Source organism: Ictidomys tridecemlineatus, chromosome 1 (assembly GCF_052094955.1).
Source record: "Ictidomys tridecemlineatus isolate mIctTri1 chromosome 1, mIctTri1.hap1, whole genome shotgun sequence".
NCBI lineage: Eukaryota > Metazoa > Chordata > Mammalia > Rodentia > Sciuridae > Ictidomys > Ictidomys tridecemlineatus.
The window spans coordinates 26,203,741-26,347,279 of NC_135477.1; the positions used below are offsets into that span (position 1 = coordinate 26,203,741).

The window sequence follows — 143,539 nt, forward strand, 5'->3', positions numbered from 1 at the left end:
TGCAAGAAACATTCCTGAGCCTGTATTTCTCACTCCAATAGAGGCATGGATGATCCAGTGTGACTGCCTGAGAAGTTCTCTGATGAGACTGTATTGACTGAGGCTTTGCTTCTTCAAAGAGTGACCAAGAAGAGAGACGCCAGATTGACAACAAATTATGAGGAACATCTGAAAGATGAGAGCTTGAAATTAGCAGAGCCTGGTAAAATTGCCTGGCAGGGTGTGGCTAAGCAGACCCAGTATGCATCTATTCTAGAGAGGACTCTTCAGCAACTACAAAATGGGTTGCTGGAAGTCCTAACATAGAGAGCTTCACAAAGTATATTGTTGAATGAGAAAAGCTAACTGCAGGGGGAAAAAAAACACCATTTTTATACATACAGGCATCCTTCCCTTTTCAAGGAAAAAATTTAAAAATCAATAATAAAACATGATTTCCCCTGAATTTCTCCATATGTGTATTTGGACTCTTTGTAGGACTCAATGAGAATCTCAGTGTTGAAGAGGTTTTAAAAAAATACATCCTGCCCCCTTTTATTGGCACTGAAGATTTAACCCAGGGGAAGTTTATTACTGAGCCATATCTCCAGGCTTTTTTTTTTTTTGAGATAAGATCTCACTAAATTGCTTGAGCCCCATTAAGTAGCTGAGGCTGGCCTTGAACTTGTGATCTTCCTGCCTTAGCTTTCCAAGTCCCTGGGCATGTGCTACTGTGCCCAGCTCTATTTTCCTTGTTAATTGTGGTAAAAAAAAAAAAAAAAAATATATATATATATATATATAAGAATTTTCTATGTTTATCATACAATTAAGTGGTTTTATTACATTCACCATTATTACATTCACAACATCACCACTATTTCAAATAATGTTCATCATACCAAACAGAAGCTATCCATTAAGTAATAAGTCCTCCTTCCTGCCAGCTCCTGGTAACTTCAAATCTATTTTCTGTCTCTATGAATTTGCCAATTCTAGATATTTCACAGATGTGGAATCATATAATATTTGTCTTTTGGGGTATGGCTTTTTTCACATAGCATCATGCCTTCAAAGTTCATCCATGAGGTAGCATGCTTCAGAGCTTCATTTCTTTCTATGGCTGAATAACATTCCGTTGTATGTTCCTGTCACATTTTGTTTATCCATTCATCTGTTGATGTGTAGACATTTCCACCCTAAATTCCATTCCTTCAAATCAGATGTTCTGTGTGAAAATACTAACTGGGAGCTTGTTCTCCATTATTTCAAATGGGAAAAATGATAAACAGATTATGTGTCATCTCAAAATCTCTCAGTCAATTTCCTAATATGTAACAAAGCCCAGAAAACTGCCTATAAATAAATAACAAATTATTATATTGGGATGTAAAGTTCTTAAAACATTTCTTGTTTGTGTACCAAACAAATGGTTAGTAGTAGTAAGACCTTTCTTAGTACTAACCCACCTCTGGCCTTACATCCCCTTGTCTACACATGAGTCTGACACCCTACATCTTCTTTTTTTAAAAATTTTTTTTAGTTGTAGTTGGACACAATACCTCTATTTTATTTTTTGTTTTTATGTGGTGCTGATGATTGAACCCAGGGCCTTGCATGTGCTAGATGAGTGCTCTACTGCTGAGCTACAACCCCATCCCTGACACCCTACATAATCTATTCAAAATGTAGCTTGGGATTCTTCCTGTGCATCATTATGTTTAGAGTAGTATATTGGGTTTGGGAAATGCAAATACTGTACCTATTTTCCCTATGTAAACATTTGAAAAATGTTATTGAAAGTTATACCTATTTTATAAAGTTTGGGTATTAAAAACCTGGAGGTATCAATGTAGTTATAACATAAAAAACAAAACATATGCTTTTATGTACATACTTGTGTATAAATATATTGAAAAAATCTGTAAGAACATATACCAAGCTTGCAACAATAAAGAATGGACTAGAATTAGAAGGAGTGGCCAATGAGAGCTTTAGTTTTATCAGTAATAGTTGTATTTTGATGAAAGTGTATTTTTATATTGCTAGTGTGATGAAACATAAATAAATAAATAATTAGTAAATAAAATGTGTTTAATGCCCAGACAACCTTTGAGATGGAAGTCATGATGTAGTATTAACCAAAGATGGAACAAGAAGATCTGTTATATTTATTCTTCATTTTTTTCCAGAGTGTCAAGGTGAGTTACTTGAAAATCAGAAATAGTAAGAAAAAAATGGTAAGAGGTCCAAGTAAATGTCAATGTATGTGATCAGGAATTTGCTGACAGAGACTTTAGGGGTGCCTGGAGGATGGGAGGGGGGGTGCTATGCGGTGGAGCTGAATAGATACCACCGTTCTCTCCATCAAGGAGTAGACAGTGGATTTAGAAATAAAAGATTTTCAAACTTGATGTTGATTCTTGGAAATTTTTTTTTATTGGTTGTTCAAAACATTACAAAGATTGCAGAATCACATCAGTTACACATCCACAATTTTACATAATGCCATATTATTAACTGTTGTATTCTGCTACCTTTCCTATCCTCTACTATCCCTCCTCCCCTCCCCTCCCATCTTCTCTCTTTACCCCATCTACTGTAATTCATTTCTCTCCTTGTTTATTTTCCCATTCCCCTCACAATGTAATTTTGTATAACAATGAGGGTCTCCTTCCATTTCCATGCAATTTCCCTTTTCTCTCCCTTTCCCTCCCACCTTATGTCTCTGTTTAATGTTAATCTTTGATTCTTGGAAAATTTTAAGAAATGATTGTTATCTTTTAAGAAATTATTTGTTATGGAGTCTGGCAATACCTCGTCAGGAAAACAATACTGGGTGGAAGCCAGAAGGTGTTCTCTATAAACAAATTCCTGAAGGATAGAATGTCATGCTTCTTTCATTGATAAGGCTATTGAATGAAGAGGTTAGGGAGTGGTAAATAATATATTTTTTTCTTTCAACAGGGCATGAAGCAGTTTGTCACATTATCTTGGTGGATATAATAGGAGAAATGTAGTGTACATGATGGCCCTGCTTGGAGGATTCATAACTGGTGACTCACTGTACCCAAAGAGATGTGATGACAGGTTATATGTCTTGCCAATAGGAGGTCTTTGAGCCTGTGACTCATTCCTGGTCATGTGATAGTTCAGTTATTCATATGAAGATATAGATGTCCAGCTCATCACATTTTCAGATGACACCAAGAGGAACAGGATTGCTAATAGGTTGGATGGCAGAACTGAGACTTGAAATGATCTCGACAGGCTGGATTGATGATCCTACATGAACAAATGACATTTGGAGGGGTGGATGTGGAGTTCTGCAGGCAGGTTAAGAGGTTTAGAGGTGCAAATGTGGACCTGGGTGCTCTGGCTTAGGAATGAATCATGTGAAAAATACTTGAGTTTATTTGACAGCAAATTCACTGTGAGTCAATTGTGTGGCACTGTCAGGAGCCTGATGACTCCCAAGCTGCTTCAGTAGATGGAGAAATCTGGAATAAGAAAGGTCAGTGGTCCCACTAGCCCCATATTTTGCTAGATTCAGGGATAAGAACCTTTCTTAAGAGCAATGTCCAGAGGAGGGCAACCCTTAATGGTAAGGAATCTAAACATCAAGTATTACGGGTAGGGTAACCATATAATTTATTACCTAAAATGGAGCACATTTGAGAAGGAAAGAAAGTTTTATTAATAACAGGAATGTGTAATAATCCTATCTGTAAGGTATCAGTGGAGGAGCTGGAACTTTTACACCAGAGAAGACTTCAAAAAACCAGGGTTGTCATATGAGATGGGAAACACATTTTTAAGACCCATTAAAAAATTAGTTAAGAAGGAACACCACCTGCTCATTGAAAAAAATTCAAATGATAGAAATTAACTTTGTTCTGTCATGTGGGGATAAAACTAGTATATACCTTACTTTGTTGCTATGAGGATTAAATGAGTGCAAAATGTTCAAAGCAGAGCCTGACATAAGTTTGTAAAATAAAAATAAATAAATAAAGCCATTTAAGGGTTGGGGATTTAGCTCAGGAGCAGAGCGCTTGCTTAGTGTACAGAAGGCCTTGAGTTCAGTCCTCAGCCCTGAAAAAAATAAAATAAAATAAAACCATTTAAAGGAAAAAGTATACTGCCTTTCCTAGCCTCTTTCATTCCCTATATGCTTCAAAAGCAACCATATTATTATTTTTATGTATATTTCTTGAATTTTAAATTTGAAGTAATGTTTATATAAAGCAAGTATGCCAAAATCTTGATAATAGCTAAATCTGAGGCATTAGTATATGAGGATTCACTATACTATTTTTCCAACTTTTGAGTGTTTTTGAGTTTTTCATTAAAAATGGTATGTTTAGTTGGGTACATTGGTGCACGACTGTAATCCCAGCAGCTTGGGAGGCTGAGGCAGAAGGATTGCCAGTTCAAAGCTAGCCTCAGCAAAAGTGGGGCACTAAGGAACTCAGCAAGACCCTCTTCTGCCACATGACCAGCACTGACTTCTTGAAAGAAGGTTCGGTTCATAAGAAATTACTAGGGAGTTTTAAATTAAAGAGACAGACTCTCATTACCTTTAATACCAGCTCCCAGACGGCTTCTCCTAGCTCCCGCCTCCAGCCACCTAATGCTGTGGCGAGGTTTACAGAAGAGACTAGCGAGAGAGGGAGAACACGCCAGGGAGTGAGCTTTTATTGGGGAACAAAAAATTCCAGGGAAAATCCCATCCAATGAAGGTTAAGGGGGCAGCATCCCAAGGTCAGGACAGTGGCCAGGCATGCCTCTGCACGGACAAGCCCTCGGACCTGGGAAAGGGTGGGGGATGGCTCAGACACAGCTGTGTCTAAGCGCCTCTCAGCCAGGGAGGTAACTCAAATCACGTTCCAGGATGGTACCCCACACCCTCTAAATAAAATAAAATACAAAATAGGGCTGGGGAAGTGGCTTAGTGGTGGAGTGAGTGCCTCTGAGTTTAATCCCCAGTACCCCCCCCAAAAAAGGTGTGTTTATATAGCTCAAAAAAAAAAAAAAAGAAAGAGAGAAAGAAAGAAAGAAAGAAAGAAAGAAAGAAAGAAAGAAAGAAAGAAAGAAAGAAAGAAAGAAAGACATCTGACTACCTCCTTCCACCCCCAAATACTGGGGATTGAATCCCGGGAGCTCTATCACTGAGCTACATCTCCAACACTTTTTTATTTTTTATTTTGAGACTGGTTTGCCCAGGTTGGCCTCAAATTTGTGATCTTCCTATCTAAGGCTTCTGAGTAGCTGGGATCAGAGGTATGTGCCACCATGCCTGGCTAAGGATGTACCTGTCTTCTATCAGCTCCTCACCTTTAAGTAGTTTAGCTAAATCTTCTGGTACATATTTTCTTATTTTTATAGAAATAACATGCTTATATTGCTATTTTTAACTTTTTATTTTCGATATTATTTATTGACTAATTAATATTTGTGTGTGTGTGTGTGTGTGTAGTTCTGGGGATGTAACTCAGGGGCCCTCTACCACTAGATTCCCCAGCCCTTTTTGTTTTCTATTTTGAGACAGGGTCTCACTAGCACCCAGGCTTATTGACTAATTATTATGAAAGATTAGGATTGGGGTTTCTTTTTGGGGGGGAGGGGGTACCAGGGATTGAACTAAGGGGCACTTGACCACTGAGCCATATCTCCAGCTCTATTTTGTATTTTATTTAGAGACAGGCTCTCACTAAGTTGCTTAGCACCTCACTTTTTTTATATTTAGTTTTTAGTTTTAGATGGACATAATATCTTTATTTTATTTTTATGTGGTGCTGAGGGTCAAACCCAGTGCCTCACACATGCCAGGTGAGTGTACTACCACTTGAACCACATCCCCAGCCTCCAGCACCTCGCTTTTGCTGAGGCTGACTTTGAATTCACTATCACCCTGCCTCAGCCTCCAGAGCCACTGGGATGATAGGTGTGTGCCATCAAGCTTAGCTAGGATTGGGGTTTCTTATATCACCACCAGCTATATTCATTTTATGTTTGGCCATTATCCAAATATATTCGTATCACAATTGGAGTAAAATTAATATTTCATGTGTGTGTGGTGTGTGTATATACACACACATGTCTGTATGTGTATATATATATATTTCTTTTTATTATAGCTGAGCCATGTTATCATTTACCACATTTAATTTCTCATCTAACTTTTGTTTATCCTAGAGTTAATAATCACCTCAGTTTTTGCTAAATTTTCTAGTTACTTATTAATAATTCATCTATAACAGAAGTACAAAACTATTTTTGAAAAAAATATATTGTAAATCTATTGTTAACATTTTTTTTATTGGTGGTATACTTTTTGCACCTAAAATATTTCAATTAAAGGCCACCACTAACAGATGGCCCTTTGGAGTTTGAACAGATGAATTTTTAAAAGAAGCTTCTTCGAATGACACATAAAACAATGCTCCCTTTGGGAAGACCAATTATTATTATTATTATTTTTAATTTATTTTTCAATTGTAGTTGGATCCAATACCTTTATTTTATTTATTCTTTTTAAAATATTTATCTTTTAGTTTGCGGTGGACACAACATCTTTGTTGGTATGTGGTGCTGAGGATCGAACCCCGGTCTCGCGCATGCCAGACGGGCGGGCTACCGCTTGAGCCACATCCCCAGCCCCTTTATTTATTCTCATGTGGTGCTGAGGATCAAGCCCAGAACCTCACATGTGCTAGGCGAGTGCTCTACCGCTGAGCCACAACCTCAGCCCAAGACCAATTATTTAGCAATTCTTTTTCTTCCTCTAGGTTTGATGCAATTTCTCATCAAGATTGTGGCTTTGTAAGTAGAGTGCAAAATAAAAAAAATAAACAAAAAAATAAAAGCGATTTCAATTGTCATTTATGACCCCAAGCCAGACACATTTAGCCATCAAACAACCTACATAACTGTATGTGATATACCTGATCTTGTTTCTATCTGGTACTAGTAACTCTGTGATGATGTTGTAAAGCCATCATCATGGAATTTTTCTTCTTTATTGTTTTGGGAACTTCCCTTATCTGTCTCCTATGTTTAAATGTTTTGCTTGCCAGGTGTCTAGTATTTCTTTTTCTTGGTTTATTCATACCCCCCGCCCCCCCGCATTTTTTTTGGTACCAGGGATTGAACTCGGGGGCACTCAACCACTGAGCACATCCTCAGCCCTATTTTGCTTTTTATTTAGAGACAGGGTCTCACTGAGTTGCTTAGTGCCTGGCTTTTCTGAGGCTGGCTTTGAACTCACAATCCTCCTGGCTTAGCCTCCTCAGCTACTGGGATTACAGGCATGCACACCATGCCAGCCATTCATTTTTTTATAAAGAACATTCTCCGGTAACTTTTCAAGAAAGAATGCAGGAGAACTAAACTGGGGGGGGGACTTTGGATGTGTGATAATGACATTATTTTCATCTCATAATTGATTCATATTTTGTTTGGGTATAGAATTTTAGTCTTGAGACCATTGTTTCTTAGAGCTTTAATAGTGTCATTCCATTATCTTATAATTTCTATTATTGGCATTGAGAAGTCTGCTGCCATTCTTATTTCCAAACTGTCATAATTTTCCTTCTTTTTATTTTCCTTCTATTATTTGATTTCTTCCTTGATGTTCTATAATTTAATCATTGTATATTTTGGTGTGGGAATTTGTAAATCAATTGTTCTAGGTATTTATAAGACCTTTTAAACTAGAAGTCCATACTGTTCATTTCTGAGGAATTTTTGGAAGTATTTTTTTTTAAATTTTTTTACTTTTATTTTCTTCATATTACTTTTCTGAGATTTCTTCTAGTCAGATGTTTAAACTTATACTCTAGTTTAAAATTTTTATATTCCCTAGTTTTCATCTCTTTGGCTATTTGTTTTCCTTTTTCATGATTTTCTCAACTTTATCTTGAAAATTTTCTTTTTTTTCTTAATCTTGAAAACCTTCAATTGAATAGTTTTACTTCTAATATTATAGATCATCTACATTAATTTCTAGAAGTTTGAAAATTATTATTTTCTGCATGTACTTTAAAACACATCCTGTACTTGTTTCATGGATGTGAGTTTCTTTATTTCTCTGAAGCTATTAATTATAGGAGTTTTAAGTTTTCTTCTCTTCCATGAATTGTCTTTAATTCTTTCAAATTCTTTTTTATAGTATATAATTCTAATGATTATATTTCATGTTAGAAACTTGTTTTAAATTCTTAGTATTCTTTCCTGTCCATCAATACACAAAGTAAGACACAAAAAGATGGCTCGGAAGCTATATGTTTATGTTTGGGACATGATTAGTGACATCACTGAAGAGTGATCAGATGGGAGACCTTCATTGTCAGTTTCTTAGAGGCCTTTTCTTCTGGATTGACCAGCTTCTTTGAAGTCTTCAGCTTGGCAGTTTGGGCGAATTCAGAAAGCTGCTAACTATCTGAAAGTCAAGATGAGGGAGACAGCTACTACTAAATTTAACCAGCTTATTTCAAAATAACAATGGTTTAAGTATTTTTGTTGTTGAAAACTTCAAATATATAAAAATAGAATAGTATAATGAACCCAGATCCAACAATTATCAATCTGTGATCACTTTTATTCTATATATTCATTCAACCAACTTCATATACCAGATTATTTTATATCAAATTCCAGATATTCTATCATTTAATCTATAAATATTTTAGTTTTTGCCTAAATTAAAAAGTCATTAACATGTACGTATAATATGTCAAAATACACTCTATTGTCATGTATATCTATAAAAACAAGTAAAAAATTTAAAAATAAAATAATTACTGAAGAAAAAAGATATTAAAATAATCAGGATCACTAGCACATCTGAAAACTTCATAGCAGCCAATAAATGCAATGCTTTTGTAGTCCTGATCGACTCATAACTTCTCCTCCTCCTCTTTCTCTTTTTCTTCCTCATGCTCCTCCTTTACCTTTTAACTACTTGCAAGATTCAAATATAATGTAATCTAACTCTTAAGTCTGTTTCAGTCTATTCCATCCCTGCCTTTCTGTTTATTAAAGGAGCAAGTCATTTGCCTTATTGTTTCCCATGGTCTGGAGTTTTTAAATTGCATACTTGTGGTTTCTCTAACCATAGTATTTCCTGTAAAGTGGCAGTTACATATAGAAGATTGATTGGATTCAGGCTTTAGAAAAATCTTTCCTGTAGAGTTCAATTTTGTTTTATTTTGTATTTTCATTACAAGGCACCTAATGTCCTATTCTCTCTCCTTTTACAAAATTAATAGCCATGGATGATCATTACCTAGCTCCATTGCTTCGTTAGAAGTTGCAAAGTGATATTTTAATTCTATCAATTTTTTTTCATTTATTAGTTGGAAAACTTTTATGAAGAGAAACTTGTCTCATACTATTTGGTTTTCCCAAGGTACAGTTCATATAAAAAAGGTCATAGAGGGTTGAGGTTGTGGCTCAGTGGTAGAATGTTTGCCTAGCACATGTGAGATACTGGGTTTAATCCTCAACACCAGATAAAATAATAACAAAGTTATGAAAAATAATGTCTAAAAATAAAAGAAAGTCAGTAGAAAAGCTTTATTCTTTCTCTTGTCAGTTTTCCAATAATGTGTTGATTCCCTAGCATTTTTCAAAGAGCAGTAAGATTTTTCTTTTAATTATATGCTCAGGGATTTAACCATGTTTGATGTTTCAATCAATGACAGTTAATATTCTCATTAATGCTCAGTTGTTTCATCTTTGGCCAATGGGAGGCTCTAATTGCTATATAAGTCCTTTTACATGACTCTTATAGTTTTTGATAGCTTCTTTTCTTTCTGATATGACAAGACTCCTGAAGTTATAGTATGCATCATATTTTAGACCTAGAATCTTTCATTTCTCCCAAGGAGCCCTGGTTCCTTTTAGTGCAAAATAGTTCATAAAGACCACAGTCTGAGACCTAGACTGTTTCTGAGTTGATTAGTTTATTATCCTTTTTAGAGGACAGAACTATGAAATAGGTGTTTTTAAAAATAAAGTGCATCAGGCTGGGGATGTGGCTCAAACGGTAGCGCGCTTGCCTGGCATGCCTTCGGCCCGGGTTCGATCCTCAGCACCACATACAAACAAAGTGTCTGCTGATAACTAAAAAAATAAATATTAAAAAAATTCTCTCTCTCTCTCTCTCTCTCTCTCTCTCTCTCTCTCTCTCTCTCTTAAAAAAAAATAAAGTGCATCGAGAGGTATTACTGATACTTCCAAATAAAATACAGGACTATGGAGATTTTGCTAATCTTCATTGATCTACCATCTGTTTTTATTTGTTTCTGTCATACCAAAAGCCTCTGAGAACATCAATGTCATTTCTTATTTGCTTTATCAGTGTATATCCCACTAGGGTTGTGTGTAGAGTCAATTATTGGATTTTAAATTACTTGAAATAGTTTCTCTCTATGTGACTATGATATCAACTCAATAGAGAGTTATGTTCATTTATTTCATTTTGTGTTTTTAGTGATTACTTATTTATTTGATGTTATTGTGTCATCACGTAAAGTATTCACATAGTTTCAAATTTGAATCTATAAAGTAAGTTACACTCAGTAATATCTATCTTCTACCCTGCCATCTTTACTTTGTTTCCTTCCTTCTCTAGGAGATGATCATTCTAAAAAACAATTTTTGTTTATTTTTCCATTTTATGAAATGTAATCAAATAAGCATATACATATATATACATATGCATACATCCAAATTAATATTTTTCCTTTTTTTTGGTACCAGGAATTGAACCCAGGGCCACTTAACCACTAAGCCACATCCATAGCCATTTTAATATTTTATTTAGAGACAGAGTCTCACTGAGTTACTTAGGGCTTCATGAGTTGTGGTGAGGCTGGCTTTGAACTTTCGATCCTCTGGCCTTAGACTTGTGAGCCACCGGGATTACAGGTGTGCACCATCACACCCAGTTCTCCTTTCCTTCTTAAATAATTGCCTACTATATATATTTTATTCACCTTAATATTTATTGGCCTTTTACATAAGAGGGAGCTCAACTTGCTCTCTGATTTGTCTCTTACTAGTTTGTCTCTTACTAGTTGATATTAGTAGATTATCATATGATTTTCTTATTTTTTAAAGCAACTATCCATTGGCAAGGGCAAAGATGTACTTTAAAGGTATATGAATCTAAGTTTGAATTTGCCCCTTTCTTGGTATGTGACTTTGGACAAATATCTCTTTGGGTCTCCTTATCTTCATCTGTATGACGGACATAATAAAACCTTCTTCAGAAGGTTTTTTATTGTGGATAATTCAGGAACGGCACAGTACCCAGCCCATGGTAAAGGTTGGATAAATAAGAGTTGTCCTTAATAATGTTGTGATTAGGTCTAAATTTTCTTTTATATTGTCAATTTTTAGTGATTTCATGGATTTTACAAGTGCTAAATGTGAGTTTTGCCCTACCTTTTAGTTCCTGAAGGAGCAGGACCAGGTAGTCAGGCAGACAAAGCACCAAATTTAGTTAAGAATGCTCAGACACTATTCAGCAGTCTACTTTTTAAAAAAAATTATTTTATTTTATTTTTAGTTGTAGATGGACACAATACCTTTATTTTATTTTATTTTATTTTATTTTATTATGTGGTGCTGAGGATTGAACCTAGTGCTTCACACGTTAGGCAAGTGCTCTACCACTGAGCCACAACCCTAGCATGTCAGGCTACTTTTGATTCAAGCCTAGGCATCTTCATCCTGGCCAATCCCACAGAACTGTCTTCTGTCCTACAAAGCCATCACCACTATCCTTGAATCAGCTCTTTCCTGCCCTAGGCTATAGCATCCCTCCAGACCTCTGTTTGCATCCTGAGGAAGCTTTAAACTTTCAAAGAGCTCTCTTGCTCCATTCTTAGGGTCCTGGGGCTTATGTTAAGGGCTCCATCATCTTCCTTTCCACTCTCTTGAGGCTTTATTGTTATGTGACATCATCACTACGTTTGTCATTGCATCATTATATAGGTACATCATTACTGAGTGAACATGATTACACTGTCAGGTTGTCATTTTGTTGCTGGATTCTTTGCCTCCTAAGACTCATTTCAGCCCTACAGTGCCGTGATTATATACTGCCCTGTACCATTAACCCATGGTGCACTGACTTGTTACTTCCTAGTTGATATTAGTAGATTATCATATGATTTTCTTATTTCTGGACTACATCATTATGGCACTATACCATCACTTTTATCTTTAAGGTAATACACATTATGGTAATACATTTACTGTATTATATTATTATACAATCTTTTACTTTACTATTATACTGATACTTTGTCATGGAATTACAAGGGCTCATCTAACTGAAATGAAAATGTAGAGGCTAGGAGATGGGGCAGAAGGGTAAATCTACCAATTCTGGGAAATTCTCAAGATCATTCACTGCTTTGAGACATTTTCTTATAATTCTATCTATGGGACATCATGCCCAGAATGTCTACTCAATATACAAAGTCATGCTCATTGTTTCTAGTTCCAAGTCAGCCTCTCTCACCTCTGCTGATGGGTCCACCAGCCACATAGACCCCTTGGAACACAAATCTTGGAGGCAGTCATCTTGGCCCTCTCTTTTGAACCTTCATATCCAATTGGCAGCCAAGAAGATGTGCTATCTCAGAGAGGCTATAACTAGGCCTCCTTGGCCCAGATACTTGGAGATGGAGCTCATCTAGTTTACTGAAACCCCCTCTGTCCCTAAAGTGATACTTCTTCATCACAGACCTTCCTTCCATAGGTCAAATTCAATGTCTTTCTCTTGTCCTCACTTGCTTTCATCCTCATTGTCTCCATCCTCCTTTTTCACAATTGTACCAGCCTCCTAGTAGTCTCCTGTCTCAACTTTCCCTTAACTACCCTGTCTATCAGCCAGAATTAACTTTTCAAATAACACATTGAATGGCCAACAAATATATGAAAAAATGTTCAACATCTCTAGCAAATTAGAGAAATGCAAATTAAAACTATACTGAGATTCCATATCACTCCAGTCAGAATGGCAATTGTCAAGAATACAAGTAACAATAAATGTTGATGAGGATGTGGGGAAAAGGTTCACTCATACGTTGCTGGTGGGAATGCAAATTGGTGCAACCACTATGGAAAATAGTGTGGAAATTCCAGGAAACTTGTGATGAAACTACCATTTGATCCAGATCCTACTCCTCAGTATACACTCAGAGGACTTAAAATCAGTATGCTATAGTGACATGGCCACATCAATGTTTATAGCGGCTCAATCACAATAGTTAAGCTATGAAACCAAGCTAGGTACCCTTCAACAGATGAATGAATTAAGAAAGTATGGTATATATACACAATGAAATATTACCAATCATAAAGAAGAATAAAATTATGGCATTTTCCAGTAAATGGATGGAACTCAAGACTATCATGCTAAGTGAAATAACTCAATCCCCAAAAAACAAAGTCTGAATGTTCTTTCTGATATGTGGATGCTGACACACAATAAGGGGATCGTGGAAGAACAGAAGTTCATTGGAATAGACAAAGGGAAGGAAGGGAAGGGGGGCATGGGAATAGGAAAGATAGTAGAATGATTGGGACATTATTTCCTATGTCCATATGTGAATACATGACCACTGAAACTCCTCATCATGTACAATTGCAAGAATGGGATCCTTATTAGAATAAGTTACACTCCCTGTATGTATGTCAAAATATATACTCTACTGTCACGTGTATCTAAAATGAGCAAATTAATATTACAGCAGATTCAATATAAAAATAAAAATACAGGTGTTTGCAAATTAAAAAATATATAACACTTTGATCTTGTCATCCTTAGAAGCAGTCCAAGAACTCCATAGTGACAGGAAAAAAGGCCAAACTCGACCTGGTCTTCAATGCCCTGTACAAGTTGGTCTCCCTCTCCCTCATTCCTCTCATGCAGTCAGTATCCAAGTCTTGTGAGCTCAACCTCCAGTAAATACGCCTTAACCAGTTTTGGAAAGTCCCCTTTCAACCATGTATCTCCCACTCCCAAACCCCTGAACTTCAACCAGCACATGGCTCCGAGCAGAGTTTGCTTTTCTAGACCCTGGGTTTTACTCTTCTAGGAAGTCCTCCCAAATGGAGGACAATGTAGCCTCTTTGATAATGTAATCTCCAGCTCTCAACAACCTCTCTGTCATCTGAACCCACCCAGCCAGCTGGTTTGGATCAGTTTGATGGGCTCATAAATTGACTGAATATTCTCTGAGTGTTTCTTATCTCTCCAGCCTCTCCAGTCTGTCTTGGGCTGCTAGGAGGGTTCTGATTCTGGGGACCACAGCCCCTAAGTCAGGCTTGGGGGAGAGCCAAGGCAGAACTAGGCATTTACTCATCCATTTATTCATTCAACAAATATTTTCTTGTGTCCATTAAGTGACAGGTTCTGAGAATAAAGACATGGGTTCTATTCTCATGGAACTTAATATTTTGATGGAGAGACAATACAAAAACCCAGGTGACATGTTGATGAGTGGGAAGATTTGGGGAGCTATATATAAAAGCATATTGAGGGTTAAAACAGAAAGGCTTCCCTGAAGGAGTGGCATTTAATCTGAGATTGGAAGGATGAATAGGAGTTAATTAAGTGAACGGTGGATGTTGCAGGGTGGAAGAAGTATTTCATGTAGAGAAGAGGGTGTACAAAGGCCAGAAGGCAAGGTCAGTGGGGCTGGAGCAGAGAGTACAGAGGAAGCATACTTGGGGAGAGGCTGGCTGGTGGCTGAGACTAGAGCTTATGGATTGAAAGTCAATGAAGAGTTTGGGCTTTGATAGTTCATGGTAGACCACCAGAATGTTAAGCCAGAATTTTGCCAGTCATTCTGACTCCTCCCTCTCACTCATCCCTCTCATCCAATCAGGATCCAAATCTTGAGAGTACAACCTCCCAGAAATATATCATATCTCATCCAATTGCTTCTAGCTTTCTGCCCCTATTCAAGGCTGAGCCATGATCAGTTCTGCCTGCTCTCTTGACTTTAGGATATTGCTTGTCCCAGGTATTATCCTTGAAAATGCAAATACCACCTTGTCTGTTATCCCCCAACACACACACTTGACCAGACTTAATATATTTCTGGGAACCTAAACTGTCAAGATTTGGATTGAGAGGGTTGAGTGATTGGGAGGAGTCAGAGTGACTGGAAGAATTCTGGCTTGAGCAATTGAATACATAATGGTAGAATTCCCTCAGACAGGATCAATGGAAGGAACAATTGTGCCTTGGGTTCTAGAAGGTTGTGGATAATGATAGGGGCATACAAGGAGTTATGGTACCTAATGTGGTCAAGGGGTTGAGGAAGCTTTCCTGGTAGGCTAGCTGATGGCAAGGCCACGTCTAAGTGTGATTGGCCTTGAACAGGGAAATGGGAAGACCTGGAAGTTGGGGAAGCAGGAGGCCTGCAGACTTGGAAGTGGACCCAGGGTGGCCCAAGGCCTGGGTGACTCCAGCCTTCATTGGTGACAGACGGCTGGGCTAGGCTGGGCTGCCCTCTCCTCCTCTGATAATTAATCCCGCGCGGGGGCCGCGGGCGATGACAGGGCTGTCTAGCGTGCACTTAAGCATTAAATGACCAATTTCTGTCAGACTAACTTCCCCAGCCTCCCCGTCCCCTCCCCTACCGCCCACCCTCCGCTTGCACCCCCTCCCTCTGCTCCCTGCACTCTGAGTTTTTCAGCAACTGATGGCTCCTGGTTCATTTCTGTGGAATTAATTGGTCCCTGAATGAATTCTGTTGACAGGGCAATTTATCATGTGTTTGGGCTGACAGTGCGGGTGTCGGGGGGTAGAGGGGGTGGGGAGATAGACCTGGGAGGGGGTGGGATACAGGGGAGGGGGTGTGGGAGGGGTGAATATTGACCACACATAGAGGCCTGAGAAGCACAAGCCCAAGGGCTTGGGGTACCATAGAGTACCCCAATCATGACTTTATCCTTTGCTACACATTCTGATTCCCACAAGTTGGAGAGAAAACCTTAGTTTGGAGAGGACCCTCTAAACTTTGGTCTCTCTTCAACTCTTCAGTCATCACAAATGGGGGCATCTTCATTGAGGAAACTCAGCACCAACCCTACATTAACCCTCCGAAGGCTATAATGGGCCCAAGGCTCTGGGAGAGAATGAAAGAGAGAGAGAGAGAGAGAGAGAGAGAGAGAGAGAGAAATATGTGTGTGTGTTTTGAACTCACTCATGTACTCAAGGAGCAAAGGACTGATTAGTCTGGGGGGTAAGGGGGCTGTTCCCCAGGGAGTTGGGCGCTCAGCCGGCCTAGCTAACAGGGGCCTAAGGGACTGGCTAATTAGGGTATTGGAATGGTTTGGGCAGGCGGGGGCATGGGGAGAAAGCTAGAAATGTAGTTGGCCCCAAATAGCTGCTTCCTTTGTTTCCCTCTCTTGGTGCCCTATCCTGCACCCTCAAAGGCCCACTCAGATCACCATTCATTTGCCTTAGTGCTTACATTCCCCACCCCAGAGATCTCTAGACAGACACCAGGAGGAAAGATAGGAGAACACAGTACTAACTTCAAGATGAAGAATGACAATAAAGAAACAAACCCATGAGTCCTCCTTCTCTAGCATTAAAAAGCCCCCCATCCCCTTCCCCATCTCCATGGACTCACCCTACCTTCCATAGAACTTTCCTGAACTTCTCCTGGCCATGGAGCTTGCCTGAGCACTTACAGTGTACAACTATGGAGGTCTACAATGTCCAAGCAGGAAGGAGCCCTAGAGGCCATTTGCTTTTACATATGAAGAAACTAAGGCTTAGAGGGAGGAACTTGTTGACAGTATCATGTGACCTTGTGAGTACCTTCAGTCCTAGGCTTGGAGCTGCCTCCATATATACATGCTCTTTGTTCTGCCTCTATATTGCATGTAGGGACTGGAATTTTTCCGTGGGGATGTGTGGTTCCTCCACACAGGTAGCTGAGGCTGAGCTTGGGTACTTGCAGATGGACAGTCACAATGATCAGGTTGTGAGGATGGGCCCAAGGTGCTGTGGAGTGCAGTCAACTGGGGAGGTTTCATGGAGGAAGGGGATGTGAGTCAGGTGCAGGGCAGGGTAGCATAATCTTGAGAGGCTTGGGTGCTGTGTTGTGAAGGGTAGATCCAGGACAAGGGGAGCCAAGATTCTACCACCAGCAGGTGTGTCCCCTGCTGCTGGCGAGCAACACACCTGCCTCCACAGACTTCTTAAAAATCCCCAGAAGAGATCCTCCAAAGTTTGCTACCCTCCCCAAGGTATGCATCCAGCCCTGCTCCCCTCCTCTCAGCAGATAAGACCCTTGTCTCCTGCAATCCCTAGTGGATCCCACGACCTCATGACCCTCATCTTCTTAGCAGGATTCTCTGGTTCCTCCCCACTCCTCAACCTTATGTTTTTACCCTTCTTTCAGGCCTCATTCCACATGTCCCTCACACTCACTCTCAATAGCAACCCTAGTCCTCCTCTCCCTCCGCCTCTCTGCCATAGGCTAGCCCACATAGTCCTTAGCCTAAAAGAACTTGCCCCAGGGAGCTCACCAGCTCACTGACACACTGTCTTCTGTCCTCTCCCTTTCAAAAGAATTGTTTACACTCTCCTTCTGTTTCCTCGGGTTTTAGCCTCACACCCCATCTCCCATCCCATCTCCCACAGCTCTCCCTGCACCTCAGAAAGCACAGTTCTTAGAGGTCATTAGGTGCCTCCTATACACCACTTCCTGTGGCCTTTCCCTCAGTCATAGAACAACATCATCATCATCAACAACAACAACAAAAAGTTCAGTTTCGTTTATTCATGAAACAATTATCCTTCTGTGTGTCAAAGGCCTGGTTATCTCTTTACATTTTTTTTTAAATTAAATGTGGGAAAAAATTTATTACTTTCTCTCTTTCTTATACAATGTGTCCTCTATTCTGCACTTTTTTTTACTTAAAAATATAATCTTGTAATATTTTCATGTCTGCTTCCTTCCAGAGCTAATTTAATCATTCTTGTAGGTTTCCATCATTTCCTGGATGTACCACCGAGGTGGTCTCCATGGGCTTCCCTGCGCCCACAGTCTCTCCTTGATTCCCACTTCTCACATTAGGGACAGAGCACTCTTCTAAAGATGCAGACTTATTAAACCATTTTCTCTTGCTCAAAAAATCTCCATAACTCTCATACCTGTAGGGGGAAGTGTGTGTGTGGTGTGTGTGTGTGTGTGTGTGTGTGTGTGTGTGTGTGTCTCCCCAAAGCCTTTATTTAACAGGGCATTCATGCTCTCAGTACTCTTTAGGTCAGAACTTTTTTGATTGCAAGTGTCAGATATCCAACACATTTGCTTAAGCCAAAAAAAGAGAGGAAATATTGGTTTCTAACCCCAGAAAATTCAAAAGTAGGTCTTGCTTCAGATCTATCTGGCTCCAGAGGCTCTAATGATACCACCAGAGCTCTTTCTCTCCTCTCAGCTCCGCTTGTCTCTGCTTGACTCTGAGGGTGACTCCATGGCTGGCAGGTGCTCTTCACCTAGTGGGGGGGAACTCTTAGACTATCATTGCAGCTCTCAGACCAAATGAATCTAGTACCCAATAACTACCCTTCTGAGAGAACTCCCATTGTTTTTAACTTGACATCTATAGGCTATAGCCAAGGGGATGGGGTCCTAGTTGGTCAGATAGGGGTCAGGGACCCACAGGTATGGCAGGAGCTGATGAGGATTGACAATCCCCCAAGAACTATGTAGGTCGGTGGAGGGGCACTTTCCCAATGTAAGGAAGGGTACACCCCTGATGCCCCTCCCATGGAAACTGTGACTGCTGCTTTGGGTTATAAGGAATACAGTCATTCAGATAATGATTGGAGTTATTCAAGGAGTTTGATGCTCACAATTCCTAAACCACCGGGCTGCAGGAGGAGCAGGAAGAGCCTCTGCCCTCTGAAAGTCCATATAGCGACTCAGTTACTCCCTCTGTGGATCACCCTGTCCCAATGATTGAGGGCTCCTGGTTTCTTCTCCCTCACCATCCCATTTGGTTATTTGCCTGTTGTACATCTGCTGAACTGTTAACTGTGTGCCAAGCATGTGACAGGCACTGGAACATATAGCAGTTACAGAACAAATAAAAATCTCCCCTCACGGAAGTCACACTCTAATGGGAGGGGATGGGAGATAAACAAATGAAACAAGCAATCTGCAAGGTGCTGGTAGACAGTATGGAGAAGCAGGGGAAGGCAGTGGAGCATGGTAGGGGATTGTGGTGGTCAGGGAAGGCCTCTCTGATAGGTAATATTAGAATGGAGACCTTAAGGAAGTGAAGGAGCAAGTCATGGTGATGCCCAGTGGAAGAGTTTGTTAGGCAAAAAGTCACATTGAGTGTAAATATCTTCAAAAAGTACAAGCTTGGTGTGACTACAGAATAGCCCAGAGGCCAGAAGGCTCAGAGAATAGTGAGCTGAGAGAGGTAATGAGAGATGGGCGGGAGTGCCACAGGGTAGGAGTATGGGAGAACAGCAGAACATGTAGAACCTGGTAGATCTATCTCAGGATTTGACCTTGAATTTGAAGGAGATGGGAAACCACCTGAGAGTTCTGAGCAGAAGAGGGGCATGATCTGCTGTACTTTTTGGAGGGTCACTCTGGCTGCTGAAAGGAAGAGAAGATTGAGTTAGGATTGAAGCAAGAACAATCAACATTTTGGGGGCGGTGAGGCTTAGACAGGGATAGTACAGTTGCAGGGAGTTGGAAGTGGTCCTATTCTGGATCTAGTTTAAAGAACTGTTTGTAGAACTGATGAATCAGAAGCAGGATGTAAAAAACAAGAAGTCTAGGAAAATTTGGGTTTGGGGTTTGAGCATCTGGTAGAATGGAGCTATCCTTTACAGACATGAAGAAAACTAGGTGTCTACCCAGGGCCTCCCTGGGGCTTTGCCTCTCCTGGTGAATGGCCTCACTCTCTCCATACTTCCTAGTTCTACTTCCTGAGAGAATGGATTGTGTCAGTGTGGATTTGTGCACAAGTCTAATTCTGTACCAGTAACAGAATCACTCATACAAATATGAGATGACTACGGTAGAGAAGCTTCCTTAAAAGAGCCGGGTGAGTGATAGGTGCCATCCTGACATTCTCACCACAATGTCCTGGCTACCAACTACTTTTAACCTTCACCTGCCACTCACCCCCCTCCCATCTTTCCCCAGGCACCTGAGATTCCAGCTACATTTTATCTGGTACATCTCTAGGCCTTCGTGTCTTTGATCCTGCTGTTCCCTCAAGATGGGACACATATTTTCATCTGTCATACTTAGTGTACCTACACCAGGAACTCTGCGGGGGTAAAGTGGGGATGGGGTTAGCAGAATCAAAATGAATTACGGGAAAAGCAAATCAAAGTTGGAGAACAGGCTTTGATGGTGTTCAAGATGAGTAAAGAGGCTGCAGGTAGAATAGGCAACTGTCAAGGACTCCAGAGTATGTTTTGGGGCCCTAGGACTAATTTCAAGATAAATCAGCATTCCAGGAGGGACACAGCACAAAGACATCTATGCAGACCAACTACTATAAATAGTGTGACCCTCACTGTCTATTTTGGTAGGAGGGAGACCAGAAGTGACACAGAAGAGGTTCCCAGGGGACCCACAAAAGTACCTTTGGTCCCAGTTTGCTGGATTGGGCAGGGCACAGCTACCTGTCTGGGGAGACCTGGAGGCAAAGCTAGGTGCTGGAGACCAGATGCCTGCTACATATCATGAAGGTGGTGTTCAATGGGCTACTCTGGCCTAACCCAGTGCCCTGGAACTTCTGGGAATTCTCTTGATGCATACCAAGCAACGGGAGTCATGCTGGGTTTTTGTGAGCTGAGTTCTGAGGAGGTTCTCCAAAGTGGAGTGCATACCTTTCAGGGATGCAAGATAATCCAATTGGGTGTGAGAAAAATATATTAGAACCTCTATTTCTTTTTTAAAAAATATTTATTTATTTATGTATCTTTAGTTTTAGGTGGATACATTAGTTTTATGTGGTGCCAAGGATCAAACCCAGAGCCTCATGCATGCTAGGTGAGCACTCTACCACTGAGCCACCACCCCAGCCCCTAGAACCTTTATTTCTATTTTATTCTTTTTCTATTTTTATGTTTTACAAGATTCCTAATGTGTTAGTCTAGTACATTTATGGAATGTGTGAATGAGTAAATATATATTGGAACAACATGAACAGAATTCTATTGCAGATATAAGACCCCTCTTTGGTAAAGAGGGTGGAAGGTGGGGCTGCCATTTGCTGAGAGAGAGAATAAAGAGGAGTCACAAGTGAGGAGGGAGAAGGAAGAGGTTGAGTTTCTGCTGATTTGTTCTGCATATCCCTGAGGTGACATGGGTAAGTTTGGGCAAAACAAGGCTTCTGCATCTTGGTGGAAAGGAGTCTGGGAGTCAGTGCCCCAGGCAAGAAGGAAGGTCACTCCTGAGCCTGTCCAGCAGAGGCCCTGCTTACAGCCCTTTAACCTGGCAGCTCAGAGTTTCAAGAATGTTTCAAATGGAAGGAGACTGAGGGGGAAACTGCTGGGGAGATTTCTTGGGGTGGAGAAGGAAAGTCTCCCAGGGTGGAGAGCAGGTGAAAGCTGGGGCCTCTGTGTTGGCAAGAATGGGGGAGGATAGATCTGAGAGGTTGCTGAAGGGCCTCTAAGTAATCTTTGTTGCAGCAGGACAATCTTGGACAATCCTGACATCCTTTTCCCAAACAGGAATAGACACAAGGACCGACATACAGATCCTTCACTGTCATCTGGCACAAGAACAAGGTGTCTAAAAAGACAGTCTCCTCCTACCACAACCCCAGATCCACCCCAGGGACGCATAGGTCCACAGGGATAAACAAAAATCTATTCACATGCAGTAAGACATCCACGCATCATCCACCACCACCCTCCGACCCGACACAGGGACACACCCAGACCTCAATACAGGACCACAACTCCCAGCGGTTGCTCGCCAGGGCCTGAGACTCGGCAAGACACTGGGGTCGCGCGAGGTCCGTTAGCAAGCTCCTGGGTTCTCCGCCCCGCTGGCGCTCTCCTGGTGTAGAAGTGAATGCAGAGAGAGGCAGGAGAACCGGGTCTCCGCGGTCTCCACGCAGACTACCAGGATAGAATTGCGGCTGCGCGGCTGCAATTGCGCCGGCTGAGGAGCGGAGGGAGGAGACACATAGCACTCAAGACTACCCCCCGCCCACGTTTTGAGGGCCTCAGATGTAGGGTTCGGAGATCCTGCACCCTAGTTCCGGATGCGGGGACAGTGGCAGGAGCACAAAGTTGTCCTGGTACAGATGCACAACTTCCAAGTTATCTCTGAAGTTTCGAAAACACTCCTTGACCTGAGGGCCTGGGTGGGTGGAGGAGTGCAGGTGCCCAGGGGCTGGCTTGTCTTGGCCGGCCTGCTCTCAGCTGTCGCCTAGAGGAGCCAATAGTTTGGTTGGAGTCACAGAGAGGAATTGCGGGGATCATTGAGAGGATTATTGGGGATCAACCTATGCGAGGGGAGGCTGGTCCCAGAGACAGGGAGAGACAAACCTGGAGCCATGGGGAATGACATACAAAATTTTATTATTATTATAATTATTATTATTATTATTTATTTCTCATGTGCACAAAAAAAAAAAAAAAGAAAAGAAAGAAAAAGAAAAAAGAAAGTAAAGGGGGAAAAAAAGAAAAAAAAAGAATCAAAACGAACCGACGCATTGAAAGTGGCCAAGGAGACCAGAACTTCGGGGGACCTTTCAAAGATTAAGCCTGGTCCTAAGTCCCGGGAGCTTGTGCCCGGCCAGCCTCACAAGGACTGGGATGGGCTGGACCTCGGAGTTGGGACCTGGGCGCCCTCACCGCCCTTCTTGGGCCACAGGAGCCTGGCTGGGCGCTGGCAATTCCCTTAAATTATTTTCTTTTCTCGCTTTCCCTTTCAAATAGAAAGGCTCGAAGGGGAGAGAGATCTGGGCGAGGACTCCAAACCTTTTCGGATTTGTTCAAGGATTTTTATTTATTTATTTATTTTCACTTTTATTGACTTTTGTTTCTGTTATTTCGAGTTGTCACGATCCACGGGTGAGGAGACATGCAGGGCGCATCGCTGCTACTGAGAGAGCACTACAGGGCGGGGCGGGGCGGGGCGGCCCAGTCCGGTCCGGCCCAGCCGCAAGGGGCCAGCGGGGGGACTGGGGCTGCCACCTCTGATCTAGCCTGCGAGGGCAGGACGGCCGGGGCTGGGGAGAGAGCCCAGGGAGGGGCAGAGACGGAGACAAGCGAGGCAAGGACGGACAGAGACAGAGACAAGGGGAGAAAAGCAGAGAGAGGAAGGTGGTGAAGAGAGGGGAGAGATGCACTGGGGTTGAAAGCGAAAACACGGAATTACAGAGAAATAGCCAACAAAACAGGCGAGAGGAGTCCACGGGACCATGTTCGTCATTTTGCATAGAGATTTCTTTTCTTTCGTAATTTTTTTGTAACATAAAAATGCCCCCCTTCCCGGACGTGCTGTGCTTTAGTGGGCGTGTAGCTGTGTCCCCCCTCCCCCCAGCGAGCGGCGACTCTCACAGCACAGACAGCGGGGCGTATCTACAGGCAGGGCGGGCGACAAGAACTCTACGGGGCGGGACGGAGGGGGAGGGGTTATATACACCGGGGTTCGCCTTCACGCGACACACACCATCTTTCTACAAAGCAGCAGCCTGTTGGTATTTTTGTTTTGTTCCTTTTTGCAAAGATCATATTAAATAATTGCAGACTTTTGCGGTTCTGTTCAGTTCTTGTGGGAAATGAGGCTAGGGGCGGGGTGGGGAGTAGGCAGCCCCCACTTCCACCCCGCGGCAGCTTGGACTTCAGCTCAGAACCGGCTCCTGCCGCCGGCAGATTGGGAGTCTGTGTCGGGGTCGGGGGGCACCAAGAGACTGTTCCGGAAGACCAGTGCCCGCTGCCGATGGAAACTGGTCCCGCGGCGGGTCGGGGAGAGCGTCCCACGGGGCGGCAAGTTAGGGACCAGGGACCTCAGGGCGTTGAGGGATGGGCAAAGGAACCTCAGGAGGGGAAATTGGGAGGATGTGAGATGGAAGTGACGCTGAGGTAGGGGCAAGGCGGGGCCGAGTCGAGTCACGTAGCAGGAGATGCCTGCGCCCTGGGGAACTAGGCAGTCCAGGTAGAGGAAGCGCAGCCTAGAGTCGGGCTTGGTTGGCGCAGGCCGCTGGGGCTGCATGCCTTGGATCCCAGTCTTGGAAGACTTGACGCCCCCAAGCGCCATTCCTAGAGCCTCCTCACGCCCCCCTTTCCACCTTTTAGGGCTAAGCACACCCAGAAAGCAGGGGGCAGTCCGGCTGGCTCAGGGGGTAAGGAATTTTCCCCCAGGGTTCGGCAGGCGGTTTTTCCTTCTTTTGCAGAAAATCCGTTTTGTTCATTATTTCTTTTGCCCAGCCCCTCCAGCCAAGCCTCCCGGCGACCAAGCGTCTGAGACAGGCTGCTCCGGGGCTGGGCCGCGCTGCAGTCCGCGCTGATTGTGTGTCACAGAAATTTATCCGGCGTGTGCGGCGGCGGGCCGGGCCAGAACCTGCGGGATGGCAGTCGGGCTCTGAGACCGCTGAGCGAAACCCAAGCGAGCTGGGCCCGACCCTCCTCAAGGCGCCGCACAGTCCAGGCAGGCGGGGAGGGGCGGCGGGCGGGGTTGGGGGCGGCGGACCCGGACCTGAGGGTCCCGCCCGCGGCTCCACTCGTCCTGTCCGGTCTTCGACGGGGTGACGTGAAGGGCTGCGGGGATCTTGGGGTGGGGTTGGAATGGTAGCCGAGAGGCATCGCGTCGCGTCGGTCCTCCCTCCCTCCAGGGTGGGTGGTCAGACCGGGACGATGTGGAGGCCGAAGCTGTCGGCCTGAAGCTTGATGTGGTCCCCGCGGTAACTAGTGGCGGTCATAGGCAGCGGCAGCAGCGGCAGGGGCGGAGCCCCGGGGGGCGGCACTATAATAATAAGGGGAACCTGGAAGTTAACACAGGAGAAGAATGGGCTGGGTGAGAGGACAAACAGGAGAACAAAAAAGGAAAGAAAAGCAAAGCAAAGATTTCCCCGAGCTGGGGTCCAGCGGAATCAGGGCTGGGAGACCATGGCTGGGCTGCAAGGCCATGAGGAAAGCTGCGTTCACCGGTCGGGAGAGGTGACGCCAGGCTGCGGACCCTCCAGGGAGAGTGATGTTGGCGCATAGCCTTCTAGTGACCCGGGAGGGAGGGGGAGGAAGGGAAGATGCAGGAGGCGCTGGCGTCCTTGAGGGATCCCAGGGACTTAGTGTTGCACTAACGAGCCTGTCCCCTTGGCAACCCAGCACCCGGAGGTTGGGTTGCCGGGAGTGGGACCCGAGTCCCGAAGCGGCACTGCCGAGCTGGCGGGCGGGCAGGCGGACGCTCAGAGCCGCCGGCCAGCCAGGTGACGTACTCACTTAGTAAGGCAGGGTTGCTGAATCTCCAAGCCTCGTTGTAGGCGGTGTATTGGGGGTGGCTGTACGGGTTGCCGGAGAACTCGCTCCCTGCGGGAGGTCGGGGAAGTGGGGGTCAGACTCGCGCATGCCGGGGTGGACCCCCGACGAGCCCTGCAGGTGTTTTTGCCCTTCCCCCCAGTTCTGGGCCGCAGGTGTGGCAGGCAAGGCAATGGCTGGTGCAGGCTGGTCGGAGGCGGGACAGTCCACTGGGTCCGCGTGGGGCTAGGGGAGGCGGGAAGTACCCATGCTCTCCAGCCCAGGCGCTTCGGGACATCCAGGAAAGGCTTGTTCTGACCTCGGGAGAGCCCATGCGACTAACTTGGGGATCAAGCGCTTTTCAAGTGGACACTCCAGTTCTAGGAGCCATAGTCCCAGAGGTTAGAAGAGTACAGGAGAGTGGTGAAGAAAGGCCACTGGAACATTTTGTCCCAGCAAGTCCTAAGAAAGACATCTCAGCATGTGCCAATGCAAGGTGGTGTGTGTGTGAGTGTGCGTGTGTTTGTGTGCTTGCTTCCTTTGCCTATAGAGGTTCTATACATGGGCCAAGCGGCAGGGGAAGGACACTGTAGGAGCAGGTGGGCTGCCCACTGGTCCAAGAGCAGTGAGCGTAGGTCCCCGTGGGCTGGGAGCCATCGGAAGCTTCCTCCCTCCCTCCAGGGAAGAAAGGCCAGGCCTCCGGGTTTCCCCCTCGCCCTTTCTCCTGTGTGATGACCCCAGACTGTTTACAGTGATCCCTAACCGCGGGTTAAGTAGAGGAGAAGGGGCCCCTCTCTGAGAGGGAGCTGGGGTGGGGGTGGGGGATGCAGCCACTGGAAAGCCTGTTTATTGACGAGGAGGGAAAGCATGCGTGCAGCAGGATAATGAGCTTCTGAGCTCAACTGTGACCAAGAGGAACTGAGCTATCTCCTTCCCCATCGCTAATGAAACAAGTGTAATTTCCTCATCAGCACTAGATTCTGTTTAACGACTCCCCCCTTGCCACCATGAGCTCTCTGCGGCTCCCCTCATCCCCACCTCCCTGCAGATTTCCCACCCCCATCTCCCCACTCTTTCTTCACCCCACCTCTCTAAGACCTCCTCCAGCCTCCACCTGCTCTTTGCTAGCACCTTGCCCCCCAAATTTTCTTTTCCCCAGCAATACTTCTACTTTCCAAAATCTGGGCAGGAATACCTTCACCCACACTCCTACTCCTGTCTATTCTGTAACACTCTGCAGCAACAATCTCCCTTTGCCTTACCCCCACCCTAAGCTCTGCTTACCCAGGGCTACCCCTGAACTGAGGTCAATCACCCTCTTCTATCCTCTCCCTCTCCCCCTACCAGCAAGAGTTGAACTTCAGGGATAGGGCACACAAGAGAGTTGCTAGAGGCAGTCGATTACAGGCCTGGGTAAGGATTTCTCTCTTTTAAGAGTTTTTTTGGTGTTTCTGCAGATAGGAACTTCTACTCTCTGGCTACAAGCCCTGCTCCCAATCTGGGGTGAGGGGTCTGAACAGCACGGCCTCCAGCTGCAGTCTTAGGCCCTAAACACAGCCTTTGCCTCCCTGATCCACATAGCTGAACCTGATGCCTCTCAGGCAAGGGGTGGATCAGCCCTGGAACAATGAGGGCCTGGGTTCTTGAAGAGATATGGTGGTGTCTAGCTTGCCTCTCCAAAGCCAAAGTCATTTGTTCCTGTCCTCTGTCCCTCTTAGGGACTATATCCCTCCTTCCTCTGGTTTGGGTTGGTTCTCCTCACTGGTCTTCCCCGGTGGCTTGGTGTAGACCAGGGTGGCTTTGTCTGAATGACTGACATGCCCCTGGAAATGGTTCTTGGCTCCAAGTTTCCATGGAAACCAGGACAGGCTCTTCCAAGCAGTGTCAGCTGGCTGGGCACTGAGGGTAAAGCTGAGACTGAGTGCTCCTGGGGCACAGGCTCAGATGGGTGGGTGCTGAGGAGGGGCCATGACATAAAGTGGGGTGCACAAAGGGGGAATTTTTGCAAGCTTCCTCCCTGGGTTGCTCATGAGGGAGGATGAGGCGCCAACTGCACCCTCTAGGGAAAGAGGGGGACAGAATAACAGTGGTTTGCAGGGAGGGGATCTTGGGTCTTACCTCACCCCCAGTCTCAGACTATAGACCACTCAGCAGCTCACCCACAATTTAATTACCCCCACCTAGATTAGGCAGCTGCAGTATTGTCACCTACCAGGCACCATTCCTGCCAGGGTGGAGGTGGGGTAGCTTCCCTGGCCAGTGGGGGGCACGTGAGGGGGATAACCAGGCAGAGTGGTGCTCGCCATGTCACGACCTGGAAAAACACAAAGGGGAAGGGGTGAGGCCTGGAAGAGAGGGGCCTGCCTCTGCTTGCACCCAGGCACTCCAGGAAGAAGAACTCCTGGAGAGGAAGGACCTCTGTGCAGACATGCACCTGAATGTGCAGGTACCAGAGTGCCTTTGAATGGGTGTGTGTATGTACAAGTGGCCATGTGTACACCTCTGTCTGTGTAGCTCTTTGTGTCTTTCTCTATGCATTTGTGTGTCTGCCTTTGCCTGTGTCTCTGTGTTCCAAACCCAGATGGAGATGGGAGGAGATGACCTGGTTTTACTCCTCCTTCTCTGCAAGATATTAAGTTGTGGTCTCTCCAGTAGCCAAATGTCTTCTATCTCCCTTCCCTAACACACCATCTTTCCTTCAGGTTTTGAGGACAGCCCACCACCAACCTTACAGGGGCTGGTGGACCTTCCTTGTCTTCTACAAATGGGGCTGCAGGTGCTGGAACTGACAGGTATGGAGGGCCCAGGACCAGCAAGTGAGCTATTTTGCTGTTATTGTTTATGGCAGTTAAATGAGAGAAAATTATACCAATTTGGATCAAGGGCTTTGAGTCAATAGTGCAAGTGGATCAGATCAAGTTCCAATGAGCAAAATCTGCTTCCCTACCAACTGCTGGGCTTCTTGGACTTCTTCCCTAGAGTCCTCTATTAGCTAGGGCCTGGAATATGGGAAGCAGGACTTCCCTTGCCAGTGTCCTGGTGTGGAGGTAAAGTGAGTCAATGTTAGGGAAACATCTCTGGTCCATAGATGGTTCCCCTGGAACACAGCTGCATGGACTGGTTTCCCTCCTCCATTGCTATGAAGGTAGCACTGCACTCACGTCAACTTAATGTGTTCCAATCATTAATGACAATATTTGCTTCTTCCCTTCCCCATACTTCCACATGCCAGACTGCTCTATGCTCTCCTGGGGTTCATTTGTCCCCTGCAGATTCTCCTTATCCTCACCATCCAGTGCCTCATGCCTCTGTCCAGACCTTGGAAGGCAAGGTATGTACTTCTCCCAGTTCACTTTCTTTCCCTCAGTTGGGCCTTAGTTGTCATCCTTCCCATGGCTATTCTAAAGCATCTTTCTGGGGCTGGGAATGTAGTTCAGTGTAGAACATCTGCCTGGCATGTGTGAGGCATCACAGGGGGAAGAAATATTAAAGCAGAGTCAAAGCATCTTTCTTTGCTACTGTCCCCTTGAAGATGACCTCACCTCCTGTGTTGCTGAGGTGTGTGTTTTCCTGCCCCTACCTTGACACAACTGAGTGATTCATTCTTCTCTAAGAACAGAGTTTCAGCTCAGGATTTTTAATTTCCAGCTTCCTACTGAACATTTTCATTAGCTGTCCCACTGTTACCTCAAATCTAACAGGAATCAAGGCTGATTCATATTATCCCCAATCAGTTCTACCAACCCTTTTATTTTTTCTGTAATACTAGGAATTAAACCCAAGGGTGCTCTACATCCCCAGCCCTTTTTATTTTGAGAATTGTCTTGCAATTTTCCCAGGCTGGCCTTGAACTTATTCAAATCCTTTTGAAGACCAGCAACTTTGGGGACGTTGACATAGCCTTCTTCTTGCCCTCTCTACATGAAGTCAGATACCAGGTGTGGTTGATTTTCCTTAGCCAAGTTTGTTACATTTGCCCATTTCCATTTCCTCTACCACTTTTAAAACTCAGCTAAGCACTTGATTTTGGTTTGCGCTTGCCCAATGGTTTTCCTTTGCTTGTATCCCTTGTCTCTACATTCTTATCCCCCCTAGCCACCCCACATGTGGCTGCTTGGCCAGCCCTCATGAAACGTTGCTTTCATCACACCACTTCCCCTGTAAAAGCCATCATTGATTCCCGTAGGCTACAATTTGAATGGAACCTCTGCAGACTGTCAGAGCCTCCCAGGAACTCTCTCCACCCAACTCTCTCAGCTCTGACTCTAAAACTACCGTTTTAGCTGGACTGTTTTCACTGTGTGCTGTGAAACCTCTGTGCTTTTGCCATCGCCTTTTCTTCTTCCTCATTCATGGTTTCCCTCTTCTTCCTGCTCAAGCCTCAAAATTCCTACTATTCTACTCATCAAGGAACCATTTCTCTCCGTGGTTTACCACATCATTACATTGTATAAATGTGTCATCCCTGTTATTGCATATCCTGGTTTGTTTCTTCAAATAGATCATACGCAACCCAAGGGCAGGACCTGTCTTCTGCTCTCTCCTACATAGTTGGGAACATGGTAAATACTCAATGAATAATTGTTTTTTAGTTCTCTGTCTTTCCATTGCACTTATAGCCAATTCCTAATAAGGTTATGATTGTTTTAAAACTGTTTCATATATATTAATCTCCTACAAAGGAGTAAAGCTGGGCAAAATGTAATTTTTTAATCTTTTTTTCTTTAAAGACAATTTAAACAATTATTTATGAATCCTTATAGGATGGTGAAAGATTTATAGGGAGAGACTCATCTGTTGTGACTCAGCTTTATCATGCCATAGAATGTTTTTCCTATATCCCTACCTAATATAACTGATATCTCACATTTCTTAAAATTCAAGAACAAATAGAGCAGAACTGCCAAACAAGAGATCACTTATGACTCCCAGGGAGGTAGAAGAATCTGTGTTTGCTTTTGTTTGGGATTTTCTTTTATTCGCTTTGATTGTCAATAAAAAGTATACATCTCTTGACCATCTTTCAGTGAGTAGACCTGAAGCAGACAATGACAGCAACATTTACTTTGTAAAGAGATTAATAATATGGAACTTACTGGTCACAAAAAGCCTGAAGTAGAAGAGAACTAGGGAAGATGTGGAGTTTTTGAAGCTAGGTAGTCATAGGAAACAAATTCCTCCTGTCCCTATGATGTGCATGTCTACAAAGCAGCCAGAAAAAGGAGTAAGGCTTCATCTTAACAAACAAAATTTAAATGTATCTGAGTTCTGGGTTTTCAACTGCATGGTTCTCACAACCTGTTGCAGATGAATTGCTCAAAATCTAAGGTTTTTTTCAGAAAATCTCCTCCCAAGCTTCAGGAGAGAGAAGAAAAGCTGGGTGACTTGAAAGCTGTCCCCAACTAACTCAGAGGCACTTCTATTGCAAAGTTTATTCCTTTTTCTCTTTTGCAAAGTGGTACAGCCAGGGGCTGGGGGTATAGCTCAGTGGTAGAACACTTGCCTAGGATGGGTGAGGCCCTGGGTTCAATCCTCAGCACCACATACAAACAAATAAACAACAACAAATACATAAAATAAAGGTTAAATTCTTTTTTTTAAAAAAAGTGAAAACATTGGGCTTGGGATATAGCTCAGTTGGTAGAGTACTTGCCTTGCATGTACAAGGCCCTGGGTTCAATCTTCAGCACTGCCTCCCTCCCCCAAAAAGAAAAAGTGGTACAGCTAGCTTGCTGAAAGTCACATACTAAACTATTAATTATAAGGCACATTTCCAAATTCTATTTTAAAAAACTGAATTTGGGAAGCACCAGGCAGCAGTTTTTAAAATGTAAGAGAAGAGGCCCACAATGGAAAAAGCATTCCAGCTTCCTAGCGTTTGGCATACAGCTGTGCTCCATTCTGTCACATCATTGTCACTACAAAGAGGTGTCTGTTCAGGACCCCTGAGCCAACAAAAGTGCAAGCCGCTGCATACAAAGCACTTTCAATGGCTTCATTAGTACACAGGTGACACCTGAAGAGCAGGAAAAAATTGACCAAACTCTTCCCAGAGCCATATATTCCTCTGGAACACCATTGTCAATAATGAAAAACACATATTGCAGGAAGTTTTCAAATTACTAAGATCATCATACCATTTGCCCAGCAGCATTCTCTGAGCAAGTCTCCTTTAGTGAGGGAATATAAGCGAGTAATGGAACCTGTGCAAGGAGGAATCCGCTGAGCACCTGGTATTGCAGTACTACAATGAGGCAGTACTAGAATGATGGACAGACAGGAGTGAAGACAGGCTCTAAAACTGTAGACGGGCTGGGTGCAGTGGTGCACACGGGTAATCCCAGAAACTTGAGATTGCCTCAAGGTAGGAGGATCATGAGATTGAGACCAGCCTGGGTAACTTAGAGAGACCATGTCTCCAAATAAAAAATAAAAGGGGCTGGGGATATAGCTTGGTGGTAGAGTGCCCCGGGTTCAGTCTCCAGTACCAAAAACAAACAAACAAACAAACAAACAAAGCCAAAACTCTCTATAAGACAGCACAGCCACCTCCTTTACACAAACAAAAACTGAGAAATAGGAGAAAATGGCTACACTGCAGAATGGAAAGGTTATAAAATATGTGCTCTCCAACAGGAGACAGGAAGCAGTAAAGTATTTGCTTTGCTCACTGACAATGCCAGTAATATGAAAACAGCACCAGGAATCACAAATGGATAAAAACTCACATGTTACTAAGAGAGAATGGGGCTTTCATGTTGCTGCTTGCTTTCTAAGCTTTTAAAGACAAGAACCTTCCAGATGATTAGTTTAACAGCCTTGTTTTAAAGGTGAGAAAATGGAGGCACAGAGAGGCACAATGACTTTCCTCTAGTTACATAGCTAGTAAGTGGTGGAGCCAAAGTTTGAAGCCATATCTATGCCACACTGCCTTTAATGACAACATGCAGCCAGATAATCCCCCAAAGAGCCAAAGAAAAGGAAAAGAAGTCACCTGACAGGCAAGTCTCATACCATCATGCTGTCATTAAGATGAGACAGGGAAAAAAAGGGACACAAAGAATAAATAACTGACATGAAAGGTCTGTAATAAAACTCCATGGGGTATAGTATTAATCTCCTTTGAGAGTTTTCTGAAAAAACAAACAAAACAAAGAGGCTCTTCAAGAAACACTAGTAGTTGAGAATTTTAAAGTACTCAAAACTGTTAGATGCACTGTACTGGATGAGGATGCCTTCTCAGTTCAACTGCAGAGTCCCTGAAGATTCTAAAGCCAATTTCTACAGCAATCACCACATCGGAATCAGACAGTGCACTTTTGTCAGACATTCCTTAGCAAATGGGCCAGAGCAAATCAACTGTTTTGGAGAATCTAAGAGCAGCCTCTCTTACAAATACAGAGAAAAGCAAAGTGAGAGACTTTATTAAGAAATTGGAAATTTTTAGTTATCAGATAATTTGCTACTTTGTCAAGTATAAGATCCAAGGCCAGAGTTAGATTTTTCCTTGTACCTAGGTTCCACAGCATTCACTGAGCACCTACAATATGCTAAGTTCTGTCCTTGATATTTTATATTATCTCATTTAATCCTTATATAAAACCTATGATGACCTGTTTTTAATCCCTACTTAACAGATGAGAAATTGAAACCCAGAAGAGATATGTCCAAGATTCACAGTTAGTAGACAGTAGAACCTAGACTACAAAGCAAACTGTATGTACACTTGGGAACTGATTTTGGAATGATATTCTCAAATACTGTAGACCTAGGTATTTAGTCCAGGAAAGTAACCTAGGATCATGCCAAACTAATCCTTCCTATATGAGAACATCCTGCCATTGCTTATTTCTTGCATGTCTAAGTTTCTTTCATTTTTTACAGTGGGGGCTTTCAATTGGGGCTCATAGCCTGAAATGACCCATAGATGCATTTCAAGGGTCTATAGAAAGCTATTTATAAAATGTTATAGACATTATACATGCATATCTTTCTAGGTAGATAGTTCAGATGTATTCATGACTCAAAGATTAATAATCATCATTTATAAAAACAAATCAAGAGAACCTCTGGTGAAGCTGATTTGCTTGCAATTGCTTGAATGATAGCAATAAACAAGATCATACAGAAAACAGCACAGTGTGGGCTGGCAATGTATCTTAGTGGTAGAGCACTTGCCTATCATATACAAGGACATGGGTTCAATCCCCAGCAAATAACAAACAGCAACAACAAGAAAACAGCAAAATGTGGAGTAGCAGGGAGGCTTATCTCAAGTCCTAGCAAATGTCAGCACTCAGAAGACAGAGGAAATAATAAAGAGAAAGCTGCCCAAGAAGCAGAAACTGCTGCTCGTGATGGCTTTGGCAACAAGACTTATTAGACACAGATTTATACAGCAAAAGTTATATCCCATGCGTTTAGAGATGCGTTTCCTCAGCATCTTTCTCTGAAAATGAGCACTTTTGCTATCCACTTGACACTGTGGAGGACCCTAAGGCCAGAAAACATAACTCTTGTTTTACTATCCTATCCTCAAGTTTTGTCTCCTTCTCATAAGGTGGCAAAAATGAAGACATTAGATTTCTTCGAGGTTGGCAATCTGTGCCTGCATCTGACACAAACATTTATAATACTTACAATAATACAGTTATTAAATTTGTAATTACTGCCTAAATATCCCCTACCTTTATATTTGCTATATCATTATGGCCCTTTATGACCAATCCAAGTTATATATAATACACTAAAGTAACAATTTGAATCTGTAAAAGGTGCTTTAAGAGGAAAGGGAAAGGGTTTTTACATATTTCATGTTTTTTTTTATTTTTATTTCTCATTTCCAAATCCTCCCAAGGCTTGTCCCCTGGGACACAGCTGCCAGAGTGTAGATCCCTGGCCCTGGCTCTGTTTTGGTCCCACATTAAACAGGAGGCTCGAAGTTCCAGCAGAGGGGGCTGTGCCCACAGCTCAGGGTGGCTGCTCTGGCTGATCTTGAAGCCCACTGACAGTTGGACCTTTAGTCCCTGGGGTGTCCTAGACGGGGATGCTGCCTGGATCTGCATGGGCTAAGGGAGGTCTGATCCTTGACCACCAAACAGCTGGACACAACTAGTCATCCTGTTCCCAGCCCTGTTTCCCTTAGCACACAGCTGTCGAGGTGACTGGTCCAGGGCCTCATGGGAGATTTTTCCTTCTAACTCAGCTGCACCAAGAATGGAGCTGTGACCTCAAGATCCTGGGATAAGACTAGGGAGCAATGGAAAGAAGGACGATTTCAAAGGGCTCAAAGGGAACTTGACTATCCATCCCCTAGGCCAACCACCTGATTTACAGAAGAGGAAACTAGGCTCAGGGAGGGAGAAGAAATCTCCAGTGCTGTCCTCCATTCACTTCCTGATGCTGCCTTCTCTGGCTCCATCAGCAAATCACAAATGAAGAGTAGAGCTGGGCAGGTGCTGGTACCTAGGCAACTGGGCCCAGGCTCACCGATGGGCTCAGCACATAAGAGACCCTCATGCTGGGTGGGCAGAGGTTAAGCCTGTTTGCACAGTCTCCTGATACTCCAGGTCTCCCAGTTCCTCTCTGGCTTTATTTTGTTCTCTGAGAGCACTGAATTGTCAGCTCTAATCCTTCTGAAAGCGCAGCGTTTTTCAGGCGCTCTGTGTAAGTGAAACCCTAATCCCAAGGAAAACGGCCACTTAAGCTGCTGGAGCATTAGTCTGCTCTAGGAGCCACTGCAGGATTTCCTCCCTCCCTGCCTGCCAGCCCAGCCGCCACCGGGGAGAAGAGGGGAGGATTCCAGGCTGAAGGCACGCAAAGCCCTCTCAGAAGTGACAATAGTGGAAGAGCTGCCTTCCAAAGCTCAGGGTTAAAAAAGCACTGGCTCGTTTGTCCTGGGGCTACAGCTAAGAGTGAGGGAAGAAGGGATTCTGAGAACCCTGGGGAAGGAGGAGGAGGGGTCTTCCTGTCACCTGGGGGTGGCTGGCTCTCTGGGAGTCTTGCCTAGATGGCTTTGAGGCTACCAAGACATTTCTGAGTCCTTGTTCCCAGTTTATACCTGTAACGTTCATTCTGACACCACTATTGAGAATTTCTGGTAATTTAGAAAAGATTAGGTTGGTGGTGGATTTTACTTTCCTTTTCTTCTTAGAACATGCTAAATAATGGAGTAAACGGTCTTGGTGCTGGAGGATCCCCGTTTTGCAGTACTCTTTGGGACACCCCAAGCATGTCTAAACAGCATCTATAGCAGCTGAGAAGTTCCTTCTCACCTAGCAAATCACAAAAGCAGCATCCAGTGTGCTCAGACACAACCCTTTTTTAGCCTGTGCTGGCTATTATAGACACTTAAAGTTTCTTAATTTTTAAAAAATTTTGTGGTGCTGGGCATTGTTGAACGAAAATATTTTGATCAAATTCAGACTGGCCTCTCTCCCTGACCTCTAAATGAATTAAGACTACTGTGAAGGAAAAAGCAGTCCATTTGGAGTGCTCTAGGGTCTCATGGATGAGGTGGCAGGAGGAGAGATGAAGGGAGGAAGTGGAAGAAAGGACCAGGGTATGGTCCAAATTTGGGCTTAGAAGACCACAGAACTGCATCTTTACTAAAAGGCCCCCAAACCTTTCATCCCTTCCTCATCCTCCCTATGACTTTCCTTCTCTGGGTAACACCATTATCAGCCTGCATGCTGCTCTACCCTGGGAAGGGCAGTTGGTCATTGCTGGGCTGGCTGGTAGACACAGACAGGGATGTGGGGTGGGATGGGGGCTGGAGGTAGGGGTGGTACAGTTTTCATTCTGCTCAAAGTTGACTGCTGTCCATAGTCCTAGAATGCATTGGTGCCTCTTCTTTTCAACATCCTTTCTCTCTAGAGGTGGATTGGATAAAGGAGGAGAGAAAAGGGCCTGATCCAATAACTCCCTAGGCTGCAGGCCCAGGGCACCCGCAATATCTGTCAATGTCTCATTGCTATGGAAATGCCCCTATAATTAAATCAGAGTGAGATCTGGGGGCTGTAGGTCCTTGGGGATGTGTCTGGAGGCCTCAGGGATGTCTGGAGGAAGACAGCCTCTTCTCTTTGGGTATTCTTAGCCTAAATGAAGGACCTGAGGCCCATGGGTGCAGAGGAGAAGCCCTCTATCTTGGTTTGGCCTCTGCAGTAAGGGCTCTCTGACTTGCCACATGTCCCAAGTTGCCCTCACCCTCTCCTTTCAAGGTTGGAGAGGAACTCTGATGTGTGTGCCCTAAATTCCTCCAGCTAATCAGGGGCTTTGAGCCCACAGACAAGACTAGGAGACTCCCAGCCTCCTTCAGAAACACTTCTTGGCCTTTATTGCCCTCTCCTTCCCTGAGGGGCTGGCCAAGGGCTAAGTGTTTTATGGAGGGAAATGCAGTTGCATTGGAAGGGGGTTGTTAACTACAGGAAAGAGGCGGTTCCTGGAGGTCCTCAGGACTCCCTGAGCAGGAGGAGGAGGTTTCCCAGGGTCTACACCTCTATCTATTAAAAGGCCACTTTGCTGCTCATTGCAGATGGGGGCAAGGAGTCTGAGCTGGGGCTGCTGAGAGTTGACACCCTCTCTCTGAAGCTGAGCCCATATCCCTTTCCCTGGCCTCCAGGATACAGGGGGCCAATGGTGCTGCTCAACTTTGAACTTTGGCTCACCCGCCTCCCCACCTCTGCTTAAACTTGCCGGTTCCAGGAGACCAGCACCTCTGCTGTTCTCCCTGCCTTGGGCATTTCCCTCCTGCACAGAACCCACAGATCCCCCTGGACCTTAGAGCTTCCATCAGAGTTGCAGTCTCTAGGCATTAAGAGAAGTTTCTCCCTAGCTCTCAAACAAAAGCACCTTCCTCCTGCCATGGTGGAGGTGTAAACTGTCCCCCCCCCCAAAAAAAAAATCACCAAACACTGGGAAGAAAACACTGTCCTTGTCCCTAACTCTTCAATGTTCAGACATTTTCCCAAAGAAAAATTAAGATTCTCTGCTGAGGACTAGCAGTCTGGGAGCTTGGATAAGAAAGAACACAGGCTCTACTCTCAGAGTTGCCTGAGGCTCAACTCTCTCAGTTCCTCCAAGTCCCCAAAACAATGAGCTATAGGTGTGGCCTTCATTCTTGGTCCTTTTTGATCTCCATTATCACACAACTTGTTGGGCAGTGGTGAGGAAGGGACACTGGTTCTGTGATAAAGGCAAAACTTATACCTCTTTTTGATCCTTTCTAGAATATTAAACATGCTTAATTTATAGTTGCTTTTGGATAATTCTATGATCTCCAGTTCTTGGGGGTATTATTTCTCCTATGTATTGCTCTGGCTAACTTTCACTTATGATAGTAGTTGGCATTCACATGGGATGTGTAATTTTTTATGGTGAGCTCATCTTTAATTGTGATTATTTTTTTTCTTTGTGGGAGTTCCTTGGGCCCTGGATTGTAAAAGATCCTGATAAAAGGTCCTGATAAAGCGGATACAACATCTTTGTTTGTATGTGGTGCTGAGGATCGAACCCAGGCCGCATGCCAGGTGAGCGCACTACCGCTTGAGCCACATCCCCAGCCCGATAAAGAAGGTTTGCCAGCAGCATTCTTGCTGGGATTTCCGAGTGGGTTACTATCTTGGAAAATTTTTAATATAAGTTCTTGGCTTGGGGTTCCTGCAACACACTCATTGCATAAATGTGGATTCTGATCCAGGCTCAGGCTTGGGGTCTTTATTTCTTATGGTGACATCTCCCACCCCAACCCCCTCCATCCCTTGCTTCCCTGGGCCATTGGTCTGTACTTTCCTGGACAGAGTTGTTTCTCTTCTGTCTCTGACTTTATACAGGGTAATACTCAGTTTCTAGCTTCCTGCTTCTCTTGAGCCCAAGGTCATGTTTCCCATCAAGTGTGTTACAAACCCAACTTTCCCTAATTAGGGTCTCACTCCAGCATGATACCAGCAGTCTCCCACATACTGCTCTGGCATTGACTTTTCTGGCACCAGAAAGTGAGGTTTGGCTGAGTATTAACATATTTTGTGTTATGTTTTACCCAGCCATGTTTGGCCAAGGTTAGCTTGCCTTGGTGGATGGCTTCTGGACATCTACCTCATTCTTCCATTATCTCTATGCCACTAAAATGAGGGAGGTGAAACCTACACTATACAAGGCTCTCCCAATGCTTGGCAGCAATGCCCACTAGAGGCCAGTGAAGCCCACTCTGTGCAGCAGCTCAGGACAGGTGTGTTCCTCAGCTTCAAGAATGAGCATAGAGGGCTGGGGCTGGGGCTCAGCAGTAACTCACTTTCCTGGTGTGTGTGAGGCCCTGGGTTTGATTCTCAGCACCACATATAAATAAATAAAATAAAAGTCTATCAACAACTAAAAAAAAAACTATTGAAAAAAAAAAAAAAAAGAATGAGCATGGAGCTGTGCAATCACTGACTTCCCTTAGCACCCTCTTGGCTCATACGGGTCCAAAGGAGGAAGCCTGCTCTCTCCTCCCAGCTGTACTTCCCCAAGCCAAAGGAGTCTAAATGCTCCAAAACATCTCCAGTAACTTTGGGAATTCTAAAACTAGTATTCATCTTTTCTCAGATCAACATTGCTGCCAGGGTCTCTCTGTAGGCTCTCCATCACTACAGCCCTGGCCAGGCCCAGGGAGGGTGAGGGTAAGGTGAGAAAGTCGTGCAGAAGACGGGCTCTCATTTTTACTAGTGATGGGAGACTTTAAGTTGCAGCCACAGTTCTCACTGTAGAGGCCCTGACCCAAAGGGTCCTGGAACTGCTGAGGGGTTAGTGGCAGTCCCCTGCAGGGTCTCTTGAAAGAGTAGGAAGGTGGTGGAAGGCAGCAGCAGGCTACCAACTTGAGGAAGCCTGGGCCAGAGTGCCCCCGGCCCATTCTCTCATCTAGCAGGTCTCTTCTTCCTTATCACTTAGGAGAGACTCGGCTCCGTTCCAGACCAGCAGCCTAGAGCAGTGGGCTGGAGAGAAGAGATGCCGCCGAGCTAGAGCAGCCCAGCGGCGGAAGGGAGAGTGGGTGATAAATTTAAATAACCAGCTTGACTTGGCAGCTTGCTGAGTTGTGATGCAGTGAAATTAAAATCTCGGCAGAACTTGCAAACACCACTCTGAAAAATCAGTCTCTCGCCTTGGTTCCATGATGGAAGAGCGGGTGGGGGAGGCTATCGGACTGAGCCCTAGCCTCTGGCAGCCACCCTTGCTTGCAATGTGATTAGCTCTGTCCTGGCCCACTGGGCCCCACTCTCCCCTCCACACAATAGTGCAGGCTCCTCTCTCCTCTCAGTCCTGACCTTGTGGAACAGCTGCATCAAGTGGCTGGTGAAGTTTGAAATCAGCCTCCAGTGCCAGGAGGCAGCAGGAATATCAATAAGGTCTGCTTTTCAGGTTGGGCCAAGGCCTTCCTGGGCCATTTCCCTGAGAACCCATCCCCAGGGGTTTGCGGCCTCTGCTGGCTGTGCTCAGGGAGAAAGATGAGCTGAGAGCTGTGATGTCGGGGTAAAGAGGGCTCCTTGAACACCTTGGCACATCCAAGCCAGGCTGTGGGCACAGGATGATGCTGCTTCCTTACCTCAGCACCCACCTGCCCACAATCACCTGCCTACCAGAAAGGGCCTCCCTTTCCCTTCCACCACTGAAGACCTTAGTATTCTCCTATGAAATAAGTTTTTAAAGAACCTTTGAGGGGAAATTCTACAAATACACCAAGAACCTCTCCCACACCCCAGCCCTGTTTGGAGCCTAGTTCTCACAGATGCCAATGACGTCTTTCTAGAAGAATTCACCTAAAGTCCACCTCTCCTGGGTGTCCTTGCATTATTGCTCATTGCTACCCACAGAGTCCTGCCCGAAAGCCACTCTGAGATGGCCTACTAAATCCCTGGGCAATGCCCAGTTTCTCACCTTGACAGTACTTCCAGCAAATTCTGTTTGTCCCCATAATAAACACATCATGAATCATTCATCTTTAATAGATTATGCAAATTAGAAGGACATAAAATCAACAAAGATCAATAGCTGCAGTCATTTAATTGCCAGCAAAAACATTTTAAGAATGAGCATAATCTGCAGCCCTTTCTCGGGTAATGGCACTATTAATCCAAACATTGGATCTTGGCCTAAGTGTGAAAAAAATCATTCCCTGCCCCCAACTCCACCTCCCCTCCCCCATCCTTCCACACACTTTTCTCTTTTTGGTAATTTCCAGTTTCTGAGCGAGTTTCCCCGTCATTACCACTGGTGAACAGCTCCGAATGTTAATGGTTCTGCTTTTGTTACTCCTCGCTTGATTGAAATGTCGCATACAGATTGAGATGTTAGTGCTAACTTGCCACCTGGGAATGTCAAGCTGGGTCTGAAATGAACTTTTCTCACACTTGGATCCAGATGGATCAGCCGGAGATGTTCCCAGGCTGAGCTGGGACTGTTCCAGGGCCATGGGGGGGAGGCGGGTGGGGGCTGCTCAAGGTGGAGGCACTTTTCTGTACCAGTCCCAGTGTTCCCTGCGGCAGGAGCCCTTGCCCTGAAGATCCACATCTTCACCCTCCTAGGAAGTCCCTGCCTTTTAGACTGTTGCCTTGAGCATAGGGAAGTGTGCTGGGATTAGAGAAAAGTTTCTTGCACACTCTTTCACCAATTGCCTGGAGTGGGCCACCTTTGGGAAGTGACCACTGACCAAAAAGGTGGCCTGGCCTGGGTCAGAAGATTCAGTGGGTCAGAGAGCTCCCAAGTTGGGCTACAGAGGGCTCATGCTGAAGGTCAGTTAATATAGGCTATGTCCTGACTCAGCTGGCACAGCTAAGGTCATCACTCCCAAAAGTCACCTCTGCAGCACTTCCAGAACTCAGCCACTGAGCCCATAGCCAAAGACTGCAACTTCTTATAGGTTGGACACAGGTGTACCAGGACACCCCTTCAGTAAGGCCTGGGAAAGCTAATAACAGGAGGCTAGGTGGCTACTCCAAACCCATGTCAACCTGAGCCAAGCTCAGATCAGCTGTAAGTCACAACCAGGCCCTGTCCTATAGCAGGGCCACCCCTGCTCCCTGTCTTTGCTATTGGCTGTGATGCTGGCTGCCTGTATCCCTGCTGCCAGGTCCCTAGGCCTCCTCCACTCACTCGGCAGGTAACGCCTCAGTGTCTCCCAATCCCCACTGAGACCCTTCTTAATCATTCTGTCTCCCAAGGAACAAACGGCACATTGGCTTTAGTGTCTCCAGAATAATTAGGTGAATTTTAATAACACCTCAATGTGTGTCTCTCCCACTTGGGCAGTCTCCTGGCCTGGAAACCCTTTGCAGTGCCAAGAATCTTCTGTAGCCTACAACTCTGCAGCCTGGAACTTCATATGCTGGCCCTCCCCTTCATGACCACTCCAATTGCCTCTGTGGCTCCTGATTCATGGGGGCTCCTGGTCAGAGTGCCCTTCCCCCTGCATGTGACCCTATTTGGCCTTGGTCTCAGTGACTTCTCCAGGAAGCAAGAGAAAGGTTGTGATAATTGTGCTCCTCTGTAGCTCAAGCCTAAAGCCACAGCCACCTGTTCTTCCTGGAGGGTGAGGAAAGTGGATCCCCTAGGAGCCTTGGGGACAGAGAAGTGTAGAGACTAGATACTGGGCACCCATGATATCCATTCCCAACAGCCTGGCCTATTACCCTCTGCATTTTTCTGCACAATCCTTACAAGAGGCTCAGTCTGGACACCTTTGGGGAGGCAAGAGAAAAGACAGAGGGAGGACAGGAAAACAGGCAGAGAGAATGGAAAGTAAGCCCCTGGTTTCCACCTTTCCAGGCTGAAGTCCAGACCCTTTGACCACCGTGTTTTCTCCCCACATCTGCACACATCTGTTTAGGAAGCACCCTGATTTTTGAAGGCTTTCTCTCCAGATGTCATGGCAGGAGGCTCACTTATCACACTGGGCCCCAGATGGTATGGGCTGAGTAACCCCCACCCTCCCAGAAGCCCCCTTACCAGTCACCACAGGATATGTCTGTGTGCCTGACACGTTGCTGCCCAGCTCAGGGTTGGTGGATGCAGATAGACTCGACTTGACTTCATCAAGCCCAGGGGTCAGGGCTGGGAGGGAGTACTCGTTCCCCTGGGAGGAGAGAGAAAAGCGACAGCTCTCTATTGATGAGCACACACAGAGAAAGGGCTCGGTGTGCAGATGGGAAGGAGGAACGGGGAGCCCTCCCAGATGGGGTGGAAGGAGATAGCCGGGTGGGAGGGGGGATTGGGAGGGGCAGACACTGCAGGGATGGGGAGTTCTGTGAGGGTGGGGTAGACCTGACATAGTGAGCCAGAGGTGCCACCTACCCATTGTGGGTGGTTTTCCCTGTGCCCTTTAGTCTTCTCTAACACCACCTGCCTAAGAAACCCCAGGGGAAGTACAGCAATGGGGAATCTCCTTGCTGAGAGGCATGGGGTGTTCAGATCCTCCTGGGGTGGGGACCCTATGGGAGGAGGGGCGAACCTTGACATGACGGCAGAGGCAGCAGTTGGGGAAGGGCCTAGTGGGACCTCCAGCCTGGCACTGGTGGGCTGGCTGATAGGGTATGGGCGCCCCTTTTTTAAAAACAAACAAAGGCAGCCCCACAGGCCCCTCGCTCTCTGCCTGTGCACTGGGGTATGAAATTGGGGAGGGGGAGAGTCCACATGGCTAACAGAAGGGTGGGAGGGGGCCAGTCATTGACTCTGAAAGGGTGTCCTGCCCGAAACACTCGGGTAATTGCCTTTTTATTGCAGCCACCGCCAAGCCAGACCCTGGAGCTGGGCAGACCAGGAGCCTGCACAAAGCAGGAAAAGTTGCTCTGATTAATATTACGTTAAATTAAAACTGATTTTCTGCTCTTTCGGGTCCGTTTTTTTCCCTTCCGCTTCCTGGCCCCCCCAGAGGACCCCCTCCCCTCCCTGGCTGGACGGGATTGCCTCGTCATTTCCAATTCCTTCTCGTATTGATCTTCCTGTAGAAATCAGTTTTGTAATTAGCTGCAAATTAGGCCTTCTACTGGGGGTGAAGCTGCCCCCTGATTTATCACCAGAGTAATTCGCTGTGATCGGAGAGAAATTAAAATGAACTCAATTAGGCTTCGGATTTGCTTTATGGGCCCTGCTCCGAGTTTCAGGGGGAAAAATGACTGTGCTGGTGTTTAATAGTCTAATGAAAGTAAATAAAGGTTATTCATTGTAATACAGCCGGGGACTCAGGGAGGGTGCACCGAGCCGCCCGCCTCGACCGGCTCCTCCTTTGTTGGTTTATGGCTCAGGGCACCTTAAAAAGACTTTTGATTTTTGTTTTATGAAGACAAACAGCTTATGGGATGAAAGGACGGGCGGGGAGAAAGGCAAGTAGCTAGGAGCTGTTGGAGTCTTAGAGTAGAACTGTGCTGTGTGGAGACTGTGAGTCTTTGTGGATGTACACGTGTATGGGTGTACATGCACGTGTGTGTGCATATACATGTGCAAGTATGGCAGGCTATACTGTATTGCAGGCATGAGTCTGGCCTAGGCCATGTATGGGAGGGATGGTTGTGTGCCTTGTGTGTGGTGATTGCACTAGGGGATATACTGGTATGTGGGCGGAGGTGTGTGCTAAACGTGGCTTCATGGGGCTGCTGGGGTTATGGATAAGGACTGTGGGCTCTGGGGGAAAGGGAGCAAGTAGACAGTGGTGGTGGGTAAGCAACTGTAAAATGTGAAGAGTTAGAAATATATTTCGGTGTGGTGTGTTTGGCTAATGTGTTTATGTTGCATCCCACGCTGGGTTTTGGTCTGCTCTCTGTAGGAGGTGTCAGGTGTCAGGGCAGGGATCACACTGAATGGCTGGAAACAGGAGCCAGGCACAGGTGGGCTCTCTTCCTGACCCTGGGAAAGAGGAGCTCCACAGATTTGCACAGACTTTCTGTAGGACCCTTGGAGGAGACAGGCAAAGGACATGGCAAGAGGGCATTTCTGGGTGCCCGGGCCAGGACCACAGAATGGTAGAGCTGGAAGGGACCTGATAGACCATACATTGAAGCCCTTCCCCCTACATAGATGGGGAAACTGAGGCTCAAAAAAGGGTGAAGATTTTCTGGGTAACCTTGCACCCAGAACTTATCATTCCTATTTACTGCATACCACAATGATTTTTCTTAACTATATCCTGGTGTCCTTGTGTGAGCACGTTTATGCAGCATACACACGGTGCCTCCCGTGAGCACATGCGGGGCTGGGTGTTCGGTGTGAGTTCTTGGAAGGCCCTGTTCTGCTCAGTTCCCTTCCACTTCGGCAAGCAGGAAGCTCCTTCCTCACCTGTTCTGATTTGATGTGCTCTGATGCCTGGAAGACGTCAGGGTAGGAAGGACGCTCAAAGACTCGATCCAAAGCCTCCAGCTGCTGCTGGGTGAAGGTGTCAGCTCGCAAGTGCTTCCGCAAACTGTCCACACCACTCTGGGAGTCTCCATTGGGGACCGAGCCCTCAGACACATCTGAGAAACACAGGGATACTCAGGGCATTAGCATCAGGCCAGCAGAAGCCCAGGAAGAGGGGACAAAATGGGTGGGTACCTGGCTCTGGCCCTCAGGGCTCTGCATCCCTGCCAGAACCCCTTACTTCCAGCTCATAGATTGAAAGGGGCTGCCTCAGAAGTCTGGCTAAGGAAGCCAGATCCTAAAGAAGCTGGGAAGAGAAAGGGAGGCAGGAAGGACTGGGTAGAGGTGGAGCAAGAAAGGGCTGTCTCCCAGGGTATGTTTTCCTGGCCCCCCCCCCTTCCCCAGCCTGGGAGAGCGTAGGGGAGGAGCTGGCTCTCAGATCCGTGTTACTGAGCCTGTGGAGAATTGAACCTGGCTCCAAGATGAGTTTCAGTTCCACTGATTCCAAGGGTTGAAAATCATCAAATCTCTCAGGCCGAGTGTAACACGGAGACTGGGTGAAGTAATTAACTGCCCCCTGAGGGAGGAGGGGCTCTGAGAGCAAAGCTAAGGTACTTGGCTCAGGTTGGGTTGGGCAGGGCTGGAGACCAAGCAGGAGGAAAGAGGAGTCACGTGGGCTTCAGAGCAATCACGTGGGTAGACCACAGAGACCTGTGCTTGCTGCTGTGCCCTGGCCACTTTCCCCTAGAGAATTCTGGTTCTGGCCTCCATCAGGAGCCAGCTCCTGGGTCACCTGGTACTTGCTGTGGGTTTCCACAGGGAGCTGAGATTTGTTCCATGAAAGAAGGGCTGGTGGTGTCCCACTGGAGTCTGCTCCCTAGGGGCCACAGGTCAGTCCTGTCTCTGTGTCAAACTCTACCTGGTGTTATCACGACACTGTTATCCCTGCCTCCTCTGTCCCTTCCTTCCAGGTCTCTTGGAGCTTTTAAAGTGTATGTGGACCAAATGCCTCTCCCTGAACCCTGACCTAGAAACTCCCCAGTCACTCCTTGGCTTCCTTAGCCCAAGACCAGCTGAGAAGCCTTGAGCCTGGAGCCAGCCCATGCTGTAGTCCCTAGGGTATTCCTCTGGAGACTGTTATATATATCAGTTTATAGGTGATTATATGATATGATATAATCAATATTGCATTATATACAGTAACACCGTACAGTATCATTTGGGAGACCATAGAAAATATTACATATTGATTAACCTCAACCTGCAGCCATCCTCCCTGGCTGGCCTTCCAGATGGAGCATGGGGCTCTGCTTTCCTAAAGGGATCTCCTATCTTCCCTCCACACTCTATTCTGGAGAAGATGGGAAAGTGAAGAAAGTGTGTGTGTGTGTGAGGGGTGGGGCGGGTAAGAGAGAGGGAGAGAAATATGAGAAAGCAAGACCAAGATCAAGTCGGAGGCAGGCAGAGGCAGCTTTGATAGTCTGCCTATATTCCCTGTGGACACAAAATCTGGTAGCTGTGCTTTTTCTGTGTGTAGTTCTGGAATAGTTTTCAGTCTTTGAGGGTGTAGGCATTTCTGTGTGTGAGTTGGGGTGTGGAAAATATTTATTTTTCCCTCTTGTGAGTATTCGCCATGTGTGCACTTGTATATAATAAACATCTGGATAAATAAGGGTCTCTGTGTGTTTAAGTGACAGAATAAGAACCCTTTTGAAAGGATGTATGTGACCCCATGGGAGCGGGAGCTCATGTTGCCCATTTCTCCTGTGACTGCTTCTTCCACAGGATGTGCATCACCCTAATTTGACTCACTGTAGCTATTTGTGTGTTCCATTGTGTCTAATTCTCTCTTCCTGGAGCCCTCCTACCTTTTGGGGAAGCCCTGCTGCCAAGGCCAAGGGAGGCTTTGAGGGTCTTTGTGTATTGGTGAGTGCAGTGTCACCAACTGCGTCCTGGGGAGTAAGAATGAGCATTTGTCTGTGAGCCTGTTTATGCATTATGTGTGTGGGGGGGTTCTATGTACATGTGTGGCAGGACTCAATTCCTGTCTCTGTGAGGTTTGTGTACATGCCTGAGTGTAGCTTGTCTCACCCCATGCCTGTGTGTGTGTGTGTGTGTGTGTGTGTGTATGTGTGTGTGTGTGTAAAGGGCTGAACTGAAGCTTTGTCCTCAGGTCACTGGCTGGAGGAGTCTCTTTGCCTTCATTTATTCAGGGGCCCTTCAGATCTTGACAAATCTGTCACTCTAAATTTGCGAGAGATTATGGTGCTCTCTCCCCAGCCCGCAGAGAGGTGATATATGATATCTGCTGCCCCTATTGATTGCCTGATCTGGTGGCAGAGGCCGGCGAAATGAACTTGAAATGAACATCATGCCTCAACTCATTGTGCGTATAATACACTACTTAATCCCACATTTTTCAGCCGCTATGGAATTCAATTGATCAATCATGTTCCACTGATAGTACTGTTTTAGGGGTTATTGCTGCTCCCTCCACTCACTGACCTTTTTATTTATTTATTTTTTTGTGCACTCAGGCCCTGGTGGTAAGACAGGTTACAGAGGCGGCAGTGCAGGGAAGGGGAGGGCAGGAGGGGAAGCAGAAGGAAGGGGTGGCCCTGGGAGGCGGAGGCAGGAAGAAGAGGAGAAGGAAGGTGGGTAGCCCGAGAAGGTGCTAGAGAGCACAACAACAAAGTGGCTGATGAAAGCCTGCAGAGAATCCGCCCAGAGGCTGGAGGAGGCCTAGAAACTCCCAAAGGGGAAGGCAGCAGTCATGATGAATGGGGAAGGAGCACAAAGAAAGTTAAGGGGGACAAGGAGGTGAGACCCAGGGCGAGGCGAGGGCAGTGGCACTACTGGTGGGGGACAGGGACTCAGCCCCCCACTCAGCTACAGGTCCCACAGGCTGTGAGGGGCTCTCTCCAGAGGAGGGGGTGATGCCCTGCCCTCAGCTAGGGAGGGGAGGAAGGAAGTAAGGTGAGGGGAGAGGGCAGGAAGGGCAGCGGGGAGGGAGGGAGAGGCCCTGGGTCAGAGGTGTGAGGAGTTGAAGCTCTGGGGAGGAGAAGGTCCAAAGCAGAGGAAGAGCAGGAGGAGGGAGAGGAGAAGGAAGAAGGCTTCCACACCAGAAGCTGAGGAGGCACTGGTTGGGTGAGGACACTTGGCGCAGGAATGACACCAGCTGGCCCTGCTTGTGCTGACGCCTGGTGTTCAGCTACAGAGGGCAGCCTGGGGCCTAGACAGGGTGGGTTGGGAGGTTCAGGTTGGAGGAGGAAAAGGAGAAGACAGGAGCAGGGGAGGATAAGGAAAGAAAGAAAACAAGGACGGAAAGAAAAGAAAAGGAAAACAAACTGAAGCAGTTGACAGTGCTGACCACCTGGCAGGTCTTCCCAGGATGATGGAGAAAGAGCTCAGAGTGGCACTTTCAGAGGGACAGTAAGGGAGAGGAAGAGACTGGTGCTAGGCCCAGATGTTGAAGGGCTCTCTGGCAGAGTTGGGATAAAATAAAGGCACAGGCCGATGGAGGTCTGGATCTGGGTTTCAGAGTGGGCAGGGAGGGAATGTGTGGGAGTAGATAACATCCACTCCGAAAAATTCCCCACCTGACAGCCCCAGTGCTGAGGAGCCAGGCTGTGAGCTGCTGGCGAGCAGGGATCATCACTAACGCATTTCTATAGCTCCAGTGCCAGACATGGCACATGGTTGGTCTTCAATAAATGACTGATTGAATGAATGAGACTTTCCTGGGTGGCATTCATAACCAGACCCTGGAAGAAGGTTTCAGAACTGGCCTTCCGACTTGTGGCATCTAGGATACTCGGTCATTTGTCAGGCAAGTCCCATGCATCCCTGGCTTTCAGGGGATGCAGAAGTTCCTGCATGAGGTCCTGGTAGACTCATCCCACTGCCTGTTAGCCTCAAACAGCATCAACTCGGGTCCCCTGGAGGCCCTTCTCACTCTGAACAACACCATCTGGCCCACCTATGGTGCCTCAAGCCAATGGACAAAGAACATTATGCTCTCAGGAGCAGAACTTAGCCTTGGAGCATCAGAGCTGCCAACCAAAGTGGGTGGCAGAGGCTGCTTAAGGAAAGGGCCCTGAGAAGCCCTCTATACTTGTACTCCCTACTCCTTACACCAAGAGGGCTAGAGTAATATGTTCCTGTCTGGAACAATTCCTATTTCTGATACTGTTTCCTACTCTTAGGCCATATTTTCAAGTTGCGGTCGGAAAATGTGGCTGCTATAGGTTTAGAAAGACCCCATAGAGCTAGGAAGGGACCATGTGCTGGAATAAATGTCTCCAGCCGTGGAGGACTTGGCTCTGCTCTCCTTCTGCCCCCTGCCCATCTACACTAGCAGCACACAAGTATCAAGAGCCTCTTACATGCCATGGCCAGACTTCAGAGCTCATTTAATCCTTCCAACAACCCTATGAGATAAGTACTCTGATACCCATTTTAAAGATAAGGAAACTTAGGCACAGAGAGGTTAAGTAGCTTGTCTAAGGCCACAGAGCTAGTAAATGATAGCTAGGATTTGAATCCTGATCTGTTCGATTCCAGAGCCTGCCTTCTAAATTACTGTGCTCTGCTGCTGCTGCTGTCAAACTCAGGGCCATGGCTGAGGGCCACTGGCCTTATCTGGGCACAGCCTTCCTCATGGCATCCCCAGTTCTCTGCCTGGCCACCTCCCTATACTGAGGCTGAAACCTGTGGCATGTGTGCTGGCTGAGTACAGACTGCCCAGATGATTAGGGGACATCTGGCTCAAATTCTTCATGTTGTAGTAAGGAAAACTAGCTAGGTGAGTGTGAGGTGGGTGGGCCACTTATCCAAGGTCACACAACTGGGTAGCAGGACTCTCGGGACTGGAGCCCAGTCTAGGTGCTCTGTCCACACCAGTGTGAGCCCACTCAAGGAGGGTGAGCTACCACAAATCCTTTTTGGAACATTGGCAGGATATAATTACATTAAATTAATTAAATTAAACAACCTGCTGAGTTAAAGCTCACATTTTCTTCTCTGACCACTTCATATTCACTTAGTACTTAATGCAGTCTTCGTAGACCTTATCTTATTTGGTCCCAAAGACTCTTCAGAGTAAGTAGGAATTAAAATTCCTCTTTTATGATGAGGAAACTAAGGCTCAGAGTACCTGAGGTGCAGATTAGATGAGGGTAAATGTCTGACTCGAGGGCATATCTGCTAGGGAGCCTGGCACAGGAAAGGTGCTTGGTAAAAGCTGTGGGCTGAACTGGTGGACAACAGCACTGCCCACACAGCCAATATCCAGAGCTGGGGCTCCCAGCAGAGGGGCCCCAGACTTCATGCAAACAAAAAGAACATAAGACCAAAGATCATCTTGACTAAAAGAACTACCACCAACATGGTGATTGTGGTTACTTTCTTCTGCCCCCTGCCAATCTACACTAGCAGCACACAAGTATCAAGAGCCTCTTACACGCCATGGCCAGACTTCAGAGCTTATTTAATCCTCCCAACAACCCTATGAGATAAGTACTCTGATTCCATAAGCAATTTTTATTCTCTTCTTGTCTAAGTTTTCCATGCTGTCCAGACTTTGTTCAATAAGCATGTACTACTTCTAGAATCATTATTAAAAATGTCTTGGGGCTGGGGGGTGTAGTTCAGTCACGAGTATGTGCTTAGCATACTAAAAGCCTTGGGTTCAATTTCCAGCACCAAGAAAAGAAAATGTCTTTTAACGTTGATAAAAAGATCTGATCTTCTTAGTAACTCCCCATCTGTTCCTGGGTTGCCCTGGAGCAGAACCCTCTTCACACCTTTCACTCTAGACCAGAACCCTTGCACTGGCCAATCATAAATGGGGTTGTCTAGAGAGGTCTCAGCAGCTCAGGGAAAAGGGTAGTCACTGAACACCATGTCTTGGTCTAAGACTAAGGACAAGGGACATAAGTATTATTTCTTGTGCATTTACATCTTCTGTGGATTTCCAAAGTGATCACTGCAAAGGTGAAGGGATAGATGGTGTTGGGAATGGTGGTGCACACCTATAATCCCAGTGATTTGGGAGCTGGGGTAGAAGGATCACAAGTTCAAGGTCAGCCAGCATCAGCAATTTAGTGAGACCCTATCTCAAAATAAAAATAAAAAGGAGCCAGGGATGCAGCTCAGTAGTAGAGAGGCCCCAGGTTCAATTCCTAGTACCAAGAAAGAGAGAGAGAGAGAAAGAGAGAGAGGTATAGATAGGGATCAAGCACTGACCAAAAGGTAGGTAGAGTGGTGGGAATACACAGAATGAAATGATGTTATTTCCTTAGTCAGAAAGCATGAGGACCCCTCAATGCTTAAAAAATCAGGATGAGATGAGCAGAAGGATCATGAGTTCAAAGCCAGCCTCAGCAACTTAGCGGAGGCCCTAGTGAGACCCTATCTCTAAATAAAATACAAAATAGGGCTGGTATGTAGCTCAGTGGTCGAGTGCCCTTGAGTTCAATCCCTGGTACCTCAAAACAAAACAAAACAAAACAAAAAACATACTAACTTCAGTTTTCTAAGCCCAAATACAAATATCTACTAGTCTATGGGGAAACTGACACTATCTGGGCTTTCACCTATATTCATTAAACCTGTTCAACTTTAGAGGCACTTATTATTTAACAAAATTTTTTTCAGTTGAAGTAACAGTCTCAGAGAAACAAAACGATTTGCCCCACATCCTATAACTAATACAGGATGTCTGACTCCAAAGCGCTCTCTATTTGGTCAAATTTGCCTTCCTCCCATGTCTTCACCATGTGGCCATGGTGAAGTGTGCACACTTCCTGTGTCCAGGCAGGCTTGAGGTACTTCACACACACTACCCTTAGAACTCACAGAGCACTTACAAAAAAGATGCCATTCGCTCAATTTTACAAATAAGGAAACACACTCAGGAAGGGTCCAAAATATGCGCAAGATCACGCAGCTGACAAGATACAATCTCGGGGAAAGTAAATCTTCATCCACAGGCAGAAAATGACCTCAAAAAGTGGCTTGGGAAGAAAAAAAAAAATCGCGGAGGAAGTGGAAGCAGTGGGTGGGCGGTGGCCTCTCCACCTAGGCACCTCTTCACACTACCTTCCCCCTCGGAGGGGGTCACCCCAGGGCTGACCCCCAGTCTCCCCAGCTGCCAGTTGTTGCAGTTTCAAACTCAATTGTTCTCCCCGGTACTGAGGCAAATGGAGTCATTAATTACCTTCTATCGGCTGGGCTGAGTTCAGAATGCGATCAATATCCCCGCTTGTCATTCAGGGCAGCCCGCCTGTGCAGCCCCAGCCCCACCCCCACAGCAGCAGCAGGCAGGCAGGACCCGGAGGTCTGAGCTGCCACCCGGGGCCTCCCATCTGATTGGGAACAGGGAGTGAGGTTTAGGACGCTGAGGAATGGGGCTACTCCCCAGAGCTGGGGTGCCTTCCAGACAGGGATTGATGGAATGGGAAGAGGAGGGAGTAGAAGAGAGGATGGAGGAGGGAAGGAAAATGAAGGGAAGGAGCATGAGGGAATGAGGAGAGAGGGAGGGAGACTGGAAAAAAGATGAAGGGAAGATGGGGCAGGGTAGGGGAAGGATGAGGGGGGAGTGAGGGGAGAGAGAGGAGGGAAGGGGTGCTAAGATGCCACAGCGTTCTAAAACGGGGCCCAGAGAGCCAGGCTGAGGAAAGAGTTGTGGAATGCCGCTTGTCCTAGGAGATAGATGACACACCCCCATTGACTCCCAGATAAACTGGGCAACCTATGAGTCTGGCCTGACCATGAACCCCAAGCCAACCTTGGCAGGCGTGAAGAAGCCCTCAGAAATCTGGCTCAAATCTTTGGCTTGGGGCAAGACCAGGTCTGCCCATTCCACTAACCTTGGCAAACCACCTGCTATCCTTCACCAAGCCCAGCTTCTAAATGTTCACTGAATTCTTGCTAGGATGAGCCTAACATAAGGCTGGACTGAGAGTAACATCTCCTGGGGTGAATCCTAGTTTGTTGCTCACTTGCTATGTGACCTTGGACAAGTCCTGTGGGCTTCTCTGGACTGAGTGTCCTTAGATATACACAAGAGATGCTAGAGCCTCCCTCAGCAATATGAATTTTTCCTTTCTCCGTGTCCAACAGCCATCTCTCCAAACCTCTACTGCGGAAATAATAACAATAATGACTAAAGCAAATCCAGTTCCTATTACGGTACCAGACCCCTATTATAGCACTGATTTAATTCTTAGAATAACAGCAACTAACATTTATTGTTTACCACACACCAGGCACTTGTCTAAGAATTTTTCACATATCAACTCATCTAATTTTCACAAGAAAAACTTAAGCAGGAAGCTTCTTATCTCGGAAATGAAAGTGCAGAGGTTATGGAACGTTCCCAAGGTCACACAGGCACAATTAAGGAGTGACAGAGGAAGGCCAGGCAATCAGCTTCCGGCAGCTGAGTGCACTCCTGAGAAAGTGAAGGCTCATGAGGAGAAATAACTTACTACAGCAAATAAGTGGCACAGCCAAAAGTAAATTCTATATGTGCCATATTTTTTTTAAAATGCTTGTTTCTTCATTAAACTGTGAATTTTGAAGGCAAGGACACTATATTTTTCATCTTTATAAATAGCATGGAGCCTGATACATGATAGGTGATCACAAACATTGGCCAATTCGTTGAATAGATTTCTAAAAACAAAAGCCTGATTAATTCTTAACTTGACTTTCTCAACGTTTTACCTTTTCAGAAGGAAAAAGAAAGAAGAGAAACTACTGCTCTGGATTCCGTGTCATTCACATTTTACAGTTGGAAAGTTTCATGGAGATAATTTAATCTGATTCCCTCTTAGAGATTTAAAATTTAAACCAACCAAACAAACAAACAAAACAAAACAAAACAAAACAACAAAAGCAGGCTCAGAGAGGGTACATAATGTTCCCATGTCACAGAGCTAGGCATTGCTAGAATTAGAACTCCTAACCCAAGGTCCTCTTCACTATTTCAGGTCACTTAATTCTGACCAAGGAAGAAAAATGGATAAAAGGGAAGTGGTGGGGATCTGGGGGCAAAGCAACCATGTCTAGAGTTGACAGTAGTAAAGGAAAGGGGCACCGGTAGAATCCAATCTGAGGAAAGCAAACTGCTCTATGTAGAGGAAAAGAATAGGCAAGGGACTCCACAGCAAGAGAGTCTAAAAGAGAGTATAACTCTATAAGGACAGGATGCTCTAAAAATGAAAGTCTGCTTTCATAAGCTCAAACAATCAACCTGACAAAGTAAAGAGAGTAAGAATGGGGGAGGGGAGGAAAGAGAAAGACATTTAAGGAAAATCACCATTGTTGCACACGACTAAGCTTTAAAATATGATGAGCTTAGAATTTAAAAGGACATGTACATTGAACAGTGGAAGATTATGCAGCCATTAAAAAATCATGTTTTCAAAGAATATGCAATGATATGTGAAAATGTTCCTATATAAAGTTAAGTGAAAATAGCAAGACATAAGGCTGTGTATACAGTACCATTTTAATTTTGATTAATAATGATATATATGTATAAAGTTAAATATGCACAAGAAAAAAAGCCTGGAAAAATGTATCAAATTTTAACAGTAGTTATCACTTAGTGATGAGATCATGGCTGATTTTTTTTTAGAGCTTTATTGTTTTTTTCCAAACATTTTACAATGAATATGTATTGCACTTATGATCAAACAAAAGCTATGTATTTTTTTTCTCTTATAAAAGACAGAACAGCTGGGTGTGGTGGCACATGCCTGTAATCCCAGCAGCTTTGGAGGCTGAGGCAGCAGGATTGCAAGTTCAAAGCCAGCTTCAGCAACTTAGTGAGGCCCTAGGCAACTCAGTGAGACCCTGTCTCTAAATAAGATATTTTAAAAAGGGGCTGTGGATGTGGCTCAGTAGTTAAGCACCCCTGGATTCAATCCCTGGTACCAAAAAAAAAGAAAAGATGAAAAAGAACAGATGAAAGGAGAGACCAAACCAAAGATGGCATGAAAGTAGCATGCACCTGTCAGGAAGACAAAAACTTGTGGAATAAGATGAGACAACAAAAAAGGGCCTTTGTTGCTATGTATGGGACAAAGAACAAGAAAAGAAAATGAGTTTAAGTTCAGTCCTTGGGAAGAGGCAATACTAAGAGAGGACAGGGAGGAGGCAGAATTTCTAGATCTCTAACCTGCCTTTGTCTTCTGCACCAAAGACTGAATCTTCAAAAGGCAATCAGCAGGAAGGTCCTGGTGCCCTGGTGGGAGGGCCTGGCAGGTAACCCTGAGCCATGGCAATTGAGTTAACTTCCCCAGATCATTTGTATGTCAGGACCCTGGGAGGAACTGATAGGGTCCTAAAATTGCTGTTGATAATATTTGAGCCAAGAAATGATAATGAAAGAGTGAGGCAGTGACAAACCCAATGCCATCCTGCCTTACAGGGAATGGGGAAAGGTAAGGGTAGGCAAATTACACTACAATAAATTCAGTATCAGGCTCTGAATATTTTTTAGAAGAAATTATTAAACAGCTAGTTTGTGGGCACTAAAAAAGAAAACTTGGTACTCCAGAGCACACACTCACTAAGTTGTGGCACATTAACTCGGTATCAATGCTAAGATCAAATGCTACCTTGAGACTTTCCCCAAATTGGAAGCAACTGTTTTTTTTTTTTTTCTCTCTTCTTCCCCTCACTCTTCTCTCAACATTTATCACAGTCTCTCAAGCCTTAATCAGAGCATTGACCACATTCTGCTGGTATAATGAAGTACACATCTGCTTCCTTAGATTATAAGCTTCTTGAGGTCAAAGACTGTTCTACTTACCTTTGTAAATTGATTTACAAAGCAGGCCATTTGCTCATCAACTTAAATTGATTTTTATTGATTGATTAAGGAAATTCTGTTAACATCTTGCAAAGAATCTCCTTCTTAGTTTTATGGGCGAGGTGAAGAGAAGTGAAGTGGTTAATGGCTATTGGGTAGGCTCAATAATACCTAGAGCATTCATTTATTGCAACCAGGAGGGAGGTATCTACTGGTCGGCCATGCACTTTCCTTTATTTTCAAGGAAAAATAGCTACAGGAAAAGAAAAGGAACTACTTGGGTGATGATATAGAAGACATCCTTATGACCTTAATCGGGTAGAATTAAGAACCCAAACCAACAAGATGAAATTCAACAGGGATAAATGGAATGCCCTATGTTTAGGTTAAAAAAAATCAATTACACAAGGCAGAATGGGGTAGGCCTGGCTTGATAGCAATTGATGTGAAAAAGATCTCGAGGTTTTAGTTGACCACGAACTCAATATGAGCTCGAGTCTGACACGGCTGCTAAAAAATCGAATGTAATCTTAGGCTACATTATGGATGTAGAGTCTCCAGACGGAGAGGGGCAATGGTTCCACTGTACTTGGCATTGGTTGAACTGTCTCTAGGGTTCAGTGTTCCTTCAAGAGTGACTTTAACCTTCAAGGATAAATTCCAAGATGGGTAACTAGGATGGTGAAGGAACTCCCACAAGGGCAGGAACACGTCATGTGAGAAGCTAAAATCCATACAGGACGTGGCAAAGTGGTCAGTAAATAGAGTGGAATGAATGGAAGGAAAGGAAGGATGGAGGGAGGAAGTCAAATGGAGATCTTGACCACCATCTATCACTTCAGTGGCAAACTTCATGGTCTATATGTACTTGAGGAAATTGAGATTTTGAGATTATATAATTAGCTGAAGTTACTAAAGCAAACAGAAAGTGGAAGTGGAGTCCATCTGGACTCCAACCCCTGTGTTCTTCCTTCAATCCCACAGTGGCTCAGTATAACAGCAAAGCTACAATCAATAGCAACTGTCCATTTACGCTTTATATCCAGGCAGGAGCTGTGCCTGTTAGGCAGAACTACCAGAAAGGAGAGTTCCATGGTAAGGGGCAGGTAAGATCTGATGACCCTCAAAAATCTGAGACTGTACCTCGTTTCCACTCTCAGCCCAGCCCCTGGTCTCTCTCCATGCAGGAGGTATCCCTGGAGATGGTCCCTCCCAATCTTAGCCCCTCCCAGGCTGGAGTCCATTTATTGCTATTGCTACCTATTCTAGCCATTTCCTGTCCCCAGTAGACTGGAAGCTCCTGAGATCCCTGCACACAGTCAAACACAGTGGGTGCTCAGGCCCACGCTGACACAAAGATCCCAAGAGAAAAACTACATGTTCTTAACATTCCACCAACTTACACTCCAAAGCCAAGGTTCTCAGTCTGAAACGCATTTGAGGACAGAAGAATGGTCTGAATGACTATTAGGGCCCTCATGTAGGGAAGAGGGAGAGTCCAGGAAATTTACCAGCAGAGCTCCTTCCCCATTTTGAATAAGTTAGCTCTCTCTCTCCCCAAAAGCCCCCAGGTTACCCACTGCTGAGGCACAGCCAGTCCTAATGTGTGACCTATGTGTGGAATAGTGGAAGATGCTGAGAGCAGAGATGGGGGAGGAGGAGACAAAGGCCAGAGGCAATGGGAAGGGAACCCAGGGGTGGTGGGAGAGAGAAAAGAGACTCATGGGAGGAAAGGGAGGGGAGTCTCTGGGTGATCAACTTCCCTGCTTGGGAGCACCCTGTGTGCAGTCCTCCAGGCATGCCCACAAAGCTGGAGGGCAAGGAGGGTTCACTGAGAGTCTGCAGAGTCCCCAGATCTCCTTTAGCCCTCCTTGGGCTGGCAAGTAGGGGGTGGGGCTTCCTATCTGGTCCTGCACTGCCCCCCTCAAAGCTGAGCTCCAGCCCAGGCCAGAAACAGTTAGAAACCTCTCTGGAGCCAGGAGGGAAGGGGGCTTTGTTAGCTCAAAGGACACAAGCAAGGCGAAAAATTACATACCAGGCCGCCCTAAGTATGCTTGTTTAGAGAAACTGCTTGCATTTATGAAGTCTTTGGTGCGGAAAGCAGGGTTGCAAATGACTGCATCAGAGCGACAGTAAAGGCCATTAATTTCCTGTTATGTTTTCCTGTGTTGGGGGCTTTATTAATTTAATTTTACACTGTCGAACAACAGCGAGAGCTGACACTGCCACACCGCCACGGCTAGGGTTTTCTTTTTGTGTGTGTAGCAAGGCTTTGCCTGACATGCAAATCAACGCTATTACCAGAACCAATAAAGATGTGTGGAGGGAAGAGGGGAGGGCAGAGGGAGGGAGGGCAGAGGAGAGAGCAGGGGACAGAAAGGGCCAAGGCTATCCTCCACCAGTTTCTGCCTCCCTCTGTGCCTAGTATCTCCTGGCTGCCCAGGGCATTCTCCACGATCAGCAATTTCTGCCCACCCTTCACTCTCCCACTTCCCTTCATTCTCTGTAGTCCTGTGTCCCAGCTCCTGAACAGAGAAAGACATGAAGTCTCCAGGAAGAATCAGGAGACAGACTTCTTACTGTTTGTTCCTGGTTCAACTGTTTGTTACTGTTTGTTCACAGAAGCCACAGGGACAAGAGACAGATGGTGCCATACCTGAGAGAAAGCTCTTGCTGCACACTTCACTTTGGGTCATTTTCTCTTCCACATTCCCATTCCTCAGAAGCCAAGGATCCTGGCCCACTTACACATTACCGGTGCACACATGCACACACCCATATTCTCATGCACAGGAAGAAGAGTCTGGAAAGGCAGATCCTCCAACTTGCTTACAAGTCCCTCTGAGAGTTCCCATGCTATAGCCCTGTTGGTCATTTATTTTCTTTGAATTCTCAGAAAAAGGAAAAAGGTCTCAAGTTATTTCTCTTTAAAAGAAACTCCAATGGCTGTCCTCAGCAGCCACAATACCCACTTGGTCAGTAGCCATAATACCCATTTGGTTGGTATTAAGAGAAAAGAGAGGTTCCTGGAAGATCCAAGAGTACCACATTCTGGTTTTGTTTTTTGTGGTACTGGGGGTTGGAACCCAGGGCCTGGATCATGCTAGGGAAGGACTCTACCACTGAGTTGCATCCCCAGACCTTTTAATTTTATGTCAAGACAGGGTCTTATGAAGCTGCCAGCCTACCCTTGAACTTGTAATCCTTCTGCCTCAGGCTCCTAAGTAGCTGAGATTACAGGTGTGTGCCACCACACTTGATTTCAGTGGTACAATATTCTGATTCCTTTTCCTACATAGGGCTTGTACCCATTGCCCCAAGACCACCCAGACCATCTCTCACCCAGAGCAGCTTCCATGACCCAGCTACCCCAGGCGGTCCACACTGTCCCCAGCTTAGCTTTACTACACCACCAGTCTTCCCAGCACTCATACTGATGGCCACACTGCCTGAGGGGGTAGAGATGGCAGGTGGCCAGGGAAGAAGGGGGAAAGTAGCTCCTGGAGCCACTCCTCCTAAACACACCATCTGCATTCTCCCATCCCAGGCTTCTCAGGCTGCTGTGGCCTAGGGTGATGTATGTGTGTGTGTGCTTGCTGGTGTCCACGCATCTCTCCCTCTGTCACTGGCTTGCTTGCTCTCCTGCCCACACTTTCTGCTTCAGGAGCTGTTTGGCAGCCTCGGAGAGGCTACTGGAAGGAATCCAGTTCTCCCGAGGAAGAAGGCATAAACTTCATAAACTGCATTTACTTTAATGCAGATTCCTGAGGCTGCTTTCCTCCAGCTTGTCTTCCCTCCCCGTCTACTACATCTCCATCACATTCTATCCCCGACCCTGTGTGCACCCAGATTATGTGCTATAGCCAGTCCTCTTGAAAAGACGAAGCCTGGGGCAGAGAAGGGGTATGAGCTCCACTCATAAGAGAACACTCACGGCAGTCCTGGACAGGCCCCAGGAGATGCCTACACCCTGTCTCCAGTGGAGATGAGCACAAAGGGTGCTTTGAAGCAAGCAGGCAGCCTCAGGGAGGGAGGGGATGCTGACATTTCTTGGGGATGGCCAAATGAGGAGCCACCTGGAGGCTGGGCCATAGGCTTTCAAGAAAGGAAGGGAGAGAAGGCAGGGCCTCTGCCAGGTTGAGGTTTGTGAGGCCTCTCTTGTCTGCTGCTGTCAAGGTCAGCAGGTTCGGGTTCACCGAAGGGTCAGGATGGTTTGAATTACTGGCTCTGCTGCAACTCGGGCTCTGAGGCTCGTGACTATCTTCCAGCCCCTGCACCAGGCCCCACCCTCCCTCAACCCTCCTGGCCTTTCTACCCCCACAGGGCACAGTGAGAGGGTCCCAAAGAGCCCGAAGGCCTGAGGAAGGCAGGGTGGGAAGGGGGTCCTTCTCTGGGTTCAGTGGTTCAGGAGCCTGCCAGGACCCATTCCTTTGGTGGGCATGATCCTGGGGTCTCCCTTCCCCTTTATTATCTCCAAACCCATTTTCCGAGGGGTCCTCATGCCAGCTGCCTGCCCTTCTCACTGACCACTGGTCCGCAGAGGAGGAGGTGCTCTGGGAGGCAAGCCCACAAGCGGCAGGGCCTGGGGGACAGCCCTGCGCCTGGCTCCTCCCTCCTGCGTGCACAGCCTGCTCTGGGGGAGAAGGGCAGAGCTGAGGCAGCGGATTTCTCGCTTGGTGCCCTTGCCAGGAGGGGAAAGGAGAATGATGCCTACCTGCAGGGCTGGAAGGCAGTTGCCAAGGGATGACCAAGAGGTGAAGACGGATTCTAAAACCATGGGTGCTCATGAGAGGGTGCAAACAGGGCAGCGGGGTGAGAACCTCCTGGCCTTTGCTGAGGAATTTGTAATACCCGGTTGAACCTGCCCAAATGTCTGGGGGTGGAGGGACACATGTAGCCCCCTCTACAACACATCTGTGCATTTTTTCCTAGGGATGGTCCACCTATCTATTCTGACTTCTGGCACTATATGAAAAAATATATGCTCATTTGTACTAAACCTCAAAATACTTCCTCAAACAACCTACTCTTTATCCATAGTAGTATGAACTAGTTGGGAAACAAAGGTAGTTGATAATTTGATTGATCTCTGGTATAAATGCACAGTTTTAGAGATAAATTCATGAACCTGTCAGTCTCACACAGTCATGGCTAAACCTGGGTACTTACCCACAGAAAAATACAGTCACCTGCATACAGGGCCCTCAGTAAAAGTCTTAATAGAACATCAACATAACCTCCAAAAGCATTCTACATCTACCTCTGTAGAGTGACATAGTGTGTTCAACAGGCTCATGGCCAATATTACCCAGTTGAATATGTGATTCAACTAAGATAGGAAAATTCTCCTCTCAGGTATGACCAGTCGAATTTCCCTGGTTACTATAAAGATATACTCATGACCACGAATGTGTTCATAAGTGGGTTTCTTTTTCTGGTGTCTTAGTGAATGTTGACCTTTGAACCTTAACTTTTTCTTGAACTGGAGTAGATGTTAGCCAGGTATATAATATTAGTTGGAAAATGAACACAGGCTGAGCTTTGTTAATGCAGTTAAATTCAGGAGCTTGTTTAGATAGATGGTTCCCTTTGTGTAGCTTTCCTTTCTGGACTTTCATAGGACCTGTCACATAGGGGCAGGGTCTGTGACATGTGCTAGGCAGTATAGAACATGTGAAGACATATAATCCTAACAGTAATTCATAAGGCACTTTAGTCCCCACTTATCCAAAATTTTACTTTTCAAAGTTTCAGTTACCTGCAGTCAAGTATAGTCTACTAAATGGAAAATTCCAGAAATACACAATTCATAAGTTTTAAATTGCATGCCTTTCTGAGTAGCATGATGAAGTATTGAGCAGCCCCCTCTGTCCCACCTGGTATGTGAATCATCCTTTTGTTTGGCATACCTATGCTGTACCTGTTAGTCACTTAGTAGCCGTCTCAGTTATCAGATTAACTGTCATGGTATCAATGTATGGCTACAATTATTCTATTTTATTATTAGTTATTGTTAATCTCTTACTGAGCCTTATCTATAAATTAAACTTTGTCCTGTGTATATATAGAGAAAAAACAAAGTATGTGTAGGACTGGGTACTAACCTTGGTTTCAAGTACTCACTGTGGATCCTGAAACATATCTAGTGGATAAAGTGGGGCTGCTGTGTTCTCTAAGAAGGAAATCAGCTGTGTGTGTATGTGTGTGTGTGTGTGTGTGTGTGTGTGTGTGTGTGTGTGTATTAGGCAGTAAACAGACATATTCGTGTCCAAGTGCTGGGTGTAGGTTAAGAAATCAGTGCAACCTCATTTTGTTTACCCAATACAGTGCAACCTCATCATGTCTCCTGGGCCCTCCTCAGCAACCTCTCAGCTCCTTCAAGCTGAATCCCATCCCACTAAAATAGTGCAGACTCAGCAAAACTTCCCCAAGCTCTTCTCATTCAGGGTGAGCTCAGGTCCCTCTCTGGTTCCACCAGCTCCCTGCACTGGGACCAAAGGCCACCAGGAGTTTAGGTTAGTGTTGTAGCCTCTGTTTCTAAATGCCCACTCCATGCCTTGCCCTCTCAGTTCAGAGCAGGCTCACCTACCAAGCAGGGCTCACCTGCACACTTCCCCCACCAGCCTTGGCCAACACAGCAAGCTGCGTCCAAAGACCCAGGGCCCCCCAGGTGGCAGGGCAGTGGCAGATTTTCCTCTTCCCTGGGGTCTCCTCACCTGCCTTTTCTGATACCGACTCTCCTCTCACTGCTCCTCCAAGGGAGAGCCAGGAAGACAGCTTGGTGACCAGGGCATGCCTGGTTTCCATTAATGAGATACACCGAGCGCAAGCCAGCCATGGAGGCAGCCTACAAAAGGAGGCGATCGGGCGGCCAGGAGCCGAGCTGCTCAGGTAATTGGTTTATCTATCTGGAAGCAGGGGGAGCAATCTCAGCACAGACAGACTAGCAGTAAAGTCTCTTCCTTAAGGCTATTTCCTTTGTCTTTTCAATTGCTTGCACATCCATGTGAGAGAGGGAGAGAGTGTTAAAGAGAGAGGGAGAGGGAGAAATGTTAATTTGTGAATTAATGGCTTTTCTCAGCGGAATTGTAAATTCAAATGTCACCTCACACGGTGACACCACGGCTGGTCTGCTGAAGAAGCAATGATAAGATCCCCCACCTCCCTTGGTGCCCCTCCCTCCCCAAAGATAGCTGTGGAGTGGAACATGCTACTTTTAATTTGCAATAACAACACAACAGAGGTATGCAGTAATGACTGCCTGCTTCCACCCTCCCCCTGGCTTCCTGCCCCCCCAGTCCAGGTGGCTCCCCCATTTCCTCTCTCCCTAACCCCTTCTGAGACAACACCTCACCTCACCCTGGCTGCCCCCCACCCCACCCAGCCAGTGCCTGATCACATGGGGGGTGCCTTTGGAATTGACAATGCTGCAACCCTCTCTTCTCCTTCAATAATCAGGGAATTAATGACCCTGAAGTTAAAGTGAGGCTGATACTGAGGCCCTGCCCAGCGTTGGGAAAAAGCCTTCATTGTTTTCAAGCAGGAGGCGGGCAGCAGTGAGGGAGATTCATGGATGGAGATTGAATATGCAATTTTCTTTCACCTTGCCAAGAGCTGCCCCTGGGCTGTGCCTGGCCTAAATTTTTCCTTTTACCATCTCTGCCTTATCCGGCCCTCCCACCTCCCTTCCATTCTTTCCAGAAAATTACCTTCAAAATTGATTTCCACTTTTACAAACAAATATAATGGGAACACAGGAAAAAACTTGGGCCGTGATGAATTAGGGCTGTCAGGTGCTTCCAGGTCTCCTTTGCTTTTGTTTTACTACCCGATCTGCTCTTTGTTTTTCCAAGGGCTGGAAAAACTGCCCCCCATGCACTGAGCGCCTGACCCTCCAGGCCACCAGGGCCTCAGTCCTACACCCCCTCAGTGGCCCACGGCAGAAGCCGATCCAGGCCCTGAGACTCTGTTAGCCTCTTAGGTGCCCAGTGGAAGCCTGAACAGCTGCCTCTTTTCTGTTCTCTGCCCTTAGGAACCCCCTTTCTCAATGTTCTCTAACCACCGCCCCCAGCTATTTCCCTTGACCCCCACACCATGTTCCCTCTGGCCCTCATACCTCTTAAAGTCCAGACCAGATGCAAACCTCCACCTCCTCTAATGTGGGCAGGATCAGTGTATACCTCGACTAGAGCAAATAAGAGACAAACACTGAGAGATATTGAAAGTCAGGCAGGTAGAAGATTGGGGGCCATTCCCTGAGACTGGAAGACCAGACTCCTCTTCAAAGGGCTGCAAGGGTTCTGAGCTGCAACTCCCACACAGCCTGAGTGGGTGAGGGTTCCCAGCCTCAGTCTCCCTAGGGTTGGCCCCAGCCATCCCTGGAGGCAAACTCAAGACACCCCGTCCATTTGCCAACAGATGTAGAGTGGGTTCTATGGGCCAAACTCTATTTGCAAGTCTGTGCCCAGGACCATGGAGACTCAACTAATTCAGGCCTAGCTTAGAGCTCTCCTCAGTCATTGGTGCTGGTGGACACACACATGGTTATACTGGTACTCTCTCTAAGCATGCACACTACCTAGAAAACTGAATACCTTCCCAACACGTGACATATCATATCTCCTTACACCCAAAGATCTCAGAGGAGGTAAAACACACACACACAGAGACTCATACTTGCATGAACTGTGGGGAAAATTACATATGGTCTCTAAAACAAGCATACATTTTTCCAAGGTAAATAAATCAATTTGCATGTAGGAGCAGAAATATATTAGATGGATAGAGGGAGTGATGCCCCCATATTAAGGGGAAAAAAGGGTCTTTATTTATATACATAGAAAACACCTGTGGTGGCTAAAAGATGATATATGCACCAACAGGTAACCATAGAGCAAATGAATAGGTAGAGATGGACCAAGGTTGTCCCAGTTACACAGGTGAGGCCAACTGCACTGGTCACATCCAGGTTAGCTTATCCAGCATCAGCTAGAGGCTGCCTTAGTAATAAGAAGCTACACCAAAGTTATGGAGCCTGTGTCCAGATCAGTTTCTTTCTGACACAACTTCATTTCCCCATGAAATCAAAACCCATAATGAGACTTTCTTTCCCAGATGCAAATCAATCCATCTTCCCATATGGAGTTGGTGCAACACTCTATATCCATGATCTCATGGAATCTTCTCCAAAGTCCTTGTGAAGAAAGAATTGTTACTATGTCCATTTTATAGAGGAGAAAACTGAGATGATGCATGTTAAGTGACTTGCCCAAGGTCACACTGATAGTAAGGAATGCTAAAATTCATGCCAAGCTATGCTCGCCCCAGGACTCACATCTTCCCCCCTGAGCACTCTGCTCATCTAGGCTAAGCTCCTGGGCTGCATGCTGGCCTCCACCCTGCACCCTCTTTCCTAGTGGATCTTTGCAGCTTTCTCTTGCCTCCATCCAGGGCTCCTAGACAAGGGTAGGTGCTGCTCATTTCCACAACGTATTCCCCTTCTTTGTTCCAAGACTAACCTGAGCAACACTCTTTGGGACTTATAGGAGGGAAACTAACTAAGGAAATAAACTGCTTCTTTCAGTTACAGCTTCATCCAAATCAGAAGGGAGTTATTAAAGGCAGTGACAGGACTAGGCCATTTGTAGTCACACAACCTGCCCTGTCTGAAAATGCACAACTGTAGCAGCTTGGCACCACTTAGCTGCACAAATCATTGTGCATCTAATTAATGGAATCCAAACCCACAGCCTCCCTGCAATCCCACACATCAAAGGATGACACCAACACACCTCCCTCACACCGATCAACAGACTCGCCATGACTTTATTTGGATTTTTGGACAAGTTATGTAACTGCTCTATGCTTCAACATGGCTGCCAATGGACAGCAATGCTCTGGGCCACAGCAGAAGGCAAAGGGCATCAGGTTTTTGGGTCCCCCCCCCCCCCGCAGTGCTGAGGTTGGAACTCAGGGCCTCATGCTTGCTAGGTAAACACTCTACCGCTGAGCTACAGTCCCAGCCCATACGTGTTTTTTTAGGCTGATTATGGATAGAAAAGTTCGTCTCTGTATTCCAGCTACAACCTTCAGAAGATCAATGTCCCTTCAAAGTTCCAGGGAATCCACACCTAAAGTGAGGATTTTAGCAGGGTACTGAATGATGATTCTTCCTTCTTAGACTGAAGCACAGCCTGTCTTCTGGGGACTTCATGACATGACTTCCTCATCTATCGCTGGTCTGTCTATCTCCTGGGAGTTTCTGGACTCCTGAAGGAGAGTCACAGCTTCTAAAGTGGCACATTTCTCCAGGGAAAATCTGGGTTTTTCCACACTCCCACAGGCCAGGACATGGCAAGGAGTCTCAAGCAGCCCACAGTCACCATCAGCTTTTCCCCAGAGTCACAGCTGATCGGTCCTTTACTAATATCCCCACGGATATGATTGCTGCAGATACTAATAATGCTGTCCATATTCTGAGTGCCAGTGCCAATAACGCTCTGGGTATTATCACTGTGAACACCAGTAACTACTGCTGAGATTGTCTCCACTAATGCCAGCACATGCTGCAGTCATTGTCCTCGCTAATGCCCACCACCGTGACATTGTTAGAGCTGAAGAATAGGCCGCACTGTACCCAGAGGCAGGAACCGGAGCAGCTTCCTGGAGGGCAGAGAAGTACCCAGCTTGCCCTCAGGATATGCCACTTTCAGGGAGATGCCACAGTGCCTGAGGCCGAAGGAGAACCAGTTTGGCAAGGGGCATCCAAGGTCCTCCTGGAGGGAAATGTGCCCGGCCTTCCATTCCCTCTAGGGTCTAGTCCCTGGACATGCAACCTCAGTCCCATCCCAACATTCCTCGGGCCCCCTAAGTCAGTTTCTCTTTCGCCTGCAGTATCGGCTCAAGAGCTGAAGGACATACTGGGTGTCTGCGCAGCCTGTGCCCGAGGCTGCCTCCTGCGACCGGCCTGCCAGCTGCTTTGCTACCTTGGCCTGACTGCAGAGTTGGGCTACATCATCTTGACACATAATTATCTCCCCTATTCTTAATCATCTGAGCTGCTCCCTAATGCAAACTGGGCCTGGCTGCTTGGAGGCATCAGGAGTGGGGGAGGGGGAGGAGGGCTGCCACAGATCTACCTTTGCTCTTCTCTCCCTCCTCTCCCTTCCCACCTGGGTCCCCTGGATCAAGAGCAGGGCAGTGGTCAGGAGAAGCTGGCCTCCCTCACAGTCCTGGACTCCAGGGAAAGGACAACTGTATCTGGCCTGGGGTTGGTCAAGAGAAGAGGGATTCAGGACAAAAGAACCCCTGCTAAAAAAAGGACAGGGCCTCTGCTCCTTCTTGCCACCTGGCTAGGTAAGTGTTTAAGAGGAAACTTCAAGGTCCCCATTATCTCTCACCTGAAGATTTCAACTGCTTCCTCACTGTCTTCCTGCCACCATCACTGTCACATTGCTGGGAAGAGGAGTTTCTCAAATCCAGCTGTGCTTCTGTCCTTCCTGCTCAGACACCTTCAGAGGCTACTCCTGCTTTCAGGAGAAAGGTCCTCCCTCCTTACACAGCTCAGGCTTGGCCTGCTCTCCTGTTACCTGAACCACCTACTGAGGCTTACCTTGCACCATTTCCCTTCATGCCTGTTCATTCCTGCCAAAGCTGCCCTGCATTTGCTGGTGACAAGGTTTGCTCTCTTAGAATTTCAGGCTGCCATTGTATGTAACATCTTCCTCAGCCATGGTCAAGGCCTCTCCTCAAAGAGCAGCCTAACCTGGCAGTGACCTCCCTCCCCACCTCCTTCCCACTCCCAGCTCCCAGGTGGCCAGACCTCCAACATGCACCATATCTGATGGACCTTTCTGTTCTTTGGACTCAGTGTTTATATGCCCCACTGGAAAATAAGCTCCTTAAGGACAAGAATCAGATCTTCTTTTACTTGGGGATCCTCTGCACCAAGCTTTTCTTGCAGCTGATGTGCAGGAAGTTTCACTGAATTAAATTAACTCAGAACAATGAATGTGAGCAACTGCTCTGAGAGGACAGCACTCTGTCCTGGGCCTGCCATGCCTAGCCCTGGGTGGCTGAAGCCTCAGGCCAGTGCCTTCCTACTCCAGCCTCCCTTCATGGGATGTCCACAGAGGGCATGCATGCCCCCAACCTCAGGCCAAGGTGGTAACGGGGTAGGGTGGACAGAAGTGGTGCCTCCCTGGCCCCTGAATAACACAGGGGTTGGTAGCAAAAGAGAAACGCTTAGAGTTTGAGAGGCAGATTCTACCAAAGCACTCAGGGTGCCAAGGAGCTTGGCTAAGACCTGAGTATGGGAAGTCCCAGGGAGAGCTGGGACTTAGGGCCTTTCACGCTGCCTCCCACTGCCCATAAGGGGCTGCCGCCAAAACAACCACAATGAAATTTAGTGAGTGGCAAAGGCCGTGGCAGCCAAATGGGTTTGGATATTTTGGAAGAAGGAGAAATAGAGCCAGACAAGCTGTTTCCCTGTGAAACGAGGCCATTAGGGCTTCTGGAAAGAGGCCAGCACCAGGTCATCACTGTCTTGCCAGGCCTAGGCCTCTTCTACACTCCATCCCGTCTGCTGGAGGCCAGGCCTCACACGCTTTCTTCCCTCTGCCTGGGCCCAGAAAATCCAGGCTGTGGCCCATGGAATATCAGCTTTGTCCCTCTTCCCCATTCTTCACTCGCTCAAGGGCTTGTCTATGCTTGGGGTAACCACAGGACAAACTGTCCAAACAGTGCATTCTTGAGAGAAAGGGAGGTGTTGCTGGGTCGAGATGAAGAGACAAAGACATAAATTGGGACTTCTTGGGCTAATGGAATATATATGGTCACCCTTTATGCTCATCTTTGGAGGATTCTGTCTCAGAATTTCATGGGAGTTTCTACCAAAGCCAAGAGGTTGCCACTTCCCCAGCTAGGACCATGAGAGAATTGGGGCAGGAAGTAGGCCTGAGACACTGGGCTCTCTGTTTGTCTGGACCTGTCAGTCCTGTGCCCTGGCCTTGTGCTTCAGAACAAAACCAGATGGTCACCAAAGGAACCCTATTGCCACTTCATTTCAAGCTCACCCCTACCACTCTGTCCCTCCCTCCCTCCCTTCCTTCCTTCTTTCTTTCTTTCCTTCTTTCTTTCCTTCCTTCCTTCCCCCACTGTTTCTCTTTATTCCCCTTCCCTTGAACTCCCAACCTGACAGCCTGGCTATTTCTGGAGTGCTCCAAGAACATGAGGGGAAGGGCCAACAAGAAAGTTGAGTGTTGTTTTCTCCCATGGAGAAGAAGAAAGGTCCCATGTCCAGTGACACAAGTGGTTTTAATGAGGCAATGTCCTTGTGTTACAGAGAAAGGACACCAGGGTCAGCTGCACCTGCCATCACCCCATACCTTCTTATGGGTTGGGATCAAGTGAGGATAAAGTAGGCTGGCCTTTCATCTTTGGGTCAGAGACCAACTGTTCCCCCAACCTCCAAAACCTTCCCTAGGTAAATGGTTCATGCCTTTCCTGAAACCCCACAGGGACAGCTGGGGTGAGTCTCAGCGGAAGGTGAGGCAGTCGGGGCTGAGCAGATGGTTAAGCTGGTGGCCCCACCAGTAACCTCCCTCCCTCTCTCCAGAAGCCAGCAGGGCAGTGGGGGGACCTGGGTTTTGCTACTAAAACTGATCTCACAGCAGAGCAGCTGCGAGGCCAGGCAGAAACCGGAGATCTGAGTCCAAGGACAAAGCATGCGAAGGGGAAGCCAAACCTCTTCCCTCCTCCCTACCTTCATCACGTTTCCTCTTCTCACCATTGGAGCGAGGAATCCCCAGGATCCCATTGATGGAGTAGGATCCCACTGGGTCATTGGAGGCGCTGGAAACAGGAGGGGAGGCCGTGCTGGGAACTGGGCGAGAGTAAGGAGGAAATGCCGTCAGGATAGCAGTCGTGATCGTAGGCCAAAGCCCCAAGGCTGGGGGCAGAGAGAAGCAGAGGACAGAAGGAGGGATGAGGAACCCATATTCCCCTCTTCCTCTGAGGTTTAAGGGGGGAAATGCGTTACACATACAGTTCAGGTTGTTATTACTTCTGTCCAACTTTAGTGGTGAGTAGTCAACCCAGGCCTTCTCTGCAGACTTGTGGGTTTCAGTGGGCACCTCAAACTCTTTCCACCATGGATGGATGGTGACAGGCTCAGGAATCACCAAGGCTGACTTCTCTACAAGGTACCTTGTGGCCCTCCAGAAAGCACAGCTCCTAGGGTGCCTTCTGGCACAGCTCATCCAATCCCCAGAGCTGGGCAAATCCTTCCAGACAAACCCCAACTCATTTTCCTTAGTCTCCAGGGCAGAGTCTTTACTAACTGTGATTTATAGCCTGGGGCTTTCTAAGAGCACTCTGATTCTGTGGAGATACAGGATGGTCCTGAGGTTCCCAGGAGTACTCAGTTCTCTTTCCCAGTTACTCTGGGGTTAAAATCACTTGCGAAGTTCCTCAGTTCCCCCTCAGGCACAGACTAGTGAGCACATTCACTCCACAGTAACCAGCTCAGGCCCAGCCCAGCCCCACCCTCCCTCCTAGCACAGGCTGTAACTCAGGTCTGGAAAACAAGGGTTCCTGCCAACTCTAGGAGGGCTGGGATCAGCCTTTTCTACTTCCTGCTGGTCAAGAAAAGGACAGCTGCCAAAGAGGCAGCAGGAAAAATTTAACCATATCCTAGTCCTCGAACCCCAGACCTCATCTATGGCCACAAGAACACAAATTGTCCGTGGGCCAGAAAGGAGTCAGTCTACGTGTGTCGGGGGACAGGAGAGTGTCAGGAGGTGTTCTGGCAGGCCTGGGCCATGTCTATGAAAGACCCTAAGTACAGGCAGAGAACTGAGGAGGCTGGAGAGAGGCAGAGAGCTACAAAGTAGATAAGATAGAGACAGAGATCAGGGACACAGGCAAAGAGAAAAGAGGCCATTAGGAGGGAAGGTGAGGAAGAGGGAAAGATCCAGAGCTAAAAGCAGAAGAAGAAAGGAGAGGAGAGAAAGGAAAACTCAGAGAGAGAAAAAAAGAGGAGAAGAGAGAAGGATAATTTTGAAATTAAAAGCAAAAACAAAGATGGAATAAGAACGTGGACAAGAAAGAAAGAGGGACAGGTAGGGAGATAGAGTCACATAAATAAAAGATGACAGAGAAGAAGAGAGGAAGAAGAAAAAGAAGAAGAAATGCTAGAAGAAAAATGCTGACGTAAGAGTGGGAAAGGAGGAAAAGGAGAACACGGACAGACTGAGGCAGGGTATCAGGTGGGAACAGAGACCAAGTGCAGTGAACTAATCTTATTTAGGAGGCCCTGAGCCTCTAGGAGATGAAGAAGAGGAGGGTTTGGGAAACATGGCAGGTCCTGAACCTCACTGGAGGGGGCAGTTCCCAGGGCTGGTCTTTATTTCCTGGCTTTCCCTGGGTGGGAGGCAGGCTTCCCCCATTCCCTGAGCCCTCTTACCAATGGTATGGCCAGGGGTGGTCACTCCTGTCCCTGCCCCATCCGGTGTTGGGTGGAAAGGTTGCTGAACTTTGGTCCGGATGATCCTGAAACAGCATCACAACAGCATTATGAATCCTATGCCCATCTTGCTCTGACCAGCGCCAGTCCAGCCCGGCAGAGGGGCCCTCCCAAGCTCCTCAGCTCCATCCTTGCCTGTCTGCTCCTTGTTCTCCTGCTCTCACCAACTGCATGAGTTTTCTCTCCTGTCAGCTCTGTGGGTCACACTACTATAGCTCTGGACGGAGGCTCTGCCACAAGCGTCATCTGAATTGTATCTTGATTTTTGGTAGCAAGGATTAGAGCATAGAGTCTTCTCTCCTTCTGGGGGTTGGCAGAGCCAGGTGACTGGTTTTCTACTTTTCCCTCCTCAACCATATAAGTGCACTTTCTAGTACCAGAACTCCCTGAATCTGGAGAGCATTCTGGAGCTGGTTTTCCTTCTGGGAGCATGTCATAGTCCTCCAGAGCCCAGGTGAGGTGGCATGTTTTATCGATATACTGAATTAAGGACAACAGGCAGGAAATGGCTGGGTAACAGGTAACCCCAGAATTCCAAGGATACCACATGGTCCCTTTGCCAGATGTCAGGCCTGCCCGACCTCTTCCTGAACCCACTCACTGCTCTCAAATCAGCCAGAACCTTGCCTCCACCTGGCTGACTGGCTCCATCACCTCTTTATCAGCCTGGCTGAGAAAACTGTTGCCCTCCCCACATACCCCAGGGAGCAAAGGGTCAAATCAAACAATCAGGGGCTGGAATGAGCCTATCTCTTGGTGATCTACAAAACTTGGGGCTCACTGATGCAAAGACCAACTCAGGGGCCAGGACTGAGGACTCCATCTGTGGGTCCAATGAAAGGCCCGTGGATGCATGAAATCCATCACCTCGTCACTTTTTCCCTAGTTCCCTCACCTATAAGGGGGTTGTTCTTGCTCTGCATCCTCTGGTACTGACTGCCTGATCCTCTTGGGCTACTCAGCTTTCTTTGAATATAAATCTTCCTTCCCCAACTTTCTAGCATCAGGAGGAGGGACCTTATCCCCATGGCCTGGTCTGGTCTACAGGATTGGTACAATCTCTTTCCCGGAAAGATAACACAACTCTAAGAAGAATCAACAAGCAGAAGGAAGGGTGTTGTATGAGGAGCTGGAGGAGGGCAGAAGTACAGCAGGGGAGCCAGGGGAGCATGAGGCTTCAGGGGTTAATACCTACACCTGACAGACACCATTTATGGATACATAAAAGAGACAAGAGGAAATAAGGCTGAAAACTTGGATGCAATGATTAAAATAGTTATTTCCCACTTATTGAACATCTATTATGTGCTAATATTACACAATTTATATTACTTATATGTACCTGTTAAGTCTCACAGCAACCTCTGAAGTCAATATTGGGATCCTCATTTTGCAGATTGAAAACCAAGCTGACCAGGGTTACATAGCTTACTTAAGATCACACCACTATCAGCTAAAGCAGAGTCCGAATTCAATCTCCCAAACCTGTGTCTTTTGCTATTCTGTCATCCTTCCAACGTGTAGGCGCCAGGTTTAGAGGGTCTCCAGCCATGAGTAATTTCTCAAACTAGAAATGACATGTAAAAACAATCCCAGGAAGGTGACATCTGGGCATGACGTGATAAGGAACTGGTCTTAGGAAAGAGAGGCAAGGATTTGCAGGACAACTGTGAAGACAGGATGGACAGAATTTAGCAACTAACTGGAGGTAACCATGGCTCTAAAACCTCAGTGCTATGCCACTGGGAGCTCTGTGGTCCATGTCATTGTTAAAAACAGGCTGCAGGGAGGTAACTGGTTTTGGAGGAAAGTGGTGATGTTTACCCTAGACATGCAGCATGTGAGGCGCACGCATCCACGCATTGCTGATATGGCAGAAAGGGATTCGGGAGTCTGTTGGGGAAAGGAGTGCTGAGGGGAAGAAGAGGCCTCAGGATGGATACAGGTAGAACATGGGCCTTGCAGGCAGCCTCCATGGAGAAGAATGTTTTAAGAAGAATATAATTTGGGTTGGGGGTGTAGCTCCTTGGAAAATTACTTGCGTAGCTGGGTTTTATTTTATTTTTGGTGCTGGGTTCTATCCCCAGCACCAAAAATAGAATAAAATGGGGATTTGGGTGTTTGAGTGACCATTAGTGATCCTGGGGAGAACAGTAGTCTCGGCATAGTGTCTGGAGTAGAGTCAGGTAGAATGAATGGAGTAGTGGTCAGGAGGAGAGGGAGGCAGTGAAAGGAGACTCCTGTGTGGAAGTCAGAGAATGGAACTGGCTACCAAGTGGAAGGAGAGGGTTTCAGGGTAGGAAATACCTGTTTGTGGGCTGAGGAAGAAGAACAAGTGAAGAGGGAGAGACGGAAGTTGCCAGAGAGATTGTGCATGACAGAGGGCAAGGCAGAACAAGGAAGAGATGGAGTGAAGGGCACAGGGAGGAGTAAGCAAGAAACAGCATTCTTCCAGGTGGGCTCAAAAGCTTCAAAAATGAACTTCCATGGCTTTTATTTCTCAGCAAAGCTGAAAGTTAGGAGAAGGTTTGGAGCCTAACCACAATAGGAAAGATCAGAAAGTAGGTTAGGGCAGCATAGGCTGATCTAACAAGAAAAGTCTAGAAGGATGCTGAGCAGCTCAGAGAAGCTGCGGCAGATTCATTGCAGCACAAGTGTCTAGAGCCTCCCTGATCCTGTGGGTGGCTCTACTTGAGAACTGATAGGCTCTGGACTAAGGGAGTCCCAGGGCTGGGGCGGGGTGAAACAGATAACTGGACAGGCTTGTGGAGTTTCTGTCTTTGTTACCCAGAGCCTCTGACCCCTGGGGCACTGGTGCAGATTTAGCTGAGGCAGCAAGTGATGGAAAATCACTACTCCCTGACAGCGGCTTGGTGCAGGGGAGAAGACTTAGGCAGGGTGCCTGCTGCAAGTTACTAATGTTCTACTGGTGTCTGTCTATGAACCCAAGCAGTAGGCCCTTGCCAGTCCCCAGAGCTAATCACAGGGAATTTAAGAATTAGAATAGTGGAAATCTGAAGGTCATCCAGTGCACTCCTGTATCCTGTATACAACCCAGTAACTCATAGGAATGGCACTAGGGCTGAAAGCACGAGGTAAAGCAAGGTGGCTGCCTGACATTTATCCTCCCCATGCCTCCTCCTCTTCCTCCAATTCTTTTCCATCCTTGGCCTCACAAGTCATCAAGACATGCCAATGTCCTCAATGGCCCCAGGAAGGTTTATCCAGAAGGGTCAAGTCCCAGGATATGGATCCTTGGAGGATGTGGACAGGACCCTGAAAGGCACAGCTAGAAGGTGTCATTTCCCATTTTCATGGAGAGGCAGGGTATGGTCCCCCACTTCCTTTTCTAGTAGGCTTTCCTTCATAGGAAGCTGTTTTCTTTCCACTTCAGATGAGGGCTTGCTTTTCCCAGGGTTTTGATTTGTGCCTAGTGCAGGGCTTCTGGGCACTCAGAGTCTCCCACACTCTTATGGATGGGAGTACAGCAAGGGAATTTGCACAATGAGCTCAGTTTACCGAAAGTGGAATACCAGCTCTATTACTTATTGCCTGGAAAACTCAGTTGTTTCTTATTCCCTTATCAGTAAAATAAGATAATACTACTAGGCACTTTCTGGGACTACAATAAGAATAATCTACGAAAAGTGATTAATATGATGGCTGACCCCATATATGATAGCCATGACAATAGTGCCCAATAGTATTATTATTTCTATAGGGGACCCCTAGGCCTGGCTGCTTTCAATTTAGGGGCTGAGCCAACTGCAGGCAGGAGACCTTCCCATGCAATATATTCCAGTTTGGTCAATGCTGCAAGCTACAAGACCTGGGGAAGAGTCCTGTGAAGACAGGAAATAGCAGCAGCTGAGGCCACAGGTTGACCCCAAAAGATGTTGCACAGAAAGACTTTCAGACAGAATAGGGACCAGATAAAGCCCCAGTTGGGGATATGAGGAGGGATCCACAGAGGACCAAAGAGATGATAGGGGTTTGAGGCAGAGCTCTAGAGGAAAGGATGGTGAGGCAGGTGCAGGTGGTGAGGTCACTCTCTCTTTGGCTCCCAGGGGCCTCCACCTCCCACTACTTGGAGATCAAAACAATTTGCATGGGCTATATGAGTCAGAATGGAAGCCGTGAGTGAGTCTTCAGCAACAGTCTGTTACACTCATGAATGGGGAGAGACACTCTCCTCCACCTCCAGGAAAGCATATGGAGACCCCCCCCCCATGCTCTTTTACTTCTACCCCCTCTTCCTCTTCCTCTCATTGCTTCCTATTTCCTTCTCTCTCTCTCTCTCTCTTTCCCTCTCTTTCTCTGCCACTTTCTCACTTTCCCTCTCTTTGTCCATCTGTCCAGTCCTTGCACCCTGAAGTCCCACTATGGCTGTGTGAGTTTATTGATTCCTGGGAGCTGGGGGAAAGCAGGAGGCAGGGCTGGGGTGCAGGCTCAGGGATGGAAATAGAAGGCTATAAATTATTTGTGACAGGAAAGCAATAGTGGCAGAGTGCTGAGCACAAGTCCTGTGTCACTATTAGATTCCTTTTAGCCTGATGACACTGTAAAAAAGGTTAAGTGTCTGCTGGAATCGTACACCTGGGGGGCCGGGGCAGCCTGGGAGCAGAACAAGCCACTGAGAGCAGGTATATCAATTCTCCAGGCCAATAATATTCCTCTCATTGATCGCCACGCAAAGTTCAAAAATCTCATTACAGCCAGGCAGACCGGGAACTTTTTACAAATCAATAGAATGATATAATGTATGTATACTTAGTACAAATGTATCTATTCATCTATCCATCCATCCACAGTCTGCCTCAGGGTTTTCAGGTTAACCTACCCATCATATTATGTTATGTTATGTATGATATTATATTGCATTATATTATATGATAATAAATGGTGTGCAAAAACTTCCCCTGAGGTGGAGACAGGAAGAGGTCCTATTAGCATTGAGGTGACCTCAGACAGCTCACCTTGGCGGGAGTGAGGTGGCAGCATTTCCAGGACTACGTTGGTCAAGATTTCTAGGAGTGATGCTTCCTCAGCAGGACTCCAGTAATAAAACCAGTCTACTGCATGTTTACTGTGTGCTAGGCAATGCTCTCAGTGCTTCCAACAAGTGGGTCTCTGAATCCTCACAACAACCCATTTTTCAGATGCAGCATATTATAACTTGCCTGAGGTCATTCATTTTATAAGTGGCAAATCTTGCATTTGAATTTAGGTACCCTAACACCTTCACCACTAAATTATACTGCTTCCAGAAAAAGAATCCCAAAGCCCAGAATCCAAACTCCTGGATTCTATTTCTAATCCCATGTTCTAAGAAATGAAGGCAAGAGGTACCTCTGAACCTCAGTATTCCTCAGTAGAAAATGGAACCAGTGCTGAAAATATGTGTACATGGGATCTGCCACCATATCTCCATGAAGTCTTGTCCAGGTACTTAGAACAGTCTGCTGTCCCAACTTTGGAAATATTTTCTAGAGAAACAGCAGGTTGGTCTCAAGCCTGGTCTTATCATTGGTTTTTGTTCAAAGAGCCTTAGGAGTAAAATGTCAGCTATCTACATACATGTGTTATATACATGTATGAATCAGCATAAATTGTCCTGGGGTTTAGAGTCTGCAAAAAATACTTAAACCTTGGTATGGGAAAAATCTTCCCTGATTTGGTAAATCAGAGGAACTCCAAGGTAGAGAATGTTTTAGACTAGATGGCCCCACTGTCCACTGAGCCAGACAAGCTGCTGGTGAGGCTTCCGTCAGTGACTTCAAGTTGCCTGAGTATGCATTATAAGCGGGATCGTTCTAGAGAACTAAACTACATTTACTTCAGTAAAGGATATTTTGCCTGACTAATGCTGATGATAGCTAGGACTGGAGTCTTTGAGAGCTGCCTGAATCAGGCGTGGATCTCAGGCCTGGCCCTGAGGCAAGTCAACAACACAAACAGCTGGAGACTTCTCATAACAGAATCTCAAGGGAGATATCATAGATCACCCAGGAAGTTTTCACCTCTCCTGAAAATGGTCCCTACTCAGAGAACTCTAAGGAATGAGAATATTCCTTTTTTATATCCCAGAAACTGAAAACTGAAATTTAGTTTCTTTTGGGCTCCTTATTTTCTGGCTGTAGCAGGACTCAGCTGGGATACACAGGTTGCTAAGATTTCTCCCAAATGTGTCAAGACCTTCTGCCACTTTCATCAGCTCTCAGAAGTCAAAATTAAACTCCAATAAATGAGAACTCTATCAAAAAGCTTGCAGAAGGGTGTCCTAAAGTATTAACTTGAACTACCTGCATTAGAGTCTCCTAGGACACTTACCAAAACACAAACCACTGATCCCTCCTCTGACATCCTGAATTCAAATTTCTTTATTTTTTTTTCCAATCATTTTTATTTTTTAAACCAGGGATTGAACCCAGGGGCACCTGACCACCGAGCCACATCCCCAGCCCTATATATTTCATTTAGAGACAGAGTCTCACTGAGTTGCTTAGCACCTCACCATTGCTGAGGCTAGCTTTGAACTCACCATCCTCCTATCTCAGCCTCTGAAGCTGCTGGGTTTACAGGTGTGTGCCATTGCATCTGGCCATTTTTTTTTTTTTAATTCTTATTTTGAGACAGATCTCACTAAGATGCTTAGGGCCTTGTTAAATTGCTGAGGCTGGCTTTGAACTCGCAATCCTCATGCTCAGTCTCTGGAGCCTCTGGGATTACAGGCCAACCCACCCAGCCTGAATTCAAATTTCTGTACTCCAATATTTGAGACAAGCTTAATCCAGGGGGTGAGGGAACCATCCTACTGGTTCTATAGGGGGTCCTTGAGAGAGTCGGGAGGAAGTGAGTGAAGAAAGTTCCTTACTCTATCCATACACATTTCTTACCATTTGTTAAACCTGACTCTGACTGATGCTGTCATCCAAATTCAAGAAGCTACCAGGCCCTCTGTGGAAGCTAAGCTATGGGTTAAAAGTAAAAATCATTTCAAAATAGTTTTTGTACATTTCAGAATAATATATTCCCAGTGGTTTCCTAGATACCAGGCATATTCTATGCATCAACTTAGCTTCTCAGACTGGCACTAAGGGCAATAATCCTTCTACCACGTGTCCCTGGGAGCCCAGGCCAGAGACAATTTACCAGGCTAGATGGGCCATGGGCCTGGCCCAAGGGGGCAATAGTGATGGTTTATATGATGAATGGTAAGCATATGGATTGATTTAACTTCAAGATATGCATAGGTTTAAAAATTAAGGGGCAATGTGTTTAACTAACCATTTGGAAACCAGTCTGCGGTGCATGCCAAGCCCAGAGCGTGACCAGACTAGCTCCTCTCGCCACAGGCCCTGCCCTCATCTGTCAAGGCTTCTAGCTGGAGCTGGGGTCTACCAGCTGTCCACTCCATGGTCCTGCTTGGAAGATTCAGGAGGCTTGAGGACTCCTCAATATAATGGAGCATGGGGGCTGCTGCTGGGCACAGGTACCCATTCTGTTCCTATCTGTCCTCTCCATCCCTCTCCACAAGCCAGTCCACCTCCATGTGCAAGCAGAAGGAAACCTGGAGGGGTGTTTACCTTGGCAGCAGTAGGTGTAGACCCACTAGTGACTGCCTGGTCTCCCTGCCTCTAACCCTTTTCACCTCTCACCTAGTTACTCAGGTACTCAAAAGCAATCCATCAGCCCCTCTCTGACTCCCTCTGAAAGACAGTGATGTGGCTAAATCCTACAATTGCTTCTTATTATCTACAGGATAAATTCAGAATTCCTCAATCTAGTCTTCAAAACATTCCCCAATCTGGCTTCCTCTGAGCTTTCCCATCTATTTCTCCTTACTTCCCTCTTCCCCTTGGGCTCCACACAGAACTGAGTCCTGATGCCCTGCTTACTCAGCTCACATTAAGTCCTCCCTTGAACTCTGAGCTCTACAAGGGCAGATGTCCCCACCTAGCACCAAGGCCCCAGCTGAACATAATACTTAATAATTATTTGTTGAATAACAAATGGATGCTATTAATATCAATAACAACAATAATAGAATCTTAAGGGATATAGTGAGTTAACATAATCTCACCATGTACCAGGCACTGTGCTAAACACTGTACAAAACACAATGATTCTAATTTTCACAACTACCTATGGAGATTATTATCTCTGTTCTATAGAAATTAAGGCTCAGAGAGGTTAGGTAATTTGCATAACACTACACAGCTGTTAAAAAGCAGAACCAGATTTGTGTTGGGGATCAAACTCAGGGTTTTGTGCATGCTAGGCAAGTGCTCAACTACGGATTGACATCCCCAACCCAGAACTAGAATTTAAACCTAGGTGTCTCTCTCCTGCACTCGTGCTACTAACCACTAGGTAGAATAAATCATCCATATCAGGAACAGATGCTAGAATTCATGAGAAAGTAGGCCTCACTGAAGAGGTGCATATAATAACAGTAAAATAATAACTATTCTTTATTCATATTCACTATCTGATAGGTATATTGCTATCAGTGTATTTTCTCATTCAAATCTTAAGTAGTACAACTTTCTTCCTCTCTTTTTGGTATCAGGGATTAAAACCAGGAACACTTAACCACTGATCCATATCCCCAGCTCTTTTTATTATTATTATTATTATTTTTTAATTTTGAGATAGAGTCTTTCTAAGTTGCTTAGGGCCTCACTAAGGCTAGCTTTGAACTTGCAATCCTCCTGCCTCGGCCTCTGAAGTTACTGGAATTATAGGTGTGCACCACCATGCCCAGTTTAACCACAACTCTCTTAAATAGGCCTGCTCTCTATTTTACAACAACAGAGAGACTAAGCAACTTGCCCAAGGTCACATGCTTAATGGCACGGTAGCTAGACTTTAGATTCAGGTCTGTGTCTCTAGTATCTAAAGGCTGAATGATAGGACCTCTGGGAAATTTCTATGTTAATAATTTTTGTGTTTATTAATTATTTGAGCACATTTTTTTTAGTCTTTTCACATGCATGATCTGCACAACTAAGCAAATGTATCTGTAGACAATTAGCAGCGGATGCATGTGGCTGTGATTCTAAACATGCTTGCCCTTTATGTGTGCCATAGTTCATTCAATAAGAATCACATTTGTCACAAATGAATCATAATTTATGAATCATTAATATGATTGCATAATACCGCATATAGATGTGTTTCTTGGTTTCTGTGCTTTTAGAAACTATTTCTATGATTAGTGTATCTTTATATTCCTGTTGGCTCTAATGCATTGATCCAAGATTTATAACAGTAGATATATTTATCAAAATCTACTTCATGAATATCTGCCAAGTTGTGTCTATTTCTGTTAAATATGTTAGCCACAGTGAGACTCCACGCCCATCACTGCTCTCTTCTCAGGGCATCTGAGATTCTCACATCACAACTGTGTTTTTATACTAGTCTGTGCATCGGTATTGACGTGCATAAATGTGCATTTGTATACCTGTGTATCTCTCTGTCTATGGCCAGGATGGGGTGGGGTGGGGGATGTGGAAATGAGAGAATTATTAAATGCCAAGTAGATGTGCAATAAATTCCATTGATTTTATAAACTCCAACTTGTCTTCAGTCTCCTTCCATTCTTTATCCTGGGGGCACTGCAACAAAAACCTATTTTAAATACCTTGGCTTCAACCCTCCCCCTCCCCAAAAAAGTGTCAATATTTTATTTGGATTTTTAACTTCGCTCCATAACAGTTGTTTGACCTCCTGACTCGTGCAAGTCACATAAATTCTGGGACTTTATTCAGGAGCCATGTTCCTGCTATTGAATAAGCAATTTGGGAGGGTGAATTAATGACTTGTGCTGTTGCTGGAAAGTCCCTGAAGAAATATTAAAATTGCTTGCAGACTGAATCGATACTCAGTGAACACCCAGCAAGAGGGCTTCGGCTCTGGAATGGCCACAGAAGGCAGGAGTCAGAGGGGAATTCCTGCACCCAGCTTGGCGAGCCACCCCCACCCCCACCTTTCCCTCCATCCCTGGAGCTCTGTCATTTTCGGTAACAGCCAAGTCTTATTAAACCCCAACCAGGAGAGAGCTGATTTGTCCTGTCTCAGGAAGGAGGCTCAGGGGACAGTTTACTCTCTTACTAGCAATGAGAGCCCGGAGGCCTTATTGGAGGTGATGGTCTAGACACATCCACCTGCTGGAGAGACAGGACGGTGCTGCTGCTCTCTGGCAGGCTGCTCCAGAGCTTCAGAAGACTGCAGCTGTGACCATTTTCTGCAGGGTGTGCAGAGGGGCTGGGTGTTGCAATGCTGGCTCTCCCTCTGTGTATGTCTGACCAATGTTTACCATTGCTCTGGTGGCCACCTGACTCTAGCTTTTGTGTACAGAGTGCCTGTGGGGTGGGACTGAGAGTTTGAATTGTGCTGTGTGTTACTGTGTATTGAATTGTGTTGACGCATTCTGGCAGGTGGTGGAAGGTTCGTTACGTGGTGTTGTATCAAGGTGACTGTACTTTGTGTAACACTGAGTCGAAGGAATTCGAGTATTGTTTGGTGGCAGTGTCTGTGTTTCTGTTTTGAATTATTGTGTTCATTGATCATATCTGCATCTTTTTATTCATAAAGTATGTCTCAGAGATTAGGTTAATGGGTGTCTCCTTGGTGATGTGGGTTGAGTAATGATGTTGGAGCTGGGTGGTGGTATATGATTAGGTAATTGTTCTAATTGCCTTCTTGGTGTGGTTGTGGGTGAAAGGGCCCATCCTTTGGCTTTTTTAGCTTACTTAGGCCTGGTCATTTGTGTTGCTCCTTTCCAAAGGGAAGATTCTAGAGATGAAAAAAAAAAAATCTCTTTTTGGGGGAGGGTACTGGGGATTGAACTCAAAGGCACTCAACTACTGAGCCACATCCCTAGCCCTATTTTGTATTTTATTTAGAGAGAGGGTCTCACTGAGTTGCTTATCACCTTACTTTTGCTGAGGCTTTGAACTCACGATCCTCCTGCCTCAGCCTCCTGAGCCTCTGGGATTACAGGTGAGCACCACCACACCCAGCCACAAATCTCTTCTTGATGATCAAATATAAAGTTCTGTTCTTCTTGAAACAAACTGCTTCTGCTCCACTGAACAGGTCTGACTTTACCACAGGCTGAGGTCCTGATGCCACCCTCCTTATGTCTGCTTAAACTGGAGAGCGAAGCCCTTAGGTGAACCCCTATGCCTGTTCAAAGTCTAAATCCCAGCAGGGGCTAGAGGAGAATGGGTGGGAGTCAACTCTTCAGACCTAATGAGGATAACATGAATTCTAGTTCCAAGAACCCCATTCCTCTCCATTCTGTGGCCATGGCCAGCAGTATCTTCTTCCTTCCTAGTATCCCCAGATGATGTGGCTTAGCAACAGCTTGCACACAAAGGGAGGTTACAGGTACACATACTAGGTGTGACCTTCTAACAGGGCACAGGGTCCTTGTTCTGAGCTTGTAAGTAAAAGTATGAATGGGACTTAAGACTACAAAAATATGGACTGGGGTTGTGGCTCAGCAGTAGAGCACTCGTCTAGCACGTGCAAGGCCCTGGGTTTGAACCTCAGCCCCACATAAAAATAAATAAATGAAATAAAGGGTATTGTGTCCAACTACTTCTAAAAAATAAAAAAAAAGACTGCAAAATTATACAGAATATACAGAGCCTTCCAAGAAATTACCCATGCCTGCACTTCCATTTATTCTGAGTGCATATGAAGTGTGACATAGCAGACAAATGAGTACTGCATGGGTTCAAGTCCTAGTTCTGCTATGCAGCCAGTGACCTCCAGCAAGTTATTAACTTCTCTGTTCTCCAGTTACATCATCTGTAAACAATCCCACAAAGCCCTGTGGGGTTGTTCATGAGGCTTAAATCAATTAATACAAGCAACATGGTTAGAACAGTTCCTACTGCAGTAATCACTGGTTAGCTATGACTATGAGGAGGAGGAGGAGGGTCAATATTAGGGCTTATTAAGTAAATCAGCCCTAAGATTAGCCAATGTACATATACAAAGAGGTTTACAAGTGTGTTGATGTACATAAGATCCTAAGGCAAATCAAGAAGAGAGAAAGAGAGAATGTGTGTGTGTGTGTGTGTGTGTGTGTGTGTGTTTTAAGCAGAGAAGTTCATTTAAAAAAGCAGTCAGGTAGCGTGGGAGCAGGAAGCAGCTCCTTTCTGGTTTCTGATCTATTTGGGCTAGGGGTTGATGGAGGCCACCATTGCCCATCTCCATCTTGAGGTGGCAGCCAGCCCTTTGGTGATGAATAGGCTGAAAGGAAGATGGCAGCCCTCATGCAGATTTTACACTTATAAAACATATACTTTGAGGATGATTGAGCTCTCACAATTCCAATTTAGCTCATTTAAAATTTTTTCTTTCTAATTAAAAAAATCTGAACTTTCACCAGTTAATGGGTATAAATGAGAAATAGTAGAATGTAGGTATTAAATTTGACAACAAATAAAAGGGTCATAAAGTGACCATTAAGACACCAGACAAATGACCATTAGAGTTGTTAGGATCCTTGGAAGTTCCCCAAGTTGAACTTGGTTGACTAAGCCAAAGGGGCAAGGAGAATTTCAGGCAAGAATGAGACTAGAACTCAAACTCATTCTATAGAATTTCCCATGGAGCTGGAAGTAACATCATTGTGTATTTGGGAAACCTTTGTTTTGATCTTTATTCTTGCCAGACACAGAGTAAACAGGTGTAGCAAATAGATTAAGTCCAAATTAAATTTTGTTTCTTGAACTCTTTTTTTTTTTTTGGTGGTACTGAGGATTGAACTCAGGCACACTTTACCATTGAGCTACATCGAAGCCCTTCTTGTTTTTGAGATGGTCTTGCTAAGTTGCTGAGGTTCTCACTAAGTTGCCGAGGCAGGCCTTGAACTTGCAATCCTCTTGCCTCAGCTTCCCGAGTTGAGGTGATTACAGGTGCACCTGGCTCTTGACGTTTTTTCTTAAAATTATTTACCCCTTAGCAATGAAAATAACTACAATGATTATCAAATTCCCACGCTCCCTGGGAATATCCAGATTTGCAAGACCCTCATTGACAGATTTAGCTTGAATTCATCAAATATTTGTTTGCTGCTTCCTCTCCTTTTTCATCCTTTCTCTTATCTCCATTTCCGCCCTCTAATCCCCTACTCTTCCTGTTTAACCTCTCTCTCCCCTCCTGTCTGTGACATTTAAGAATCATAGAAACCGTTCAAACCCATCACAAGAGGATTTTTTTCCTACTACCATTTCATTTTACCTTTAAAAAAAAAAAACCCTACAAAATGCAAAACACCACAACCCATGAAAATGCCATGCAGCTGGGAAAATGCCAACCTTCAACTCCTCAAGCCACAGCAGGCTCATCCAGAGGAGGAGTGTGCACTTGTACACAGTACACACTCACTCACACACATACACACACACACATACACACACACAGGTTGAGCTCACAAAGTGAACAAAGGGGACAATTACCTGCCCAATTCTGTTCAATGGTCAGAGAACTGAACTGAAGAGACACCCCCTCCACTTCCTGCCATTAAAAAGCACACAGAACAGATCTGCTTCTTAAATCTACTGGGCTCACAGGATACCATAATTCTCACTGGCCTTTATGATATACAACACTATTCATAGAATATCCTTGTGGTTCTTCAAGTTTTCTTTTTTAAAAGATTTCAGTGTTTGTGCAAACACAAACCAGAATGCGCACACACACTGATATAGACACATAACAAGAAATACACACTAGCTGGGTGCGGTAGCACATGCCTGTAATCCTAGCAACTTGGGAGGCTGACTTGGGAGGATCATAAGTTCAAGGTTAGCCTCAGCAACTTAGCAAGTTCCTAAGAAACTTAGCAAGAAGACTCTGTCTCAAAATACAAACATAAAATGGGCTGGGGATGTGACTCAGTGGTTAAGTGCTCGTGAGTTCTATCCCTGGTACCAAGAAAAGAAAAAACTAATAAAAGGAAAGAAATACACACTTAACAATTACTACTGCAGTAAGAATAACATTTATCAAGCCCTTAATATCGGCCAAGTGCAAGTCTAAGCAGGTTTATTTATTTATTTATTTTTTTAATATTTTTTTAGCTGAAGATGCCTTTATTTTATTTGTTTGTTTATTTTTTTATGTGGTGCTGAGGATCGAACCCAGTGCCTCACACAAATGAGGCAAGTGCTCTACCACTGAGCCACAATCCCAGCCCTAAGCAGGTTTATGTAGGTTAGTTTATTTAACCCTCATGACAACCTATGAGAGACCTACATGATTATACCTATGATATATAAGTGAGAAAACTGAGGTCCAGAGAGGAAATGAGATGGCTCAAAACCATGTAGCCAGGGAGTAGTGAAGTTAGATTCAAAGTTCTCCCCACAGCTTCCTTTCTTACTTTAGGCCACACAACTGTCTATGAATTGCCTAGCACATAGTAGGTGCTTAGCAAAGGTTTTCTGAATGTATAAATGAAAGAATAAATCAATAAAAAATCAAATCTATTAAGAACCTGATTGTCTCCTTAAGATGGCAAAGTGGCCCCCGTGATGAATGCCAAATAAGCTTCAGCTTATTTGTACAAAGTGATCTTCCTGACCAAAATATTTGGGGAAGCAAAGTTCCTCTCAGCTGCCCCTACTAACTTCTTCCACTACCAGTAAATGCCAGCCTTCTTTCAAACCAGAAATCAGACCCAAATGCAGCAAAGATACTTTCTAGCTGGGCACAGTGGCGAATATCTGTAATCCCAGCTATTCAGGAGGCTCAGGCAGAAGGATAGCAAGTTTGAGGCCAGCCTCAGAAACTTAGACTGAATCTCAAAATAAAATAAAATCAGGCTGGGGTGTAACTCAGTGGTAGAGCTCTTGTGTAGCATGCTTGAGTCTTAGGATTCCATGCCCAGAACTGGGGGGGGAAAAAAAAGATACTTTCTAACCACAACACTTAGTTTCCTAGAACATTTTTCTCTGAAAACAGGTGTTTCCCAATGTGTTGTTTCTGTACCTGCATAAAAACTGGGAAATCCAATCAATTAGGTGAATGTTTCTAATTTGCCAGATCTTTGGCATCCTATGGACAACCTTTATAGATGATTGACTAAAGTTTTTGGTTTTCATCCAGATGTTTGGGAGTTGCCACAGTCATTAACCTGTTTGTCAGCAAGTGCTCATGCATTTCCAAGACAGGTAAGTGAACACTAAAGAGGAAAAGAATAACCCAGAATAAAACAGACTAAAGAGGACAGGGGTAGCAGCTATTCGAAAAATCAGTCAGGCAAATGGTATTGTGAGAATGGGTTGCTACCTTGGAGATCCATTAGAACATGGATCTAGCTCACAAGAGACTCATGTGCTTAAAGACCTTTAAAAACCTCATACAGCTGTATCCTTGGCTGTCTACAGAACCATACCAATCAGATCCCTGCACAGCAAAGCTGATGGATCAATCCCAGCATCCAGCACAGCAAGCAGCCTGCCCACAGTGCAACCAATCCACCCTCCACACTGCCTCTTCTCCAAATGCCTGTGTGTCTGTGTACTCGGTGTGTCTGTGTACTCGGTGTCTCTACGCATTGTCAGTCTAGGCTGTAGATTTTGCAAGGCTTGGCGTAAATCTGGTTTGTGACTTTGTATATGTACCTCTATTTGTGATTTAGTGTTCTGCCTTTTCTCACTTCTCCTACCTCCATTTCCTTCTCCTTTGTGTTTTAATGCTGTTTACAACTTCCCTAATCATAGAGCAGCAGAGCTATTTTTCAGTATCTCTGATACAGCCAAATGATTTTTCTTACTCAGGTTTTCTCTCCCCTGGACTTAATTTATGTTTTTGCAAATAGGAATTTTAGATTGTTCTATTCAATAACATTTAGGATTACTGCTTTTATCAAAGAGGTTAGGGCACTAAAAGTCTCCTTTCAAGGGACATTTGTTTATTCTCATGAGCAACTGGCTCTCCCTACATGTAAGAAGGCTGAGTGCGTGCGAGTGTGCATGCACAATGTCCTCTTCAGTTTGTGCCTCTATGCTCCACTGCTCCATGTCAATGCCACTTGGCACTGGCAGGAAGAGCCCAGCAAAACCATGATGTAGACAGCAGCCCCAAAATGCCAGAGACAAATCCAGGTGGTGGGCCTATCCTGTTGATGACCACTGAGTCCTCTTAGGAGGGGATCCACATATAGCTTATAGGGCCACTTCCTCCAAATTCCCCCGTGCACTCCTTCATCTCAGAGAAGGCTTGCAATGACATTATTCACAAGCAAGGTGTTGGGATTTTATTCTACAGGTGTAAGTTAGAGGGAAAACAGGACCATGATTCCTTTTATCCTGGGCCACTTATTGCCCTTTTTCCTTCTCTTTAATTCCTTTTACACCTTTTCCCCTTTCCTAACTCTATTTGACCTTGGATTCTGGTCTCTCCCTTCACACAAAAATCTGTCACAAGGGGCACAATACCTCCAGAGAAGCAGTTACCTGGCCTGACAGGCCTGGAGACCAGTAGCCAGAGAGGCCAGCCCATCACTCCACTCCTGGAAATAAATCCCATTGTATTTGCATTTTAATTTTCCACATAAACAAAGGCCCAGAGTACTCGCTTGGGCAGCATCACTGGACGAATTTAATTAGAAATGAAAAGTTTATAGGGCCCTCTTTAATGCGATTAATGCTCAGTTAACATTTATCACATTCGTCTGCTGGAATCGCCTTTTCTAAGCAGCCACTAGCCATGAAATGAATTTCTCTCAACTTTTTTTGTACCTGCCCTGGGAGGTCATCTCCTAAGGAGTCCACATGACCTTCCGAGCTGTCTCATAACAGTCAAGTTAACGGGCAATGAGAGTGGAGGAAGAGGCAGATGTCATCTGCTGAGTGGGAGGCAGGAGGCTGAGAGTGAGGGCCAACACTGTTCTAGGAGCAGCTGGCCCTGAACTGGGGTTGTCCCCTCTATAGGGAGCTGAGTGCTTAGTTCTGAAATCTAGGTGAAAGCTTTCAGAGTGTGCATGCTGCCCCCTTCCCAGTCTATTTTTGTGGCCCAAACTGATAGTGTGGCTGGTCAGTGTCGCTCCAAGCAGGCTCTCACTTCTCTCTCCCTGTCTTCTGCTGTTTCTCTTCTACCTCCCCCAACCCTTATTCAGGATCCTGTTAGGCTTTCCTTCCAAGAACCACAGTGATTGGGGTCAGAAAGCCAAGTTCCAACCTCAGTATACCTCTGTCCCTCTGGTTCTCTCCGAGGCCAGACAGTCACAGTCAGTCGGAAGGCTGTCTGCCCTTAGAGAAGCAGAGGGGAGAGAGAACATGAAACCTCTGTTGGTCCCTAGAGGAAGGATGGCTTTCCTTATCTTATCAAGTTCTCTTCACTCTTCAATTAGAATCTACCGAGATTGGCTCCTGAGTGTAGAGAAGGAGAAAGAGGAAGGAGAGGGAAGGAACTATGGAAAGGGGGTGTTCACTCTGCTGATGTTAGAAGGAGATAACTATCCCAGCCCTTGTCCAAAGCACTGTCTCCCTTTGAGGTGACACAGCAGATAAAATAATACAACTGCTACCAGTTTGCCTAGCAGGATATTATACACACTAACCACTCCAGCCATCATACACAACTTGACACTCTCACCTCCAATGAAGCAAACACATGCTGCTCACCAGTGGACACCCCCAGGCATGTGCGCGTCCACAGACTAACAGTGTCAGGACCCTATGTGGACCTGCCCTGACCCTTACCTATTGACCCATCAGAATGTCTACTGTCCTTTTGACCCTATGCTCTCTGGATTGCATTTGCTAACACCCAAACAAGCAGGCCCTCCAAGTGATGGCAGGGACTCTTGTTTGGGGACCAAATAATCCTATCAACTGGAAACCTGAATAGTAAACCACTTGGGTTGACCAGAATGACTCCTTCCAGGAGCTCCCTGGAATGCTAGGCCATTTAGACATGGGCACAAAAGCCAAGCTTGGCTAGATGCCACCAGCCCACATACATTTTCTAAATCAGAGCTACACAGAGGCCCCCCACCACATGTTCACCAGCTTCTCCCAGGGTAACACACTGAGGCACACACCAGAGCTCACCCTCTAGAATTATAATGAGAGCTGGCAGAATAAGGGGCCAAATGAGGGGCTCCTCCCTGACCCATCTCCATGAAGAGGCCAGTACTGTCCATAAAGCTCCTGGCCTCTTCAGCTTCCTTCATTTACCTACCAGACACAGGCAGGGCAGCAGAGCCCAGCCAAGACTCCAGGGTCAAGAGGGGAGGGAGCACCAGTATTATGGAGCGCTGTCCCCAGCACTTGCTTCTATTTGCTTGAGCTCTGAGGATTCTTTGTTCTTCCTTTTTACCCCTTCGCTCTCTCCCAGTCCTCTCCTCTCCTTCCTCTCTGATTTCTTAACTCCACTTTTCCCTTCTCAGCCTGCTGCTCTGTCTTGCCTCCTGCCAGGAGCTGCCCAGCATATCAGCTGGCATATCCTGACCGCTGCAAAGGGAGATGGCTATGAGTGGGGCAGGACTGAAAGCAGGCAGAGCAAAAGTCCAGAGAGAAGTTACCAGAGGCTCTGAGTTGAGGGGCCTCTAATGTGGAAGCCCCAGGAAGTTAGGCTGCCCCCTCTTCTTCCGGGCCTTTCTCTCACTCTTCCTTGTCAGCCTGCTGGGGACCAGGCTGGAGCACCGGCACTGCAGCAGCCCCGTGGATACTGTTGGTGTTGTGCAGTGTGCCAAGGGGGCAGGGGGCAATATCCACCTCCAGAGCTCTGGTGAGTCCCTCACAGAAGGCACTACACCACTCCCAGCTCTGCAAGTTTATCCCCTCAATGTCACTTCTTTTGTTACACTCTCTTTTCAGAAACTTTCCTACCTTCTTTTCCCTGGCCTCTACTCTTTTATCACCTCTGAGCTGCTCCTCAAGGTCCCATCAGCCTGGACTAACAGCTGCCTGGAGCTGTTGCTCCCTCCAATCACCTTAGAGACCTTGTAGGGTATCAAGGGCTCTGGCTCAGATGAGCAGGATCCAATCCTCCTTTTCAAGCTCTGTGGATGCATTCTCTGACCCTGCCACATGCTCCTGTCCTAAGGAACCCCAGCCAGATCAAAGCAGCTCCCAGACAGCTCTTTTTCACCTCTCAGCTTCCCACCTCCCTCCTCACTCTTGCAGTCCACATCCTCACCTCCTGTCTCCTTCCCATTCACGTCTCTTCTCCTCTCCTTCCCATACTCCCTTCCCCATGACCTTCTGGACTAAGGGACTCAGAAAATGTCCTATCCTCTTGCACTTGCACTGAGGTTACTGCTCTGGCCTAAAGCAGAAAGACCAGTCAGTGCATTGAGTTACATAGACCAGAAGCTGCCTATCAAGGGCCAGGATGAATCAAGCCCTAAGTCTAGCACAGAGTTATCAAAAGAGTCTTCCTGGGTTGGGGATGTAGCTCAGCAGGAGAGAGCTTGTTTAATGTATGCAAGGCCCTGGGTTTCATCCCCAGCACCTGCCTCAAGCTTTCCTATATCAATGCCTACAGGTCAGGCTCCCATATGCCGTGGATCCTCCCAGAGCCATGTACCCTTCTTGCCAGAATCTGGAAGACATTTGTGTTGTAAGTAGCTGCCCCTTCACCACTTTTGGCAAATAAAAGTCTTGACAGTCTGGACTTGTGGGCACTAACCTCCTTCCCCCACATCCTGATAATAAAATGAATAGAATGCTGCCCAGTGACTCAGCGCTGCTCCTCTCTTTAAACACAAAACTTCTCATTGTATCATCTCTCAAGAAACGTAGGGAGGGGTCCTGCTATTTTTGTGATTGGAAGACAAGTTATAAGATGATCCTAGCTCTATGAGCACTCTCATCTGCCTCCTACACACCTTCCTCTCTTACCAGAGAATTCCCTGGTACTTGGGGCCTGCTCCTTTTCCTCCAGGCAAGGCCATTTTCCTCTTATTTCCCATATGCTCATCAGCTCTCTGTGCCCAGCCCTCCTCAGGAGGCCCCAAAGCAGCTGCCTCTGCCACCATGCCCTGCCTGGCCTCTTAGCCAGGTCCAATCATGCATTTCTGACCCAGAGCCTCTTCCTCATTTCTTGGCACCCGGATTATTGGGGGAGGTTTTGAAGACTAGGCCTGGGCCTGCCCTAGGGAGAGCTCTGCCCATGACTATGTCCCAGTGCCATGCCTCCTATTGGAAGACCTGGCTTGTGAGTCATTGGACCATAGCTTGGGAGGAAGAGTTGTACTGGAAGAGTGTCTTCTTGGTTGCTGATGTGGTTGGTCCCTAACTAGCATTGCCAATGGATCTGGGGCTGGAGTGTTGAAGCAATGATGGACAGCTGGTCACACAATTCTATGTCAGAAAGTGAGATGGCATTGGTTCAGCAAATTCCCTCTGATTGGGAGCTAATTGAACTATAGAGTATTTCTATGCAAATAATTTTTAAAAAATTGGTCCCAGTTTGCTGAAATGAGGCATCCTCAGCTCAGCCTTATTACTGCTACCACTTTGCCCACAGCCCAATGACTTATTGGGCCCAAGTACAAGGTACCAGGCCTTTGCCTGTGACTATAGGTCATGTCCTGTGGGCCTTCCTCCCTTTCCTCCTCTTGGCCTCAGAGGTCTGCACCTAACAACAGACACTGGTGGGCACACAGAAGACCACCCACACATAGAAGACATCGACCTTTATGTCTATAAGCCATCATGAATATATTCAAGCTGTGCAGTGGTAGCATCACAACAGAAAACATGACCGACAGGAGAAAACACCTCAACCCAGAGGTTCAGTGGTAGATAGATAATCCTAGGTGATGTCACTTTTCCCCACCTGGTATGTCTCCTGTGCTATGGAGATTGGTTGGGAGACACTGTTTCCCATTCCTCAGATCTCAGTTCTCACTCTGCCTTCTCCAGATGCACCCAGAGTGGGTGAGCTGTGCCTGCAGCTGTCTCCCCTGCAGGAATCTGAGCTCTGGACACGGACTTGGCTGATAAGAAGGTATGAGAAAGCAAGTAGGGAGCCAGAGAATTGGCAGGTCAGGTGAGTATCTTTTATTGCATTCTTTTAAGGAACAGGAAGTGAAGAAGGACTTCTTTCCAGTATATTCATTTTCCTCTTAATATAAGAACTGCAGTCCTAGTTAGGAGTAATGCCAGACCTGAGCACCAAGAGGCAAAGCTGCTAGAGATGCAACTAGAGATGCAGGTCTAGGAAGCTGGGAATGGACAACGGGCACCTGGATTAAGGTGTTCCTTCATTAGTCTTGCTAAGAGGACTAGGGAGCAGGACCCCCATCCCACATGGGTTTATAAGAAGCCCCCTTTTCAGAATACAGGCTTTGGGAGAAGTGTAATTAATCTTCTGCACCAGTTACTATGATTGCTACTCTTTGTCTAGAAGCTATCATGTAGCCCATGAGCATATCCTGTCACATTTACAATTACACCATCCTGTGTGCCTCCCAAAAATACCCATTTCCCAACTGCCCTCCAAAACAGGTTCCCACCACCCCAACTTCCAATGCTGCTTCTCCATCCCTGACTCTACTCTGCACAACAAGCCCCCACCTTATGTCAATAGGCATATGAGGCTACTGCTCTCCCTTGCCTCATCCTCACTGCCTCCCCAATCTTCTCTTCTCTGGGCACCCCTGTTTCCCTTCTATAGGGGCCATTCCTGCCCTGCCCCATCTCCACTTGGCTAATTCCCCTTGTGGCCCTTCTATTGAACTGTTGTGTTGTCCATTTCCCTGTGACAAGGGCTCTGGTTACAGAGTTATTGATTGGTTTTCATGCAGACAGATGGGCCCTTCCCGGGTTCCCATCGAAATCCCTGGCTGTATGGGCTGATTGTTGCCTCTCCGGGTGTAGGATTGCACTGGAGACCACCCTCCACGCAGTCTCCTTTGCTGGGGCCGTGGACGGTAATAAATGGAGGCAGCCTGAGCGATAATAAAAGCAATTGAGTAGGTTACCTGTGCAGACACAAGATTTATGCCTCTTCATATTTGATGTGATTGTTTTATTGAGTTCTCGGAACAGTTGGGACACTATTTATTTACTTATTTAGGGTCTCCTTCTCTCTTTTCTTTTTTGCATCATCCTCCAAAACCCACCTGGGGCTTTTGTTAGGAATAACCCTTCCTGTGTGCCTCTTCTTAAAAGTTGCCAGCTGACATAGAACTCAAGGCGACCAGTCATTGCCCTCAACCAGAGGCGATATTGTAGCCTGAACATCCACAAGCCAGTCAATAGGGAGACAGACCAATACAACTGCTGGCCAAGAAGTCCAGGCTAAAACAACTGAGGAAACAAAATGGGCTTTTCAAGAGTCAACTCCAGCTCCAGTTAAAGAATAGGATGGACAGTCATGCCTGCTTTACATGTTCTAAGGATGGGAGACCTTAACAGCTGGAGACACCCTCTGGGGTGGGCATGGCTTCTTAGAAACTGCTGAGAATAAACTGTTACTTGCGGCCCCAGTGTGCTAAGCCTAGTGCCCCAAAAGCAGGTTCTCTGTCCTTATTTCTCTCACTCCTCTGTGGACAGAAGTTGGTTTTTGTTTTTTTTTCTTAACTCATTGATCCACTCTGGCTTTTTGCCCTGAGTCCAACAGCACTGACCACTAACAGCTATGAGGATATGGAGATATGGCAGGCAATGCCACTATGCTAAGCCAGAATCAAACATGCAATGTTTTGGAATGTGAGTTTCAGAGAAAGAGAAACAGACCCTAGTCCTGAAGTCATCTTCAACATTTCAGGTCCTGGAATGACTAACTCCCAGCTTACTTGAAAGGACAACTGGTAGACCACTGTCACCCCCCCCCCCCACTGCCAGACCTTTGATAAAGACCTGAGAATGACACAGTGGTGTTAAGAGGGATCAGAAAACACCTGAATGACAGACTGGAATTTTTTAACACGTGTGCTGGGGCTGTCACCTTGTTGCAGCCAGCGTTGCCACAGCTAGAAGGAATGTGCTTATTTTGAACCAAATAAGCTAAGGGAGAGCACCAGTGCTTGGTGGGCAGTAAGGAGCAGACTCTGGAAAGGTCCACTCCAAAAAATGTAGGGGTGAGGAGTCACTGGTCCCAAAGAGTGTAGGACAGCCTCAAAAAGTTAGAAAGTAGTGCCCTTATTGTGATTTCACTCCAAGAATGCACCCTCAGGGGATCTCCAGTAACCCTAGACTTCATCTGGAGTTCATATTATTCTTTCAAAGGAGCTGTATTCCCTGCCCAGAGCAACAGCCAAACCAGAAGACTCTGGCACATAATCAGGGAAATCCTCTCCGCCTAGTCAATTGCTCAGCCATGTAACTTAGTGACTTCCCCCCCCCCTTTAGTAGCAAGGATCTCCCTCCATTTCTCCCTGCTCCAGACAATTTCCCATGCCAGGTTTCAATCCAAAGTCACCTGATTATAAACATCAGCCCTCCACAGCAGTGGCGTACAAGCTGAAGAGCTGGCAATTCTGTGTCAGCGATCAGTAACCCAATATTAAGAATGATTCGGATAAATTCCATGTGTTAAGCGACCCAGTCAACTTGAGGTTTTGGACAGTGGTCTCTAGGAGTACAGAGGCCTCCCTGGCACACTCCTTTGGCCCAAAAAGGCAATTCCAAGAGGATTTGCTGATGGAGAATGGAGATTGGACACTAAGCCTTTATCGAGACAGGATCAGAGAATGCCAAAACCATTTTTAAACACAAAAAGCAATTTAATTTATAACCATAACAGCATATTTCAAGTGCGGCGACAGCATCTGTTTTGGGGAGGAGAAGGTGAAAAACCTTTGGCTCAGGTGGGTGAGCATGTGTGAACTTCTTTTCTTGCCAATGCTGGCTCCTGCCACCCTTACTCAAAACTGTTTTAAAGGACCTAACACAAGTGGACAACTCTCCAACAATAAATCTCTGAACTTAAAACTCCCCATTTTCCAATGCACTAGTCTCTGCACAGAGGAAAATCTCTATGTTCTTCCTACAGAGACTGAGAATTCTCAGAATTGAGAAAGAGCTAAGTTTAAAAAAAAAAAAAAAAGCACCAGTAGAAACATCCTGTCATTATCAAGTGTTAGGGTGAAGCACATCTCAAAAAAACCATCTCCTTAAGAGCAGAGCACATACCAGAAGGATGCTAAGGATGGGGTACCCAGATGTATCCCAGCAGCTCCCAGAATTTTTTCCAAAATATGAACTGTGGGAGAATTCTGCCCAAAGCAAAATCAAGAACAACCTGACTGCTTCTTGTTGACAAAAGAAGCCATGAAGCCTAATTTTATACCCAGGGCTTGCCACCGTGCTACCAGTGGCTTCCCCATTCCTTCCTCATTTTCCCTCTCCATCTCCAGCAAAACCTAGCTATTTCTCTGCACCTAAGGAAGCCTGTATGCCCCTCTGGTGATAGGGCCCTTTGCTGGGTAGTTTCTGAGGCTGTCAGAGATGTCATGTGAGGCCATGCAACTCACAGATGGCTCGCTTGTCTACTTTATCCCCCAGCTCTGGTGAGTGTACTTCAAGGTCTCCGGAGCTTGATTCTCAGGTCACCTGTTGCCTACACTCTATGGCTTTTGAGGATGAAACATCCCACACTTGTGCATAAGCCAGCTTCCAAAAACATCTTTTGTGTTAGATAGGGCTGCCACCACAACTGCTTTGTTGTTCCACTCCTCCATGCCACACAAGGAAATGAATCACCTTAATTATACACATCTTGGGTTCTTCCAAATGCTTGAAAATTCCATCACTGACAACAAGCATTTCTCTGAAATATTACCCAGATGTCACCACCTCGTCCAGTAATGCAGGTCCTCTACTGGGTCACTCTTGGCTCCAGCTGCTCTCCTCCTAAGACCTCAGTTCCAACTCACTGTCAGGGCCAGTAGCCAGCTGAGATAGTCTCCGATGGCTCAGAAAAAAATGCTTTGTCCCCTTTCTTTCCCTAACCAGCACTCTTGCCTCAGCCCTCAGTTTCCTTAGCCTCCTCCTGACTTTCAAATGCAAAGGACTTATTCCTCTCCCAAACCACTCAGCCTTTTTCTCCAGCTTCTTTGGAAGGTATCTGAATGTCAAACCATCATATTTTCAATACCTGGCTGAGCCAGGCCCAGGGAGCTGGAGGGTTTCGGAGGGTGTATAATTAGCTGATCAGTATTATGTTACCCTGTTCATAACTGAATAACCATTTTAATACAGATGGCACACACTGGGATAATTTCTGGGGTTGCCTTGCAGTACGTTACAGCACGAGTGTGGCAGAGGGAATCTTCTTTAGCCAAGGTACATTCTACCAGCTAATTCTACCTGCTGTTTTCAGGATGATTTGGGATAATTCCATATCATTTGCAAAATATTTTAATAAAAAACCCTGTGATTGGTGATGCCAGTTTCAGAAAAAGGCACCATCTGAATTATTAGTCGTCTTGATAGTGAGCCTTTAAAAGAGTGCAAAGAATAATGGGGTGTGGAATTCTTAGCCCTCTTCTCTTTTGGGGAGAACCTTAAAATGGAGGTCCAAGGCTATCTGAAACTTACTTCTGACTGGTGAATGACTTGTGCAGGATCTCTGTGTATAAGTGTCAGGTTGTACAGTTGTACAACGGTGAAGCTGTCCTGGGGTTCCTAAGCCCAACTGCTGCTTGTGTGTTCTGCAGCCACCCAAGAAAGGCATGCTGACATACTGGCTGAGATATATATGCATGCAGCATGCCCATGTGTTCTCCCAGAGAACACACTGAAGGAGTTTGGGAATTAGAGTTCTAACTATCTTACATATTAAGCTTACTCTGGCTTGTGTCATCCCTACTCTTGAACCTGTCATCAGTGCAAAGACTTCATCCTGGAGATATGTACCCTAGGTGGTTGGGGCATCTCCCAAGCTTCAGTCTCAAGGTCTGATTTCTCCCTCCCTACGTGGCATCCTACTCCTTGTCCAGATCCTCAATCCTGCCAATAACTGTCTGATGGTTGGCATTTGCTCTGCAGACCTGGATGCCAGTACTTTTAGGCCGGAAATTTGTGCAGAGCTTGCTAGCAAAACCTGGGCTCTTGGGAGGCAAGCTTTGTGGGAGTTGGCTAAGAGGGCAGGGGAGCCAGGACTGGTGGCTGCCCCTGGGGAAGAGCGCATGCCTTTAGAAAGGGAAGTCTGTTTGAAGGCAATGAATAAACACTGGTCATTTTAAAGGCTTTGCTATGGGCCGTGATTGTCTCTAGATCCCGAGGCGCATAATCTTGGAGTCTTAATTACCACAAACACTTGGATTCATTTCCAGGACTCCGGCAGGAGAAGCCTGGCAGGGAATACCTAGCTCTGAACTGGAGACAACCCTGTCTGTTTGTCTATCTCTCTGTCACCCAAGAATCCTCTCCCTACTCAAAGGACTTCAAGCTGGGAGCTGGAAGACAGGGTGGAGGCTGGACAGACAGCAGAGACCTGGTACAGGGAGACACCCCAGAAAGCAGGAACTGGAGTCCCATCTGCAGACCAGGGAGCTTGCTCACCTGTTGATGGAAGAGACGCTGGGCACTGTGTCGTTGTCGCAGATGCCCTCAGCCAGGAGCCGGTCTCGGATCTCCCAGGCGAACATAGTCGGGTTCTGTCGCTTGTATTCAGCAATCTTGTCCACCACTTTGGGCGTTGCCACCTTGGGCTTGGAACCACCGATCACACCAGGCTTGATGCTGCCAGTCTCGTAGTACCTGCGCCGGGAAGGCCGGCGGGGTCAGCAAGAAGCAGGGTGGTAGCAGGGGCAGGGGGGCTGCAGGCTCTGAAGCCGCTGAGCCACTCTCCCGCCTGAGGCAGCAGCTTGGAGGGAAATGGACCACTGTGGCTGAGTCGAGACTTCCAGAGGAAACTTGGCTAGTGTGAGAAATGCTGCAGAGGCAGAGGACTAAGGAATGCTCTGTCCTAGGAGACAGCCACACCAGGAACGGGGTGCATATTGGTCAGAATAAGCACCGGGGGAGTGAAAACCCAGCTTTTCACTTGGGAAGAGCAAGCCAGGAGAGGCCTCAGGTAAAGCCAGGGCTGAGGCACCACCTCCAGCCCTTTCCTACTGAGCACAATGCCCTGTGGGAACCAGGACCCTTCTACCTCCTGAATGCTGTCTTTTCTCCTCTTGGGGACCCATTTTGCTCCCCACCCCATTCCTCCAACATCTTTCACATTAACTGGCTGGGAAAAGTGTCCTTCCCTTTCTGAAGCCACAAATGGAGCTGCTTCCCCTAGGAGGGTCCTGAAGCAGGGCAGGCATTGGGTTGACCCTGCTTCACTCTTCCTCCTGGGGCTGTGCCACCACTTGATTTCCCTTTCCAAATGAAACAGCTCTTTAGATCCCTTCTAGCTGGGGGTCTCCCTCTCCTGCTTGGCATCCTCCACTTTTAACCAAGTCTTAGGGCCAGGGAAGGAGGAGGTCGTCTCCAGGGATAGCTCCGGCCCTCACCTGCCCAGGATTTTGCTGACACAGCCGTGGCTGACCCGCAGCTGCCGGGAGATGTCACAAGGCCGCACACCCTGGTGGGCCAGCTCCACGATGCGCTGCCTCACCACGTCGGGTAGGGGCCGGCCGTTCACAAACACCCCCCCGAGCTGGTTCACACCCCCGTGCCCTGCTGGGGAGAGACAAGAAAAAAACACAACACCCCACACACAGCAGGGACCAGCCATTAGTCAGGGTCCGCGGCCCCAGACTTGCGAAAGGAGCAGGTAGGTCTGTGGGGCATATTCCTGAACTCGAGAAGGGGCAGGGGGCGGGGGACTGACCACAATGCGGAGGATTAGGGGTTGGAACTCCAGGGGCCCTAGAGACGAAAGCGCAGACGTTGGACAGAGGGCTGGGCAGAGCGCGACTCCCAGACCAGGTCGACGCGAGGGAGAAAGTGAGGGAAGGAATGGAGAAGTCAGGAGAGAGAAAAGAGGGGAAGAAGGAGAAATATGGTAAAAGGGATTAATGCCAGTAGGGAACAAATACAGGACAGTGAGGAGATGAAGTGCCTGGGCAGACGGAACTAGGTGGAGAGGGATCCCGCCTGTGCCGCATGCAAGGGGCAGATTCAGTGCATGCAAGGGCTTGGAAGAGGATGGGAGGTCCGGTCCGCTTAACTCTGCTCAGCCGAACCCCAAGCATAGAGAGGGACACACACACACACACACACACACACACACACACACACACACGCCTTTGCTCTCTACCTCTTCCTTTGTATTTATTTTTAATCGGGATTGCACTACCTCTTTCCCTGTGCTTTTTGTTTGGTTTGTTTTTGACCGGGAGTTTTTCTTCCCTTTATGTTTTCTATCTTTAGATATTTGGGAGAAAAATCTACCTTCTCATCTCCCTAGTGTCTAAAGTAGAACGAAAACCAGCTGAAGAGGGGAGAGTGGAAGAGACAGGGGTCGGGGATCTGATGCTGTCAAAGACAAGACGGTGGTGGCCTGAGAGCTGCCTGAGAGCCGCGCGGTTCCCGCTGCAGCCGAGAACACAGGCTGTTTGGGTTCGCCTGTCAGTCGCTAACTGCTTCGGGCTTGGTGCAAACCATTTCACCCAGGTCCCACAACACAGGCTGCCCTATCCGCTGAGGACTCACCGGCACCCTTTATAGCCAGCCCAAGCCAGTATCAGTCCCTCTGACCTCTTAGATATGGGCAGCCACCCAGAGAGCCCAGGGAACCCAGCAACAAGAGCGTTTGCTCTTCTGGCCAAAAGGAGGATTCTGGGTTTCCAGTCCTACTAGCTGGGTTTCCAATATAAGAGGCAAGGTGGTCACCGGGTGCCAGACTTGAGGGTTCTGCCTCGGTGCCCCATTCTCCCTGGCCTACCGCAGACTAGAAATCCTGCACCCAGAGCGATCAACCTGCAGCGGCATTTAGCAAGCAATCCAAGCTCAGAGACTTGTAGCAGCTTAGGCCAGACTGGGCCAGCAACCTGCAACCCCTGCCATGTTGGCCTCAAGCGAGTTCGGAAAAAGCGGGGGGCATCTCGGGCCCCCTTCGCTTTTTCTCCGGTCCCCTTCTGGGGAAACCAAAAGAAATCGGGTGAAATACCTGGGAAGAGGCCTCTGATTAGATGGCTCTTGGGAGGCCAGAACCTCTTATTTTGCCCCCATCCCTGTATCTCCCTATCTCTAGTCCCACTCCTCACCCCTCCCCTCCTTCCAAACCCCAACCATCAATAATTTAGGCCCCGAGAGAACTCGCGTTACCAGCATGAAAAGGCGGCAGCTGCGGGCAGATTAAAGATGAATAATTCAGCCTCCCCGGGCTCCGGGCCTGGCCCCTCAGTCCCAATTTAAAGGGTGGAGATGGGAAGGGGGCACGGCAGAAGTCCGGGCCGGTAGTCGACCGGAGGCCGGAGGTCTGCCGGGCTGGCGCTGAGTCAGGCCTGGAATGCGCCACTGCCGGCGGTGCCGACCCGGACTGTAGCTGCTGGCCCGAGAGTCAGCCAGCCCGCCGGCTGCGCGGCGACTCTCTCCTTTCTTCCGACCACCTTCTGCTGTCCTTGCTCCCTTTTGGGTTTCAAAGTGGCTCGGCTCTCAGTGCGCAGCCCAGGCGCAATCTTCCAGAGAAGAGAGCCAAAGCAGTGGCCGCCGGCTTCGAGACAGGCGGGCTGGGTGAAGACGGCGTGAGGACCTGATTCCACTCCCGAAAAGGAGCAAGGCTTTCCGGCCCGGCTTGCAGCGAAAAGCAACTGCCTGAAACCCTCAGCTTGGGTTTCCTGTTTATTTAGGGGAATATATTTTATCCCAGGAGTGGTTTTTAAAGATCCTCCCCTCAAAGCTAAATGTATGCCTAGAGAAACACAGCTCTTTCTTCTTGGCTTTCTTGTCTTAAGCACAGAGGCAAGCCAGGTTTAAAAAGTTTTCTGGTGAAAAGTTGCAAATTATCTTTAATTATTAATTTACAGATGGGGAGGGGTTTTCTACTTAGAATCTTATTTACCTTTTTATTTTAAATGTCTGCTTAAATATCTCATGGTTTTCCAAGCTAAAAACATAATATGAATTAGATAAATTTAAATTTCATTAAAACAATTCTTTTTCCTGTTTCTTTTCTCCTTTTCTCTTTTTTTTTCTGAAACGTCCTTTCAATTTTCTGTCTTTGATTTCCTTTCTCTTGTTTTGACTTCTCTTTCATTTTCCCCCAGTTTGGGGGATTTGCCTTCCTTTTGTTCTTTCCCCCTCATTTTTCCTTCTTTGCTGACCCCCTACCCAGGACACTGACTGCAAGATCCTTAACCAGGGAGTGGGAGGCAGGCAAGAAGGCTTCAGAACTGAGCAGAGCTGCACTCTGCCCAGGGGCCAGCTTGGAAGGCTGCCCTGCTTGCTCTCTTCTTGACTTCGATTTCTCCTCTAACCCCTTTTTGTTTTAGAACATCTCCCGGGGCAGAGGTAGGGAAAGACAACGACCACGTCCTGCCAACCTTGGATTCTCAATTCAAAGGGAAAGGAATGAAAAGGAGATGGAAGGGAAATGGGAAAGAGAGAGGAAGGAAATATTTCAAACCAGCCCAGGAGAAGCTTTGACTAGGCTGGAAGGGCCAAAAGATGCTGAAAGCTGAGGGTCAGAAGGGGGCACCCCACCCCCACTCTCTTCTGACCAACTGTCCTAACACTCAGGTTGTCCAAGCTAGAAGTCTCCTCCCTGGCACCCACAACTCCAAGTCTGAGAAAGGTAGAGATGAGGGAGGGAGGAGAAGAAGACAAACTGAGAAAGGGTGAGAGAGTGAGAGAAAACAGAGAGGGAGAAAAACCACAACACCCTAAAAACTGCCTGTCAATTAGTCCTCCAGTCTAGGGCAAGAGGCTGACTAGGGAGCTGGAACCCCCGCCCAGGGCTGTGGGTCCCTCGACCTAAGAAGGAGCAGGTGGAAGGAGCAAAGGCAGGTGATGAGTACCAGGGAAGGTAGGAAGGCAAGCAGAGGAATAAGCGTGGGTTACAGAAGGAAGAAGGGAGAGAAGCTAAAGGCGTTAGAAACACCAGGCAAAGGAAAAGAGGTAGAACGAAAAGAGAGAACGGGAAAAGCCAGCGTGGCCTCTGAGATGGGACCTGAGTGCAGGGGGCCGGGCTGCGCTGGGATTAGACAGGGTTGGAACCCGAGCAGAAGCCGGGCGCCGGTACTCACGGTGCATCGCGGAGAAGGGGTCTGCTTTGCAGTGCATATCCATGGGGAGGCAGAGGAGCGGGAGCAGCGCGGCCGCCGCCGCCGTGTCGCCTCGCAAACTCAACTTCAGGACTTGAGGAGAAAAGGGAGGGACGGTGAAGGAGGGAGGGTGAGCGGGCGCCCGGCAGCTGTGGGGCGCGCGGGGGCGGGGGCCGCTGCGCTGAGCTCCCCGCCGGGACTCCTCAGGGCCAGCGGGGGCTTGCAACCGCAGTGGCCGCAACTTCCCACCGTCGGGGCGCGGGACTGGACGATCAGCAGAGCGGCCCCGGGGAAATGGGCCGGGCCAGGGGGCACCGGGGGCGCATTGCTCGCGCAGCAGCTGCTGCCAGGTCTGAGGCCGGGCCGGGGAGGCGGTTAGCTCAGCTCCCCTGGAACCCGGTCATCCGCGAGGCGTTGGTCGGAGAGGGCGTGGGGCGTGGGGCGGCCCGCGGGCGCCGGGATGGGAGCTGGGCTGCTCCAAGTGCCGGCGAGTTGGCGAAGTTGGCAGAGAAGTAGCAATCCCCGGGATGTCCGAGCGGGCGCCCGCGGGAGGGGAGCGCGCGAGCGGGCCCCCGCCCCCGGAATAGGCAGGCGCACGCCGCCGCGGCCGAAGGGCCTGGAGGGAGGGAGGGAGGTAAGCGGCGCCGGCAGCGCTGGGGCTGGCCCCAGGTGGGTTGCGGCTTCGAGAAGACTCGGCCGGAGACTGGAGCCTCAGCTCCCGGTGTGTGTCTCTCTAAAAGCTGCAAAGCCCCCTCCAGACCCCCTCCCCCTCCCCGCGCCGGGAGATGGATGACTTGTCAGACAAAGGCAATAGATTCCACCACTCTGTGATTCGCCAGCGCCAGAGCCCCGAGCTTCGGCGAGGAGGGCCCCGCGCCTGTCACTCCGGTGCCGGCGAGGGGAGGGTAGGGGAGGGGGAAACGGGGGGGAGGGAGGGAACCGCGGGCGAAGGAAGAAGGAGGGAGGGGAGCGGGCCAGGGGGAGGAGGGATGGGAGCCCAGGATTAAAACTACACTGAGAAACGAAACTCGCCGATAAGGTAAACGTTAGATAAGGATAAAGAGCGGCCAGTCTAATGAATATTCAGGCAACCACAGAGGACCGCGGAGCGCGCCGCACTCTGAAGCCGGGCTTTCAGTCCCAATTCGCCCAGCCTTGCCATCCACCACCGGCCAGTGCCCGCATAAGCCACGCGGCCCGGGTCGGTCCTTGTCCCTAGCACTAACCCCACTACCCTCAGCTCTGAGTTCCCTTCCGTTCCGTCCTGACTCTTCCTTCCTCTTTCTCTGGTCCTTCCCTTTCCTTTTCCCTCCTGAGGTACCTTGCCATTCACGCACCATCACCATTCTCATTCTGGGGCAAAGTGCCCAGCAGTTTGTCCTCTCCTGTCCCACACGCAGTTGCGGACACTGCCTCCCGCATCCCCTCGCCCACCCGGGTCTGGGCAGTACAGAACACTTGCTTTAGAATCGAGCTGGAGACCTCCGGCCCGAACCCACCTGCCTTGGTGGGACCCAACGGATGATAGCAAAGCCCGGGGACCTGGCTCCTGGACCCTCGGTAACCGGGAGGAGATTGGGTAGAAACACTGCGGAGTGTCTGTTCGCTGGCGGCAGAGGATGCGGGAGACCAAAGCTCGCTCTCCCCGGCTGGGGAGAAGAGGCGACTGCTAACGCGGCGGAGCGCCGCCCGCTGCCAGCTCTGCGGATCCAAGCGAGCGCAGGAGGCGCAGCACCCCGGCCCTGGCCCCACTTCTACCGGAGCCGCCGGCCCCGGACTCCGCAGCCTTCGCCAGCACTCGCTCCCTTGCTCGCTGGGGTCCGCTCTCACGCACTAGGCAGGAGAAGCCCTTTGTCTCCTAACTGGTTAAGTACAGAATATCCGGGAGATCTTTATGAAATATTTTCCCTCGTCTCATAAATCATCTTGGCACTTCAGCTGATGTTTTAACTCTCTCTCCCTCCTTCACTCCCTCCCCCCGCTTCCCTGGGTCTGCGAAAGGGCGGCTCCACGAAGCCCGCGCTGTGCTGCGCTCTCGCCGCCTGGACTTAAGGTTCCTCCGGCCGGTCTGCAGCCTCGGGCGCCTGGGGGAAGGGCCGAAGACTCGTGCCCCTGACCCTTTGGCTGAAGCCTGGGCGGCAGATAGTATCCGGGTCCGCACCTGCCTGACTCAGCCCAACTTAGCCTGACTCCAGCTGGACATCTCGAAGTCTGGTTTTCAGGACGCCCTTACTCCTCTGATGGGTTTCAGGCCAAGCTCTGCCGCATGAGGTTCTGAGACTCTCACTCCTTAGAGGCCTGGGTCTGCTGGGATCCTGGTATTTTCCCTCCCTCCTGGATTATTCTGAGACCAATTCGCTTAATCCATCTGCGGAGTAACTTCTAGGAGATAAAAAAAAAGTTCCTCTCCATCTGCTCCCCCCCCCCAGCCCCTGCCCCCACTTCCCTTGGGCGGCGAAGCAGGTTCCCTTGGGCAGGAGGTTGAAGGCGCAGGGTCCAGCCCGAAGGTCAGTCTCTTCTTCTCGAGGCCTGCAGATGGCGCTCCCGGGTTTCCTTTGGCCTCAGAACCCCACGAACACGCACTAACTCCGTGTGGATAGCGAAAAAGAAAAACAGCTAAACCAAACAGCTCCCAGACCAGGAGCAGAGACTCTCAGGTGGTATTATCTGGTACAGACTTGAGCTTCTTTCAGGGAGGTAATTAACCCAGAATTGGAGGTGGGGAGGATTGAAGAAGGGTCCTTATTGAAAAGGGCTCAGAACTAAAGGAGCTCTTGCTCCAGGTCTCCATATATTGGTTATCACAGGAGTTAAGTCTTGAGAAGTCTGAACTATTGGAAGAACAAGACTATGGGTTGACTCCCTCTTTCCACACAGATTCAGATTTTTCTAGAACCCAATAGATACCTCAATGTTACACATACTATAAAGTGTGGGTGTAGATAACAGGCATTTTCATATGTTGGGAGAGAGGAATTTTCATATTTTGTGAAAATCCACAAAGTGCGCTGGAAGTTGTACTCATGCGTCTGTCCTCTCAGGAAGGAAGACCCTTCCATGATAGTCCAAGTCCCAAATAGCCCCTGAGAGCCTTGGTATCTCCCCTGCTTCCTGGACACTCTTCTCAGCACTGCACTAGCCAGACACTCACCCTATTGCAGGACCAGTCCCTGGCAGCTTCATCCTTAGCTCCAGCCCATTTCTGGGCTAGAAAGTCAAAGAGCAATGATCCCTGGTGATTTAGAAGCCCTGTTAGCCAAGGTTCTGCTTCCTCCTAGGCCTCCAGGATGAAGGGTTGGCCTGCAGATTCCTCTCCAGTCACTGGCCTCTCCCTCTAACTCCCCCTTTCCTGTTCTTCTTTTTCTTCTTCTATAGAGGCTAGTAGAGGGGGAAAAAAGTAAGAAAAGAAAAAAGGAAGAAGAGGAAAGGGGGAAAGAAAGAAAACAACCCAACCCCAAACACAACTTGGGCTCCGACCTGTCAGGGTTGGTTGCTTTTCCCGTCTGCCTCTAAATGAACCTTTTCTCTCTGGTGTTTTCAAAGCGGCCCTTCCACCCCCCAACCTAGGGGCATTTACACTTCAAACAAGGCGCCCGCCTCCCTGCGGAAATTTAAAGGCAAATAAACTTTTGGGGAGTTGCTCTGATACCCATCTCGGGATTTGCTTCATTAGCCGCCTCTGTGCATCTGATCTGCCCAATAAATCTTCCTTGTGGATCTCGGCTCCTTCGCCTTCTCCGCTCCCTTTCCTGCCAGGCTTGCCTGACGCCTGGCGGCCCCCACTCTTGCCTCCTCCCTCTCAGCCAACCTAGGTCAGCCTGGTTCTGTGGCAGGGCCTCGCCTGCTCTGCTTGGGTGCAGGTGTCCCAGAGGCGCTGGTCCGGGATATGCATCCCACCTCTAGTGTACCTAAGCCAAGCGTGACTCACCCGCCCCAAGCTCTTAAACATGTTTCTGAGTAGATTGTGCCAGTGAAGTGAAGTGCCAGTGTAGACCCCTCGGCTGTTCCCGCTCGCACCGGCTCCTTTCGTGAACATTTCTCTTTTCGTTTACTGGTTTACTGGTTTCCCATTCCCAGGCCCAAAGCTTTCTGCCTGGGCGAGAAAAGGCAGAGGCATTGGCTGCCTTCCTCTGCCGGCAGGGCGCTGACCCGGGGCCCTGGAGCCCGGCCTCAAGCAGTTCGGGATGGCTGCTGGGCCGCGGGGGGCTTGGCGGGGGCCTTGGGCTGCAGCGGGAGCAACCCAGCCGCGCCCCTCCCCCGTGGCTTGGCCTGCCTTCCTCCTCCCACCTCCCGGGGAGCAGCACCGGGAGCTAAGGCCCGGGCTCTGAGGGAGGGGATTAGAAATTCCGAAATTAAATGTATCTCCCCAGGATATGCTCCCCACAGCGCGGACCAAATTAAACGCATTAAAGTTCAGGGGGGGAAAAGCTGTTTAGAATCAAAGGGGAAAAAACTAGTCCGAAGGGAAGAGAAGCAGAACCCGAGGAGGGAAGAGACCAGGGTAGAGCAGAGCAGCTGCTCCGCAGCCGAGCTCCTTTCCTGGATTATTCCCAGTTTGGTAAGTCACCGCCACAACTACCAAAAAAAAAAAAAAAAAAAAAAGGAAAAGAAAGAAAAGAAAAAGTTCTTCTGACAAACTCTGGTACTGGCACCTTCGGCCCACTTGCCCTTAGCGTCCCGCCGCAGCCCGAGCTCATACCCTTGGCGGCCAGATCCCAGGCAGCCGCTGCAAGCACCCCGGCCCCCTCTCCAGCTCGGCCTGACCAGCTCCCGCCCGGCCCTTTCCCTCCTCCTCCCCATTCTCTCCCCGCCCCTCCCCCTGCCTAGCCCTCTGGTCACGTTGGAGGATGGTTTTTTTTTTTTTTTTTTTTTGGAAGAGCTTCTGGTACAATATGGAGCACCATGGGCTGCAATTTCACACTCCACAGCACATTCCCCCTAAAGCTACTTTCTTCTTTTTTTTTTTCATCTAAGACCCCCTAATTTCTGCTTCCTCGCTCTCTCCCTTGCTCCCTCCCTCCTGCTCTTACTCTTCTTTTCCCGCTTTTGTTCCCAATATTTGGGCACCCCGCGTGAAGCCCGGGGGGCCTGACTCCCGCCTGGCCCCGCCCGCCCCGACTGTTGGTCCTGTGGAGGCCGCGCGCACGTGCTGGGCTTTTATCCTCCCTAGCCCCTCCCCCTCTAACCCCGCTCCCCCTCACTAGAGGTCCCTGCGATCCGCCCGACCCTTCGCAGTCCCTTTGAGGGGCAACGACAATGCAAGCCACTTGGCCACCAAAGCGGCCTCTTAGCGGCACGGGTCAGCCAGGTGGCTGCTGCCTGAGGGTCACTGGACAAGGAGGCTGAAAAATAGTGAATCCAAGAGAAATCTGGCCAGCAGGGAGGGTAGGAGAGGAGGGCCCACATCAAAGAATTAGATAGATGTGTGTGTGTGTGTGTGTGTGTGTGTGTGTGATGTGTCAGAGAGATCCTAGTCCTCCTGGCTCAGACCTGACACTGCCTGTCCCCCCTCCCTAGACACGCATGGACCTCTGTACAGCTAAAGGGATCACTCATTCCACAGCCTGCAGGAAGGACCAGCTGCCACTACAGGCATAGTCTCTTTTCTTCTTTATGCCTCAGTTGTTTCACCTGTAAAATGGGGATACTTGTCTACTCTATGGAGCTAACCAAAAGGCATTTTGAAAAACAAACATTTCTATAGTAGATTAAGGAATAGCTTTTTGAATCCTTGGCCTTCCACAAAAAGGAAAAGGAAGGATCTGAGAGGGGTGTTTTCCATTGAATTCCAATTCTGTAAAGCTTTCTGGGGATTCTTGCTGCAGACCTTTCCTGTGTTCTTCTCTTTTGGATCTTCCCTCTTTTCCTTTTGACTATACCCCATCCAGGTTTATCACTCTGCTCTATCCTTCTTGCCACTCCTTGGTTCCCACTTCCAACCCCCCCTCCACCAGTAGCTGGAGGATCAGTTAAATTCCTCACACACACACACACACACACACACACACCCAACAGCCAGGTTAATTGCGGCCTGAGGCGCGGTCCCCTTCGGCCAGTCCTCCAAAACCTCTGGGAGGAGCTGGGCCATTGACGGAAATCCCTTTGGGTCTGGTTGCAAACAAAGAGAGTTGGTCCTCCCAGGACTTGAAGTCAACTTGCCAAACCCACAGCGGAGATGAGATGGTGGGGAGAGGCCTGACTGATGGGGGAGACATAACGGCTGGAGAGAGGAGGAGGAGAAAGAGGATGTGAAAGGGACAGGGACGCTGAGGGAATGGAGAAGGCACCTGTATCCGGAAGGCCTGAAGAGGCTGCTTTGGGCAAAGCCAAAGTCCCCACGAGCCAGCTCCCCTCCCCTCCCGGAGCTAGGGTGAGAAAGTCCGACCCAGGCTGAGTGTTGGTGGCGAAGTAATGATTAACCCTCCTCTCTACCGGGCCGAGCCAGCGGCCTGACTCGGCCGCGGTCGAGGGATGTAGTGAGGGCGGATCCGAGGCGACCCTAGCTATCAGCCACTGCCACTGCAACGGTGGGGACTGCGGAGGGAGGGGACAGACAGCATCAAGAGGCAGCCAAAAGGGATCGGAGTGCAAGGCAAAGGGATCGCAACTGCGGGTGTCAGGAAACCAGGGAAAGAACGTACGCAGGGAAAGTAAAGGCCAAATGCGGGCCTGGGCGCGCGGCTGGGCAGCGCTGAGGAATAGTTGGAGAGGGGCGGGAGCACCCGGGCTGAGTTTCCCCGGAGTTGGGAGCAGACACCAAATCTACCGTCTCGGATCCATCCGCAGCGCGCGCTCCCTCCCTTCCTCCTCTCCCAGCTGCTGTGTGGATGCGAGGAGCAGGCGGTGCGCGTGCCAGAGCCGGGAGCGGGCAAGGCAGGGGGAGACCCGCCTGCGAGACAGGGAGGCCGGCCGAAGAGCAGGGCCGCCCAGGCGAGGACAGGCTGCAAGGTGGCTGGAGACAAAGGACCGGAGCGAAGGGGAGAGGGGACACCGAGTCAAGAGGGGCTGGCTGAAACAGGGAGAGGCCCAAGGAAAGGGGGTCTCTCAGGGGACCCGCCAAGGTTTGTATATTCCTGCCTTCTCTCACGTCCAGCCTAGAGCCAGGACGCCCTGGGGGTTCTTGGCTCGCCGTTTGTGGCCTGGGGTTGGGCTGGGGGTGTTGCTGCAGCTGTGGGGGCCGTGTAAGTGTGCATGCGTGTGTGAGCGCGGGTGGGTGTGTTCGCACGCGACGCTTTGGGCAGGCGAGGAAAGGGATAGGGAGGGGAGGGCCTTCGCTGTAGGGTTAGACCCCTGCCCCAGGCGACTGCAACTCTCTGCCCTCCACCCTCCGGCGGGCCAGAGATTCCCCGCACTTGAAACAAAAGGCCTGAACCGAATCATTCAGGAAACAGGGCAAGATCCTTTCTGGAAAAAAAAAAAAAAAGAAAGAAAGAAAAAGTGCCTTGATTTGAGATTTTAAGGGTTACCTGCATCCAGAATTATCGCTTAACTCTCTGTAACTGTTTCTAGAAAAGAAAAGGTGCGAAATAAATCTGGGATAGTAGGTCCAGGCCCCGTAGTTTGTCCTGCCACGTCTAGACCTGCGGTAGGGTCTAGACCCGCGGCTAACGAATATGTTGAAGGAACTGACTAGTGGAGAAATACCCTTGCAATTTCTAAATCAATTAAGGAGAATTTCTTAAGTGTCTACTTGGAGGCAGCGCATCTTTTGGTGAGGGGATGGTGTGAGTGTGCGTGTAAGTGTTGAGGGTGCATAAATAGTGTGTGAGGGGGGTGGCCAAGGGTGTTTAGGCAAACAGCTGTGTTCCAGGCGGGGCTGAGCTGGGAGCCAGGCCCCGCATCCAGCACCTCCCCCTCCTCTCTCTGCCCTCAGCCGAGGCTGCTCGGAGGCCAAGGCCTCCTCAGCCTCTTCCAGCGGGGCCGCCAATCAATCCTGCAGGTCAACACAGCAATTAATAACGGGGTGAGGAGGCCTGGCAAAAGAGGGCGGGAGGCGTCAGGCTGTGTCTCCCCCAGGCTCTGAGGACCCGGCAGCGGGACCAGGGAGAGGGAGGGGTCTCCGAGGGTAGAAAGAAGCCTGGGAAGTCAGCTTGAGTCATAAAGTGGGTTCAGAACCCCAGGAGGGAGAGGCAGAGGAACAGCGACCAAGAGCCAGGGAACCAGAGAGCCACTGGGACAGATCAGCGGAGAAAAAGGGAGGACATAAATAAACGTCTTATTTTTATGGTTCTGGGGGTACAGGCTACACTGTCTGAAGACCACAATTGACGTAGTTACTGAGTCTCTCCCCTTTCCCCTTCCTTCACCCTTTCCTGATGGTTTTCGGTGCTTAGAAACAGGCTCAGCGAGACCAAATAAAACCCGCATCCTTCGCAAACCCGGCTGCGGCGGTTGCGCCTGGGTGTCCGGCAGGCAGGTTGGTTAGTGCGTGTCTGTCACTGTCATTTTGAACTCATGGGGAGGGACCAAAAAGGGCACAGGGCCAGTCCAGGGGACAGGGCCCCCAGGGAGTGGTATCCCGGCCAGAAGCGGCTTTGGTAAAGAACTGGGAAGGGGAGCGGGAGCAGTGAAGAGAGAAAGAAGGCAGCGAAGGGGCGAGGGCGGAAGACTCTGCGGCTAGGCTGGTGGGGGCGCCTGGACCAGAGGGGAGATTTCCTCCTCTCCCACGCCGCCCTGCCTCTGGCCCGGCTCCGCGGCTCCTCCCCGCCCTTGCTGAGCTGCGCCTGCCAGAAGTGGGAGCCCCGCTTGGGGAAAGGAGGAAAGGGAACCAGAGTCTTGTATGCAGGCTTGTCCTACGGTCAGGAACCGATAGGCACAGGTTCCCCAGGTATGCGGAAAACACCCCGGTGGCTTCTAAAGTATCCCTGACACGTGCACAAGGATGTCCCCCGTGCTCTGCCTCCTTCTTCCTGAGAGCTGGGGAGGGGGACTCCACACAACTGCTGGAAGACTTGCTGAGACTGGGAACCCACTCCATGCACCTCAGGCCTGCCTAGAGGGAAAATAGAAACGTAGTAGTTCCCGGAGTCTAAGCAAACCGGACAGAGAAAAGGGCATCAGAAGACAAAATATATTCTGAGAGACAGAAGAAGAGAGAAGCCCTGGACAGGAAAGGAAGGAAGGGGGAGAGAGGTTCCCAGGAAGACCCAGCCATTAGGTCTGTCCTTGGGCTGCATATTTATACGGTCGAGGGGGTGCACAGATGGGCTCTCAATTGAATTCCATCTTCAACACCATCAGAGATTGATTTTGTACTCGCTTTTAATTTTGCCATAATTAATTAGATCATTACAACTGTTTGCTATTGATCTCCCTACTTAAACCTCTGGTGCAGAGGGTCTGCCCACAGCCCTAAAAACCCAGGAGGCCACAGTTTACACTTCTAAAGGCCCAGGTTCTTCCGGTCAGGGCAAGAACTGGGAGGAGAATGGGGACAGCCCAATCAAGAAGCTAGAGCAAGGGTGGTATGGGGGGGGGACATGAGTTATCAGCTGAAAAAAAACAAAAACAAAAAAACGGGAACTTGAGCTGGGTGAGTGGGGAGGGGAGAAATGAGATTTGGGAAAAGTGAGGAGTGAGGCTTTGACCTCTATGGAAGTATTTGGAAAACTCTGGAAACCCAACCCAGCCCTCTTCCTTCCCACCAATCCACAACTAAACTTGGGTTCTTGGCTTGCTACCCCTACACTTCACCAGGACACCTAATGGGCAGTCAAAGCGGAGTTGGCAGGCCTAGGGGTGGAGGAGGGGGGAAAAATCAGCCTTCAGTCAGCACTTGAGTAGACGGTTTCAGATTCTCCTCCCTATCTAGGTCCCCTGGGGTGCCATCTTTTCCCTATGCCTCCCTTGAACCTCTCCTGATTTGGAGGGCAGAGTCTCCCCTCCCCCCCATCCCATAGGAGCATCAACACTATTGCTCATAATCATATACAAGACTCTTACAAGTGCACACAGGTATGTGCACTCAGTGTTTCCTACCCACTAGCATAGGCACAGAGGCCCACACTCACATCTCCCTTCCCACTAGAAATTAAGGCCTTCCCAACACTCTCAACTTGGAGGAAGTTAGGCAAAATATATATGCTCTGAGAAAAGTTGAAAGATCAAGTCCTAAACACCCAAGAGGAAGGAAAAACCAAGTACTCCAAAGACGTATGAGAAGTTGTAAGACTAACGTTTTCTGGGTGGAAAGTTTTCATTAGAAGATTTAGAGGACACCGGGAGGGAAGGCCCTGGAAGTCCCAGGGGTGAGAAGAGTCCGCAGGGATTCTGTCCCCAGCCCTTACTGTACAGCTGGGTACCAAGCACAGGAAAGAAAAAAGAGTGGGATGCGTTCTTGGTTTGGCCGCCAGAAGCCCTCTGATGCTCTCCCACACCCTTGCCGGAGACGCTGACCAGTCTCTCCTCGCTCTTACCTGCCCGACCCGCGTGCTGTTCCATACTCTGCTCCCGGCCGCCTGGGCCTGGCTTCCTGGCTTCTTTGCGGCGGGACAATGAGTCTCGCCTTGGCTGCCGCCGCCCGGAGATCTGGGATCAGCCACCCAAGACCGAGCGGCTCAGATAACCCAGGCTGCCCGCCGCCTCGGCGGTGCGCTTCGCTTGCGCCCGCGCTCACACAACCCGCGGCGCGGAGGCACAGCAGCCAGCAGAGGAGCCCCGGGCTCTCCGCCCCGCGCACACGCGCGTACACGCGCGGAGGCCCCCAGCCAGCCGCAGGCACCCTTGCTGCCGGAGGCGCCTAAAGACCGAATCCCGGGTCTAGACGCCTGCACACCCTCTCACCCCACCCCCTCTTCTTCACTGTCACACGCTCCCCTTCAGTGTACAGCCTCCAATGCAGGGCGTCCTCGCTCCCCAACTTTGTGCAGTAACCCTTCTCCAGGACTCTCGGCACTCTCCCCATCCTAGTCTCTGGACCATCAGGCTCCACTGCCTGTCACGCGCCTTCAAGGTCTCAGGCTCAGTCTCCAAGATACAGTAGTGCTCCAACTTTCACAGGCCATGCAGTCGTTCCCAGAGGTCCCTGTCACCAGTACATTCATTGTGAGCTGCTCACGAAATCCTTCATAAGCTCTCCCACTCTGAATCCCTTTTCTTCTTATTTTTTAAAACAATCAAACGAAAAGAAAAAGTACTGGCTTCCTTGCGTCTGAAGAGATGAGGAGGACCAGGGAAAGGGGAGGAAAGTCCCATCCCTCTCACACTCATTTAGACTGCTACTTGAACATGTCCTTCTACAATATTCTGGAATCCCTTACCCTAAGACTCTGGGGCCCTTGGACTCACACTCACTCTGAGCACACTGATGTTTTAATCCCTTATCAAAAGTCCAACCCTATTCCCTACACCAAACCCTCCCAATCTGAAATTTATAACTCTTACACCTTGGTCTAATTCTCCTTCAAACCTTCCATACTCCATTTTTTTTTCATAGGTACCAGCTTGTAGTCCTTCCTACTTTTTACACACACATACACCGCTCATGAGCACTAGTGTTTCCATACCTATCCTCTCCATGGTCTCCCTATTCATTTGCTCCACTTTATTCTGCCACCCACTCCTAGAGGTTGTCAACTCTGAGAGGTTGTCAAGGAAAATGTGGGGTAAGCCCATATGCAGACAGAGGCCTGTGGCTAGCTTTAGCTCTGTCTCTCTCTTCCTCTCTTTCTACACACACACACACACACACACACACACACACACACACACACACACACACATACTGGCCCAGAAGACAGGTTCTAAGGCAAGGGGTGGAGCTCAGATTCACAGGGCTCACAGGCTCATTTCCCTCAGGAACTGGAAGTTGTCTCCTGGAACTTCAACTGAGCTTCTTCTAGAAAGATTATGCATCTACTGACAGGAAGCTCCAAGGCAAAACTTGTATCATGGTTCCTTGACTTAAGTTTTAAAAAACCCTTCCTACAGGAACATGACTTTCTGCCATTTCAGACAAATCCAATCATGGCCAATTGTCATCTGGCCAATTTTGTTTTTAAACAGTGCTGGGGATTGAAGCCAGGGCCTCAAGAATGCTAGGCAAGTGCTCCACCACTGAGCTACACTCTCAGTCCCATCTTACCAGTGTTTTAAAATTTAAAATGTTAGACCTCAGTGATTTTTTCTCTTTTTTATTGGTGATTTCCCAACCCAAGTGCATAAAAACAAAACTATTTTTTTTCTTTTTGTTATAACTGAACAACATTTCCAAGGGCAAGGATAAGAGAACAGCATTAATAAAAGAAACTTTAAGCACACACATATATAATTATCATGTGGTCATTCCATTATATACATACACATGAGAGGATCACACATAATTAGTGTCTCACTGTCACCTATTCAGAACCACACCCAGTCCCACACAAGGGATGTGACCTGAGCACACCTCTGCACAGCTCTTTTTGCCTTTGTTTCTTCTTCTCTAAAATAGTGATAATAATTTCCCTTTCCCTTTTCAAAAGTTTCTTGGGAGAGAATGTGCATGCACCTGATTCATAAAATGTAAAGTATGACCATACTTAACATCAGGTGCTCTTGACAGAGACAGAAACTGAGACCCAGTGTCCTTGACTTGATACATAGGGAGGTACCTATTTGGGAACCAGGTGTTTTGAACTGGGGACACACACACTCAGCTTAGTGCCTCCTGCTTGCTCCTGAGCTGTCCGGTCACAGTTACCTGAACACAGGGCCCAGGGTTGGGGCAGTGCCAGGACCAGGGCCTGGGCCCAGGGGAAGGCAGCTGAGGCCATTGTGCTAAGCAGCCTGTCGCATACCAGAGGGGCTATGAGGAGGAAGGAAACTTCTTTGCTCTTGGATCTGATACTCTTTCTCCAAAGCCAACAAAGTGATGCTACAATGTTGAGCCCTATATCTCAAGCCCCTCCAGCTTCCTCCCTAGGGCTGTGCTTCTCTTTGTCTCCTAGCCCTCACCCCTGTCCCACACTGTCTCTGGAGCCCTTTTGCTCATTGCCCGCCCCATTGATTGAAAGTCTCTCTCAGGTTCTCCAAGGAATCCCAGGAAAAATGATCCGCCAGCCTATTGATTCTTCATTAGAATTACATTTTCACGTGTGCTAAATTGGTTTTAAAAGCTTTTTCTGTTGTTATTGTCTTGTCAGACCCTGCGGTCCAGGGCAAACCAAGTTTAAACGTTGTGGCTTCTTAGGGGGAAAAAAATCACCAGGGCTGGGTCTGTGATTACCTACTTTTCTGCCTTATTGTTGTCATGATGACAATTGTGATTTGGTTTAAGTATCTTTAAGAAAAGGGCCCTGTAGGAGACTACTCAGGTCAGGCTGGAGCTGGCTAGTGAGAAATCTGAAGCCCCTGGAGGAAAGACACCAGAGCAATTTTTCTTTTACTGAAATTAAACTTAGCACTTGAACTTGTATCAATTGCTTCTGGGACAAGAGGAAAGGCAAAAGTTTAAGAAATCATTTTTATTTCCTTATTCCCCTTCCAGAAAGAATAGAGAATAGAAAACACAGCCCCACTTATTCTAGCTCTCTTCCTGCTCCCTTAAGTAGCTGGTGTGTGTACGTGTGTGTGTGTGTGTGTGTGTGTTGTGTTTTCTACCAGGTGCAAGGGAGTGGCCACATCTCCTGCTTTTAGCAGGGCAGAAGCCCAGTTACTAGGATACTGGTAAACATTATACTCTGCACTGGCCAGGGAGGAGAGAATCCAAATAAGGAGGAAGAAGAAGGAAGAGAGAGGCAGAGATGTGTAGAGTAAGGAAAAGAGAGACCCAGAAATGCATGGATTCTAGCCCCAGACTGAGGGGTGGGGAGATAAGAAAGAGGGAGAGAGAATCAGGGACAGTCTGATGGACAGACGCAGAGAAGCAAAGGACAGAAGAGGACAGGAAAGAAAGGAAGGGAAGGAGGGGCAAAGGGAAAAGGAAGGAAGATGACATCAGAAGAAAAAAAGGGGGGAAGGAGAGACCAAGGAAAGGAAATGCACAGAGGAAGGGAAAGAGAAAGGAGAATAAGAAAGGGAAAGAGGAGGCAGAGGAACAAGCCCCAGGGAGCTCCCAGCCTCTGCAGCCTGCCCTGCCCCCAGCCCCCTCCTCCCTCTGGCTTGGCAGCAGGCAGGCCCTGCCGGAGAGTGGGCATTGGTGGCGACGGAGCTGAGGCAGGAGAGCCGAATGTCTCCGTGATGTGTTTATCCCCTAATCAGTTCATTAGTTATAAACAACATGACATTAGAAGTTAGGAGGCAGTTGATATTAATTTTTATTTAACTAGTTGATGTTTAATCCGTCACGCCAGGCTGGGTAGCAGCGAGAAAGATCTTCCTGACACAAAACCAGTTAGAACTTCATAAGGCGCAATCAGTGTCCGCGCATTGAAACAAACAAGAGAGACAGAGACTGAGAGACACAGAGAGACTGAGGCAGCCCCGCCAGAGACAGAGACAGAGTGACGGGTGGGGAGAGACGTAACCCAGGGAGAAGGCTGGGGGAAAATCAGCTAAGAAAGACTGAGAGCCCCGAGATGATGGCTTGGCAAGGGACTGGCAGCCCTGAATCCCCGCTCTAAATCCAGCAGGGTCCTCGACGTAACAATCGGGGACGTCAGCTGGCCCCTGGGAAGGCCCCGGAGGGGCAGCGGAGAGGTGAGGCCAGGGCCCCATCGAGGCCGCTCCAACTACCAGAGCCTTTGAGGGAAGAAGGCGTCCAGTGTCCGGAGGCCTGGGGGGGCGGGGGCGCAGGGGCTAAGGTACTGGCAAAAGGAGGCTCCAGCCCTCTCCTGGGTCTTGAAGCTGAGAACCTCCTCCCTCTCTGCTTTAGAAAGAGCAGGTCTGGCAAGAGAGGAACGGAAAGGAGTTTGTGTCCAGCCACTCAAGTTGAACAAAGTTTGAATCAGCGGTCAGACTGATTCAATACACTCAGAACAGGGTGTCTGTGCGTGCGTGGGCTCCAGGGTGCTGGCAGTGGGCAAGGGGAAATGGAGAGTCTGGGGGTTCTACAGGTCAGAGAGGGCTTTTCCTTGAGTTTGTCTATGGCTTCACCAGCGTCCCTCCGTGCGAGGCTTGGCGCAGGCTGTTGGCTGTGTGCTCCCGGTGTGGCCATACTGGCCCCAAGCCTGAAGTCTCCGGCTTGCATGGGCTAAGCACCCCCTCCCCATTCAACTCCGCCCCTGACCAGGAGCGTTCGGCTTTTTCCACCTTCCTCCGGGCACTGGCCGGGCAAAGGCTTGGTCACGGCTTCCTGGGCAAGCAGGGGTGGGGGGCCGGCTGTAGTTTTCCGCTGTCGCGCAGGACACTGTTTGGCGGGGCAGAGGCATCCTCGCCTGCGCGCAGACTCAATCCGAATGTCTCACCGTTTGCATGTTAATCTGCCTCCACCACGAAAAGGAAATCGCTGAAATTCCGAAGAAAATTGCCTCTTGCCAGCGGTTAATAGTTAACTCGGACAGGAAAGTTCCCAGGGATGGGCGAAAGCCAGGGTGAGAGGCGCAGGGGAGGCGCCCAAGGAGGCGCCCAGGGAGGGCCGCGGCCGTCCCGGCCTCTTCTCCAGCGGGTCGCGCTCTGCACCGTGCGCCTCCCCTCCTCTGGCGGCGGGTCCCTCACCCGTAATTAGCATCGTTTAGTTCACAAAACCTTTCCTGGGAGAAATCTGTTCCCTCATTCCCGGGCTCGGCTCAGCACCTGATTCCGCCGGGTGAGGGGAATAAATCACCGCCGCGGCGGGGGAGCCGGACTCAAGCCTGCAGACCGCGGTCGCCAGAGAAGGAACAAGTGAGAAAGAGGCGGAGAAGCTAGGGAGATGGTGCAACCTAGCCCAGGGAAAGTGAGGGGCCGCGAAGGGTGACCCAAAGACAGAGAGGGACCCGGAGGCGGAGAAGAAGCCAAAAATAGAAGAGGGAGATACCGGAAGAGAGAAGAGGCAGGAAAAGACCGAGAAAGAAAAGCGAAAAGAAAAATGAGGAAAGAGAAGTTAGAGAAGAGTGAGGAGGGGGTTTAGGGAGGAGGAGGCAAGAGAATAAAGAAAAAATAAAGAAAACCCAAAGAGCCAATGCTTTTGTTTAACTACAAAAACTCCAGCTCAGGCTCTGCAGTGAGAGCGCGCCCCGCGGCGGCCAGGGTCCGCACTGTGGCCTGAGGCCGCGAGGCCCAGCGGGAGCTCCGGCGGCGCGCTCGGGCTCTAGGCTGGGTGCCACCCAGAACTGAACTCCCCTCCCGAGTTGAAGTTCGGGGCGCTGGGCGCAAAGGGGCATCTGTGGGGGAAGCGGCGGTGTCTGTGTGGGGGATGCCATTCCCGGGTCCACGGCGGGCGGAGGGGACGGGTAAATAAAAGGCTCCGGGGACTTTCGGCCCCGCTGTGAAGCGGGCGGGGTCCGGGGTTGGGCGGGCGGCGGCACTGTAGACCCCCTATGTCCCAGCAGCCGAACTCCCACCCCTGCAGCAGGCCCTGGGAGAAGTTCTAACCTGAGCATCTCCAGCGCCCGGGGCGGCGTACCGGGCCACAACTGTGAGAAAAAACTAACGCAGCGAGAACCGCGACCCGGCGCCAGCGGAGGGCGCATTTCCTGAGCCGCTTCCGCGCGACAGCGGAGAGACGCGTCGCAGATTCCACCTGCTCTCGGGCCTGGTCCAGCACTGTCCAGGCCAAAGGGAAGGAGGAGGAAAGGAAAAGAGAAAGAAGCAGGGACGGGGCGGTGTGGTGCGGAGGAGGAAAGGAATGAAGAGTGGAAATGCGGGCTGGAGGGGAAGGAAAGCAGGCGTGGGGGGTTAGGCAGCGTCTCCCCTTGGCTCTCCTCCTGGACCGAGTGGGAGTGCCGGTTCCCCTGGCCTCAAGATTGAGGGCCCCTTTGCTTTGGCTCCCATAGGGCGCCACACTGAAGACTGAGACCTCAGCGGGGTTGCTGGAGGCCTCCACCAGCGCGTGGGACCAAGAGTAAAGAGAGAAGGAATTCCCTACCGGCCAGGCAGTCCTTGGGATGACGAACGCCCCCAAATTTTTCAGCCTTTGCTACTTCTTGGTGGATATGGTCCAACCCACTCTGTTCCTCCTCCCTTTTCCTGCCCCTCCCTAGTCGGAGTCAACCACAGAGTTGGAGTGGGAAAATTAGTTTTCTGAGAAAGAGATGGGCGGCTTAGTCAATACCTACTTATGTCCAGAGGCAGAGCTGCAACTGATGCCTAAAGCAGAATTTTTTAGGCTGGGGAGAATAGGGAGGCAGAGTCTCAACTGGACCAATTCAGACAGGCAGGGCACCAGTTAGTTGGTAAACCTGGATCTATGTTGTACTGAGCACTATGGTTTTAGAGGTAAATTCCACACTGACCCTGTTTGCAATGACATTACCAGGTGGCAAAGAGAAATTCTAGGAAGTGTCAAGATGTGAATCCTAAGGGTGACTGAGATATAGTGAAAGACAATTGAGGGATGTCAGGGAGCACTTGAAACAGGAGGGACTTGAAAAATTACTAAATGTACCATAAATGCAGGGGACAAGTGAGTGACTTTTTTTTTTTTTTTTGCAGGCAAAAGGAGCATCAAGAGAAAAGTTATAGAGCTGGGCTCCATGGCACATGCCTGTAATCCCAGCAGCTCTGGAGGCTGAGGCAGGAGGATCCTGAGTTCAAAGCCAGCCTCAGTAAAAGCGAGGCACTAAGCAACTCAGTGAGACCCTGTCTCTAAAAAATAGGGCAGGGCATATGGCTCAGTGGTTGAGTGCCCTTGGGTTCAATCCCCGGTACCCTCCCCCAGCCCCACCCAAAAGAGAAAAGGTATGGGAGCCAGGAGTAGTGGTATAGGCCTGTAATCCCAGCTACTCAGGAGGCTGATGCAGGAGCATTACAAGTTCCAGGCCAGCCAGGAGGGGCATCCAGCTCAGTGTTTGAATCTCCAGGCAGTCCTGGCTGCCCCCCAACACACACACACACCAAGAAGAAATAGAGAGAGGAAGGAGGGGTATGGAGAGGGGGCAGCAGTCCACCTAGGTGGAGAACTTAATTTAAAGGATTCTATGAAGCTAACATGGGAATTAGGGGTGAGGCAAGAGCAAAGATGGGGGAGTATGCAAGACCTTAGATAGAGAACATTTGCTAAGGAGTTTCAATTTTCCCCTTTGTACCATGAGGTGCCATTGCAGGATTTTAATCAGGAGAGTAAAAGGATCCAATTAGGAAAGGAAGGGCCATTTTGGAGGTATGGACAGTGGCAACAGACATTCTGGAGGTAGAGAGAGCAACAGAGACTGGGTAAGAGGTTTCTGCAAGCAAAGATGTGGTCTTAAAGCAAGACAGTCTGAGAGAGGAGAGGTTAAATGTGAGAGATGGAGGCAGGATGATTTGATTTAATATGTGTGGGAAGAGATGCTGAGTTAAGGTCCACTTAGGTTTCCACTTACTCTCACCTCTGATCTCTTCACTGCACTCTCCACCCCTATCCCCTTGCAAACCCTTCCCTGCGGTGGCTAGGAAATGAAAACCCATGTATCATGTCTGGGGCAACACCTTTCTGCCAACTCATGGACCCTTTATAAGGCAGTCACATAGAACAAGACACATTATAGAAAAGGACAACTTTTCACTAATCCCAAGACATCAGAGAAAGCAGCACTGACAGAGGAAAATAGAGCCAGTTTAGTTCTGAGGTGGACTCAGAACTACTCAGGTCAGAAACATATTAGTTATTGATATATTGATATCAAGGGATTGGGTGAATCCCTTGGACACACTGTGCCTAAGTGTTCACATTGGTTAAATAGAAACAAGAACTTCTGTCTTAAAGGATTATTGGGTGTGTTAAATAAGTTAGTATCCCTGGCACAAAGATGTTTGGCCAGATTAGTTTATTTTCTATTCACCTCTACCCTAGCCATAGACTTAAAAAAAATTTTTTTAAAGGTACTGTGGATAGAACTCAGGGCCACTCTACTACTGAGCTATGTCCTTACTTCAATTCCTTCCTCTCTGTTTTGAGACAATGTCTTGCTAAATTGCAGAGTCTGGCCTTGAATTTGTGAAGTTCCTGCTCCAGTCTCCAAAATAGCTGGGATTACAGGCCTGTGCCACTGCACCTGGCCTAGCCATGGACTTCATGAAAGGGGTGGGCACTGTCCCCTGTGCAAGCACAAGGTGTCAGGGGCATAAACAGCAGGAATATGGAAATGCTCTGGAGAAGTTATCAATCTAGAGAGAAAGCCTTGTGACTTGCTGGGGCAAGGATAGTGATGATAATAGCAAACAACCAGCAGGCCTAAGGGTTCATGGCATGCCAGGTGTTTTTATGACTGCTTTATATTTAGTACTTCCTTTTCAGTACTTCACCTACTAGTATGAATCCCATTTACAGATGAGGAAATCTAGGCACAAAGAGTTTTAATAACTCTTCTTCAATCACACAGTGAGTGAGCTGGTGGTAAAAGTAGAATCCACACTTGGTGTGGTTGGATACTGCCTTCATAATCTACACACTTAAGTATATGCTATGCTAGAAATTTCTGGTCCTCAAAAGGAAGTCAGGAGGAAAGAAACCATTCTCATTGTGGCTCAGAGGCCTCTTTAAGAGTTTTCATTTGGTGAAACCCAGGAGCTCTCCTCCCCTCTCTCTTCCAGATCCTCATATTAGTCCCCTTTCACCACCTCTCTGCTCTTTTTATTCTCTGCCCAGGGTCCCTATATCTGGGAATTCAGAGGTGGCTCCTGTGGTCAGGCCAGACAGGATTGCCAGGCTGCTGCATCACCCAGCCCTCACCCAGTTGTTCAGGAAGCTTGTAGCCCATGCCCCAAGAGTTGTTCTTTGTGATGGGAGAGAAATTTCCCCAGCCAGTCTCTGTCCATCTCTGAGGTGGCCTCAGGCTCTGCCAGATTCCAGGCTTGCAGCCTCAATATGCAGGAGAATTCCCTTCTCCTCCCATTTCAGCTGGGCTCAGCCTCTGATTGGGCTTTCATGGGGTTTGATCCTCAACACCAGCCACAGATAAGAATCCCTGGACTGATTCTGACACCCCACATGCAGACCTGACTTGGGTTGCCCCATGCTGATCCCTCATGAGACTGCCAAACTCCCCTGGGCACTACAGAGGAGGACAGAAAAGCATGCTCAGGAGCCTGTCCTTTCTATGGGCTCCATGTGTCCACACAACAGGTGCTGTGGCTGTCCTAAGAACTGACCTCTCTGAGGCCAGAGGGCTGCTCTCCCCATTTGCTACCATGTCTTAGAACTGTCCCACAAGCTCTCCTTTCTCTCTCTCTCTCTCTCTCTCTCTCTCTCTCTCTCTCTCTCTCTCTCTCTTGTGTGTGTGGTGCTAGGGATTGAACCCATGGCCTTGTGCATACTCCGCCCACAGGGGCCTCCTTTCTTAAGGACCAAAGAAGTCTTTTTTTGCCCTAGGCAGAAGTGGTCTTTGCCAAAAGACAAAAGTTGGAGAAGCTCTGGAATGACCAGGTCTGTGGAGACCACCCCTGACTTCCTGCAGAATGAGCAGTAATGAATATCTGTTGTGGTGGGGGGGGGGTGGCGGGGCTAGCCCAATGTTTTGGGAGGAATTTATTACTGGAATGTAGCCATTTCTCAGTCAAATATACAAAACGGCCTCTTCCAAATGACCTTTGAGCTCTTTAAAATAGTCATCCTAGCTGTAGCTGAGCAGATATTATTCTTAACATGCCAGTATCATGGGGCAAAACCACTTGTGCACTTCTCTTAGGAGTGTGCCTTCCAAGCTTGCAGCCCAGTCTTTTGACAGTCTTCCTCTAAGATGCACAAGATGTTAGGCAATAGGTCAAATCATTCAGAGAAGATTTTGGGGATGAAGATGACAGGATAGACATAAATTAGCTGTAGGAGATTTCTCTCCTGCTGCCCTACCCAGGTCTTTCTGCCAAGGAAAAGTGTGTATTTAGGATGAAGGTGTGTGGGCTTAACATTCCAGAAGTAAGTATATCCCCTCCCACTGGCAAGTTGCTTCTCTAAATCTTAGTTTCCTCATCTGAAACGTGGGAAGCCTCATCTCTTCTGCGTGGGGGAAATTAAAACCTTCAAGTGTCTAGCACAGTGCCTGGCACGCAATACAGCCCCGGTAAATACTGTCGTGATCATATGCCTTTTGAGGAGCCTGCCCTGCACCAGTCACAGGCTCAGGTACCTGGGCACTGCTAAACACCTAAGTGAGCGGGGAGGTTCCTCAGGCAGAGCCTTGCGGTAGGCCCGAGGCCGCGGATCCACTGGCCTCCAGGCTGTAAGCCCGAAGCCCAGCGGACTAGAACTGAAGGTGGGACGTCGGGGTCAGCGGCGGGCGGGGGTGAGGGCTGCCGGGTGTGCGCAGGATGCAGTCGGCCCCGGCACGCGTGGAAAGCGGGCCTGGCCACCGCCGCCAGGGAGCCCGCCGGGCTTGAAGTTGCCCTCGGGCCGGGCCCGTCCTCCGCGCTCTTAGCGCAGCTCACCAGCGGCCCGGGCTGCCCCGCCCGCCGAGCACTGGCGCTCGATTAATAATCATAAACCCCCCGCTCACCCTCCTCTTAAAATTAATAACTCTGTAATTAGAGTCATTTCAGAAGCCTCCTGAGCCGCCGAGGCCGGCCGGGCCGCCGTCCGCCCGGCACCGTGGGCAGGAGGGAGGAGGCCGGGCGCGGCGGCCGCGGCATCTGCAGGTACAGAATGAGAATTAAAATCGCTCTCAACAATCCAATACACTTTTTATCAGCCATCTATCTGAGAGCCGGGCCCATTCATCATCCGAGGCATTCTCCCTGAAAACAAGACCCATTCAGATTTTATACAAATTATCATATTTATCATCGTCTCCAACTCCGGAGTAACATCTCCGCAAAGTGTCTGCCGTCTCCCCGGGGAGCCGCGCGGCTCGGAGCGCCCGAGCGCCCGCCTGGCAAGTCCCCCGCCGAGCCCCGCCCTCGCGCGCTCCCCTCCCCCACGTCGCGGGCCCTTCGCTGGCCTTTGATCCTCAAGCTCTGCGTGGCCACTGCCCCTCTTCCCCCAGTACACCACTCTCTGGGTGTCTCTGTCTCTCTCTCTCTCCCCCACCCCCAGCCAGCCCTCTCTCCACCTGCTCTCCAAGGCCTGCTTGGGTCTTCCCTGTCTCTGACTCCATCTCTGCTGGTTTCTCTGGTTCTTTTGCTCTCTCCCCAAATCTCATCTCCTATTTTGCCAGAAACAAGAAAGGCCATTTGGGACAGAACAGCTGGAGTATCCCCTCATGGACTGTGGAGGTTTTCCAAAATGGGGCTCATCAGCTGATTGGAGGGGTGACCTCAGGGCCCACATCCAGGAGTCTGAGGTAATGAAGCAGGGCCATCACCCACTACAGCTCAGTACACATCACACAAACACACACACACACACACACACACACACATACACACACACACACACACATACACACACACACTCATCATACACACTACCCCATTATACTCAGCCCTCCCATATTACAGTCTCCTCTACCACTGTACACAACCCCTAATACATTCACATTTCCTCCCTATGCTACATTAACACCACACACAACCCCAGTACACACACAGTCCCCAATGCACACACCCCAGCTCCCTAACCTTACTCACTTGGCCCTCTTCAAATATACAGAGCTCCCAATACACTTCACACAGCCCCCAGTACATACACAGCTACCTACCACACATATAGTCCCCCAGTACACAGATGCAGAGAGAGACACCAATTCCAACACACAGGCATGCACATCTACACATCACCTCTCCTGTTGACTTATCCAGTTTCTTATCCTTTCTCCCCCTCCATTTCTTTCCCTTCCCTCTCTTCCTCTCCATGTGCACCTCTTCATCTCTCTCCCTGTCCCTTTCCCTCACCTCCTCCATATGCACACCCTTCAGATGGGAATAGGTCAGGCACTACAGTCCCTGGAACAACTTCAGAGTTGAAGTTTCCCTATAACTAGCAAGATCTCAGCTTCCTATTCAGCTCCTGGAAGAGGTCCACTTGCTCTGTTCTGATCCCCAGGAGATAATGAGGCTTCCCCAGGTCAGACCTACAAACACTGGACTTTTGAAAATGGCTTTTATTTAGACTTTAAGGAGGGAAGGCCTCACAGAGAGGGACAGTAGGAATATTCAGAACACAGGTTTCTGACTCAAACAGCCATTGTGAATGACTGCTTCCTTTCTAGATCTCAGTCCTGGAGGGTGATCCTCTGGCCACCTGGGGAGTAGCCAATCTCCAGCATTATACTGAGGGCCCCATTCTCAGTTTTCCTTCAAAAGACTGCCTCAGTGGGCTGCTGCAGAGGAGCCTGTTGTTATGTCTCCTGTGGGCCACTGGGTGATTGATTGATTCATTCAGTCAGTCATTTATTCCTCAGTTGTTAGTTCAAAAAACAGTACTGAGTGCCTTCTCTGTGCCAGTTCTGGGCTTGGCATGCAAATTATAGTGATAGACAAGAGAGATAGCCAGGCCCTGCCTCCAGGAAGGTTATAGTACAGAGCAACACATCCAACAAACTTCCTGGGATGTGTTAATTTTCTAAATCTGTGCTGTTCAATATGGTGACCACTAGCCATATGTGTCTATTGAATACTTGAAGTGTGACCGGGGAACTGATTTTTAAACTTTATTTAATTAAATTGATTTATTTAATATAGTTGTGGCTAATGGCTACTATATTGGCCAGCAAAGGTATAGCAGGCAGGTTAGTCTTCATTTTGTTAAATTGGGCAGGACATATGTGAAGGAATTTCTCCTTTTAGAACCATGAAATGTGAATGTATGAAATGTACATGAGAGAGGGGCTTCTGAGCACTGGTTCCTCTTCCTGTTTGGCCCACCAGTTCCTGTCTGCTACCATAATGCAACCCAGGGAACCCCTATCCAGTCCCCTCTTATTCTACAGGAACTTTGTTTCTTTTCTTCTCACTTAAATAAATCTCACCCTTTTATGCTAAAAAACCTAATTGCAACCACCCATCCAGGTGTGAAGACAATAACCTAAGTCCCTAAAACAGGGTCATTCTAAAACTGTAGTTGAATGATTGCCTATGAAAGAGTAATATGCTCTGTTGTCATAGCAGGGGCTCCCACACACAGATGACTGTAAAGGCAGGAAGAGTTATGCAGACAACAGGGAAGGGGTTCTCAGACAACTGGAGAGAGGAGAGCTTCTTTTTTTTTTTTTTCCAGTGCTGGAGAATGGAACCCAAGGCCTCATTCTTTACCATCACTGAGCTCCACCTGAAATACAGGAAGGATTTTTAAAGGATATGGTTCCTCCTCTCCTCTTCTGCCATGCAGAAGTGGGAGCCAGTAATGCCAAGTTGTCTAATTTTTTTAAAAGAAAGCCAGAGATATTTTTATTTGAAATTCTTTGGAAACTTTTTTTTAATTAAAAAAATTAAAACTGGGGCTGAGGATATAGCTCAGTTAGTAGAGTGCTTGCCTTGCATGCACAAAGCCATGGGTTGGATCCCCAGCACCATAAAACAAACAAAAACAAATAAAATATGACTGGGCAGGTGAGCAAATAATGAACATGCCAGGATAGTCGTTTGCAGGTTACAGATAATCTACATGTCCACCATCAGGAGCCTGATTAAATGACTTAAATACAACCATTCAATGGAATTCTAGGTAGTTTTAAGTTTGAGGGAAGTGACTCTTCACATATAGACATGGAAAGGGCTCCAAGGTAAATTAAGTGGAAAAAAAAAAAGGCATGGAATAATGTGTAAGGCACTATTCATGTGGGAAGAAAAGAGTGCACATAAGCATTTGTGCTGCATAGACTGGTTCCAGAATGATATACACAAAACAGGAAATAATGGTTGCCTCAAGGAAGGGGACAGGAATGGAAAGATGACTATTATTCTCCAGTATACACTGAGTATGTTTTAACTTTCACATTAACTGCATGCTTTACAGTGCAGGCTGAGCAAACCTGGCTAAAGATCAGATTTGACTTTGGGGCTACCTGTTTACAAATTCTGATCCTCATGGGATGTCCTTTGGTTGTTATTGTCTACAACACAGAGATGAGAAATCTGAATCTCATTTGTATTAAAGTTGCCCTGTTGTTCAAGCTTATATCACTGGTTAATGGTGGAGCCTTCATGCTAATCAGGTGTCTTGGCCCAGAGGCTGGCCCTCCTCACTCCCTCTTCCCAGAGAGGGGAAGAATGATGATGAGCATAACATCATGGTGATCAATGACAGCATTGTTGAGAACCTGTTAAATGGCACACAATGTGATAAATATTTCAGGTAGCATTTAGTTCTCACAACAGCCTTATGAACCAGAGACCATTATTACCCCATTTTACCGATGGGGAATCTGGGGCAGAGAGGTTAATTAAGCTGCCCAGTGTTATACTGCCCAGGGAGTGGTAGAGTTGAGAGCCTTACTTGGGTATTCTAACCCCAAAGTGGTCTTTCAATGCATTAAGAAAGTTCTGTAATTTTTTTTAAATGCTGGAGATCAAACCCAGGGCTCTCACCCATGCTAGGCAAGAGCTCTACTACTAAGCTAGCCCTAGCCCTATAATCTATTTTTGTATCCAATTATGAACTCATTTCTAAAATGCCCTATCATACCTCTCTAGGGTCTGCCAAGAGGTACACTGATCTCTCTAGTGTGGGTGTATGTACACATACGTACACACATATTTGTCCTAATTCATTTGTGTGAACCAAGAATAGATGCCCTTTGGAGACAGGTTTCCTGGGTCATCTTCTGTGATGAGGAGAAATGGATATCTAACTGCCATCAATGGTCCTTCAGATTCCTTGTGACCTTCTCTTCCTTACACCCTTGCACTCAGACATATCCCATGTCTGAGAGAAATAAGAATGACTTCTTTTCTCCAAATATATGTGAATATTGGCTCCAGGATTCTGGAGCTTTAATAATGCCAAGTGAATGTGAAGAAAAGTCTCTTTGGATTCCCTTAACATCCTGTAAGGAAGGCAAAAAAGAATTAGTACTCCTCTTTTGTGGATAAGGAAACTGAGGCTTACACATCACATTGCACACACATGCATATACACATGTGTACACATATCATAAGAATTGAAAGTTTGGGGCTGGGGATGTGGCTCAAGCTGTAGCGCGCTCGCCTGGCATGTGTGCGGCCCGGGTTCAATCCTCAGCACCACATACAAACAAAGATGTTGTGTCCGCCGAAAACTAAAAAATAAATAAATAAATATTAAAAAAAAAAAGAATTGAAAGTTTATTGTGGTACAAATCAACCCATTATTTCATGGCAATACCTCCAAGTTCCTGTTCCCATCTAGGAACCATTAGGGGAAACACAATACAATATCTCAAGCTGGAGATAGAAGAAGGCACCCTTTAAAGGAGAAGAGAAGTAAGCTAGGCACAGTGGTGCACATCTGTAATCCCAGTGACTAGGGAGGCTGAGGTAGGGGATCACAAGTTTGAGGCCAGCCTCAGAAACTTAGAAAGGCCCTCAGTAACTTAGAGAAGCCCTGCTTCAAAATAAAAATAACATGGACCAGTTATGTGGCTCTGTGGTATAATGCCCTTGAGTTCAATCCCCAGAACAAATAAAAAAGTAATAGGAGAACCATGGTCTTTGAACAAGAATTCATCACATTGGTAGCCAGGCATGATGGCCGATACCTATAATTCTAGTTACTAGGAGTCTGAGGCAGGAGGATTACGAGTTTGAGGCCAGCCTGAGACACTTAGTGAGACCCTGTCTCAAAATAAAAATATTAAAAAGGGCTAGGGATATAACTCAGTAGTAGAGCTCTTGCCTGGCATACCCAGTCCCTGGGCTCAATCTGCAGAAAAAAAAAGAAATCTCATTAGTGGCTGGAGTTCTACAGCTAGAATCATGACTGCGTATGAGTTAAAGTTTAATGTAGCTTTCTTTGCACAAGGATGTGTATATATTCACTGGCTCTCAAGGTGCCACACAAGTTCACACAGATTTCCCTTCACTCACAACAACCTCATCCTCCTGCCAATCCTAGCCAAAGAAAAAATGAACCAGAAGGTCCAAAGATTCTCAACCTGGCCCCAGATCCCCTTAGCCAGAGTCCTAGATCTCTGGTACTAACCTCTATGCCAGTACATCACTAAGGGAGAATAAGTAGGTAAATATTGAAGGCACATTCCACCCCCTCTCCTCCTAGTGTGTGTGTGTGTGTGTGTGTGTGTGTGTGTGTGTGTGTGTGTGTGTATATATATATAGGAAAACACAGACTCTGGTAGGATCCAAAATTTTGGAGTGCCCAGGGTGGCCAGAGGCAGTCTTAGATGGAGATGACAAATCTGGCGCCTGTCTTGACTAACTAGGCCTCCCCTAGGGCCTCAAGTACCACCTCCAAGGAATTTATTTTACAAATACTTATAATAGCAATGTACTTAACACTGTTCCAGGTACAAGTGTGTTAGTTTCTTATTATTGTCATTACAAATGACCAAAATCGAAATAACAACACATTTGTTATCTTACATTTCTTGGGCTCAGAAGTTTAAAAGGAGTCAAGCAGGGCTTTATTCCTTTTGGAGGTTCTAGGGAAGAATTAGTTTCCTTGCCTTTCCAAGGTTCTAGAAGCTACCCACATTGGCTCCTGGCTCCAATCTATCCTTCTGTTCTTGCATCTCCTTTGACTCTGATACTCCTATTTCCTTCTATAAGTATCTTTGTGATGACATTAGGTTCATTCACATAATCCAAGATAATCATCTCAAGACCCTTAATCACATCAGCAAAACCCCTTTGGCCATGAAGGCAATATATTCATAAATTTTGGAGACTGAGATTCTGGACATTTTTAGGGGTCCAACAATTATTCTACTTACTACAGTATTAACCCAACTAACCCTAATGACAATTCTATAAAGTAAGACTATTACTGTCACCATTTTGCAAATAGAGAAACTAAAATAGCCAGAGATTAAGCCATTCGCCCAAGGTCATGCACTTAGTACATGACAAAACCACAGTTAAATCCCACAAAATATGTCTCCTGAGTCTGAGTTCTTAACTGCCATGTACTTGGAGAAACAAATACTGTGTCTGCACTTGCATACTATGGTATCTCATACCATGTCTACGTGTGTTTCATACATATACACATGTCTATCCTCTGTATGTATTCTGCTCAAAAATGCACTACAAAAATAGGAATATACATAAAATATCTGAATATATGCATCCACAAATATCTCTTCTGCTCATGTATGCTCATACTATATACAAGTACACATGCCCTGTGTGTGCACGCACACACACACACACACACATATTGATGCATATTATCTCTGAAAGGCTATGTATAAGTAGATACTGTGCAGACAAAGCAAACATAATGCACTTTTGATACTATTGGCACACACTGCAACTACATACATATGCTATACGTGAATATACCACACATTCATGTACATTCAGCAATACCTATGCTGCTTTACACATAAATTCTGTGAAAATACACATATCCCATAGACTTACCTGTCACATGTCCATCTGTGAACATGTACCCTTCACCTGAAAATATGATACCCTGCATACCCTACTTAATTCATATTTGCACACGTTTTCAAGTACAATGCACATATATATGAAGACCCTGAGTATGCACATCCTGCTTGCACACATGTCCCACTCTGAATATACACACAAAATCCTTTCTTGATACATTTTATAACACATCCTGCAAATATAGAAATGCATCTTATTCAGCAGGTCTAAATCCATGCTGAATTCTCTGCTTTAATCAGTACTTCACCTAAGAAAATAACCCCACTAGGGTCTAGCCCTTTCGGAGGTTTTGAAGCACTTCCTCAAGCATTCCCCAACACTGTGTCTGAATTATGCCCATTTTCCTGGGGAGGAGGCTGAGGCAGGGGAAGGGCGGGGCTAACCCAGGGCCGCCCCGCCCCGCCCCTCCCGCCGCTGAGGTGTGATCAGCCCCCGGCTCGTATCCCTCAGCTCCAACAGAAAAGTAGTTCCAATACCATGTTTGTTAACTAGGTTATCTAGGCTGTGGAAGATTTTAATGTTGAATTTTATGGCTTTACCACGCTCTGCCGTCCTTGTGAATATTGTAATATTGCATTTTTTACAAGTTACTCTTCTGTTAATGTTCCAGCTAGTAACTTTTATAATCCTCCTCAATGAAATTTTTTTGTATTCTTCCGCACCGTTAACCCCAATGGCGGCGCCTCGGCCCCTGGCAGGAGGCAGATACGAGATGAATTCCTCTTTAATCAGAAATAATAATAATAAAAACACACACGCGGCTCTGCTGCCTCTCGCTCCAACTTCCCTCACCGCCGCTGCCGCCTCTCAGGGCCGCCCGTGGGCCCTGCGGCCTAGGCCCGGGGCGGCTTCCAACAGACGGCTGCCGGCCGCGGCTGGGGCAGCACTGGCTCTTCGAGCTCTTCGCCGTGTCTCGGACTCTCGCCCCTTGGCGGCCTCCCTCCCCGACGACCTCTCTTGCCCAGTCTTCAGCCTCCAGCGGACGCCCTCCCTGACTCTTGTTTCTGCCTGTGTCCACTGTAGCCCTCCCTGCTGCTGCCTCGGCCAATCACTGTTTCTCCCTCTTTCCCACTTCTGTCTCCACGTCTGCCTCTCGGGCTCCCTTCATTCCCGCTTCTATTGTGGATCTCTTCTTCCTTCTGCCTGGCTTTCATTCAATCTTCTCTCTTTTTTACCTCTATCTTATGCATTTATAATCTCCATCCTCCCCGACCCATACCTTTTTTTTTTTTTTAATCTCAGAAAAGCAGAAGCCATTTGGGATGAGGAGTGGTGAGTCCCTGAGAAGAGACTGACCGTGGTTAGTGAAATACATGTAGCCTTGAACCAGTTTGGGGCTGGGTTGACCTTGAGTACACTTGAAACCACTTAAAGAGGGTTATAGTGTCTGTGGCCATACCAAGGGAAGAGATCAGCTGGAGAGGGGCTGTGTACAAGGGTTGTACAAGTGAGGGCTAAGTCAGGGAGGCCCAATTTCTGGGGTGTGGGAAGAGAAAGCAACTGGCCAATGGGCCCTGGATTAGTGCCAGACACATTCTTGTCCTATATATTGGTAAAAACCCACCTAGAAGAAGGTATGGAGAAAACCAGCTGTTAACCTGAGAAGATGAAGGCATGAGTCTTGATGGAAGGAGACTGGTGTGCAGCTTTTGTGCTGGGGTGAACGGCCTGTGGCACAGGAAAACATGAACCAAGACTATAGCAGACCTCAGGAGTTTATGCAGTCAAGTATTTCTTCAGCATTACTATGTGCCAAATCCTGTACTAGAACCAGGGAACACAATGATGAGTGAAAACACAGTTCTTAACCTCATGGAACTTATGGACTGGTGAAAGTGACAGAAGTTAATCAAACAATCATCTTAATATATCTTCACACACTGGGATCACTGCTAAGGATTCCTGAGCTGGAGAATACATCCCTGGGGTTTTCTATATATAGGATCCTATAGTGGCTAATGGATTAAATTGGTCTCAGGGCCTGATAAGGCTCTGGGGTTACATTCCTGGGCTTCTCATCTTCCTTCCTAGGCTTACCCCCTCTCCCTTTTTTAAAGAGTGTGGGATTCCCCAGCTGAAATGAAATTTTATCAGCTGCTCTTTAAGACTCTACCCCATCAGATTTTCCTAGCCACGACCAGATCTGACCACTACAGCATTCTACTCCTTTATAGTGCAGAGGGGATGGCGGTCCCACACGTGAGAACAGAGGTGCTAACATATGGAAAACAGAGCCCCAGCTCAGCCAAACATCTGGAGCGCTAATAGCAGAAGCCACTAGCAGCCCCGGACTCAGGGTTCAGGATGGGTATGGGATGCGGGAGAGTTCTCCTATTAGGAGAACAATGCCCCTGTCTTTGCACCTCTAAACCTGAACTTGGCCAGGTAGTCACCTTAAAGCAATACTGAGTAATATCCCCCTACCACCCCGACCCGCGCCAGTGCCGCTGCGTGTGCCCCTACCAGCCGAGTCCCAGTTACTGTAGAAAAGGGTTAAAGAACTTGCTTCCCATTCCCACCTCCACTGCGGGCCCGGAACGTGCAGGTGAAGAGGATACTGTTAAACGGGATCTGGAGAGGGGAGGAAAAGAGGGATGGGGGAGGGGCGGGGACGCCCGGCGCGCCTGTGCGAAGCGCGGAAGCTGCGAGCGCCCGCGACAGTAAAACATCTGTAATGTGCCATTCGCCGCTGCTCGCTGATTGCTCATGGATTAAAGATTAAAATCTCGGCTTTGGCAGATGGGGAGAGAGAGGAAACTCTTACGAGCACGTTTTGCATCTGCATTTCATTCTGCTCTGTTCCCTGCGCCACGCCTGGTGGAGCCCGCCCTACCCCGCCCACCCAGCTCCCGGCTCCCCCTGCGCGGCCAGGCTGGCCCAGACCCCTTAGGCCACCAGTCATCTTCAGACCCTTCTGATCCGCCTGAACCCTGAGCTCTTGGTCCCCCTCGTCCCGGTCTCATCTAGGATTCCCTTCTCCGATGGGATGTGGTCTTTTCCTTACTCCCATCCAGAATCTCCCCAAAAAAGGGGTATGGTCCATTCCAGAAGCTGGGGGCACCATCTACATGCCCACCGTCTAAACCGGCTGCATCTAGAGAGTATGAAAGCTGAGGCACAGAAGGTGGTGCTCTTGGGTTTGGAGAAAAGGAATTGTGGCATAGGCAGATGGGCTCACCTGGGCAATTGTTTTCCTCCTGTTTTTCCCCCCTCCCCACACTAAGCTTCTGTGGAGGAAGGGATTGGGACAGGAAGAAGGATGGGTTCAGAAGGACACCCAGGAGCTTTTAGAATGGGAATGGAGGGAAATGCTCCCGGAACTGGACTCTTAGCTTTTGGATAATCCCTACAAATTAGCTGGGTCCTAGACTCTGAGGAGTGTGCTCAGGCACTTGGGGTGGATTCACTAGCTTCTTCAATTCCCCCTCCCTTCAGGATGTGTCCCTGACATCAAACTTTGTTGGGAGGGAAATCTAGGCAGAAAGAAGTAGAGACAAAGGACTGTCAGAAAGACAGGACAATAGCAAGTCAAAAAAAAAAAAAAAAAACAATAAAAAGCCGCACAGTTGCAAGGCAGATGTGAGCACCTGCATCTGATGGTAGGGGAGAAGGCCAGGGAGATGGCAGAAGGGGCCCTGCCTCCATTCCAGGCCCCATCCGGGAAGAGGAGGTTGGTCTAGGGTGAGCAGAAGAAAAGCTGAAGAAGGATGAACGAGAGGAGGATCAGTGTGGCAGATGTAATTAATTACTGCATATTAAAATGTTTGTTTACAGAGATGAACAGCGGCTGGAGGTCTGATGGTAATTAATTCACAGCATTTTCCAGCCCTCTTTGAGCTTGAACCCCTGGGGGGCAGACTGGACTGAGTGAGGTGCTGGCTTGCTCCTACCCTCCTCTCACCAGGATTAGAGCCCAGATTGCTGAGACTGGGAGAAGGCAGGGAACTCAGACATCACCAACTCTAATCCCACCATACATTTGGGGAAATCCAGGCCAGAGAGGATTTGTGATTAGTGATTTGGCCAATGCCATCAGCTAATCAGTGGTAGAACCAAGATTCTGATCCTAGCTTCCTGGAAAGTGTTTGAGGTCAAAGAACACTGAGGAGAGTGATCTTGGGCAGAGATGATGATGATGATGAGAGAGAGAAAGAAGCAAGGAACATTAGGGCTGAAGAAAGAACTTGGGAAGAGGAAGATAGACCTAGATCCCTTAGGAGAGGGGAACAGAGGACCTTTCAGTCTGAAGAGGTGGGGTGGAGCAACAAGTTTACCAGAAAGTAGTAGTTCCTTCACCATTGCACTGTCCTGGGCCATGAGGGAGGCAGAGCATTAAATATCCTCTGCATTAGGGTCTAACAATCTGGCAAGCTTTGTGACTTTAGGGAAATAGCATAGCTTCTCTGAGAGCTCATGTCTTTATCAAATGGACACCTCCCTCACAGGGCAGCTGGGAGGAATGAGCAAATTGCTCACATTTTCACAGTGGCTGCCTCTGCTCCCCCTCCTCTTCACTCACACACAGTCACCCATAGCAGCAGAGACACAGTCACATTCACAAGTATCCCTTAACTTTTTCATTCATTCATCAAGAAGTCAGCTGATGTGTGGAGATGGAGGGAGGCAAGAAGAGCTCTGCCTCTGCTCAGTAGGAGCTCACAGGATTCAAACATGGAGAGTCCATGGTGAAGGTGTAGAAAGAATGTCAGAAGAGTGAGGGGTACAATCCATATATGAGTGAGCTGGCAGCACTAGGAAGGAGGCTTCCTGAAGCATCTGGGCCTCAAAGGATGGATGGCAGTTAGCAGGAGTGGAGGCAGAAGCAGCTCTGTGGAGTAGCTGGGCAGTAAGTATTGCTCTGGTGGAAGGGCTCCCCCTTGCTCAAGGTGCCCATAGTATACAGGGATTCCACATAGGTCCCTCATTTGGGTTTGGTAGGGCAGAAGAGAGAATCCCTCATTTTCTTCCTTGGGCCCTGCTCTTTCCATACCAAGTCCCCTCCTGTGAAGCCCACATGGAGGATGACACTGGGTCTAAGTGAGCAGAACAAAAGCTTAAGAAGGATTAAACAGGTCTTCATGGTGAAGAAGGTACTTCCTTGCTGAAAGGTCTAGCCTGGAGTAAGGATGAGAATAGGGGGCAGTGATCATGTGATCATATACTTGCAGGGATTGTGAGGGACAAGAGGGCTGCTAATGCTCTTGTGTTCTTGGGTGGGTGGCCATGATACATTTATAGATGTGTGAATGCATGTGTGTGTATGTACATGTGCTAGCATGCCAGTGTGACCCCGGGATGTCCCATGTGTGTGCAGAGAGGCTACTTTAGTACATCTAGGCCTTTCCTCTACAGCCAGTGCCCCTCCCCACACCCCTTTGGTCTCTACAGATGAAGTGGGAGGAGGACCAAGGTCCCCAGATAGTGAGGGTCACTCCCTGGTCTGGTCTAACTCCTAGGGCCCTTCTAGAGTGTTCTAGCCTCCTTGCTGGCCAGGGCTAGTGAGGCGGGAGGAATAATTCCTATTGTCCTGTGTGTGGTCTCTTTCCAACAGCTCTTGGGCCCTGGCTTTTACAAATAGGGGCGGCGGGGCGTTGGTGGAGAGAGAGCACACAAGGTATATTTATTACAATCAAACACAAAAGACAAAGAAAGCCCAGGAGCTAGACAAGCAAAAATAAGAAATGAAAACCCACTTGTCAATTCACACCCAGAAAAAGCCCCCTCTACATGTTGCTCTATTTCATTCCAGTCTTTTTTCTATGTGAACCTTGGGGCCGCCCAAGTTGGCCCCGCTGGGTGCCTTGCCCCCGGGGGTCCCCCTCCTTCCCCACTGCTCCTCATCCCAGCTGCCAGGCCACGCGTCCAGGAAGCCGCTCCTCCAGGTCTCCTCTCCCTCCCCACGCCACGCAGGAGGGCTGGGTGGGGGGGCGACCTGGTGGCTGGGACACGCTGCTGGGGCGCCCCCGGCCGGCTGGGCCGGCAGCGGGGCGCGGGGCGCGGCGCCGGGAGGAGCCGCGGGAGGGAAGTCGCGGAGGGAGGCGGGGTGGAGCTGTCGCTTCCCATCAGGCGGAGGATTGTTCCCGACACGCGCAGGCCCCGCGGCGTTTCTGTGTCAGGGAGTTTTGCCGGCGCCGTGACCCATGCGAGGGGGGTCGGGCTGCGCGCGGGGAGCGGCCAAGAGTGACCAGCGCGGCCGGCCGCATCATCACCACCTGGCCGGGTCACTGCTTCCGGCTCCTGCCGGGAGTGCCGCGGAGCGGGGGAGGGCGCAGGCACCTCCCGGTGTACCCGCTCCCATCCCTTGGGGAAGGTCAAGTGGGAGAAGCATTTCCCACCAGGGGGAAGAGACGCCCAGGAGCAGCAGAAATCAGCACCCTGAGCCTCAGTTTCTTCCCTTTGGAAATTGGGCGCGGGAGGCCTTTCATGTTCCTGATTTGAGTATGCCTTTTCCCCTGAAAAGTGGATAAGGTCACCGCAGGAGTTTGAATGCTTGAGGGTGGGCAAGTCCCCCAGTGAGGGGCCGGATGGCTTCACCAGGTCCACGTTACCCCTGAATCACTGAAGGGTGGACTCTACGGAGTGAGGCGAGGGACCCGCGGTTGGAGAGGGGGTGTCTATGCAAATCAGATGATAATAGGGGTGTGGGTGGCCGAGTTTCCGGAGCAGGAATGGAGGATGGAGGAGGGGCGGCAGGGAGGGAGGGGCAAGTTCCTGACCTCTTCTCCCAACCCACTGGTCCCATCTGAAGTCTGCCTGTTCCTATCTTCAGCACTTAATGATTTTGACGGGCCCCACCCGCGCACCATCGGGGCCTTTGTGTCTGCCAGACCAATGGCCCCTCTCCTGGGCCCACCCATCAGTCACCCGGAGCTCCAGCTGTTCCCAGCCTTTGGAGCAAGCTCCGCCGTCACCACTACAAATTGGCTCTCAACAGCCGCTTGGAGACCCCTTTTCTGCCATTGTCTCGGGACAAATGGCCTTTCCCCTGCACACCGCCCTGCAGGCCCAGCCCAGGCTGCCTGCTGCTTCTGGGAAGAGGGGAGGGGGACATCCAGCCCTTCCAGGAAGCCCTCCTTCTCTAACACAGATAATTTAGCCAAGCTGGGCCAGCAGACCATTGCCACCTCCTGTCCTTTCTCCAGTCGGTCTTGTCTTATGAGGACAGGACTGCGCTTGCTTCTGTTTCACTCATAGCCCCAAGAGCTGCAGAAGTCTCATTATGTACTTGTTGACTGAGGCTAAAGTGAGGGGTAGCAGAGAAGAGAGGGCTGGATTGGAGAAAAGGGCATGGGAACTGGAAGCTAGGGTTCCCTGGAGCCTCCATGGCCAAACAGAGCCAAGACAATTACATGCCTAGTTTTGCTGATTGCATTAAAATCATTAGAATGAGGGCTCTGAAAGTCATACATTAAGGGGTAGAATTAGAAAGGGCTTTGGAGACTAGCACAGGCATCCTCAAAGTGAATCAGGTATGATGGAAATGTATGGGCAGACAGGCACCTTTGCACTCTCTCCCAGTGACCTTCTCACCACCCACTCACCCTCCCTTACTTTCTTCCTTTTTCTCCTTCTTCCAGGATCTAGGCTTAAACTTTCCTGCACACTTCCTGCACCTGTTTCTCTTTCTTCCTCTCTCACATTCCAACCTTTGACTTCCAACACTGGATGGCATTAGGAGAAGGCCTGACAGGATGCAGTTGGGGGGGGTTGGCTTGGGGAGTGGGAGATAGATCAACACACCCCGGTGGGGTGGGTCTTTCCCTTAGTCAAATGCCCATCTTCAGTCACTGCCAGGGTGGCAGGAGAGTACAAATAGTGAGGCTGGGGTGAGAATGTAAATGGGCCTGTCTGCTATGTCTGTGAGAGAGGAGGCCAAAATGCTAAAGTCTGGACAAAATTGTGTCTATGGCTGCTTATGGGAAGGTGTCAAGTTGTGTGTGTGTGTTTATGTGTGTGTGTGCATGCAAGTACGTTTGAGAATAAATTCTGTATGAAGCTGGTCTTCTTCATTTGACATTGGTGGGAGTTCTGGAGAAGAGAGCCTGGTGTTTCTCCAGATCTCAAGTGAGTGGGCTGGGCCATACTGTACTGCCCAAAGGTGGGCTCAGGTCTGCCTGTGTTGGGCTGGATGGGGGAGAGTATTGTGGTGGTGAATGGGTTTATCTGGCCAGGGGAATGGTGGAGAAAGGATGGGGCGTGAGTGGGGGTGGAAAATGGAATTGCCAGCCTGGAATGAATGGATGGTGGAGTTTCTCTTTTGTAACCGAGAATAATTAAGATAGATGTGCGGATGGATTAGCTGTCCTGCAAGGTCAGGAGCGCATTGCCGGATCACTCTATTATTTCGCTGCGCCACTGTTACCCAGCTAACGCCTTTTTCATGATATTTTGAACATCCACACAGAAAAAACCAAGTGAGTGCGGGAGAGATACAAATGGATCGTTTGGTGGAGAAATTCGTCTTCGTCACCGCCGCCAGGCTGGGATTAATGCGATTGAAGGTTCCTCCAGGCTCCGCCAGGGAGACGGGCTCAGGAAAGCAAGAGAAATTGGTTTGTACCCCTGGGAGCAGGATTGATGGGCCAGGCCCGCTAGGCTGGGCTGGCCTACGGTGTTCTCAGGCAGGGCTGGGGGTGGGGAGTGGGTCTGGGACCTGGCCATAGCCTGGGTGGGGTTCTGCCCTGAGGGAAAGGCCTAGACTGGCCTAGAACTGGCAGGAGCTTGCTTTGAGGCTGTGGATGTGATGATGGGAAGATCTCAGGCTCTCATGTCTCAGGTGGACTGAGGGACTGATGCTAAGAATAGAAAGGGAGAAGCCTGTTTCCCAGTGACATCTGTCTTTCACGAGTGACCCAGGTGAGCCTGCTAGTGTCCATCCAGCCCTAGAATCTGTGGGATATGGTCTGGACAGGAGAGATGTGACCTGTCTACTCCTGGCCTGGAGCAAACAATTTCTGAGCCCATATCATGTGCCTGGCCCTGCTGGGTTGATGAACTTATGTTTCCTGTCCTCACAAAGGACATAAGTGAAATAAAGATGGGCATGAAGGATGGTCAGAGAAATAGGAAACTTGGACAGTGTGTGTGTGTGTGTGTGTGTGTGTGTGTGTGTGTGTGTGTGTGTGAGAGAGAGAGAGAGAGAGAGAGAGAGAGAGAGAGAGAGACTTACCTTTTATGTTGGCAGTGCTGGGGATGAACCTAGGGCTTTGTACATGCTGGGCAAGTGCTCTGCCACTGAGCTACCCCCCAGCCTCTCTCTCTCTCTCTCTTTTTTTTTTTAATGAATGGATATGGCAAAACATAAACATTATATATGAATGAAATTAAGGCTCCTTTCACCCTTCATTTTCAGTCCAAATGTTCTTTTTTCCAGAAGCAACTACTGGTATCATTTGTGTATGTGTGTATATATATCTTTATAGGAATATTCTATATTCATAGAGAATAGCAAACTATACATATTATTTTATGACTTGGGCTTTTTAAATTTAAAAAAAAACTATTCTGGAGATCATCTCAGAGAAATCTGTGAGGAGCTCCCTCGTTCTTCTCATTAAAGTGTAGTGTTCTGTTGTGAAGATGTCCTGGTCTCTCACTAAACCTGTATTGATGTGCATGTAGGTTGCTACCAGTTTTCTCCTACTGAAAAGAATTCCAGAGTGACTATCCTTGAAGTAAAATTGATGGGCTAAAGTGAATGTTTAAGAAGGAGTTTCAGCTTTGGGTTCAAAGGGAGAGAGAGCAGTGATACAAGCAGAGTAAGGGGGGTTGGAGAGGGAGAAGGACCTGGAGGCAGGAGTGGGCCAACTAGACAGAGCAAAGAGAGGCTGAGCCAGGGGAAGCAGGCTTGGATAATAATCTTGATTCTATTCTTTACTAGTCCTGTGATTTTACACAAGTTATTGAACTTATCCTTTTTTTCCTCATAAAGTGGGGAGTACAAAATGAACCTCGTTCATTTCTTGTGAGGTTAAAACTTTTTTTCCATGATTATGTATGGAAAAATGGGCAGAACGTATTCAACAATAAATGTAGCAATTATTTCTGGGTAGTTGCATTTTGAAATGTCTTATTTTTTCTCATAGATGTTTGCATTATTTGTGTTATCTAAAATGTCTACAATGTGCCTGTGTTATTTTCACAATAAGAAAGAAAAAGTTTAGACTTTTTAGATTATTTTGGTGGGGTAGGAAATGAGGTGAAGGTAGAAGCCATTGTAGGCTCAGATATTTGGTGAAGATTTCTTGTGAGAGACTGCTGGGGTGGGTTAGATGTGCAGAATAGGTGGAGGGATACAAGTGAGCAAAAGTGTGGAGATGAGAAAGCATCTGTGGGGAAGGTGATCCAGATGGGCCAGAGCAGAGTCTTTGTGCTCATTTCATTCATTCATTCATTCATTCATTCATTCATTCTTTCCACAGTTCTGGTCAGGCACCATGCTCTGCCCTGAGGGCTCAACGCCTTGTGGATCTTATGATGATGAAGAAGTTCATGAAGATGTGTGAATTGCTTCTATGAAATGTCTACATTGAATCTGTTTGAATCTTCTGAGGGCCTTAGTCAGAGAGGTAAGGGAAGGCTTCCCAGGGGGACTCTCTACTCAAACTAAAATTAGAAGGACAAATAGGTGCTAACCAACCAAGAAAGGAAGAGAGACATGTATCAGGAAGAGGGATCAGCAAGGGTGATGGCCCAGGGGCAGGAGTAAGCCTGGTGGGCATGAGATGTGAGTGTAGAGAATGAGGGAAAGGGCTGGAATTGTTGACTCACCAGGCTGTCCAGGCCTGTGGGGACTGTGAGAAGGATTTTAAATTTCATCTTGAAAACATTGAGAACCATGGAAGGGTTTAAGGGCATATGGGACATGGTTAGACTTGTGTTTTTAGAGGCCCTGTTGTCTATAGGACTGGACCTATGTGACTCATTGAGGAGATCACTGGAAATAGATGGTGATAATGTGAACAAGAAGAACGGTGATGAAGATGGAAGAAAAAGGATGGTACTAACAAAAGAGAAAGGGAGAAAAGATTAAAAAGATATGTATGAGTGGTGTAACACACCTATAATCCCATCTATAATCCCAGTGGTGACAGAGGCTCAGGCAGGAGGATTGCAAATTCAAAGCCAGCCTCAGCAAAAGCAAGGCACTAAGCAACTCAGTGAGACCCTCTCTCTAAAACAATACAAAATAGGGCTGGGGATCTGGCATAGTGGTCAAGTGCCCCTGAGTTCAATCCCCGGTACCCCCCCAAAATATGTATGGGGGACTGTGAGGTAAGACTATGAGAGAGTCCATAAGGCCAGGCTGAAAACTGAAGTCAGCCACCTGGAGCCATTGATAGTGGGTGATATACCAAAACCACCATTCATAGAGTGAAATGCTTACCTGTGCTGGGACATGCAGAACTAATTTTTTTTTTTAACACATACCTCATTCAATCCTTGCAACTATCTTATTGAGATTAGTACTGTTACTTCCAATTAGTGGGTGAGTTAAGCAGCTTGTTCTGGGTCACCTGCTACTAAGAGGTGAAGCTGGTCTTTACACTCTGCATTCTGGTTCCAGGGTATGACCATCAAGCTACACTTCCACAGAAACTTTTTGAGTGGAAGTCTGTGATCAGATATGATCTTTGGAAAATTAACATGGTGGCAGTGAGCAGAATGGATGGGTTTGGGAAGACAGGCTTAGTGGCTAATATTTCAAGTGGGTGTGAGGTAGGGGGTCTGAGCCAAGGTGTAAGCAAAGAAATGGGAAGAAAGGGATGGATATGAAGGCCATTGTGCATAGATGTAATTTAAGACATGTATTTCTATTGTTGCTGTTACAATTTACCACAAATTTAGTAGCTTAAAATAATACCCATTCTAGGTGCAGTGGCACACACCTGTAATCCCAGTGAGTGGGGAGACTGAGGCAGGAGGATTGCAAATTTGAGGTCAGCCTGGGAAATTTAGAGACACTATGTATCAAAACAGAAAATAAAAGGGCTGGAGATATAGATCAATGGTAAAGCACCCTTGGGTTCAATCCCCAGTACTGCAAAATAAAACAAAAACACCCACTTTTTAATTTCATAGATATCATAGGTGAGAATAGGTGAGAAGCCTAGGCAGACATGACTGTTTTCTTTCTTTGTCTCACAAGGTTGAAATCAAGGCATTATCCAGTCTGGGATCTACTCTGAAGCTCTGGGGAAGAATCTACTTCTGCATTTATTCCTGTTGTTGGCAGAATTCAGTGTTTTGCTATTGTCGACTGAGGTCCCTGCTTCCTTGCTGGCTGTCAGTGGGGGAGTCACTCACAGCTCCTAGAAACTACTCTCTGTTCTTGCATGTGGTTCTTCTCTCTCTCTCTCTCTCTCTCTCTCACTCTCTCGCTCTCGCTCTTTCTCCCTCCCCCACCCCCTGCCCCAATCCTTTGGTGCTGGGGATTGAACCTAGGGGTAACTTATCACTGAGCATCTTCAGCTTTTTTATTTTTTATTTTGAGACAGGTTCTTGCTAAGTTGCCAAAAGTCTTGTTAAATTGCCCAGGTTGACCTTGGATTTGCAATCTTACTCCCTCAGCCTCCTGAGTTGTTGAGATTACAAGTGGGAACCATGGCACCTGGCATGGCTCCTCTATCTTAAAAGTAGTAATGGTGTGCCATTCCTGTGCTCTGAATAGCTCTAAACTCCTCATCTGCCAGTAGTCAGAGAAAATTCTTCTTTTAGGAGGCTCTTATTACATTGACCTTCCAGATCATCTCTCATTTGCCATATGACATGAAC

At 47.7% G+C, this 143,539-nt stretch overlaps 1 protein-coding gene and 1 long non-coding RNA gene across 17 annotated transcripts; one reads left to right on the forward strand and one right to left on the reverse strand.

Moving 5' to 3' along the window:
- Positions 1–22,997: 22,997 nt before the first annotated feature.
- Pax2 (paired box 2) lies at positions 22,998–113,035 on the reverse strand. 16 transcript variants are annotated; one of them, XM_078025767.1, is made up of 13 exons: positions 106,236–106,487; positions 105,459–105,685; positions 102,290–102,400; positions 98,612–98,777; positions 97,671–97,868; positions 71,116–71,201; positions 69,415–69,534; positions 63,769–63,837; positions 44,768–44,943; positions 42,446–42,572; positions 27,684–27,785; positions 25,457–25,543; positions 22,998–24,983 (listed from the first exon to the last, which is right to left on the reverse strand). In XM_078025767.1, exons 3-13 carry the CDS (start codon positions 102,330–102,332, stop codon positions 24,862–24,864), a joined length of 1,296 nt encoding a protein of 431 aa, XP_077881893.1. In that variant the 5' UTR covers positions 102,333–102,400; positions 105,459–105,685; positions 106,236–106,487; the 3' UTR covers positions 22,998–24,861. The 16 variants fall into 16 exon arrangements, with proteins under 16 accessions (XP_077881893.1, XP_077881761.1, XP_040128409.2 ...); XM_078025635.1 differs by having other exon boundaries at positions 98,612–98,780; positions 106,236–106,486; XM_040272475.2 differs by lacking the exons at positions 105,459–105,685; positions 106,236–106,487 and adding an exon at positions 112,723–113,029 and having other exon boundaries at positions 22,998–25,002.
- LOC144368017 (uncharacterized) lies at positions 108,323–110,535 on the forward strand. The gene is made up of 2 exons (XR_013427742.1): positions 108,323–108,677; positions 109,124–110,535. It is a non-coding gene; the product is annotated as an uncharacterized LOC144368017 (long non-coding RNA).
- Positions 113,036–143,539: the final 30,504 nt, after the last annotated feature.

Bases quoted from the DNA above. Each gene is read 5' to 3' on its own strand.
- Pax2 (XM_078025354.1), bottom strand. From the start codon at position 112,747: ATGGAACAGCACGCGGGTCGGGCAG. The intron at 63,838-69,414 runs GTAGGGAGGAGG...TATTTGCTCTAG, and splicing joins GAAGAGGAAACGTGATGAAG to TCGAGGTATACACTGATCCT. The intron at 25,544-27,683 runs GTAGGTGACAAT...GACCTCCCGCAG, and splicing joins CCTGGCAGGAATGGTGCCTG to GGAGCGAGTTCTCCGGCAAC.